At 41.0% G+C, this 144,179-nt stretch overlaps 1 protein-coding gene across 4 annotated transcripts; it reads left to right on the plus strand.

Annotated features, from left to right (window-relative positions):
- The first annotated feature begins 6,586 nt into the window (after window positions 1-6,586).
- On the plus strand, window positions 6,587-99,827 carry TAPT1 (transmembrane anterior posterior transformation 1). 4 transcript variants are annotated; one of them, XM_037898025.2, is made up of 16 exons: window positions 6,620-6,902; window positions 21,673-21,803; window positions 35,946-36,064; window positions 42,037-42,060; window positions 47,840-48,002; window positions 53,651-53,786; window positions 55,505-55,602; window positions 55,893-55,962; window positions 65,564-65,644; window positions 66,610-66,719; window positions 76,575-76,634; window positions 77,782-77,934; window positions 78,738-78,806; window positions 81,670-81,746; window positions 88,433-88,593; window positions 93,454-99,827. In XM_037898025.2, exons 1-16 carry the CDS (start codon window positions 6,665-6,667, stop codon window positions 93,681-93,683), a joined length of 1,920 nt encoding a protein of 639 aa, XP_037753953.1. In that variant the 5' UTR covers window positions 6,620-6,664; the 3' UTR covers window positions 93,684-99,827. The 4 variants fall into 4 exon arrangements, with proteins under 4 accessions (XP_037753956.1, XP_037753953.1, XP_037753954.1 ...); XM_037898026.2 differs by lacking the exon at window positions 42,037-42,060; XM_037898027.2 differs by lacking the exon at window positions 77,782-77,934 and having other exon boundaries at window positions 6,621-6,902.
- The last annotated feature ends 44,352 nt before the right edge of the window (window positions 99,828-144,179 follow it).

A 144,179-nucleotide genomic window follows, 5' to 3' on the forward strand; every position in this document is an offset into this window, starting at 1 on the left:
GAAGCAGAAGTGTCAATAAGCATGCCTTTAAAACTTTAGGGGAGCAAGGGAGAGGAATCTTAACTTTTGCTTTCTGTTGTGACTACACTGACAATGGTACCTTTGTGTGTTTTATCTGTAGCTGCTGCCACAGAATGCCTGAGCCAAATAAGGAGGAGAAACAAGAGGACATGGGATGACATGTTAAGTGAGATCCTGCTAACCGATGCTGCATCATACCATGAACAGAGGCCTGGAAAATGAATATTGCATGGAGAAAAAAAGAGCCAGCAGCACAGAGGCTCAGGAATCCCAGCAGGAAAAGGAGAGGGAGATGCACCAGGATGTAAAGGGACTTCTCCAGCAGCAAACACAGATGCTGCAGATTCTTGTGGATGCAGAGGTTCAACAATCATGGGTTTGCCTCCTTTTGCAGTCCATAGAGAACTTCAGTATAGGAGCTCCCTACACACCTCTGCCAACAGTCCACATGGTGTCAGGACTGCATCCCTACCCCTATCACTCCACACTCATGGACAACCACAGCTTCACATACACTGACATGTGAGAGCTACCATGGATATATGTGTAGCTAAAATGGGCATGAATGTTCCTTCCCTTTCTTTAAGCTCTGTTCCATAAATGTATTAAGGTTTTACCATATTTGATTTTAACTTGCACAGAATTTTTTGAAATGTTTTAATTACTCAATACAACTGTATTGTTTGGAAAAGAATTCATCTTTATTAGTGCCCAACATATGCTGCAGAAAACCTGATGGTAGTGAAAGCTCCCACTTACTTGTTATTGTATACTGTAACACAGCTTATAGGATCAGAGACAATTCCAAACACAGTATAATAATCATAAATGTACAGCAAACACCACAAAATTAATATATGCGTTGTCAGTGTTATATATCTACATGTACACCAAGTACCACACAGTTCCTAACAGATCTCCAAACTGCAGGGTCAGGTAGAGCATAGTACACTATTACTGTGGCTTGCTGTCAAAGTGCTCTTTCACAGCCTCTTTGAGCCATATAGCTCCAGGTTGAGCTCTTCTAATAGCCATGTATTTGTCTGTTTAAACTCAGCAGTCAACCACTCCATCTCTGTCATCCACCACGGTGGCAACTTTTCCCCTTTTGTTGCACAGATAGCAGGACACAACAGGCAGTTATCACCATTGGGATATTTTCCTCAGTGAGATCCAATCTTGTGAGTAGACAATGCCAGCGCCCCTTCAATCTATGAAGCACATTGAACCATCATTCTACACCTGCTGAACTGTAGTTGAATTGTTGGTTAGTGCTATCGAGGTGTCCTGTGTATAGCTTCATGAGCCACGGCAGTAAGGGGTAGGCTGGGTCCCCCAGGGTCACTACTGGCATTTCAACATCGCCAACGGCAGTCTGTTGGTCAAGAAAGTGTCCCTGCTTGTAACTTTCTGTGTTCTTAAAGATGCAAGCATCATGTACCTTCCCTGACCAGCCAATATTGATGTCAGAGAAGCATCCCCAGTGATCCACCAGAGCTTGCATAATCACAGAAAAATAGCCTTTTCTGTTGATATAGTCTGTGGCGAAGTGGGCTGTGTGCCGGCTATCACTCCACCATGGTTTGGAAACCCCATTGCTGCAAATTCATCCATTATGTCCTGCACCTTGCTGAGAGTCAGAATCCTGCATAGCAGGAAAGAATAAGTGGCCCCACACAATTGCCTGACAATGGTCCCCACAATGGATTTTCCAGCTAAAAAATGATTTTCTACTCACCAGTAGCAATCCTGTGGTGGAAGTTCCCATAGTGTGATCACCAGTCGCTTCTCCACTGTCAGTGCAGCCCTCATTTTGGTGTCCTTGTGCTGGAGGACTGGGGTGAGCTTGGCACACAAATCCAGGAATGTGGCACTACGCATCTGAAAATGCCATAGCCACCGCTCGTCATCCCAAGCCTGCATTACAATGCAATCCCACCAGTCAGTGCTCATTTCTCAGGCCCAGAAGCAGCATTTCACTGTTTACAGCTGCTCCATAAATGCTACCAACAACCTGGAATTGGTTCTTGCTATGTCCCACAGCGATCTGCTCTCTAGGAAACCATGTTCCCCATGGCTCTTCTTGCAGCTCTACAAATACTGGAGGACTGTGCATTGTGTGCTTGCCATGCTCATGACAATAGTGCAGAGCTGTTCAGCGGACTGTGTCAGCTTTATGTCAACGTGGCACACTGGCAAAAGTTTGTAGTATAGACATGCCCATGGTCTTAGCATCATAACTGTTTTTCTTATTGCTTAGTTATCATTCCGTTAATAAGTTTCCCATTCCTATATATTTTTCTGGATCTCCGAACAGAATCTGTTACTTAACTTACCGTTAGCTCACTTTCCTTGATAGACCATCTATCATACTTCTTTGAGGACAAAGCATTTCCTTGCTTTTTGTAATTATGTTTTTGGATAATGAGAGTCTTGTCTTCAGAATAAGTAGCTGATCTGACAGGAGTAAGTGATATAAACAGCAGCCTGAAAAGGACCATGAGGATCTGCCATTAATAAGATGGATCGCAAAGGGTTATGCCCCTTTTTCTAGCTCTTTTTCTTACAGGAAATTAGTAGCCCTTTGTGAGGGATCGGAGACAAATTTTATGCTTTCATTGTATGCTTTCACTTTGTATCTATTGGAAAAAACATTGGGTGCTAGAGATGGTGTTTACAAACAAATCATCCTAGGCAGGAGACGGAGTTATTGCGGCACTGGACATTTGGAGACTGAAATATGAATGAGATGGACATCTGGATACCATCGTAAAAGTCTAAATAATGAAAGTGCTGAGGGAAACTGTCCTGGGATCCAATCACCAGAATTCCTTCTGGCAGTAATGATTTATAAGACGCTTTACAAACATCAACTAATGCATCCTCTCTGCGGTAGGTAAACTGGTATCACTGTTGCTATTATACAGATGGGAAAACTGTGGCAGAGAGGTGAAATAAGTTGTGTAAAACCATAAAGATGCACTGCGAGAGCAGATATTAAAATTCAGGAGATTTCCAGTTCTGGGCTCACACTACACTCGCTAATATACAAATAAACCTTTCTTTATGGGAGAGTGCCTACTTTGAAATAATCCCTGTCTCATCCCTCTTTCCAGTGCTGCCAGCTGTCTCACTGAAAAGAAATAAAGTGAAACTCCAGTAGTTAAAAATATTGGAAACAACCAGTTCCTCCTATACTGTAACCACACATTTTCCCTTCCTCCAGAAGGGTCCCTGAAGAGAAACTCTTCACATCCACCACGACTCCAAGGAGGCAACTGTCCCTCCAAACTGCCATGGAACCTTCTGATTCCAACTTTCCATCTCTCCTTCTCCTGTTGAAGGGGCATCGTTCAAAACACTCCGTGTGCTGCTGTGAATATCACTGGGGGGAGGGGAGGTGATTCGGTCCACCTGTACCCTGTTATGCAACAGGGTGTTCTGCTGTCATGCTCTTAGCACAACTGTTGGAATGCATTCATGGCAGTGATGTGCCCTGATGCCATAACTGCAACAAAAATATCTGAAGATGGACATGACACTGGATGACTGCTTGAAACTGGATTCTTTCTCTGGGCTGTGGCACTCAACAGTACATTTCAATCCAAATAAATTGCATGATGCAGCATGAAGCAGCTGCTGTTCTGAAAACAGCAGATACCCTCAGTTAACTCCTGACTGGGACCATAGTAATGAGGCATTACTACAATTTTAAAACTACTTCCTATGGCATCTTTGATAAATACTAAAATCTAAACTTTTTCATTCCAGGGCTCTGAATACCCTAATGTTGGCTTCAATTTAGTTTGCCAGGGTTGGGATGAGATTCTGGTAGTGACCACTAGTCTTCAAAATCTCAGTATAATAATTAAAATACAAAAATCTTTGCATGTGGAATGGACAAGTTAAGCTATTATAAACTGATGGGCTCTGCATTAGCTGTAATCTCTAGGGAAAAGATACGTAATTATGGATGGCAAAATGAGGATATCTGCTCACTATGTGTCCAGCAGTCAAAAATGTGAATGAGCTATTAGTATGTATTATAATGCTATCAGGCCTGGAGCCATACCACATTCCAAGCAGTGAGAGTGTTTCATCTCATAAATTAGGCAGGGCTAGACTGGGTCAGTCCTTGGGAAATTCATGTGCTGCAGGTACTGGCGCTAGTGATTCACTAGATAGCATGTGAGCCGGTACTGAATTGGAAACCAGAGTCTCAGGTCGTACTCTGCTGCTGGAGTTGCTTTCTTTCAGATAAGATACATAACCAAGGTCCTCGTCAGTAAAGATACCATGGCACGGTTTGTAAGTGCTAAATCCAGTGTACTGAATTAAATTCACACCTAACAATCTCTCAGTAACAGCCTTCTAAAATCGTTGATATAGGCCAGAGTTACAAAAGGTTATGTACCGTGTAATAAAGTGTGGGGGAGAGTACTATGCACTGAATGCAGCGGCCATCTTAGTTTGTATAGTCAAATCCAAATAAAACATATCAACCCAAACCAATCAGCATGGACTAACATAGTCAATTAATAAAACATACAAAAGGAGACATCTAAAATAGAGATCAGGATACACAACCGGCTTCCCATTCATTTATTGAACATTTGTCAATCACTACTATTTCTGAACCACAAGAGCTTAGTGATTCCTTGGCTACTTCTTACTCCTATTCGTCATAGGCCTGTCATCCCTTTATAGCAGCTAGGTTCTTATCACACAAAGTAATTGTTTTGCTGTTACATTGTGCTCTCCCCAACTGTTTGTTGCAGTTACCTGTTGTTTCTTGTCTTATACTTAAATTATAAGCACATTGGGGCAGGGACCATTTCTTCATTATGTGTGTGTACAGTGCCTCACACAATTGGGTGCTGATCCCTGATGGGGGACCCTTAGATGCTCCCTTGATACAAATAAATAACAGTATTGCCAACCCCAACATTTTAAGAATTATGAGATTTTAAATAAAATTGAATCATATTCTTTGGTCTGACTTGTGATTTGATCTCCCCATGCCCCAGTATATTTGCATGCAACAATGATAGTGTTACCAACTTTCACAAATGTATACCAGATAGGTAGGGCCCTACCATATTAATGGTCCATTTTGGTCAATTTTACAGTCATAGGATTTTAAAAATAGTAAATATCATGATTTCAGCTATTTAAATCTGAAATTTCATGGTGTTGTAATTGTAGGGGTCCTGACTCCAAAGGAGTTGGGGGCGGGGAGGATCCGCAAGTTTATTGTGAGTGCGGGGAGGTGTGGGGGGGGTTGTGGTACTGCTACTCTTACTTCTGCATTGCTGCTAGTGGTGGCACTGTCTTCAGAGCTGGGCAGCTGGAGACTGGCGGCTGCTGGCCGGGAGCCCAGCTCTGAAGGCAGAGCCACCGTCAGCAGCAGTAAAGAAGGAAGGATGGTAGTGCCACCCTTACTTCTGCGCTGCTGCCCTCAGAGCTGGCAGAGCCTCAGTCAGCAGCTGCCACTCTCTGGTTGCCCATCTCTGAAGGCAGCGGCGCAGAAGTAAGGGTGGTGTGGTATGGTATTGCCACTCTTAATTCTGCGCTGCTGCAGGCAGGGTGCTGCCTTCAGAGCTGAGTGCCCAGTCAACAGCCACTGCTTTCAGGCCGCCGAGCTCTGAAGGCAGTGCAGAAGTAAGGCTGGCAATAACACAACCCCCTAAAATAACCTTGCGACCTCCCTGTAACTCCCTTTTAGGTCAGGACCCCCAATTTGAGAAACGCTAGTCTTCCCCATGAAATCTGTATTGTATAGGGTAAAAGCACAAAAAAGACCAGATTTGATGGGGGGAGAGCAGATTTCATGGTCTGTGACGCGTTTTTCATGGCCGTGAATTTGGTAGGGCCCTACAGATAGGGAAAATTTAGGTCTCACTGCAGAAGCTCTTGCTACAGGACTCAGCTGAGATTGGCTCCCCATTGTATTAGGCACTGACACAGGCCCTGTCCTGAAGAGTTTACAATCTTGTCCAAAACACGCTGCATTTTAGTAGAAACACTGTTGGCTTTATAGTTAATAGTTTACCCTGCCCTTTCTGTCTTATATTTGAACCATTTGTTTCATTGTATTTGTTTGAACCTGTTGTTGTTTAATCATTCAAATTATTTTAAATTGGCTTTATTATTTTACATTGATTTTATATTATGGTACAGCAACCTGAATGCCTTTGTGGTGAGGAGCAGAGTGGTACTTAATGACATTATTTCTTTTATTATTAATTAAGGTCGGATGATAATGATTATGTGGGGGCAGAGGATAGCAGGTTAGAATGGCCTATTAGGTCTGTTCTGTATTAAATCCTCTCCCCAGACTTAACAGCATCTAAACAGCTGGATCTGGAGTAGACTGAGCCCCAGATCCCTTCACGTCTGGCTGTGCCCCTGGGCAGGTTTGTGTGAGGCCTGAGAGAGCAGAAACTTTAGCTCTAGTTCAGTAGGAGGCTCGTGGAAAGTAAATGGTTAACAATATCTTTGCCTATAGCAAGATGGCGACCGGAGTTCTCTCCTCCCTCCCTGGGACGTGAGGGGCGGCCGGGATCGTGCGTGAGCGGCGCGTGGCGATGACGCACATTGGGGGCGCGGAGCAGTGGAGTTCGTTGCGCTGCTGGAGGCGAACATGGCGGGCGTCGCTGATGCCGCCGCTCCCGGCAGCAGCGGGGACGGGAGGCGAGGCGGCGCCCCGGAGCAGCTGCAACAGCAGGACGCGGGAAGAGGGGAGCGGAAAAGCAGCTGTTCGAGCGGCGAGTCCCGGCCGCCTGTCGGCGGCTCGGGGCAGCCGCCACCGCCGCAGCGAACCGAAACCCTGGGCTTCTACGAGAGCGACCGGGAGCGGAAGAAGAAGAAAAGCGTCTCAGGTGAGGGGCAGGGGCCCGGCTGGGGCTCGGCGCTGGGAAGGGAGGAGTTGGGGCTGGGGCTGGGGCTGAAGGGCGGAGAGAGAGGCTGGTGGGGTTGAAGTTAGCGAGGGGAGAGGCTGGGGGTGAGGAGCGTGTTGGGTAGGGGGATCCCCAGGGAGGCCGGGAGTGCACCTGTCCCTTCCAACTGGCTGGACTGGGGGAGCCTTCCAGGCAGCCCGGGACCCCGAGAGCAGCAGGCTCTGACGCGGAGCCTTCGGAGAGGGAGTTTGGTTCCAGGCTGTCAGAACGGTGGTCATGTGAGTGCTGAGCGAGTAAGTGTCTCACTGATGCACTCAGCAAACGCTCTGTGTAAAGTCTGCGGTCAAAAGTGTTCAAACGTGGGTGCCTAAAGTCAGCCTCTTACGTTTGGTTTTAGGCTTCTAAATGAACGTGGTCTGGTCAATCCTCAGCTCCTAAATTCTGCATATCTCTTTAAGAGCATTTTAGGCACCCATGGTTGAAAATTTTGGCCAGAGACTTTAAAAACTGTGCAACGTAGTTCAAATATGGGTGGTATGTAGCATCTGTGGTAGCTTAAGTGACGTAAGATGACTTTGTGGACTAGTAAACAATGTCGTCTTAGTCATTACATTTGCTTATTTTCTCCTTATACTTTGGTTTGGTAAGTGACGTACCTTTAAAAAAAAGACCTAAGTGGTTTAAGTCTTTCATTCAAATTTATAGTAGTGTTCAGTAAAGGAGAGTGGAATAGTGGCATTTCTATATAGTTTAATGGATACAATGATAAAAAGATCAACTGCAATTGATAAGTATTATAAATCAATGTTAGGAGAAGTCAGGGGATAATTTATTGCTGTAACTTCAGCTAAGAAAACTGTTCCACAAAATAGTGTACTCTTTTCCAAACTAATCTTACAGCGATTCAGATCTGGACAGGTAATGTGTTTTGTCTGTCCAGTGTTCTCTGTCACTTACTGAATAAACAGTTTTTGATAAATGAATTTGCTTAATACAGAATATTGTAAATAGAGAAATCACAGTATTTAGTCTGTAGAACAAAATATAAGTATTGTATATTGTGTAAGCCTCCAAAAATATAATTATGCATTATTAATATTTGTCATCTTCAGTTTAGCTACATTTAATGTAAGGAAAATGTAACAATTTTTGCCATTAAGCTACAACTGTATGCAGACTTACTCTGGAATTGCTGATGTTTCCAAGTCCTGTATTCTGTCATCTTTAGAAGAAACAGATAAAGCCTTTATCATAAAAATTAAAAAAATTAATTTAGTGTAGTTTATTGTGTTGGTGGTTAGATTTAATTCTTAAGATTCCAAATATTGATATATATATGAATTGTTAACTTAATACCTTGCTAAAAATGGCTTTGAAAACAGGCTTGAAGAAGAAATCAAACTTTGAGTCTGTTCATTTCCCGCTTTATGGATTTAAGCATAACTTTACATAACAATAAACATTAGAATAATTAAAATCATTACTCTGTTTTCTAAACTGTTTAGTAAAAGCTGAATTATTTCCATTAAGCTCGACTAGTGTTATATCAGCCTCAAATTCTACTGCATTCCTGACAACTGTATTATGTCATAAGATTTATAGCATCATTGTGCCTTTGTGGTATTGATGAAATTGCATTAACGTTAAATCACTACAACTCTACTGATTTAGCTTGATTACAATATTACAAATTTTTTTATAGTAAAATGGAAATGGAATGTTATATTTAGGATTTATACTGATGTACCCAAAAGGTCGTTGAGTAAATAGTATGTTTAGGTATCTTTATAAAACATTTTCCTATGCAGAAAAAATACAAAACATATATTTTTAACATTAGTTTTGATTAACATTTAAATTCAAGTATATAAGAGCCAATAGTTCATAATGGATTTTAAGAATAAAAACACCTTTATTTAGAAAAAATACAATAAACTGTCTTTGCTTAATGTTTACTTGATATAATAACTAAGAGAACTTATATCTGTCTCTAGCAGCATGCTCAATATTGTACAAGTTCCCAAAATTAAAAATAGTTCCTTCCGTTATAAGCAAGATAGCTAGACAGGATGTTCTGGGGAGGCCACAAGAGGAAATAACTGATTTTTCTGAAGCTTGTATTGTCATATTGATTCACTTCTGTGGGCATTGTGAAATAAGTATATGTTTAAGATGGATTCAAGTTAAGAGAAGGTAGCAGCTTGACATTTTGGAAATGACAAAGCAATTTATATGTAATGGGAGCGTAGAGTGAGCCATAGATAAGGTAGTGCTTACATTTTTATAAATGGTTTTCTCCTTTTCTACTTAGTGGTTTATATTATATTTATCATGTGAGTATCTACATGTTGCAGTTTACTTTATGTAAATCAGTATCTTTGTCCTTTAAAGAAAGTCAGTTTTAACTTCTTACGTTTGGAGGGAGCTAATGCTTTGAATATCAAGTTCTTCAGTCTAGATTTGTCCATTGAGTCCTTGTTTTCCCTTCTGCTGCTGCCGGTTCTCAATTCTCGCCTCAGGTTGGAAAATGGCAGTAGGGACGTAGCATGTATTTTGGGCAGTCAGGATGAGGATAGAACTGGCATACAGTTGGTAGTTACCATTCGGATCATGAGAAAAGCACATGTGGTCCTGACAACACTGATGAAAGTTCTTTTTGAACCTCCTCTCCATTCCTATGACTTTGGGTTTTTTATACAGAAGGTCATTTTCTGGATGGCAATGCCTCTGGCTCTCAAAATACGTTAGCTTTGGCTCCCAGTCTCTTATCCACAGTATACCAGATTTAACAAAGATAAAGTGGTGGTGTAGACTAGTTTGATTCCTTTCCAAGGTGATGTCAGATTTCCACCTTAAGCCTATTATCCTGCCAACTCCCTGCATCCACATGCCTATCCATCTTGATGAGGCCTTCTCGAAATGCTCAATGTTAGAGATCCTTGGGGTCCTATTTGGAGCAGAATAGAGCCCTCATAAAGTCCACCCAAGTACTTTTTTTCAGTTCACACTAGTTCATTGAGGAATACTGTTACAAAGAGAAAAGGAGTACTTGTGGCACCTTGGAGACTAACCAATTTATTTGAGCATAAGCTTTCGTGAGCTACAGCTCACTTTTTGCGAATACCGACTAACACGGCTGTTACTCTGAAACCTGTTACAAAGAGGACCATGTCTACATGACTATCTGATTGAATTTCATGTTGCTTTGACCTATTTGGTCTGAACTAGACAGCTATGTCACTCTGCCTGAGCCCAAGGTTATCGCACCAGCCTGCCTTAGTGATATTTCCATTGTCATGGACATCTGAAAAGCAGTTAGAAGTTCTTCTCCCTGTTTACCAAAAGAGGTTTTGTTTTGCTTTAGGATGTCCATTATTTTCAGTTGACTAAATTTTTACATGCCTCCCCCCCCTTCACTCATTCTACAGTCTTGTATGCTGTTCTTGATACTGAGTTTTGAGAAGAATCTTAGTCCTCCTTGTGATGTATATTTTAAAATATATAAACCTACCTGTTAACTGTGAACCTTGCCCTCATTGCTTATTTGTTCTCATTTTCTCTTCCGCTATCCCTGAGGCTTCTTTCTTTCTGGGAGGGAGAATTCTTCATAGATACCTTTTGGAGAAGGAAAATTGCTTGCTTGTATTTTTTGCTTCTCTCAAACTAACCCTTGCAGGATTCCCACTCACCTGCCCATCTTCCCTCAGTTTGGAGGGTATTTGTTGAAGTGGGGTTTTTTGCCTTGCAAAATGCTTTGCAGTTATTTTTGAGGCACATTTCTATCTTATATTTACATTGTTTTGGGAGATTTGCCTCCTGCAAGGAGTGTTATGAGGAGACTCGTACTTTGCAGGAGTGATGCACGATAGCTAAGGCTAAGATTTTGTCATGGAAGTCACGGAATCTGTGACTTTCAAAGACCTCAGTGACTTCAGCAGCCGGGAGCTGTAGGGTCCTGCCGCTACCTGTGGTGGCTGAGAGCTGTGGGGCACCCCCGCCACTTCCGGCAGTGGGCCCCCCAAGCCCTGAGTCGCTGGTAAAGGGGGTACCCCACAGCTCCTGGCTGCCACTGGGAGTACCCTGCAGTTCCCAGCTGCCTTGGGCGGAGGGGTACCCCAGCTCTGAGCTGGCAGAGGGGGCCCCAGGACCTCCGAGCCCAATATCTGGTGGGGGGTCCTCGGAACTCCCAGCCAGCCCCCGCAGCTGCCCAGCGGCTCCTCATTTTGTCAGTGATGTTTTTAGTAAAAAGAAAGATATTTTCAGGTCACAGGCTTCCGTGAATTTTTCTTTATTGCCCGTGACCTGTCCATGTTATTTTCTAAAAATATCTGTGACAAAATCTTTGTCTTAATGATAACCAGTAGTTCACGTAACTCATCATTTACTGCACCCCTCCATGGGTTAAAAAATACAAAAGCTGAGTGTAATGGCCTTTTCATCTTAAAAAGGCTAAGACCCAGGAGTGAGAATCCTGTTGATGGTATTTTAAGCGAAACAAAATGAAAGGGCAAGTAACGTTCCTTTTTTGCAGTAGAAAGTTTTCAGTTTAACTTATTTGAGTCCCTATGCAATGATTCCAGTATTATTGGAATTTCAGTTAGACCATAATAGTTGTATATTGTTGCTTTTATTCTGAATCTTAATGTTCTCAAATTCATTTTTACCAATCATGGTGAGATTACGTTACGGGAGTTCAGGAAGGAATAGCATAGTCTGATGTTTCTGTGGATCAAACTATATATCTTGTTAGGGTGTCTAAAGCATCTGTACGATATTTACCTGACAAAGAAAGGGAAGTCCTCTATGGCCTGCGTTATGCAGGAGGTCAGACTAGATTATTACAGAGTTCTCTTCTAGCCTTAGTATCTGACAGTAACTGGTATAGAATAGGATAAGTCAATTCTTGATGGCCTATCAAAGTGCCTCAACCTTGACAGGGTTGTCTGTCTTCTTCTCTTGGGCTGGCTGAGTTTACACATAACATATTCCTGCAGATGGGAGGAGAAGCTCCTAGTCTGAAGAATCCCTGACTCCATCTTTTAGAGACTGAGGAAGTCAACTCTGCAGCTTTTCCAATGTCGTCTTTGCCAAGGTTCAAGCATTCCAACCCAGGTCAAAAACTGGTAGCATCAAATATTTTTTACTAGTGACCTTGCTTATTAGCTTCTCTGGATGGTAGCACAGAAAACCTAGGCTGTCACATTTAAAAACAGGTCTTTAAATTTGCTTACTTGCCAGGATTGCACATTTTTAATGATGCCTCCATAAATGTTCTTTTCAGTTATGAGATTCCCACTGTGCAATTGGATTTACTGAGCTGGGACTTCATCTCTGACTGTCCTCAGTACTTTGACCGATCAGTGGCTATATAAAGCCCTGAGTGAGAGCACCATTTCTCAAGTTATTCCCTGCTCTCGAATCATCAGTTACTGACCTTATTGATTGATGAACTCATCGGGGATGGAGCTAAATCCCCAGTTTAGTAGGCCAAACTCTGAAGATACTGCTGTCCGATCCAGACTGCAATTGATGCAGATGGGTGGGGCAGAACTGGGGTGGCCATGAAGTGGAACATTTTTAGGCTGGAAGTTACAAAGTTTCTAACCATCAGGGGCTCTGGAATAGCCTTCCAACAGGAGTAGTGGGAACAAACAGTCTAACTAGTTTTAAGATGGGGCTTAATAAATTTATCAATGTGATTATATGATGGGGTTGCCTGCAATATAGGACTTGACTCCAGTCCTATATTCTTATTAGGCTCCATAATGGAGCACTAAAGGAAGGCGTGGTCTTATAAAAGCCCATCTTCTTTCAGTGTTCTGCTCAGAAACTTTGTATATGAGGTTGGGATGAGAGCACCAGAAAATGTGGATCCCCCACAGGTTTGGGGACCCAAAAGCAGATTTTAGGGATGGTGAGAGTTGTGGAAAGAGAAAATTAAAAGCAAATTGCTGAAAGGGAGAATGTCTGCTTGAAAGTTAGTCAAGTTGAGGAAAAAATGTGATTGATTTTTCGTGTGCTACACTTCCCCTTAATCTCCCTGATAAATCTTTTTCTCTAATCTTTCAACTTGAGGAATGTAAGGAGTTGCTTGTAGCAATAGTAGGTACAATATTTCCAGAGACAAATGTGATTTAAAAAAAATTTTTTTTTAAGTCTAATGTTCCACTGATCAGTTAACTCACCAAACAAACAAACAACCCAAAAGAACAGGAAACCTTAAATATTTGAATCCCTGCATTGAAAGAATGGGGGCAGATTTTCTTTTTTCTCCATCCTGCAATAAAGATGAAATTGAAGCCACTGAAAGTGTTCATTTGGAACAATGGCTTTTGCTGTTCTTTGTTTTTAGATGGTATTCCATTCCATTACAGGTTTAAGCTAAAAGGAACATTCCATCCTGAGAGTAGTTGTCACATTGATGTTACCACTTCCATGATTTGTGGGTACAAATAGCAAGATAGTGGTTATCACCATTGAAATATAGGGAATTGGTATTAGTAATATAGAAAATGATCTGATTAGCCTAAGATTTAATTTTGTGGGTTGAATGGTGTTGTTTTAATTCCTATCAAACACCTGTTTAAAAACTCTTACCCAAACTGTGGAAACAAGTACAGTTTGATGTTTGTGGCAGTGTGGCCTAGTTGTCAGAGCACAGAACCTGGAGTTCTTAAACACCCTGCCCCTGACTTGTTTTTGTGATCTTGGACAAGTGATTTAACCTCTGTTTCGCTGTTTAAGTGGTGGTCTTAATTTTCTACCTCAGACATGAGGATTGATTCATACAATGTTTCCCAACTTGTGGGGCATGTCTCAGGCCATGTATATGTTATAATGACTATAGCAGTATAGCTATGGTGCCATAGCTCTACTGGCATAGTCCCATAATGTAGACACAGCCTACAGCAATGGAAGGGATTTTTCTGTCGGTGTAGGAACACCATCTCTCGAAGCGAGAGTAGCTGGGTCAATGGAAATATCCTTCCATTGACCTAGCTGCGTCTACACCAGGGAATAGGTCGGCATAACTACAGCTCTCAGGAGTGTGGATTTTTCACACTCTAGCTGGGTCAACCTAAATTTTAAGCATATACCAGGCCTCACTTGGCCAGTGTGAAGGACAAGCCATTGGAGGGCATAGACAGACCTCTCTATTCTTCACCAAAGTGTCAGCTTTCTTTTTAAAAAAAGTGTAGCTGTTGATTTTCTTTGGAACAATTTCAGAGTATGAAGTTTATAACCAATACCCAAGGCCACGTTTACACTATAAACTTACATCTGTATAACTATGTCACTCGGGTGTAAAAAATCCACATCCCTGAGCGACACAGTTATACTGACCTAACCCCCCCGTTGTAGATAGTGTTACATAGATGGAAGGGCTTCTCCCATCAACATAGCTACTGCCTCTATCTGAGATAGGAGAGTTTCTTCTGTCAGTGTAGTTAATCTATCAGATAGTAGAATTTTCACTGAAGCGCTACAGCGGCGCAGCTGCACTGGTGCAGCGTTTTAAGTGTAGACCTGCCCTGAGTTTGTAGAGAGCCAGAAACAATAGCTCTGTGGTGTGAATTGCCCCTTTCATTTCAGTGGGTGCTAACTCAGGTGCCAGTGGTGATACCTTAAATGTCAACATTGTTAACTCTTTCACCTCTCTTCAGACCAAATAAGAAAGGAGAAGTATCATTATCTACGCTTTCATTTAGTAAAGTAGAGCAAGGAGGTGGAAGATGTATAAATTAAGATGTGTAGGCTGTATGCACACATGGCAGGGTTGCAGAGGCAGGGATGGGGCTTCAATTGGTTTCATTTTCCTGATGCTCAGTGTGAAAAATTTGGGAAATACTGGAATAATGCTTGTAAAGGAAGTGCTCCGTTTAGTGCTGGGCCTGTATCTACACTACAAATTTTGGTCAATGCAAATTACTTTGGTGCACAGCCAGTGAAGTTTGTATATTGCACAGTTGCATGTATACTTGGCTGCATGGGCCAGCACTGTGCATACTCCCCAGGAGTGCTTGTGTTATGCAAAGTGTGGTACACCACAGGAAGGTATCCCAGTGTGCTACGTGCCACCATCTGGTTATGCTTAAAATTTGGGAATTTTTTACAATGTGTTATGAAATAGAAATGACTTACCAGGTATTTCTGGGAGCCACAAGTCAAGTTCCCAGCATGCAACTGTCTCCATTCATGTCCAATAATTTTCTCACCTTTTTGATGTCTGCTATCTCTGACAGATGTATAAAGCCTGCAAGGCTATGCACTATTCTCATAAATGTTGCAAATGCAGGGCACTATTCTCCTGTATTTGCAGATCCTCTGGAAATATTGCAGCAATAGGGGACATGATGATTTCTTAGACAACAATTTTCTAAGGGATATATGAAAAAGAATTCAGGGTTGTTGGTGTTTACAGAGCAACTGCAGATGATGGAGCCTGAGAAATGAGCATTGACTGGTGGGATTGCATCATAATGCAAGTTTGGGGTGATGAGCGGTGGCTGCAGAACTTATGAACGTGAAAGCCACATTCCTGGCTCTGTGTGCCAAGCTCAACTCAGTTCTCTAGTGCAGGGACACCAGAATGAGAACTGCACTGATAGTGGAGAAGCGACTAGTGATCACACTCTGGAAGCTTGCAGTGCTTGATTGCTATGCATCAGTTGGAGATCATTTTGGAGTAGAAAAATCCATATTGGGGGGGCTGTTGTCATGCAAGTGTATAGCACCATTAATCATCTCCTGCTATGCAGGACTAACTCTGGTGGAGGATTTTTAGCAGTGGGGTTCCCAAAGTGCAGTGGGGAATGTATATCCATATTTTGGTCCCAGCCCACCTTCCCACCAATTACATCAACAGAAAGGGCTACTTTTCTATGGTTATGCAAGCATTGCTGGATCACCGGGAACGCTTCACTGATATCAGTGTGGGTTGGTCAGGGAAGGTGCCTGGCTCTTGCATCTTTAAGAGCGTAGGATTCTTCAGAAAGCTGCAAGCAGTGATGTTCTTTCCTGACCAACAGATTACCAGTGGTGATATTGAAATACCAATAGCTATTCTGGGGGCGCCTAGTCTACCCCTTGCTTCTGGCTTATGAAGCTGTGGATTTACCTCAAGAGCAGACTCAGGGATTCCAGAGTAGCCCTTCTGTTGGTTACTTTCAGGGTCCGCAGATGCTGACTTATTAATCTGTTCCTGCAAGGTGAAAGAAGGGGGCTGCCCTAGTGAAATTGCCAAGATTTACCAAGGATCTCCCTATATCCTTCAGGAAACTCCTCAGAACAGACTAGATCTGTTTACCTGTGGGAGGACACTGATACAGCCCTCCACTCAAAGAATTGACATCCAGGCTGTACACTTTCCAAAACAAAGTATTTTCTTTATTTAACACATTTTCCCTGATCCAATTAATCTAAACATAAATCAAAACAAAAATCCATTAGCACAATCCTTGGGTACAGGTTAAAAGTACCTGAACCATAAACATATAGTTAAAGCAATACTAAGTGACTGTAGTATGCATGTGGTGATCAGTCATCTGCAGTCCCTGACAGCAATCTTATATTTAAGGCAAGTCTACACTACCGCATTACGTCAGCTGTGCCACTGTAGTGCCTGGTGTAGATGCGCTGTGCCGATGGGAGAGCGCTGTCTCGTCAGCATAATTACTCCACCTCGTTGAGAGACAGAAGCTATGTCGACAGGAGTGCATCTGGACAGCTCTTTAAGTCGATGTAACTTATGTCTCACAGGGGAGTGGGTTTTTCACACCCCTGAGCAACGTAAGTTACATCAACTTAAGCAGTAGTGTAGACAAGCCCTTAAACTTTACACATATAGAACAGTGTAACATTCATAACACAAACACGCATCTTTATTAACCGAAACATACACGCATATACTTATCAATCCTGTTTTTATTCTACATTTACACTATAGCTAGCATGCTTATTCTCTGTAGGTGTCTCTTCCTCTGCTCTGTCAAGGTCCTCTGCTCTGTCCCAGCTGCTGCTACTTGCTGCTCCTGACCATTCGACTGACTGACAACCACACGCTTTGGCTGCTGACTGTCTGCCTTATATACGTATTTTGGCCTGTTCTGATTGGTTATTTTTTCACCCCTTCCTTATCTTCCAATCAAATTTAGACCATTTAGACCATTGTACTTATAGTCCAATCACAGCTACTAAATCTAACCTTCAATCAAAGCTGTTACATAACAAGTCTTAGTATTATAGTCTGTTTACTTTTATGGTCTGGTGACCCTCACCTAGTTTTGGGGCAGTATGCCTGACTGACCTCACCCTGCAGTGTTGGAGTGACGTTTACTTGGCCCAAGTCTCATTTGTCTGCCTCGGGAAGCCGGGGAGCTCGCTGGATAACTCGGAGGCAGAAGTGTATTGCCATGTGTATGGAGCAGTACATGAATGCCGGGAACACAGTCTCACGAGAATACAACTTCCAGCTGCAGAGGGAGAGAGCCAACATGTGACCGGCTTCCAGCAGCCCTGACAACATGCTTCAGCACTGTCCCCTGCTCGGGAAGAGTGACTTGATTCCTGGACTAGCCGGAGTGGCCCTGTGAGAATGAAAGGAAAGGTGGTGGGAGTGAAATCCCTGTGATTTGGTAAATTTGGCATTTTCATCATGGTAGAGCAATAAAGCCACGTCTGGAGTCTCTCCCTGTTTAAAAACAAAAAAACAAAACAACAACAACAAAAAATCATACTAACCATAGGCGAACCCAAAAACTGCTATTTCACTCTTCTTGGCTGTGTGCCAACGTTTTACACACGCCAGTTTACCAAAACTATTAAACTATAAACAATTACCTCATCCCTTTTAATCTGTATCCAACTGTTAATTTATGCATCCTAATACTAAGGTCTGCTGTTGCCACTCTATTTCTTAACAACCTAGTTAATTTTATTTTAGTTCTTCTCTTATTTTTCAATTAATGGTGGCAAGTCAATGTTTTCAGTGCTGTGCTTAGGAAACAGAATAGAGCAGCTCAAAATCTTTGTTATCTATGTACTTGCCACCTCGATGGCACCAAGGAAAGATTCAGCTATCAGTTCAGCAGGTTCAGAACAGCTTATTGAACATGCTTTTTGTAGGTTGAAAGGATGCTTGTGGTATTTATTCACTGGATTGGATCTCAGTGAGAAAAATATCTCCATGGTTATAGCTATATGTTGTGTCCTGCATAATATTTGTGAGGCAAAGGGAGAAAAGCTGTTGCCAAGTTGAGGGCAGAGGTGGAGCGGCTGTCTGTTGAATTTGAACAGCCAGACACGAGCCAGTACAAGATCTCAGTGTGGAGTTATCCAGGTGAGGGAGACTTTGAAAGAGCATTCTAAGAGTCATCCACAGTAGTGTTTTCTGGTCCCGGAGATTCGAGTGCTGCTAAAAATCGTGTAGTGCTTGCTTTACATTTATAACTGACTGGGTGTTTTCCTGAACAAAGAATTATGTGGTGCTTGTTGTGCATTTACAAATGCTCTTTGCTTTGGTTACTGTTATGCATTCTGAAATATTAGTTGTGAACTAATAAAGATAACTTCATTCTCCAAAAACAGAACTTTATTGAGTTGGAAAAACAGTGTGCAAAAAAAAAAGGCAATATAATACCATTTATTTTAAATATAATTTTATTTTATTTAAATTAACAGAGTGAATCTTTAAAATTAGGATTTAGTCTTTGGCTACAAGTACACAAACTTTTTTTTTTTCCATGTCAGGGTAGGTGAAGCTGTGGTTTTCCTTGCTGTCCCCTGGCGTGGAGTGGTAGGGTAAGGATGCGACCTGTGATACGATGTAGTATGTTGTAGGGTATGGGGAGCAGTAAGCATGGAGATCTCAAAGATTTGCAATGGGTGAGAAGTCTGGGATTTTTGGACCTGTAGGTCAACCAGGATCTAAAGCACTGGGTTTGTTGCTTGAGAAGACACATTATTTCCTGTTGCATTTCCTTCTGGAATGCTGAGCCTTTCACCAGTCCTCTTGGTCTTTCTCCATGCTGTTGGTCGTATTGGGCCTCCAGACCCTTTGTTTGTGGTCCGATGCAGCACTAGCTTCCAGGATCCCACAGACCGTATCCTCTTTAGGCCTCTTCTCTCTCCACATCAGGGTAAGGTGTTCTGCAGGCATGGAGGGGCACCCTTAAAGCTGCCACACCAAAAGCTACTGATAAAGAAGATGTACCATTGGATTTAGAGTCAGAAAGAAAAGAGAAAGATTAGTTTCAAAACTCCCTTTCCGTATTCCTATAAATACTTCAGCTAGGAAATGCTTATTGATGTTTCAGCTTTGGACCACCTCAGTACAGCACCACTCTCCAGTCCCAGCCATGGTGGGTATGGCCCACCATCGGAGAATTTTCTGTTGCATGAAACTATAAAATTTCAGTCCCTATTCCATGCATATGAGCGTAGGGTAATGGTACTGAATATTAGCACTGTTTTCCGTAGGTAGTGGTGATTTTAGCTGATATCTCACTCCTGAGGGTCACAATGGCACAGAGAACACAGCTGCTACTGGTGTCCTGAAACCGCTTGGGCCCATATGCCACTAGCCCATTTACTGCAATGGTGACAGCCTAACTTATCACAGAGCAGCATGGGAAAGTGTCCTACTGTGGTAGAGGAAATAAAGCAACTGTCCCTAGAAAACTTCAGGAGAGGATTGCAGAGTACCTCCATAAAACTTTCCCCAAGATCTCTCAGGAGGCTAAAAAGGACATACCTGGACACTTAATCGGAATCCTGCACAGGCTTCCTTCTCATCTCCAGCCCGCACTCCCTACAATCCAACAGGGAAATGAAAAACAGATGCCCACTCTGCCTCTGCTTGTTGAATCTCTGCCTCTTCTTTTATGAATAAAACAATGAAAAGTCTGTACCTTTCTCTTGATAACTGGCAACATCTTTAAATTTAAACTTTGTAAGGAAAATGCATGCTCATCCATGCTCACCTGATGGGACTGGGTATACTGTGGCAGAGTCTCAAACAGGTCCTGGCTCATGGCATGGCTGGAGTCCTCTGCTGCATCTTCCTCTTCCTCCTCCTCATTGTTCATGGCAGTGGTCTCAGCCTCAAGCTCTTCCGAGGTATCCATAATGGTCTTTGGGGTGCTGGTAGGGTCTCTGCCAAATGTGACATACAGTTCCTTGTAGAAGCTGCAGGTCTGCGGTGTAGCACCAGATCTATCGTTGCGCTCCCTGGCAAAGTCCCTTCACTTTCGTATGGCGGTGCTGCTGATCCCTGTCATACCCTTTTGCCTGCATCCCTCATACAATATGATCTTAGATGTCTGTTTGTACGGCTGGTCCTTAGCTGTTGCACAGTCTCTTGTCCCCACAGGCCCAGGAGATCTAATACTTCCTGTCTAGTCCAGGCAGGAGAACTTTTAGCGCATGGAGCTGGCATGGTTGTTTGGGCAGTTTCACACAACAATGGCAAGCTGGTAGGTGTGCTTGCCAACGTGGGCAATTAGGAAAAGTCGCTTCAAAAACATGCAGGGAATTTTAAAGGGGATGGTGGCTTCTGGTCTCTGTAACCCCTGGCAGTGGAGTATAAATTGTGACTAGAGTGGTCACTGCTGCAGGGAATGGGGTATTGTGGGACAACTGCTGGAGGACTGTTAGGGTTGACACAGGTCATGCAGTGTATACACTCGCACTGCGTCAATTTCAGTTGTCTGTGTGCCATTCAGGGAAGTGATTGTAGTGTGTCACTGCAATAGAGCACTTATGTTGGCCAAAGACAAATTGGAGTGTAGACATGCACAAATAGGTTGATGCAAGGCATCTTAGTTCAGCCTAACTTTGTAATGTAGACCAGTCTAAGTCTTTAGGGAAGTGTTATGCCCTGTGTTATTCAGGAAGTCTGGGTTGATGATCATAATGGTCCCATCTGGACTTGGAATCTATGAATTCACATCATCAGAAGAGGAAACACTTCCAAAAAGTGTTGAGTACTACTCCATGCCATCAAAATGGAAGTTACTGTGAATGTTTGTAACACATTTAAAAAAAAAAAAAAAAAAAGCTCTTATCATTGCCATATCAGATCTATGTGCCATTGAGAGGTATAGGTTTCTTCAAATGGTCACAAGTGTGTCTGATTTGTGATGATTTTTGTGCATTGAATTAGTTGGTCATGTATTTATGAACATTTTAATATGAGTATCAGCCAAGATTTTAATAAAGTATGAAGAACACACTGTCAGTGTCTCTGAGAAGGAAAATATTAAATATTTGAAAGCTTTCAATAACACTAAACTTATTTTAGAAATTTCTTAAAGACTAAGGCCAGGTCTACACTACAAGCTTTTGCAAGCGTAGCTGTGCCTGTCAAGGGTGCGATGAGGTGTGATCTCTCACTGACCTAGCTGTGCTGGTAAAAGTACGTAGTGTAGATGCAGTTATACTAACAAAACTGCACTTTTGCAAGTATAGCTTATTTTACTCGGGGGGCTGGAATAAGCCATACAGATAAAAACAGAGTTGCCTGAATAAACTGTATCCACACTAGGAGTGCTTTGCTGGAGTATACTGACAGAGAGCTCCTCGTGTAGACCTAGACTGAGTTAAAGGTTGTAGGAGGCTTTACAGGTCAAGAAATATTTGCGGGGGGCTTGAAAAAAGGACGCATAATTGGGCTTGTCATTTTTAGAGTTAAGTTAATGTATGATATGTCTTTTGTACAGGTTTTACTTGTTTTTATCTGTTTTCCTCTGTGCAGACCTTTCATTGCTGAGGTTCATCAGTGCTGAACTAACAAGAGGTTACTTCCTTGAACATAATGAAGCAAAATACACAGAACGGCGAGAGAGAGTATACACATGTATGCGAATACCAAGAGAATTGGAAAAGGTGAAGTATTCTTAAGATGTTTATTTTGGTTTACCTATTCAAACCATAGCTGTCATGTTAAGGTATTTAGAATCATTTAATTCTTCAAAACATATTTTTAAATTAAGAGCTTTGTTTACAAACACCAGTTGTGGTGGTAGTTAATTTACTATTTTGAGATCAAACTTGCTGCTCCTCCTCACTCTGATTCCAACATGCAGTGTGTAGGTGATGGTCACATGCTGATATCATTAGCAGAAGATAGAAGGCAGTTGAACTAACCTAATTGCAAGTCCTGAGCATCAACAAATAAAACAAAATTCACCTGCTACTTGCAGTCAGAAAATAAAAGCAGGGATTGGAGAAAATGCATTTGATCTCAAAATTTACTTCTGCTTTTACAGTAAAACACCAGTGTCTTTTTTTTTTTTTTTAAAGCCCTTCCTAATCTAAAAGCATATTGGGGTGAAAATGATACCAGCTCTTTAAAAGTGTGTCACTGTGGCTGTTACTCCATTAATAACAATGCAGTTGAATTTTTATGAGGTGTCGTCCCCCCCCCATTCATTTCCCAGAATCTAAATAGAAAAGAATATGATCTTCACAATTGATAGTCTGGGGCCTAGGAAAAAAAAAAATTTGGCCAAATTTAAAATAAATTACGGGAAAGGATTCCTGATCTGACATAATGGTGTGTTCAGAAAGTCTTCAAATTGTTTTGTCACTCTGTAACCTCCCCCCCCCCCTTTCCCCCCCCAAAGAGTAAGGTAAAAAATTTAATTCACTGAAGTCATCTAGTTAGCATCTGCTGCAAAGGGTCAAATTTTAGTTTATAAGACCCACATTTTAAAAAAATAGTTTTTTAAATAGCAAGATCAGAACCTGCTGAGGTAACAATGGCTTGCATGCAGCCCCAGACATCAAGTTGGGAAGCAGGTGACAGCTAAGGGAAGAGGTTGTTTACTCTTCAAATCTCCTGCCCAGAGTGTAGGAAAAAAGAGGGTATGTCTCCCTGCTTTGCTGGGTTCCTGCTTTCTCCACTTCCTTATGACCATTTGCTCCTGAGCACCTTTTACAGGTAGAAAGGAGAAGCAGAATAGATTGAGGAACATTCTTTTTCTTCTTGTGCGTCTCCCAAGATCTGCTAGAGTAGAATAATGACATCACAAGAATGAAAATTGAGCAGTTGAAGGGAAATACTTTTTTTGTCCAACTGTTCAAAATTCTGTTTTCATATTTCTGTTGACCCCTATTTACTACCAGTGACTGACAAATATTTAAATAGATGAACTTTTGTTAAAGATTCAGCAGTCAAATTTCTTCATCTAATTTTTTGGAGTTTACAATAAATATTCCCGAGATCACCTGGATGTCCTCTAGAAAAAACAGGGCATAGCAGACTTGACATAATTTTTTAAAATCTTTTATATATCATTAAAAAAGGGCAGAATACCAGTTTTTCGAAATTTCTTTGCAGATCACCTAGAAGATGAAACTAAAATTCAGATTACATATCAGTAACTTAAGGGTAAAAGTCCTTAGAATATTGGTTAGCAACAACCTTAAAAAGCCAAGAAATACAGTGCTAAGGTTAAACTTAAAAGAAACCCAAACATGCAAAAGTATGACCATAAGTGTGTAAACTGCCTAACTGTTTAACCATGCCAGTCTCCCTTATTCCCTTACTGTTTCCTTTTTTTAGCTACTTAGTAAAGTGATGTTTTTGAACTAATGGCTTCAGCACCTTTTAATACTGATCTCCCCATTGCCCACTATATTTCTGTGATCATTTGCCTTAAGCAAAGCTATATCATGTATGGAGAGGAAAGCTATATATTTCTGTCCAAGTCTAGGTTAAACTGTGATGTCTCTTAGCAGCTGGCTTTTCTCTCCTGGCATTCTTGTGATGCTGGAACAGTGTGTAGTTCCATTTCACTTTTGACTTAGGTCATAGGCTTGAATTGTACATGAGCATAATTACATTTAGAGACATTGCCAGATATTATTCATGCAGTCAACAGTGAACAGTGAAGACATAAGCAACTCACATCAGGAAAGTGACTGGGGGAGAGAATACTGTTGTTCCCTTCCAACAGCCAGAGGGGGGTGAGGAGGGATTAAAGTTTGACCAGGAAAAAAGAGAAAGCACTGCGTATATCTACACTGTCTGTGACGACAGACTTGCTTTTGGCAGGGGTTGTGCTAGCCCTCTAAAAATAGCTTTGTAGGTGGTGTTTTGAAGTTGTAGCTTTAGCTTTGAAGCCTAGGGAGAGGTTTGCTTGCTGGTGGTCAGCTCCCCAACTCCATGGACAACACAAGCACTCAATACTAGGCCTACACAGGCCCTGCTGCCCATCTACTTGTTAGCAGTAGGCCAGTAGGAGGAACATTTGTGGGGGTGTGGCAGGGCCTGGGTCAGCCTCCATGGAGGCTGTGGAGGGAGCACCACCCAGCCCTGCTCTTCCCCCCGCTCTGCTCCGGTCCAGCCACAGCTCTGCTCCCGCCTGCAGCTGTGGCTCCAGCTTCGGCCCCTGGCCTGCCACAGTTCCATACCCCGCTACAGCCTGAGCCTCAGCCCTCAAAAGTGGCCCACTCCTGGCCCTGACCCCAGCCTCGGCTCTGTTCCGGGCCCCGCTCCCAGCCTCAGACCAGGCCCCAGCCTCAACCTCCTTATCTCTATCCGCGTATTCTCCTCCCCGCACCCCCAGAGCTGTGGCCCAGCTCCCGCCCGTGGCTCTCTGGGTGGGGGCATAAACAGAGGTAAGGGGGGGCATGATGTGAAAAGTTTGGGGATCACTGCAGTAGGCACACTTCAATCCCCGAGCCTTCTCTGAGAATCTCTCTGGAGTGTGCAGCCCCTGTTCCAGTGGACACTTGTATTCACAGATTCGCTGCTTGCAAAGAACAGTACGCCCCAGCTTACCAGTTACACCTCAGATCACTTTTCCATTTAACACACTTTTCTTAGATATATTTGTAATAAAAACAAGTAAAAGCTTATTTAGCAAAATATAGAGATTCAAGTGGTAGCCAGTAAAAGTATTGGAAACAAATGGCTATGTATAAAATAAAATTATAACATGCATTCTGGAACCTAGATTTACTTAATTAGATATTTTCATTTCTTACAGAGCAATGCTCACCCAAAGTCCATCCAGCATTTTACAGCCAGGCTTGGCCGTGATCTTCCATTCATGAGACAAGTCACTATGTCAGTTTGCCTCCTTAGTGAAAGACCGTGGGTGCCTGTTTGCACTCCTAGATATAATCAAACAATCCATTGTCATTGATAAGTAGGACACCCCCCTGCTGGTGGTTTTTTCCCATCTACTCCTTTTGTGTAGATTTTGCAATCTCTTAGGCTGTGTCTACGCTATCACTGGCGATGTCCTGTAGGGGACGTGTAGCTACATGCTGAAGTGAAGAGCAAGTTGCGACCACATTGCCAGGTGTGGCTATTCACGTCAATGAAGGGCTCTGATTTAGGGAGGCAGTGGGGAAAGTCTTCAGGAACCCCCCACTACTGGAGCACTGCAATGAGGAAAGGCTCTGGTAGGGTCGAGACAGAGGGGAAAGAGCTTCCTGAGCGTTTCCCCAGTAGCTGAGTCTTTGGCTATGGGGAAAAGCTCCAGTAATGGGGAGCTGACGGAGGCTTTTTCTGCTGCTGAAGTCCTTCCCTGAAGTGGGGGAATAGCTCCAGCAGTGGAGAGCTGCTGGAGAACTTCCCTGCTCCCCCCCCCCCCCCCCCATGGAGCCTTTTATCTGTGCCAGAGTGGCAGGATTCAGAGTAACAGCCGTGTTAGTCTGTATTCGCAAAAAGAAAAGGAGTACTTGTGGCACCTTAGAGACTAACCATTTATTTGAGCATAAGCTTTCGTGAGCTACAGCTCACTTCATCGGATGCATACTGTGGAAAGTGTAGAAGATCTTTTTATACACACAAAGCATGAAAAAATACCTCCCCCCACCCCACCCTCCTGCTGGTAATAGAGTGGCAGGAAAGGCTCCAGCAGCCCGGAGGCAGCAGAACATTCATAGAATCATAGAATATCAGGGTTGGAAGGGACCTCAGGAGGTCGTCTAGTCCAACCCCCTGCTCAAAGCAGGACCAATCCCCAACTAAATCATCCCAGCCAGGGCTTTGTCAAGCCTGACGTTAAAAATTCCTAAGGCAGGAGATTCCACCACCTCCGTAGGTAACGCATTCCAGTGTTTCACCACCCTCCTTGTGAAAAAGTTTTTTCTAATATCCAACCTAAACCTCTCCCACTGCAACTTGAGACCATTACTCCTTGTTCTGTCATGTGGTACCACTGAGAACAGTCTAGATCCATCCTCTTTGGAACCCCCTTTCAGGTAGTTGAAAGCAGTTATCAAATCCCCCCTCATTCTTCTCTTCTGCAGACTAAACAATCCCAGTTCCCTCAGCCTCTCCTCATAAGTCATGTGTTCCAGTCCCCTAATCATTTTTGTTGCCCTCCGCTGGACGTTTTCCAATTTTTCCACATCCTTCTTGTAGTGTGGGGCCCAAAACTGGACACAGTACTCCAGATGAGGCCTCACCAATGTCGAATAGAGGGGAACGATCACGTCCCTCGATCTGCTGGCAATGCCCCTACATATACATCCCAAAAGGCCATTGGCCTTCTTGGCAACAAGGGCACACTGTTGACTCATATCCAGCTTCTCGTCCACTGTAACCCCTAGATCCTTTTCTGCAGAACTGCTGCCGAGCCATTCGGTCCCTAGTCTGTAGCGGTGCATGGGATTCTTCCGTCCTAAGTGCAGGACTCTGCCCTTGTCCTTGTTGAACCTCAGATTTCTTTTGGCCCAATCCTCTAAATTTGTCTAGGTCCCTCTGTATCCTATCCCTACCCTCCAGTGTATCTACTTCTCCTCCCAGTTTAGTGTCATCTGCAAACTTGCTGAGGGTGCAATCCACACCATCATCCAGATCATTTATGAAGATATTGAACAAAACCGGCCCCAGGACCGACCCTTGGGGCACTCCACTTGATACTGGCTGCCAACTAGACATGGAGCCATTGATCATTACCTGTTGAGCCCGACAATCTAGCCAACTTTCTATCCACCTTATAGTCCATTCATCCAGCCCATACTACTTTAACTTGCTGGCAAGAATACTGTGGGAGACCGTGTCAAAAGCTTTGCTAAAGTCAAGGAACAACACATCCACCGCTTTCCCCTCATCCACAGAGCCAGTTATCTCATCATAGAAGGCAATTAGATTAGTCAGGCATGACTTGCCCTTGGTGAATCCATGCTGACTGTTCCTGATCACTTTCCTCTCCTCTAAGTGCTTCAGAATTGATTCCTTGAGGACCTGCTCCATGATTTTTCCAGGGACTGAGGTGAGGCTGACTGGGCTGTAGTTCCCAGGATCCTCCTTCTTCCCTTTTTTAAAGATTGGCACTACATTAGCCTTTTTCCAGTCGTCCGGGACTTCCCCCGATCGCCATGAGTTTTCAAAGATAATGGCCAATGGCTCTGCAATCACATCCGCCAACAGCATTGCTAAAACTAGCAGGATAGGCAGGAAGGCACGTCTTGGGCAAGTAAAGAGCTATGTAGGGTATGTACTCAGGTATATACCCACACCCTTCTGTCTCTTGTCTTTTCTCGCGTAAGCCGTGTCTTGTCCTGTATGCTGCTATTTATACTCGTGCTGGGGTGGGGGTAACCCTTATACATGCTCTACACCCAGCTGAAACTAGCAGTTGGTTTGGCACGATTTTTTTCTTGACGTGACAAATCCATGCTGGCTATTCTGTATAACCCTATGATCCTCTAGGTGCTTACAAATTTATTGTTTAATAATTTGTTCCAGTATCTTTCCAGGTATCAGTGTTAGGCTGATTGGCCCATAATTCCATTGTTCTTCTTTGTTCCTCTTTTTAAAGATAGGTACTATGTTTGCCCATCTCTAGTCCTCTGGAACTTCACCCATCCTCCAGGAATTCTTGAAGATAATTGCTAACAGTTCTGAGATCACTTCAGCTAGTTCCTTAAGTACCCTGGGATGAATTTCATCAGGCCTTGCCAACGTGAATACATCTAACTTATCTAAATATTCTTTAACCCGTTCTTTCCCTATTTTGGCATTTGTTCCTTCTTCCTTGTTGTTTATATTAACTATGTTGAGTATCTGGTTGCCATAACCTTTTTAGTGGAGACTGAAGGAAAACAGGCACTAAATATCTCACCCTTCTTGATGTAATCAGTTGTTAGATCATCTTCCCTGCCAAGTAAAGGACCTATACTTTACTTTGTTTTTCTCTTGCTTTTAGTGTATTAAACATTTTGTTATTGCCTTTAATGTCCCTTGGTGGGTGTAACTCATTTTGTGCTGTAGCTTTTCTGGTTTTGTCCCTATGTGCTTGTGCTAATTTTTCGTACTCCTGAGCAATTTGTCCATTTTTCCATTATTTGTAGGAGTCCTTTTTGATTTTCAGGTCATTAAAGAGCTACTTAGGGAACCACGTTGGCCTCTTATTATTCTTATCTTTCCTTCGCATCAGAATAGTTTGCAGTTGTGCCTTTAATATTCTTCTTGAGAAACTGCCTGCTCTTCTGGACTCCTTTATGACACATCATTACCTAGAACTTTCCCTGTTTAACAGTGACTATAGTTCTAACTTGTCCGTCAGTAAGAGAGAGGGAATGAGAGGGAGGCAGGACAAGAAATTAGAAGGTATTGGGATAAGCCTTTCTCTCATTAATGGGTTATGCCTTGAGTGGACCGTGCGGTCATGTGCCTCCAAAGTCCTGGTTCCATGAGCAAAGGAGTGGTGAGAAATCCCCCTTCTCCTTGTGCTCTTACCAGCTGTTTCTGCTCTTTCACAATGGTGCTGAAGTAGTCAGCAATGAATCTGCAAAGGATCACACAATCATGACTGGGTTTTTTCAGCTCCTACTGGCATCTTTACATGAACACCAAGTCCAGGGAGCATTTTAAGATGACCCAAATTGTTGGGAACTGGAGAAGGGGGCGGGGGGGAAGACTGGGTGGATTGGCTAAAATGAGTGTTACCTCAGCTGTGACCAGACTTTGTCCTTTGTTCCTCAGGCTGTGGGGCTTGGGAGGCTATAGAAGTAACACATGTCTACACTTAAAACACTACAGTGATGTAGATAATCCACCTACCCGAGAGGTAGCTGGGTCAACAGAAGAATGTGGAGCAATGTAGTTATGTTGACCTAATTTTCTAGTGTAGACCATGACGAAGTCTGCAGAGAAGAGGAAGTATCTTACTTTGAGCATCCGAAGAAACTGGTTCTGAAGGGAGCGGTCTCCAGAGCTTAGTTGGAAAGGGAATAGCTGCAATGCAGTTGTCTGTGGGATGGAAGAAAATACTTGCCAACATTTGAAAGCTAAAAATAGATACATTTGGGGAGAAATATGGATTCACCTCTCAATTTTATTGAAATACCACTAACCAAGGAAACTAGCAAGCAATTTGCAAAAAAATGAATTGTCCCTTCTAAATGGAGCTACTTACTATATATGAAAATGGGGAGAAGTGAAGGACTATCACAGAAGATGCCTGTGTGCCAAAAAAAAAAAAAGCATTAGAAAGAATTCAGACAGAAAATAGGGAGAGAGACTGATGGAAAGAAGACAATACCAACACAGGAAGTAGATGACACAAAAATTGAGAGACAGAAATGACCAACTTAAATTTAGGGGAAGGCAGAGAGTGGATTTTTATGAATTACCTGACCGTGTCTCTCCCCCCCCCCCCCCCCCCCTTTATTCTTAAAGGGGTGAGGAGAAAGGGACAGTTCTCTTCCCCTCTCTTTGATTGAGAGGGAAACTAAATATCGGAATGTTCTCGGACCAATAATATGTCTTCAAGATTTGCTGTAAACCATCCATGCTTGCCATTTCCCCCTATATTTTCTTTTAAAATTTTATTTTAGCAAATAGTTAACTTTCGAAAGACTTGAAAAAAATCATAATGTACACTAACAACTAAAACTAATTTTAAAAATATATACCTTTATGGACGGGGGTGGGTGTGTGGAAATTTAGCAAGATGGATTTGATTTAAGTCACTAGTTGGGAAGACTCGATTTAATCATGGATTTCTACATAAAAGTTCATTCTTGCTGGTTGTTATAACCTTAATACATATTCTTCACAACTCAGAGATAGATGTAGGTTTCGTTTTTAGAAGGTGACACTATACATTTTTAAAGTGATTTTCTTTTTAAAAAAAAATTTTCAGATTAGTTTTACAGCTATATCAGAAAATGAATGATTGGTTATTTCATTTACCAAAGGGAATTGAAGGAGATATTTATGAAGTCATTGGGAGATGAACTATCTCCAGTTCAACAGGTTAATCATTAATATTTGGAGGATTTTCTTGCCATGTATTAGAAGGAGAACGTCACCAGACAGACGTTTAAATTGTTTTATTTAACTAAAACAACAATATTATGTATTCTGGATTTTTTTCTTCAACAGCAAACATATAATATTTTCACAAAAAAAGCACATGAATTTAGTTAAACATTCAAGTTTTTTAAAATCAGGTTTGTTTTTGTTAAAATAGTTAAATGAAATATTTAAAAAAAAACAAACTAAAATTAAATAGACTAGGTCAGCCAGGTCAACATGAGAAACTTAAAATATTGGCTTCTGCAGCTAACTCAGTCATCTTCAACTTCATTTTCCTGTTCGTTCATAATCTGGAAAAGAAAAACAAGTTTTCCTGCTTTTTCAGGTCCCAAACGATTTCTCAATTTGGAATGAATTAGTCCAAAGGAAGAAAATATTCTTTCTACACCGGCAGAAGAAGCTATTACTGTTAAAAGTGAGATTATCACTTCAACAGTCTCTGAATCCAAATGCTTAAGTGACTTCCACCAGTTCACTGGTGTGACTTTCTTTAAAACATCATCAGCAAACATATATTTCTTGAATGGTTCACCGTTAGCTCTGAAGTTTATTATATTTGGCATTATGGAGGGATGATTGCTGGATGTCCATGTCCTAGCCAACTCCTCCTCTTCAGCAGTTAAGGTTTGATCCTGGTACCGAGTATTGAGAAAGTGCTTGTCCCATTCGTTTTTTTTAATGCTTGTAATTTAACTGTCATTGCATATTTCTCTTTTTAAGATCTCACTCAGTTCCTTCCAAATTTCAACAGCATCAGCAGTAAAACAGCTATTTCCCTGCATTTTGTTCAAGGCTACAGAAATAGGCTTCAGGGTACTCTGCATGCGTTCAACATTTCTCTTAAGCTGAATGTTGAGAACTTTGGCTGTGACAGTGCCATCTATTTTTTCACGATTTTGTTCACAAACTGTCATGAGATCAGGCCAGTTCTTGATATAGTGCTCAAAACAGTCCACTTCGGAGTTCCATCACATGTCTTGTGGGTGAGTTAGCTTGGTTCCTCCCACTTTTTTCAGAGCAACTGCTGCAAAGGGGTTGTTACAGAAGTATTTTGCAATTTCAACATTAGCCTTTATTTCTGGAACACTGAAGTCTTTGGCTAGGAGGTGCATCAAATGAGCACTGCAACTGTATGTTATTAACTTGGGGCTCTCTTCTAAATAATTTCTTCTCATCTTGGATATGTTTGCAGCATTGTCTGTGACCAAGCTGTGTGCTAGACAATTGAATTCTTTTTCACAGTTTGTTATAGCTTTTGCTGCTACTTTTTGTAAGTATTCTGCTGTGTGTGCATTTCCTGATTGTTTCTGTAAGGAAGACATTCCCTTCTTCTGTTGTCACACAAGCATATACAACAGGATCATTGTGGACATTGCTCCACCCATCAAGAATCAGGTTAACAATTTTACCCTCTAGACTTTTTGCACACTGCTCAATTTCTCTTTCATACACTTTATCCAGCAGTTTGCCCGAAACATCTGCTCTGTTGGGTGGACTGTATCCTGGTGTTAATGACTGAACCATGTTAATGAAGTGTGGGTTCTCAGTCATACGGAATGGAGTGTTTGTTGCATAAACAAACTGGGCAGTTTTTCCATCAATTACCTCTTTTTTTTCTAATCTGGTTCTTATCACAAACTTATCTATCGTTGTTTCTGGATGATGGAGATTTTTTTTCTTTTTGCTACAGGTGATAGATATACTGTGGCTATGTGACATACATGATGTGACTGAAACACTATCATTGGCAGATAACTCCGAAACTATAGAAAATGATGGTGATCTTGAAGGTGGATAGTCGTACCCCCCCCCCACCTCCTTTTTGGGTCAGGACCCGTACAATTACAATACCATGAAATTTCAGGTTGTAATAGCTGAAATCATGAAATTTACAATTTTTAAAATCCTATTACCGTGAAATTGACCAAAATGAACCCTGAATTTGGTAGGGCCCTAATTATACCATAAAAACCAATTGAAAGGTTTTGATAAGAACTTGATAAGAAAGCTACTGCCTTCTTTGCACAAAATAAACAACTTTAAGATTTATAGCACAAAATAAACAATTTACAGCAATGACTGACGCACGTAACCCTGGATATATTTCTTCAGACAGACTTAAAATTGCAAGTCCACTGCTACATGTTCCACACAAGATAATGAAGGAAAATTTTAAAGAATAATCACTTATATTATTAGATTGGGGAACACACTAAATAGAAATCATGGCTACAAGCACCCATGCAGGGAAAAATGTGTTCCGACGTAATTCTGTTGATTCTGTGCCTGAGAACAAAACTGTAGAACGTTATGTTGAGGTTACTGAAGATGCCCTTAAAGAATACAGAGATCAGCATGATCTAAAAAGTCTGCCGTTTGCTCAGGCAAGGGAAATAAAATGGAAAGGGATGAGAACTACTCAGGGCAATCATCAACTTATTGGTATTCAGCACCTTATGTAAATTTTATTGTGAGAAAGAAGTAATCGATTTTAGAGCAAAAGCACACTGGAAATTGAGAAATTCTTCTGTAATCATCATTGTGGCTGGTTGAAAAAAGGGTTGCTGTCCTAATTTCCTTGGGACATTTGGACCTCCTTAGGCACATTGTCTCTACTTTGCATCCAACGGTTGGAATTTACACTGGCAGGGACAGTACTCTTTTTAAACCATAAAATGTCTTTTATACAACATGCTACAGAGGTTCACTGAACATACAAAAACAATTGACAGGTTTAAGAGATCACACGGGCTAAGTACTCTTTCAACCAAAATGGAAATCTGGCTTGATCTGATTAGCAGCAAAGAACTGGAACCACATATGGCTAAAATTGAAAAATTACTCAGAAGTTATGTCACAGTTCCATACTGTAGTAAATAAAAGTGGTTCTGAATACAAAGGACATATATTGTGCCTAGAATAGGACAAGGAGGGTGCTGGATTATATTCCTGAGTTAGGTTTCAGAGTAACAGCCGTGTTAGTCTGTATTCGCAAAAAGAAAAGGAGTACTTGTGGCACCTTAGAGACTAACCAATTTATTACTTCTTTCAGCAAATTAATTTGAATATTCAGATTTCTACTCCAAATCTACCTTTGTGAAGGAGATTGTCAGCATTAAACTGCTGGAAAATTGTGTAAGTCAAATCAAGACAATTGAATTCAGAATGTTGTCAGGGTTTGTTCTGTTTTTTCCTCCACTCCCCACTCCAAGACCTTATGCTTTTGTCCAGTCAGTTCAGCATCTAGTGAGCATGTTCTTAGCACACTCATGGTTTGATTTGAAAAAATTGTAGTAGGCTGGCTTTTGAAAATAAATTTATAAAGCTGGTAAGTATATTGAGATCTAAGAGCAGATACAAAAGCTGTGGGCCTAACTAGTTGGGAGATTGGAAACTCAGTTATGTTATCTTGTGTAACGTATAGAATTGTAAACTTTTCATTTTGGATTATGTATCTATTTGAAGAATAAATGGGCTTACAAAATGAGTTGCAGAGTATAAATTTGTTTCATTTAATAAAACCTTGATATGTTTGTTTTTAATTTTCCAGTGGGTATTTTCCGTGGAGGTGGGGGAGAAATCACAAAGGCCCTGTTCTCCCAATCCCTCTCTGGAAGTTTGTGTTATGTCTTACCTGTGTAACAGAATTTGATTATATACAGATTCTATCCGGGATAATTTTTTGAAGCTTAGTGCTTGTGATGCTCTTGCTCTTTCTAAAAATAATTTGTGTTAAAGGTATTTAGTTTCAATGACTAAAAAAATCAACTACAGGGTTTTGTTGCTTAGCAACATTCAAGTGTAATTTTAATTTTCATGTTGGTGTGTATTTAATTTAGTAAAGGGTTAAAGCTTACCTGGGAAGGTGCAGTTCTTTCTAAGCAGAGCTTAAAAAAATAGCCTGATGCTTACTAGCCAATGTGAAAATGCATGTGCTGCTACACATCCTGAAATGTAAAGGAAAAAAAGTATTGCTTGTTGTACATTATACAGTGTATCTTTTTCCTAAATTGTCTTCAGTGACTATTTCCTCCTTTCTCTCTTGCAGTACTTTATCCCAATCTCTCCCACACACATTTTCCCAGCCTCTACACACATGCAAGCACCCACATCTGCTCTCACATAGGGCTTTGGAGCAATTACCAGTCATATAGTATCCAGAGGATATATATAATTTACTAGACTCATTCCAAGAATAATACAAACACTTTCGGGGATTGGGTAGTGTGCCACTGCCCAGGACCAGTCCCTGAGTGAGAAGCCACCCCTACCCTCATCTGTTGAGACACAGAAAGATGTTTGGGATTTCTACCAGAATAATGTTGTTTGACCTTTCTCTGGGACTGCATATTTCATATGGTCTCTGGTTAATAGATGTCTGAAGATGCTACTTAGCCCCCACTGGCTCCTGGAAAGGCATAGGAGTTGTCTGTCTCTCTCCTTACCACCCCAGAACCTCTTGACTGCTGAATGATAAGGGTGTATCTGCAATTCTCCGCCTTCGTTAGCCACTGTTTTTGGCTCCTCTTTCCATTGCTCATCTCTGCTATTGCTTGTAGTTTCTCCATTCTGCAGCCAGGTGATTCTTCTCAATCTCTGTTCACATGGCTCTGGAATAATAGAGTAAATTGATCATACTTGTAACTTTAAGTGGTCATTGTTGTTTCTACATTGGATATGGGATTATATTGATATTTTCCATACAAAAACTAAAGTTTACCTGAGTTTGTCACAGAATTTCCAGGCTGCCTTACTTACAGAATCTACATTTGCTTAGTTACCACAGAGTACCTGTGAACTTGGCTGTAAGAAGAAGAAGAAAAAAAAAAAGCTGTTTCCAGCCTTAAGTATCTTGCGTGCTAACTTACACCCAGTTTAAAGTTTTTGTTACCTTTTAATTTAAAAGATTAACTTCCTAAATAAGTTCTCTCCCATAAGATTGGACAAGAAAAGTGGGTGATACCCCTCAAAGAAAATTAACATTAGCCCTGGCCTGATATGGTAGAACAATATTTTAAACACTGATCTTTTATCTAGTTAATCAATATATTTCATCATGATGGGAAATAGACATTTGTGAAAGACAAACACATTAAAAAGAACATCTGTAAAGTAGCCATCCTTTGTATTTTAAAACCTACAAATCATACATATTGTAAGGAGAGTGATCACTTTAGATAAGCTATTACCAGCAGGAGAGTGGGGTGGGGGGAGGTATTTTTTCATGCTTTGTGTGTATAAAAAGATCTTCTACACTTTCCACAGTATGCATCCGATGAAGTGAGCTGTAGCTCACGAAAGCTTATGCTCAAATAAATTGGTTAGTCTCTAAGGTGCCACAAGTACTCCTTTTCTTTTTGCGAATACAGACTAACACGGCTGTTACTCTGAAACTTCAATTGTGTAACCTGAGTAGAAGTCAGAGCTGGTGATCTGCAGTTTCATCCAAGGGCAGTTCACCTATTGAATAAAAATTGAGACAAGTGAGCTGCGGAAGCCTGCAAAGCTTCTGCTATTTGGACCTCATGGAGCAGAATATTTGCTGAATAGATTTCCAAGTTTACCACATGTTGCGTCCTACAGTTCAGCTGGCTAAATAAGTGGAAGTATTGTGCATAACTGGGGGTTTACTATTTTATATTTTTGTTGACTGACTGAGGTCTTATATGTGAAATTATTACAATATAGACAGTTGTGTAAAAGGAATGACATGTTTGTCTTTGTTTTTTATAATCTAGTTGATGTTTTTTGGAATCTTTTTGTGCCTGGATGCTTTTCTCTATGTGTTCACCCTGCTTCCTTTGCGAGTTTTTCTGGCATTGTTCCAGTTCATCACTCTGCCTTGCTATGGCTTACGGTAAGTTTTTGTTTTGTTTAAAAAAAATATTACCATCTTTAAATATTTTAACTAAATGGTTAACTTTTTGTAATTAGCCTATTTAATTTTATGGCCCTTTGGGGTCAGACTCATATTGATAATGGATTCCAGTGTTGTGAATAGAAGGTCTCACTTAAACCTACCAAAACAGGAAAAAAAGTCAAATTAGTCTTAACACTCATCACTAACTCACCCCTTTGGTTGGCCCACATGTTGCCCATAACATCATGCAGACACGTTTTTTTAAAGGGTTGAATTAAATAGCTACATTTTTTTAAGTGTTGAATTAAATAGCACTTTTAATTCAGTGGTTGTTGATGGGCACCTTGACGCATTGTGGCTTTGTGTTGAAATAAACACTTAGGAGAAAATTATTTGCTGTGAAATCAAAGGTAACCCTTTTCTTATATTAAAAAGCATGATTTTGCTTCAATAAGGAAGTAAATGCTGGGTGGAGTGGGCACCTTACTTCAACAACCAAGGGTACGCATACCCCTGGAGCTATGTAGAGATCTTCCGGGGGGTACATCAACTCATGTAGAGATTTGCATAGTTTTACAACAGGCTACATAAAAAGCACTAGCCAAGTCATTACAAACTAAAATTTCATCCAGACGCTTGTTTCTGTCTTGCTCTATATACTTTACACTGAAATATAAGTACAATATTTATATTCCATTTGATTTATTTTATGATTATATGGTAAAAATGAGAAAGTAAACAATTTTTCAGTAATATTGTGCTGTGATACTTTTGTATTTTTGTCTGATTTTTGTAAGCAAGTCTTTTTTAAGTTAGGTGTAACTTGGGGGTATGCAAGGCAAATTAGACTTCTGAAAGTCGTACAGCAGTCTAGAAAGGTTGAGAGCCACTGCCTTACTAAAATTATTTAAGGAACCTGACTGATTCGGGGGATTGGTAATGAGTATAGAGACTTTGACTCCTAGATCAATAGTTCTGATTGTTAATGCATAAAAGTTATTACCAGCTGATAGAATCCCCCCCCTCCCCCCCCCCCGGCTGAGAGAACAAAGATTGAATGGATGCAGGCCTGTCCAGAGAAATGTGAGGACTTGATATATCATGCTCATTAGGGCCCCTCCCTCTCCTTTTTCACTTTGTTTACACAGAAGTTATTGCCATTTTGGGGTGCCCCCTGATCTCGGGGCCCTGGTACAGTTGTCACCCATTCTGCTCCCCCCGCCAACCCTGAATAGATGCATAGATTAAATTTAGTTTAATCCTGAAAAGAGGGTATCTCCATTTAGATGTTATACAAACCCTTGAGTGTATTACACTTGAGAGATTGCAATACTGGTGCCTATGCGGTAATATTTATTTGAATTAATAGAATATTGTGTGGCTGCAATCTGCACTTTCATAAGCACTGCGTTGTACTAATAATAAAAAGTCAGCTTGCATTTGTATTATATAGACAATGTTTTGTGGGTTTGAAATGTTTTATTTTAGAACATATCTTTTTAACAGAGGGAAAGCTAGTGTGATTACATGAAAAAGACCACCGTAGCTTTTAAAGTGTCTTCCTGTTTTGTGTTGTGAAATTTGTGTGCGCAAATTTGGTTAATGTTTAAAACTATTAAAAATGGACGCTAGATGGCAGCCTTCAGTGTATTTTATCTTGCTGTTTGATGAGATTAATCTGGGAGTTTTTCATAATGCGAAACGAAGATTTTCTTACCATGTACATCTGTAGTATAGCACAGTACTACAGTTTATCAATTTTAACTTGTTTCTTCATCACCAATTAAACAACATCCATACAGAGTCTTACAAGAGGAGATGTAATCACCAAAATATTAAAATGCAGTTCAACTCTAAAACTGTCATTTAAAAATGGCATTGTGGGGATTTATTCTCTCGATTACTTCCTTTCTTTTTACACAGTTTACCAGAAAAATGTTTTCTTTTCCTTGATGCCAGCCTTGCAGAGCTAGTCTGGGATCAGGAAAAGAAGCCTCTTCTACTGTGCATAATAATCTGTAATAAATATCTATAGACTAAACGTTGTTTTTTAGAGGTACCTTGGCAACCCCATTGTCTTCAGTCAGGTTTTACAGGTGTGGCCAAGAGCCAGTAATTTAACAATTTGGTCCACTAATTTAACTTTTTTTTAATGTTTGAGCCAGAATCGAACTCATTCTACTATTTTGGCTATACAGAGCTAAAAGAAGTAAGTAGTAGTAAAAACCTTTCATTGCTAATATCAACAGCTATGATTTTCAGTAAACCTAAGGAGCTGATCTTTTCAGTGAGTAAGTTCAGTTTTGTTCAATCACTTTTCAAAACAACTTCACTCGAAACACACATTTGCAAATACATTTAGCGAGGTAGACTCTTCATTAGAGTAGATTATCATACATTTTCTAATTCATGGATGTTTTAAATGTGATGACTTCATATAATGTTCACACTTAATTCATGTTTACAATACACTGTAATTTTGTTTAGCATGACATGATGATGCTGTTCCTAGGCATTCTGAGTTCTCAATTTTACTTTTGTTATTTAATAACCACTGATTTGATTTGGTATAGCAAAAAATAAAATTTGGGCTTTGATTCCCAAAATTATCAGTATACACTTATGTATAGCTAAATACCATGTCAGTAGGTAAAGCATATCTATAATTACTGAAGTTATTGACAAAGCAAATCGCTGATTAACTTTCTCTTCCTCACACAGTTCAAGTAGGTGTTCTGCCCTTTGGTTGGAAAGATTTGACTAGTTCTTCCTTATAGCTGTAACCTGTAACATCATATTCCATTCTGTATAGTAAATAAAAGTGCTCCTCCCTTCACTTGGACTTTTTTCTCAAGATCTCATTAGGGAAGTTGATCAGTGTTCTGTCTCCCTTCTCCTTTTGCTCTTCATTTATTCTATTTCCTTGTAACTTTACTGTTCTTTATAAAATAGGGATTGTATTTCCCTTCCTTTTTTCTTGGAAAAACTTAAAGCTTTTCCTTTTATGTCAGGCTAATCTGTATTCGTGGTAACATGTATGGTGTTTAAATGCAAAGAGGGAACTGTACATAAGAAACATATGTGTATATTTTAATATCCCCATGAAACAAATTAGCTGAAATGTTGAACAAGGAGATTCCCGTATCTGGGATAAATTTCCTGTCGCCATTCTACTTGAGCATTGTCAGGTTTTGACATACCTATTTTACAGGGTAGAGAATATAAGCTCTTCAACAGTTTGACCACTAAGTTATTCTAGGTCACTTTCTTTGGTCTAGATTTAAATCTGTTGTGCAAATTCTGGTTCATTATATTTGTTAGAACAACATTAATTTTAACTTAGATAGCTATATCTTCACAGATGCTCAAAATTACTGAAGCTACAGCTTATCTACAGTACATTCGTAGTTGGAGCAATTCAAGAGTCTGTCACTAAGTGTAAACTGCCTGTCATTCTTGCTCAGCAAAACTGGCAGGACTTTGGTGCTGTTTCCCTTGGGACTGAGTGATAGTGTGTATTTTTGTAGTTTGGCAGGCCTAATTTCCTTAGGTCTGTGTTCCAAACATAGAGTGGGTGTCTCTAAAGATTTGACAAATAGTTTAGGAAGTTAAGTAGAATGACGAAACTCTTAACTCAAATAATTCCAGTGACTGATGTCTTCCTCCAAGGAAGAAAAAATTCTCCTAAATTCAATAAATCTTTTTTGCTGTTCTTACTGTTAACTAAATTCTGGATACTAACCAAGATATTCTTCAGCCACTCAATCATGCTGTGCTGGAACACCAATTCTAATGTAAAGGATTTCCAAAAATTTGTTGGAATAAATCTCTTAAGATACTTCTCAAGAGTAGATTCTTAAACTGTACTTCTGAGAAAAGTACTAGATGTTTCTTTGACAATTGAGCCAGATCTGATTAGTTCAGACAACAGATTTCCTAAGCATCTTAATCTTTTGCTTGTAGAATTTTATAAGGATATTGATCATTAATTTTCAGCCTAGCATAGCTAAAGGCCCATGAAGAAATGATAGGAAGATCTTTGTTCATAATAATATTGGTACAAAGAGTCATAGGATGAAGTCTTAAAATTGCACATTATCCAAGACAGCTTCTTAGATATTAGGACTAAAGAGGATCCTATAATTCTATAATTAAGCCATAGAATGAGTAAAGACTAGATTAAATTACATCTTTGTTCTTTCCTGAAAGTGAGGTTTTTCTATAATCTTAGACATTTTTTTTTAAAGCAGCATTCTAGAAAATACTGAACTAGATTATAAATTTTCTCATATGGGAAGAAATGTCAGTATCTAAGTATTAAATCCTTGGAGTGTTACCCTAAAATGTTCAAACTTGTTCTGTGATGTGGAATTCAACAGATCTATCTTTTAAATATACTTGGTATACAGGGTATGTTATTGCTCTGCTCATTTCTTCCTAAAAGGAATAAGTAGAACTAGGTCCAATTATAATTAATTTAGCTCCCTTCTAGGCTTAATTGTAGTGGCTATAACTATAAAATTCCCCATTACCCATTTTGGGCTTCAGTCCTTTCAATAGGGAATAAACAAATGTTACTGCTTTACTTCAAAGAAAGAGCTATAGCAGAGAGAACCGTCTACAAAAACCAAACATACTTTTCCTCTGTGGATCTTGTTTCTTTGTCATATTGTCAGACCTTTTTAAAAAAGTAAATTGGAGTTTCCATTGCATACAGACTTAGTCCCCAGCTGTTTGTTTTGTTTTGGGGAAGGTGTTTTTTGTGCTAAGAACTAGTTCCAGCCCTTGTACTCGCATAGATTCTTCACTGTCTGATGAAATCACTGAGAAGGCAAATGTGTCTTCTTCCATCAGGATATATTCTAATTTATTCCTTCTAAACAAAAATCCAAAACCCTGTCCATGTGCATTCTGTGTATGCTACGTTAGAAAAGCTTATCAGTGTCAGGGCAGACGTCCATCTTTCCTTTCCATAACTACGTAGTGTAGCGACATTACAACCTTCTCTCTTTCTTTCTCTCTTGTAAATCAGACTGAAGGGAAGAGCACTTTCACTTCTTTATAGGATGGAATGTGGTGTCACAGGGAACTTCACCATGGTGAGTAAATCCTGATTTTCCTTTTATGCTATCAGCAAAATTCACATCTACTTGTAGTCAGTAGACTGACTGATCACAATATATAAATGGACAACATAGGTAGATTATTAATTAACTTTCCTGGGTAAAAAGTCTGGCACTTATTATACGTTGCCCACGGACGTATGGCTCTTTATAGGAAAGCATAAAGGCTAACCCTTGCTATTAGAAATAGACTTGTATAAGTCACATAAGACTCACATAATAGTCTTATGTGACTTTTCTTGGCTATGGAAATATAGTTTGATATTAAAAATCAGTTGCTTTTAAAAATTGTGTAGGTAGTGTATGTGTACCACTTCAGCCAACGTATAAAAAATTCTTAACATCATGGCCCCTGCTCTGTTTTGATTAATTATCTAGCATAGTACATGGTCTGTTTTTACTTTGTATAGTAATACATTGTATTCCAAATGCATCTCTGCACCATCATAGTTATGTTTTTTGCTTGTACTTTATTTTTTAAGCAAATTTTTAAATTAAAACTACAGGAGATTTGTAAAAACTGTAACTCAGTTAACTGAGTGAAATTACTTTGTATCTCTGGGTGACCACAAGACCAACTTCAGTCTCTGGATTTTTGAAAATATATCTGCATTTCACCAGGTGTAAAAAAACTGAGCTAATTGTTTTGTTTTTCAGAAAGAAAGTTATAGATATTGTGAAAATTTTTAGACTTATTTGCAAAATAAAATAGACACTTAAAATTGTGCTAAGTTCTTCATTTGCTGACTTTTAATATTATTGCTGCTTGTTTTTTTAAAAGGAAATTAAGTGAAATTTTTTTATTGTTCTCACATGAAGTCTTATTTTGCATTTATTCTGTGACAGCTCTCATCAGGGCCTAAGAATCAGGTTGGTTTTATGTTACGTTCTTAGCATGGTCTCGTGCTGTGTTGTTTGCATGTAGTTTTTGTGGTGTTTGAAAAGTGAAGTGCCATTTAATATTGACAAACTTAGCCCCATTTTGTCCTATATTTCAAATGGAGGTGTATGAGCAATACCTTAATATTAGAAACCAGTTGAGGAGAACTGCACGCGCACATGCACACGCAGTCACACACACACCTTTTCCAAAGCAAAAACTGACACTGATTTCAGTCTATATGCAGGCATGCTTATAGCAAACTCATTTTGGTTTTGTTTTCCCTGACATTTTAATTAGTAAAGATATTTTTATGAAAAATAAAAGCATTGTGTTTTAAGCAGTAGCCTGCTCGTTCCTGTTTTATGCCTCATTTAAAGTCATAATCCTCTAATTCAATAATATAATTATGATGCTGCAAGTGAAGGATTAAAACTTCAGTTGAGGAAAAATTATATATAAGGAGCTAAAAGTTTAACAATTCAGTTTTCATGTAAATATCAGTAATAGTTATAAAAAAGGAGAAACGAAAACCAATTTAGATCTGTTAGCAATAGTTGTATTTAAATCGAATGTTCTTTGACTTTAAAGAGAGATGTGGTCAATACACTGAGGCTCAAAATTTAGAAGTGATTTATTTTTAAACGTACAATGCTTAATATTTAATGGAGAAGTTGTAATGAATATTTTTTTAAAATTCAAATGAAAAGATTTTTGTTTGGACTGAAAATTTCACTTAGTTTTGCGACCGAAACTTGAAGTGTTTTTAGTGCATGAACCAGACAGTACAACTGACTAGCCTGTTGCATTATGTAAGTTCAGTGAAATGCAATAGGTACTCTATATAATTAAGTAAATTAATTTTTATGACAAAATCTGGCTCAATCTAAGATAGTATTAATAATGTGTTCATTAATAACTTGATATGTTTTTAAAGGATTTCAATCATAACTATCTTACATTTTTGTATAATCTGTAGTGTGTATTACTGTGTATTTATTTGTATTACAATAGCGCTATGAGCTCTGTTTTGCTAGGTGCTATACAAACACAGAACAAAAAGTCAGTCCCTGCCCCAAGGGGCTTAGCATCTAAGTATAGAACAAGAGACAGCAGATGAATATCAACAGACAGGGAGTACAAGTAAACAACAAGACATTTATTGATCAGTATGAAAGACTGTGGTTGCTGCATACTAGCAGCCTTACCTACAGCAGCTGTGATGTGAGGACAGCAGGAATAACAATAACAAGGTTGTCTAACACTTTCCATTATAATAGCCTGTCTTCAATTGCTTATAACTTTGTCAATTTTTAACTGCTTATATGGAAATATTCCATGCTTAGTGTCTGCCTCAGATTGTTTTGTTTTTGAAAGTTTGAGCAAAAATGGTTCAACTGTTTTTTCAATAACAGGGCTAGTGAAAAACAAATAGTTTTGCTAGTATTTATTAAAAAGAGTCTGAGTCTTTTGGAATGGCTCTAGTGCCTCAGAGCTTTGGAACAGTAATTCAGAATTTGGCAGGGGATCAGCTGGTAGGCTGAACAGAGAATAAATTGGGTGCTACTTTTTACGCTCTTTCACATATGCAACAGCGTGATAAAATTATAAACAGTAATGACATTAAAAGGCAACAAATTTTAAAATTGATAATCAGTTGTTGCATAGTTCATAACTCGCTGCCAAAGAATATTGAACCAAAAGATAGACTTAGTCTTATATAAATGTAATCTTTTTTGAATCTATTACACTTAAATCAGTTAAGAATTTTAAAAAGGTAATAAACTTTCTGGAATAAAAACCAATCATTTACTGCCTGGTATTGGAAAGAAACGTCTCTCTTGGGCATATTCCTGAATATTTTTCCATCATGAGGATTTATCCTCTGAAGCATTAATCAGTATTTGAGACAACAAGATGTTGGACTAGATGGACAGTTTGACTGGATCAAATATGGCTGCCTGTGTGTTTGTCATCTTTTTGTATAGTCATACATTTTGAATTTATAATCTAAAAAATTTAGAAAAGTACCTAGATGTTGCAATTTAACACAATACAAAGTAAATATAACGTGATATTAGAATTAGGGAGAGAAGATGGATAATTTTTGTGCTTCTGTTCTTTTTGTTTTGCAATCAATTGCCACTTCTGCTGTGTAAGAGCAGCTAGGACAAGGATATTTTATCCAGATGGCCCTTTACTTACAAACAAACCGTACATAAGAAATTTGCTGTCTCTTGTGAGCTAATGCTTAAAACACAACAATAAAAACCCCTCATGTTTGTTCTTAGGTGTCTTTGTTGCCTTTTTGTTTTTTGTGGTGGGCCCATAGAAGAAATGCCATCACTGATTCTCCTTGGGATAAATTTGGTAAAAATCAGTAGCCTGGCTTCTCTTCAAAATATTGGCTGCACTGAGTAAAATTGTGAATAAGTTTATTATATCATTATATTATGGATCCTTTATATGTGGGATAAAGATAGCTAAAAATGCACTAGCCAGATTATAGGTTTTGGATGCCAAACTCTCATCAGCTTTATACATTTAATTGACTTAGTTATTCTGGATACCAGTAAACCAGGGTTTTATTGTGGTTCATTTTACTCGTGCTCTATCAATTGTTAAATAACTTCAATGGTACAGCTGTTAGAACAAAGAAGGGTTTGGCAAGGACAGATGGCAATGCAGTATGAGCCTGAAACTATTTTTCTTCTCCTAGAATAATGTACAGTACAAATACTGTAAAAACAAATATTCTCTGCAGTTGAAATACTCCTGAAATGTGAGCATTTGTAATTTTTTTTCTTCATAATGATATTTGTGTTTCTGATCTTTTGCACAAGTTTAGACACTTGGGCTTTGTTTCTCCCAAACAACAGATGGAGACAGAACTCCTTCCTACTGTTTGAGATGCACGTAAGACATTTGTTTAGAATAGCATGGGTATAAATTGACATATGATTGTTTCAAAAATGGAATTTAAAAAAAAGTCTTCTGAAGCGAAGAAATTTTCCCCTATTTGTTCCTTTTCATTGATCAAACGTTCTTTTTCTATAGTTTTGCATTATATTGCAATAGTCAGGGATGTTTAAGGGGCTGGCAGTAGCTACTCATGTAGGTCTTAAACTGGCTTTTCTTATGTCAGAAATATAATAATTTTTAAAAGTAGATAATTTTTTCTCCATTAGCTCATATTTAAAGCAAAATAAATTTGAGGTTAAAATAACCTTTTTTACATTCTTGACAACTGGAAAGATCTATTTAATTGATGTGAAATTAACATCACAATAACCCTTCCTAGCCTTTGATATATTGCCACTATACATCTCTGTACATCTCCACTATATTCTTTTAAGTACCATAACACAGTGATGAACAAAATAGCTTGGTAGGACAAAAAACCCAAATGAAGGTTGGCCTCTTGTGTGCTCATGAGAGGGTAGCCTCACTTACAGCTTCGCTGCCTGGCTAGAGCCCTGAGAGAGATTGAGTTCTTTGGTCTGTACCAACATCTATGGATGTTCTATGGAGAGTGAGCTAGTGAATGCCCCAAGATTATCCTCATAAACAATAGTAAAGTAAATTGAAACTTCTGTGCAGTGGATTATGGAGAAAACAAATTGTTCTTTTCTTCACTTAAGGGAATCATGGGGTTTTTTTAGGCTGACTATAATTCAAGATTCCAAATAAATATGTAAATAATCAGTTGGAATCAGTAAACAATTGTGTGGAGTGTGTGTAAAACACTGCAGAGAGTAGGTGGGCTTCTGATTTTGTCAGTCCAAGGAGAATGTAGAATTTGCCTACTTCTGTTAAGTAAAGTAATCAGAGACAAGATAGGTGAGGGGTATTATCTTTCACTGGACTAACTGTGAAAGATGCTACCTCACCTGCCTTGTGTTTCACATGTCCTGGGACCAATGTGGTTTACAATAGTACTGCAAATAAGTAAAGTAATCTGCTGCAATGGAACTGTATACCTTACGTAATTTATGTACACCTAACCCGACATGTTCGTTGTATTTTTATAGCACAATTTTTGCTTTGGAAATGTACTAAAATGTAGAGGAGTTTGTCAACATTTTATATTCTGATAAGGTACCAGTTAAATCTGATTATGGCTCTTCCTTTAATGTATCACTCATAGCATCTCTGCCATATTTTATAATTTCTACATAGAGTGATTTCATTATGTATGTCTATCTGTCCAGGCAATTTCTCTCTTGCTCATAATTTTTTAATTTCCTTAGGCTGGTAGAAAATAAGGGCTTGTTCACTCTTGCAAATGTACTGAAATAGCTATTCCAGAGTAATTATTCCAGAGTAGTTATTTTGGTATAAGCCGCCATTTACACACTAATTCTTGTATATGAGTGCCTTTTTAATTCGCTTTTTCCAGAATGAGTATTCACAAAGGGGCTTAGACTAAAATAACTATTCCCGAAAACATAGACAACCCTGAAGATAAAGAAACATTCTCTGTATCCAGCTTCCAGACAGTTGCACGTCTACTACAGCTGGAGCAAAGTTGCCTTATCATTCTGGGCTCAGCTACTTCTGAATTAATGATCATGTTTTAACACTTGTGAATGCATCAGAAAGTTCTAGTGTAGACAAGAACACAATCATAATAATAATCATTTTAACTGGTCCAAGTTAACTGTAGTGTCCTTGTTTCTACTAGAGCTTTCATTTGTTAGTAAACACGTGTTAAAACAATTTTTAATTCAGATGTAGACATGCTTATGTACAGTACCTCACAAGATTGTTATGAGGCTTACTTCACTAATGTTTCCCATGTGCTTTTGATATTTGGCACTATGGTGCTTTAACCCTTTGACCCAATCTGTAAGAATTTTAAGTGTCCGGCATCCGATTAGTGCTCAGTAGTTGATTTATAAGCATTGATAGGTGAGTATCTTCCTTGGAATTTCATTGTGCTATATATGAAGTGTGGGTGTCTTGGGGCAAGTTGGCATGCTTTGTATGGTTTTTGTTAAAGTACATTGAATGGTTGGTAGCCCATACTACTAAGGCAGAAGAATATGCCTGGAAAGTGTTATGCTGTGTACTCTTACATGGGCTACGTGTTTGGGAGCTAACTTGGGCATTTCAGGTTGTGTGCTTTTGAGAAAGTTGCAGAGTCTTAGTACTAAAAAGAGATATTGAATAGTATATTAGGGGTTTGTACTCCAACCCGCAGCATCTCGTTCAATCCTTGAGGGGGCCATTTAGGGATCTAGGGCAAAAATTGGGGATTGGTCCTGCTTTGAGCAGGGGGTTGGACTAGATGACCTCCTGAGGTCCCTTCCAACCCTGATATTCTATGATTCTATGATCTCATTCTTTGTACTGCAGTCTCAGAGAAGGAGGCTTCATTTCCTTCTCAAAGAGTGAAGCAAGCATGGCTACTTCTGTACGGGAGAAGATTAAATTGATATGTAAAATGGCCCAGAATGAAAGGTTCAGTAAAAGCAAATATACCTATGTGCACAAGGCTCTTGTCAAGGTTGGGGGCAAATGAGATTTTATTTGAATTTCTGGGGCCTTGACAGCTAGTAGAGAAGCAATCCTATTCAAGACTGATCTGTAATTTTGTATAATTGTTCCTAGTGCACTGCTTCTTGGTTTTTTAGCTCAGCAGTAAACTCTGTTTCAAATACTATGTATTCTTAGCCAGCAGCCTCTGTCAGTGCATATCAGCTAGTGGCATTTGTATTTTGTGGCTGTATAACGTATAAAGAACGTATTTTGTGCTTTATATTTCAGTGATAGACGTTTACTACAACCTGCTCAGGTATGTGACATTTTCAAGGGAGTTATATTGGTCATCTGCTACTTCATGATGCACTATGTTGACTACTCTATGATGTACCATCTGATAAGAGGACAGTCTGTCATAAAACTCTACATCATCTACAACATGCTGGAGGTAAGGGCATTGGCATCAAAAGGAAATGTCAAAGTATGCTTTCTTTCAGGATATCTTATATAAGATTGTTATGACTTTTGTACTTTATGACTTTGGTACATCTCTCTAATATAGTAGGTAGAAAGATGTTACACCCCAAGGTGGACTTGAACATATAGCAAAATAGACCTGGACATGAAAATATCTAAAAGATGCTTCCATAAAAAAGGGTGCAACAACTTTGTTATAAATCTTCTTTCATAAATCTGTTTCTTGTAATGCATCAGAGTTAATTAAGTTAAATAAAAAAAAGAGGGAGAGCAAGTGAGAAATAGGAAACGGAGAAGAGAGTTTTGGACTGTAATTTGAAATGCAAGAGTCAGACTGATAGTTTGAAAAAAATTATTTGAAATAGGAAGAGCTACTGAGAAGGTTTTGCCCAGTAGTGGCAAAATCCTATGGAAGAACAAAGAAAAGGCAAAAGGTAGATGAAATTTATCTGTTAAATTTTTCTTTTTAGAAATGTGCCTTTTAGTATGCTTAGGCTTTCAACCTCTCCCAATCCATACCATCAGACAAAAGTCTGAGTACATGGATAGAGTTTCTGCCATGAGTTTAGAGGAGTGTTAGAGAAACAGGGAAGGGAAGGAAGAAAGCAGAGAGATAGACAGCCTGTGAGGTAGGTTAAAGGGAAGTCCTGTAAAAACTCAAAGTATATGTGTAACAGGATTCACGCACCATGGTGGTGCCTCCTGCTGGCTGTCTTGGTAATTAGCTCTGTGCCCTCTTCAGGTGGTGTCTTGCCACTTGTCGCTCCTGCTCTAGGACCCATGTCTCTCCAACGACCATGGCATCCTCTTCAGCAACACAGCCCACTGGCTGTGCAACACACCTTGCTCCCCACTTCCAGGGGACCTGCAGTCCGCTGTTCAGCCACTTCCCATAGTGGCGACTGCAGCATATTGTCTGGCCACTTCCTCGTGACCCCAGCATCCTCTTTGCCCTTGCCTCAGGGCTTCTGCCTGCAAACCCCAGCAGTCAGCCAGGGGCTCTCTCTCGCTCCCCCGGTCCCTGCTTGTAGAACTGCTCTTCCTGGATGCTGGCAGTTCTCTCACCCTTCCAGAGGCACAGTCCTTCCTCCCTGGGCTCCCAGCAGAGAACTGCTCTCCTCTGCCCTGCAGCTCCCTTTTTGTATGGGCTTGCTTGGCCCTGATTGGTTGCGCCTTTCAGCCCTTCTCTGATTGGCTGCCTCCTGCACAACTTCCCTAGGGCTCTATTAACCACTTAGAGCCCAGTGTGGGGCAGGCGCCCCATCACAATCTATTTTTGTATTATTCATTATAAATATAAAGCTTTTGGACAACTGTGGTTTTCTTATCACTAAAATGTAACAACAGTAAATAACATTTAAGAAAATGTAATTGGATAAGGCTTGAGATCTGACCTAAGATCTGCATATGTGTAGCATGTAAATGGCATAATGTGTTTAAGAAGCTACTACAGCCCCTGTTGTTCTGCCAGGATACTATAGTGTTCCTAATAGTCCTTGCATAATTAGTATGATACAGATGTCTAACAAAACTTTGAGGATTATTGAGATTGGGCCATGGTTTGTCCAAATCTGGAGATTTTGGTTCTAGACATGAATTATTCGCTACTGCTGTTTGAAAATAATGAATAAGAGGGACATTTCATAACCACAATATTAATACACTTCCTGAAATAAGCGATGTGTGTGAACCACCTTGGATGTGTAGTTATTAAAGCTTTCTTGTCTTGCATGTGATTATTTACTTTTAAATAATCTTGAAATCAAAATGCAAAATTCAGCACTCTGAGATCATGTGTACTATGATATTCTAGGGGACATTCATCCATATATCGTTTCTTAATCTCTGACAGTATGAGTGATCATGACTTAGTAAGTAAATCTAAGTATGGTACAATTTATTAATGCTCAAAATCATTTCATTTCAGTTTAACTGTTTCAAAACACTGAACAAATACAGTGATGGCTACTTATTACAAACTGTAAAAGGAGACTTCAGTATTTTGCTCAGCAAAGCAGAAGGCGTGTCATCCCCCTCACTGAGTTAACAGGGAGAGAGTTTGAGAGTGGCTTTACCTGAATCCAAGCAGAACCAATAGTGCACTTCCCTGCTCGAGAGTAAGGGAATAGTTTCTGCTGCTCTGAATTCTGTGTTCTGATACTGCTCATAGCTACTGTAGTTAACAAAGAAAACTCCCTTTAATTTCAGTGGAGAAGGATCCAACTAGAAAGTGTATTGGATTTCCTTGATCTGCCATGAATAACTTCATGCCTAGCAGAGCAGGAAAAGTGATTTCTGCAGGCTTTTTACAAGCCTAAATCACAGCAGAAAACAGAGGGTCCTAGGTCCCACTCAACATACTTGCTGGGAACATGTTTCCATTTTACCCAAACACAGATCTGCCACTAGCAGTACACCTTTCAGGTTGCCCGTATAGGAATAGAGACTTTTAAATTTTTTTTAAAAAGGCAATAACCAGATTTACATTTGTATCAAAATATACTTAACTCAGATTTCTGATTTTGAAATTTTAATTTGGGGAAATGATTAGACCGACAAAGATGTTTACAATGATGTTTTCGGCTATCTCTGGGTTAGAGAAAATTGTCCTGCAAATGGATTTGATAGAAATAAAAAACTTCCAAATAATGTGCTGAATGCTGCCCCAATAACCTGGCTTAAGGGGTGCATTCAGCCCAGTTGGCTTAAAATGACGCTTTTCTTTTTTTAGATTCAGACCCACCGGCTCCTGCTCCTTATGAAGCCCCAGCGTGTGTTATGCTGGTGACACAACATTCACCATGGAACTCTACTGGAGCCTGGAGCCGGCATATAGGGTTTAGGTAAGTCCACTTTAAAAAATCCCAACAATATTGCGTGGTGGTTCCTTGTTTTATACCCTATGGGATATAAAATATTAAAATGTTAAAAGAGAAAAAAAAGCCTTTTAAACCCCCCGCAATATTGTGGGTAAAACCAAACTTACCTGACTCCTTAAGTATTCTATAGTGGGTGCCACTTCACCAAAGTGCATGATGGGGCATCACACGGAGCTGGAGCTAGGGGTTGTTGACCATCTTCACTGAGAAAAGTAAAAAGCCGAAAACAATGCCATTGTAAATATCCTTTTGAATTAACCTAATTCTTTTCCTAATTTAAAATTTCAAGCTGCTAAATTTGAAATAACTCAGAGTAGGAGATTCTATTGTCATAATGCTGTGAGGGTAGCCAGTTAATACTAAATGCTACTCTTAAGTGTCTTATTTGGGACGTTCAGCATTTAACTGTACCATTTGCTGTTTTGGTCAAATCTTCAGCTTTAAGTTTTTTAGTGGTACTAAATAATGAATGTTGGCTTGAGTTTGTTGAACTTTTCTAATTTCTCTCAAAGTTGCTCTTCAATAAGCTCTTAAAATTTGAGTAACAGCTTTATATAAAAAAAGAAGAAAAAGAAAAAAGCACTGAGCCCTGGCTGACTTTACTTTTGTTCTATGAAAAACCTTTTAGTTAATGTGGAACAGTACAGTACTTGCTTGTATATCTTCTTTTCTACTCTGATAGCTTTTACTTGTCTCAAGTTGTCATTTTTAGTTTACAAAAGAACAGCTGAATGAAGCATTAATCTATTTTATGACAGTGTTTGTTTTTATATCACGATCTTATTACTACAGTTTAATAAGGAATGGTAATATATTAGTGTTGTCATATTTATCTGTTTACTTGGGTCAGACTCATAAGAGATGGAAAATACTTATTAATTCAGCCAGACATGCTGTCTGAATATAGAATTGTTCTCTAAAGTACATCTTCTAGTACTTTGTTCATTTTAATTTTAAATATCCCAGACTTGTATGTATGTACTGGAGGAAGAGGTTCCATCACTTCTCCTCTGAACTGCCTTCAATTTGGCAGTATCTCCAGTTGCTGAGAACTAAATTTAATCACCTTGACCTTTCTTGCTGCTGTATTAAATAGCAAACTCTTGTAATTTGCTATACACGATTATTCCTACATTCCTTTCAGAAGCATTGCTTTCTGGGTTCTTCCTCCCCTGTTGCGTATATATTTTGGATTGCACTTCCTCAGATGTTTGCAGTTTTCCAAATCAGTTCCCATGTTACGTTCTGCCCATTTTTCTAATCCTTCTAGATCCCTTTGTATCATTTTTCTGTCCTCTTGGGTATTTGTAATTCCTTTAAATATTATCTGAATTTGTGCCATTTATTCTATGCTCCCGGGCATTAGTAAAGATATTATACGAACAAACCAAATGCCAATCTTTGCAGTACCCCACTAGACATCTTCTCCTCCCTCTTTCCCGAACTTGATACTTCTCTGTTTATCATTACCTTTTCATTCATTCTTTTTAAATATTTGGAAAAAATGAGAGACAGGCTGGCTTTGTGGCATGATAGTGAACGTGTTGCTTTGTGAAAGAAGTTTGAATTGCAGCCTGACACTAACCACAGGCTGCCATAGCTGAAGTTGTTGCCAAGGCCCAGGATTTCATGTCATAAGTACATAAGAACGGCCATACTGGGTCAGGTCCACCTAGCCCAGTATCTTATTTTCTAACAGTGGCTAGAGTGAGATGCTTCAGAGGTGATGAACAGAATAGGGCAATGTCCCTGGTCATCCAGTCTCAGCTTCTAGCAGTTGGAGGTTTAGGGACACTCAGAGCATGGGGTTGCATCCGTGACCACCTTGGCTACTAGCCATTGATGGACCTATCCTCCATTAACTTATCTAATTATTTTTGCTCCAGTTATATGTTTGGTCTTCACAACATCCATTGCAACGTGTTTCACAAGTGGACTGTGCAGTGTGTGCAGAAGTACTTCCTTTTGTTTTAAACCTGCTGTGTATTAATTTCATTGGGTAACCACTGATTCTTTTGTTTATGTGAAAGGGTAAATAACACTTCCTTATTCTCTGTCTCCACACCATTTATGATTTTACAGACCCCTATCAGATCCCCCCCTTACTCAGGTCTTTTCTAAGCTGAATGTTCCCAATCTTTTTAATTTCTCCTTGTATGGCAGTTGTTCCATACCACCTAATTATTTTTGTTGCCCTTCTCTGTAACTTTTCCAATTCTGATCTATCTTTTTAGAGATGGGGCAATCAGAACTGCATGCAGTATTCAAGGCGTGGGTGTATCATGGATTTATATAGTGGCATTATGATATTTTCTGTTTCCCAATGTTCCGTTAGCTTTTTGACTGCCGTGATGTCTCCAAGATCTTCCTTGAGTAGTAACAGCTAATTTAGACCCTATCATTTTGTATGTATAGTTGGGATTATTTTTTCCAATGTGCATTACTTTGCACTTATCAAGTAGGTGTCCAATGCCTGAGTAAGTCCTGCTGAAAGAGAGGTATGTTGGGTTAAGGAAGAGTAGACCATTTAGGAATATGAACAAGGCAACTATAACATAGCATTGGGAAAGCTTTGCAGAGGAACGATGTGTCCAAAAAAGGAAAAGAGAAATCATATGAAAAAAATTGAGCCTTTAAGGCCTTTTTTGTGGGTTGAGCTTTAACTATTGCAATGTATTTAAATGACTTATTTTAATAGGAGAAGCACTGTTTTAAAATATTAAAAGGTCTCTCTCTCTAGGTGGCTGATCGCCTGTTTTCCTCTTTTGGGCAAGATATTTTGGATGCCCTTTATTGGACAGCTACTGAACCTAAGGAGAGAAAAAGAGCTCATATTGGTGTGATTCCTCACTTCTTCATGGCAGTGCTATATGTCTGTATCCTTCCTTGCTTTTTGTCAGAATTAATTGCAACAATTTTCTTTAGCTTGTTATACATTAGGTTAAAAAGTCTCTCAATAAATTAAAATAAGAATGATTTTAAAACAGAATTGTGTAAAATTATTTGAATATGTTTCTGGGCTTGCCTGAAATTACATATTCATGTTCATTTTCAGAATAAGATTTACAGTACTTCATTTTTTTTAAAAGTAAAGTGAAACGCTTTTAACCTGCCAAGATGTGAGTTAAGGTTGTATTTCTCATGCAGCAATTGATGATCTTGCTGACACCAAAAGTGGAGCAAATGGAAACAAATCCCTGAATTTTTATGTGGGGACTCTGAATGAATATTGATTGTGCTTAGACTTTAAGTATTTTCTCACAAGAGGTTTTTAAAACAGCAATTTTACTATCTTTGGTACAGCATAATTGCCCTCCTAATTTGAAAAAAATATGATAACTCTTTAACAATTATTTTTGCTTCCCTCCTATAGCTGTAGGTTTTATTTTCTAGTTTATCACTAGATTAAATACACTCACATACTGTATTTCTCCTGATGTTACTCTGTGCAGCCTTGCAACACAGTGGTGTTCTTTAGCTGGGGAAGTTGGCTTGAGGTGCCCTTGAGAGAAGCTTGTCTGTCAATCTTCTTGACTTCCAAATTGGGTTATAGAAGCAAGAAACTTCATATGGCTGAAATTCGTATCTTCTTTATGGTATTATTAGATTTAAATTTCTTACTGCTTCGGCTATTTCACCAGCCTGCTTTTGTGACAGCTCTTCTGGTGACCTTGTTTTCTCTGTGGCTGACAAGATATGGTGTCCCTAACCTAGATCAACAAGAGGTACAGAAACCAGCAGCAGTAGTGATAGGTCCAGAATTAATACATGCCAGTTACAGTGTGCAATGCAGTCGTTACATACTCAGTCTCCATCTTCTCAAGTACTTTCAGGCTATATTGACATTTCTCTTACGTGATGACATTGGGCTCTTTCAAAACAGGAAACCTTGATGCAGCCTGGAACATGATCTGCAAAAGAATGCTGTTTCTATCAGAGTAGAATGAGCTGCCTAGTAGAGGACTTCAATGCCTTAACTTACTACTATGTGGTTAATGTTGTAAAACAGTGTGGTACATTACAAGCATGCTGTGGAAATATAAGCAGTTCTGAAACTCACAGGTTTGAGTGTAAGAAATTGCAGTAATTTAAAGGAGTACTAGTGGCACCTTAGAGACTAACCAATTTATTTGAGCATAAGCTTTCGTGAGCTACAGCTCACTTCATCGGATGATGATGAAGTGAGCTGTAGCTCACGAAAGCTTACGCTCAGATAAATTGGTTAGTCTCTAAGGTGCCACTAGTACTCCTTTTCTTTTTGCGAATACAGACTAACACGGCTGCTACTCTGAAACCTGCAGTAATTTAGAATCTTGTTACACTGCTCATGTAAAAAAGCATATCAACACAGTGATGAAATCCTGGCCCCATTGAAGTCAATGAGAATTTTACCTCCACAAGTACACTATACCTACTAATCTACTCCACTAATTAATTTTTCAGTGATGCATGAGATATTTCTGTATTCTCTATTAATTTTGAGGACAAAATAAGATTTGTCTGAATTTTTTTCAAAGTTTTGGATGATGCTAATATAATACAGTACAGAAATGTACTTTTCAAATGTCATTTTCTTTAACACTGCTATTTTCAGTCTTGCATGCTATTCTTATAATGGTTCAAGCAACAACACTTAATGTAGCCTTCAACTCCCACAACAAGTCACTGCTTACCATCATGATGTCTAATAATGTAAGTATGAAGTAAATTTGATTTTTACCTCTGAGTAATAAGCAAATGCTCATAAATGAAAGAGATGAACAAGTGACACAGTGCATTTTAGCATCATTGTTCCACAGGACAAATGTTTAATGCTTAAAGAGTAGTAAACTTCATAATTTATTCAGATGCTATGTTTAGGATAACTGAGGGTATATATAAAATTAAGTGTTTGATCATCTTTGGCTTTCAATTAAAAAAAAATTAACATTCCATAGTACATGGATAATCTGTAATGAAGCTAACTGTGTTTAAAATTACAGTTCGTTGAAATAAAAGGAAGCGTTTTCAAGAAGTTTGAGAAGAACAATCTTTTTCAAATGTCAAACAGTGGTATGTATATTTGCATGGGTCAGAAAAATATTACTAATTCAAAATGTGTTATTTCAAGTACAGTCTTCCATTATGTTTATGGTATTGACATGATAACAGGTATTATCTTGAAGTAGACGTTGAGCACTCTGTATTTCTGTTAATGTAGAACTGAATTCTAGATCTCCTCATTACTGCTTTGTTTAATAGGACTAAACCAAGAATTCAGTTTTAGGAACATTGTATTTGCACAAATAACTGTTTGCATTTTAGTACCTAAATACAGTAACTCCTCACTTAACGTTGTAGTTCTGTTCCTGAAAAATGCAACTTCAAGCGAATCCAATTTCCCCATAAGAATTAATGTAAATAGGCGGGGGATTAGGTTCCATGGAAATTTTTTTGGCCAGACAAAAGGCATTATATACATTTTAAACAAGCAATTTAATACAGGTATAAGTTTTAAACAGTTTTAAAGAAACAATTTAATACTACAATCTTCACTGCTTAGTATGAAGCTTGGTTGAGGTGGTGGAGTCAGAGAGTGGAAGAGGGTGGATTGTCCCCCTGCACCTCTTGCTGTTCTTGCAAGTACAGGCACCGACTTTGCTGGGGGCGGGGGGGGCTCAACCCTCGGCCTGCCCACTCCATTCCTTACCGCAACCCCCCACCCTTAACCCGGCTCTTCTTCCCCCCAACTCCTCCCCCTTTACTCCGCACGCCACATCCTTGCTCCTCCCTCCTGCCTCCTGAACGCCGCAAACCAGTTGATTGCTGGGGGCAGGAGGCGGGGGGAGCAGGGAAGACGCTCATCCGTGGGGTCCGCCAGCGTGCGGGAGGCATTGGGGGAGGGAGGGCTGCCAACCATGGACAAAGCACAGCTTTAAACAAGTATGTTCTGTAATGGAGCAGGAACATAAGATCGAAACAACGTTAAGCAAGAGACGTTAAGTGGGGAGTTACTGTATGCCAGGAATCTGTCTCTGCATTGTCTAATGTCTACTTAAATACACTCTCAAAATTCACACATTTAACCTACTCAAACACCATTTAAGATTATTTCCAAATTCAGAAACCTGTTGTACACTACAACATTATTAAACACCACTTAATATAGGCTTTGTTAGCAAGTATCCTGGCATCTTTGCTATGTTAGCGATCATTGGGGCTTATGTGCATATCACTATCATGTTTTATTCTGGTGAGCAAACAATGTAGTGAAATAAATGTACTATGAGAGAGTATATTATGACAGAATCATGGTAGTTTTTAGAGCGTGTCAGAAAGAACCGTAGATCTGCACATTAGATAAAATTAAGACCACAAGAGGCTTAGGTCTTGTCTGTGGTACATAAGTCCATCCTTGAGGGACGTAAATTGTAGTGCACGCTAGTATGTTGCTCACCAATTGGCCTGTGTGAACCCTGCTAACATACACTAAAAGTTTCCTGCTGGATGTTAATGTAGTCCTGTTTCAAATGCTCACTAGAGAATTTTTAGTGTAAGCCAATAAGGTCAACTCAGGACAGTTAGTACATGACATGCTAGTGTACACTAATTTACACCCCTCTAGTGCAAACTAACACACTGTATAGACAAGCCTTTAGAGAACACACTGTGCATCTGGTGCTTATGATTACGTTGCTGAATGTATTGAAATTTGGAAACTCTCTAGATTAGAAAGATTGTCCCAGGAAGAGAAGTCTCAACTATCCTTTGACTTAAGTACTTTTGTCATAATATTTCAGGTGGACAGTAGAAATTTTCATATTAATTTCAGTACCTAGTTAGGAAAAATATTTTTTTGATGCTTTGAGATATAGTATGATGTTGAAGTGAAGTGGTGTTAAGGGGCTATTTATTCCTGGTATCTCCTCATACAGGTGCAGTGCATTAACCTTAGAAAAAAGCATCTTTTGTTTATCAGTTCTTCATTACATGCATATGTGATAGGCAAGAGTTAAAATTAAAAATTACATAGGAATGCACAAATGCACACAATCACGCATGAAATAAAAAGCTTTAATTTTCTTTGACACTCTCTCAACTTTTAAATGAAGAAGATACTTTCCTTTAAATCAGGCTTTAGTAAAGAAGCGAAACCAATGATTAACTGTAAAACTCTACCTAAAATGGATCATTTGAAGTATTCCAAGAGTTAGATTTTAGCAAACTGCTTCATCATTTGAATATCTGACTTGTGTATGTGAGACACTAAGATCACAGCTCTGTCACAGTCTTCACTTCTGGAGGGGAATATATCTAGTGCAGGTGATTGGTCTCTTAGGTCTGCCAATTACTTGCTTTTTGACTCTGAACAAGATGAGTTGTGTCTGCTTCAGTGAGTTTATCCCTATGGAAAATCAGTGTGATACTACTTCAGTGAATATTGAGAGAATTATTGTTTTCATGGTGCCTTTAACTTCTTGGATAAGAAGTGATAGATGAGTAAACGTAGTAGAATAATAAAACAATACATTTAAATAATTCTCCTGTTACATTAATCTTGTCTTTTTTTTTATTAGAAGTCTGTGAAAGCCAAAAAATTTATACTCTTCACCCATGTCAGAAAGAACTCTTATCCAGTACTAGTCGTGATAATTTCTGGTGGCCAAGTTTAAATATCAACTTTAAAGAATGAAATGTGTAATTAAAATCTGCTTAGTGCGAGTCTTTGCGCCAGTAAAACTGGATTGTTGGAATGTTCACAAAGTGAACATAAAAACGGGTCTGAGCAAGGCCAAAACAAATTCTCTCTTAAGCTTGAGTGAATACTTAGAAAATATTTGCAATATTCACCCAGCTCAGTTTTTGTTTGGGACCCTGAAAATCATAAGACCAATCATGGTTCTTAAGTTAGTTAAGTTCTACTTAAAATAGATAGAGGTTGTGTTTATCAACCGTTTCTCATTTATTTCTTCTATTTTATTGTTGGGCACTGTTAGCAATGATCTGTAATGGCAATGTCAAGTTTTGCTCCTAGCCATGGGACAAAGTGAGGCCATGCATTATGCCAGATGGGTATAGAAACAGATGAATGCATGCAAGAGTGCACAAAACAAGTGAGTTTATTCTCTTCAAATGGATAGATAACTTTTCCTGAAATGATTCACAGAACACTCATGAATCACCACATATTGTATGCCTAAAAAGAGAAAATAAGTTTTCTAAGCTTTCCATGTGTGTTTAGAATTTCAGATGTAGAGTAATACTTTTCTAACAGTATAGATAGTGCTAAATTAAGCACTGCAATTTGCAATTACTGTCTGGCAAATCAATTTGTGAGATTGTTTGTATATTTGGTATTAGCCCCTTTCCACTTGTGATTCAATAGCTTCAGTTGCATGCAGTGACTTTGCAAATGGGTCAAATCCATGTATTTATGGAATTCAGGGGTTAGTAAATGAGAGGAAAGTATATCTATTTAAAAAAAAAAAAAATGCTTCAACCTTGATGAAAGCCCACCATGCTGGCTTCCTTTTTACTTTTAAATCTGCCTTATCTTTATTTCAAGCTGTGCTCTATGCAGCTAAACTATTTTTTTCACCAAGAAACCAATTACATCTCTTGTGGTGAAGAGCTTGTGTGAACCATAAAATTCTTTCCTTCAATCTGTTGATTTTCCATTTTCTTCCGTATTGTTAAATCTCTTCTCTCTGATTTGCCCATAGTTTAGCTCTGCAAACTCCCCCCTCCCCCCTTCCTGTACCCATCGATCCTCAGCTGCATGGGGAGGGATCCCTGTACAGGGAGCTGCACCCCCCCATTTGCCCAATCCCCAGGCATCCAGACCCCCTCACACCCAGACCCTTCCGCCAAGTCTCATCCCCCCACACATGGAACCCCACCTTGATGAGCGCTAGTCCTGCACCCAGATCCCCACCCCATCGAGCCCCAACCAGCTACACCTGGATCTCTGTCCCACTCCCCCATCATCTGAACTCCCCAGTGCCGAGCTCTATACCCCCCCATACTCAGCCCCCCTGTTGAGCCCCAGCAACCTTCACCTGCAGAGTCCCATTACCATTACACCCAGAACCCCCCAACAAGCTTCTGTGAATCCAGATCGCACCCGGATCCCCCACTGAGCTGCCTGCAGCCAGGTTGCCCCACGCTTGGATCCTGCCTTGCTTGGATCCGGCCCACACAGAGGGACAGGGCCTAGGGTGTTTCTGGGTGAGGCTCACGCCTTGTGCTGTGTCAGAGTTGGGTGCAGCCTCCCCGCTGAATTTGTCGCGTTGGAGGAGCTGCATGGTGATCTCCCACTTCTGCGCAGTCAGTGGCCTGTGCTCCCACTGCCATGCTGGAGCCTCCACATTTATTTGGCAAATAAAATTTGCAGAATTTTGCAATACTGTACGCAGCATTTTTATTTTTTTGGTGCAGAATGCCCTCAGGAGTATATCTTGGACTTTTGAATTTCCATTTCCAAAAGCTAATTCTCCCCTTTGGGTTTTTATTTTTAAAATACCTTTCTTCTGACCCTACCGTCTGTTCCAGTTACCACCCCATTTCTTTCATTCTTTTAAAATACCTTGGAATAGCTGCTAATTGTCACATGCTTCCTTACCTCACTCTACATTCTGTTCTTGATCTCCTCTCAGCTGGGTTTTTGTTCTCATTCTAATGAGACAGCCTTCACTAGTTTTTAATCACTTGCCTAGCGCAAACTCCAAAGGTCTTGCATCTATTCTTATCCCTCTTGACTTAGCTGCTTTTGATGCTGTGAATACCACTTTCTGTGCCTTCACTTCAGCATGCATGTTTTGTTTTGTTTTTCTGATGTAGGATTCCAATGATTTGCCTCCTGCTTGCCTGATACATCTTGGGAGAGTATTCTCTAAAGATACTTATCTGACTAGAATGCCACTCCTGGATCTGTGGATCTGTGCTCAAGCCTGATGGGAACTCCCATAGTTCAAACTACCCCTCAAAATATACTCTAGTTTTCCAAAGTTCAGTTCGTTTCTAACCACATTGAGCAAATTAATTGCCATGAAACCTCAACCAATTGATCATCAGCATTAGTCCCAGCTTGATGCAAGGCCATCTCACCATCATCCCCTTATCCCCCACCATATCCTTTTTTATAGTATCTGTGTTTTCTTTAAAATATAACTAAAAAAAAAAAAGTTGTAAGGTGACTTCCTCCGAGGCACTGACTGCCAGTGGATTTTAGAGCCTCCAGCATTGTCCACGCCATCTGGGCTTCATGCCCCTTTCTTTCCTTAGAACAGTTTCAGCTGGGCCAGAGTGCATTGTTGTGGCTGGAGGTTTCAGTCCCATTTTCGTACTGATGTCTGGTTCAAAGATTCTCTTTTTTCTTTCTTCTGTGGGTGCTTTCACATGTCCATTCGGCTGTAAGTGTGTGCTCGTTTTGGGCACAGTTATTGGAGAACTTTTTCACTCAGCAGTACCCATCAGGGTGGCTTGAGCTCTCTCTGTTGCCATACGCTGTTCTATGCTGGTATAAGAGAGTGGAGTTGCCCCTCACCTTCTCAGTTCCTTCTTCCCCCAGTGACAGTTGTCAGAAGGATGTTAGACTAGTTATTGTAAATGCTTCCCTCCTTTGTATATATAGCTTCTTATTGTTAGGAATTAGTTGTTAGCTTGTTTTTACTGATAGTTTTAGTCATAGGTCTTTTGGACTGTGTTTCATTTTTCCATACCGGAGCGATGCTGTGCTCACCAGGGTTTAAGTCTTGCTGAACTTGCACTAAACACATGCTGGTCCGTGACCTACACTCAGCCTGTTTAAAGTGTTAGGGAGAGTCCCATATCAGTGATATGTCAAATCTGCAAGGGTTTTGAGCTCTGCTTGAAGAACAGAGCAGAAGGCTCAAGTATCTACTCATGGAGGCAGCATTTTGGCCCCTATCGGACTCAGTGCACACATAGAGCACCCTGAGTACATCGTTCTCGGTGCAGAGAGCATCAGAGATGCCTCTGGTCCCACTCACTGGTACTGAAGAAAAGGCTTAGACCTTCCTCAGGCTTGGTACTGGGCTTGGTCATGTCTGTGCCTAAGCCTAGTAAAGGCAGAGGCTAGGAAACATGCTGGGGAGAGTCTCTTGCTGGAGCAATCTTCACCTAAAAAGACGGGATTGCTACCTCCCACGCCTGCGCCACGTCCGTCGAGGGTGTTCCCTAAAAGGTCTCTGAGTCAGAGCCACCAGCCACTGTCACTCCCATCTACCCTGGAGGCGTATGCAGCCACAAGAGACTTAGCTTCTCGGTGCCGGTATCCCTGGTGGTGCAAGAAGGTTCAGAGTTGGTACCAATGCCTGTGGCTCCTAACTCACGGTGCCATTAACTACCAAGCCTCTGTAAAGGCTGGTGCAGTCTAAGGGCAAGCCTCTGCTGGTTACCCCAATACCTCCTTCCCCAGGGCTTAGGGTACCTGTCCCTGATACTGACTGGTTCCGCCCCCCCAACCCCAATGTCCGACAGTTCAGATGCTTCATCTTCAGATTCAGAGGTACATTTGTCTGTCTCTCATCCAAGACAGAGGACAGACCCTCCATTAGAGACTTGGGAACCATGGGCAGTGCAGCAGTCTCAACACTGGCTTGCTCCTCCTCCTAAGGGGCAATGGCCCAACCAAGGTTGGGTCGCAGCCCAGTATCAGTGGCCATTCTGGACACTGTGAGTCATTCCCCAACCCAATAGGTCTTCCTCTGCATCCTGAGTGACATGGCAACATTTACTTATGTGGTTCAACACACCAGGCTGCACCTCAGAAAGCTTCTTGCATGGCTAGCATCTGTATATACCTCAAGTTGAAATCATCTGGACAAGGTGATTTGCATGCCAACGTCCGTTTTATCATTCCTGGATTGGTGGACACTGTGGGGGGAGGGGGGGGGGTTCCCCTTGTCATGGGGATCCACTCATCATTAGGGCGCCGCCTTCTGGCCGCTCTGGTGATTAGCTCCTTCCAGGTGCTGCGTCCCCTGTGGGGGTCTTTCCACCCATCTCTGCAACTCCAGGTGCCCCTTCTTCACGACTTGGCCCTCAGGCTGGGTCACTGCATGTTTCCCCCTTGTGGGGTATCAAAGTATTTCGGGGCAAACTGTCCCAAGCAGTTCACTCTCCACTACCTGGTCTGTGCCACTTCCCCAGTGGCTGGTAGGTGAACCAGGACGCACCCTCTACTCTGGGTTCCAACTCGGGCCTTCTCATTAGCAGCCAAGGTCTGCCCTATCCTGTCCCTTGCTGCTTTTCCCGGAGCCATTCCTACCTTTCTGCATTTGCCAGCCCAAACTCCCTCTTATCAGGGAGTAACTGTAGGGTAATTGCTTAATAACTCTGCTTCCATGAGCAGCGTAGTGTCAAGGTCAATGCAGTGTCAGTGTAGACACCTCATTGCTCATGTTTGTTTCTGGCCATTGTGGAGCCATCCCACAATGTCCCACACCAACAGTACAATCAATAAAAGCACTCCTGGTGTGAGGATGCACACTGAAGACCCAAGGAGTCAAGTGTAGACACACACACAAGCGATGTGATTACTGTGGTGGCTCTATGCCGACATAAGTTAAGTCAGCTTAATTTTATAGTGTAGACATGGCCTTCGTTTCCCAGACCTGAAGAAGAGCTCTGTGTAAGCTCGAACGCTTGTTTCTCTCTCACCAGCAGAAGGTGGTCCAATAAAAGATATTACCTTACCCATCTTGTCCTTTCAACAGATGTGGCAGTTAAGAGGGAAAGATAATAAGAGAAGGCACCTTGAGCAGAGGAAGAACCCAGGGAGAGAGAGAGAGAAAGTGGGACAGTGTCGACCTGCAAGAACAACAAAAATAGCAGATCTTTAGGATCACCCCCTACCTCTTCTCCTGTGTCCCCTAATACAGGGTATGGGGAGCCATCACATATTGAACAGAGTTTGGGACGGGGGGTGGCGGGGGGGCATGGCTACTTCAGGTTTCATTGAGGATCCATACTTTAGAATGCTTCCTCAAATTTTGGAATTTTTCCCTTCACAGTTTTCATAAATTTTTGTAATATCAATGGTGGAGTCTTGGGTACAGTTTTTTGCAATGTTGCATTTTAATGAAACATTACATATTGATCTAATGTTCCTACGCAACATACGAGACAGAGTGAAGGATTTCATAATTTTTTTGTTCAGTAAAAGAGAGAGTATTTATTTAATGGTCGCTTGAAAACTGCATGATCATTTTTGTAGTGCTGATAATTGTCATATCAAATATAAGCCAAAGTACATCAGAATGCACATGAAATCTAATGGTGCCTGGTTATCCCTAAGCTTTCTTGTAGAATTATCCTTGGAAAAACTTACACCATTTAGATTTTGGTCCTGCTATAATACCTGGTATATTGAACTGTACGTAAAAAGTATGCTTTTTACCTGGTCTTACCTAGAATGGTATCTTCAGTCAAGCAATTTTGAAATTAGGCGTTTGCACCCTTCATTACTTCTGTGGGCCAAGCTCATTGTACACACCAACAGCTTCTTGCATTCCTCCCATTTCCCCACAAGCCCCCTCCCTTCCCTCTCTATTTCAGGGACTCGCTACAACCCCTTCCAACTCTCTCCTGTGAAAGGGAATCTGTGTCCTCCAATACCCCCATGCCAGGGGCTCTGTGTAGCTCCACTTCCCTCTGTCCCAAATTCTTCCCCCATAGCAGAGGCTCTGTGTGTGTCCCCATGTCCCCCATGCCAGGAGTTCTGTGTGCATTCCCTTCCACCACACCTCTCCATTTCCCCCCTTCTGCCTCACCTTCCTGATTTCTCTCTCTCCTTCAGGGCGTGAGTATTTTGAAACTTTATTGGCAGGATAGGGAGAGCTGAAATGAGGGGTATTCAGCTGGAATGTGATAATGGCTGCCATCAACCAGTTGTTCGATCTGCGGACCACGTCAGAGGCAGTTAAAGCTGCTCTCTGCTAACCAGATGTGTGCCAGGGTCTCCATGTCATTCATTTCCCCCTTCTATTTTTCCAATTTTTTTCCCACCAAAATCAGTAGGGTTCTGCCCACTGATGCTTAGAAAATTTCGCTGAAGTGTTGGAATTGATTGGATGCATTGTTCCAAAGTTATTGTGTTACATCCAAAGCTGAGTAGAAAACCTCATAAACTTGGCCTGATCATACTATGTTTATAGATGCCGCATATAATGTACTGACTATTAGCTGTTGCCATAGGCAGGTTACCAAAGTGAAGGACACAGGATCTGATCCGGCATGGCAAATGATTCTGTATCATGCTTTGACTGCCTTTGTGGCACTATCTTTTACCTTAATGAGACCAGAACTGACAGCTTCCTCCAACTTGCTTTTAATGCTGCTTCAGGATAGACTACTAGAGATCTTCTAAATATGGTGCAATCAATTCACTTAAGGCCATTCACTTGCACTGGAGCACCGAGTCCATATCACCCCTTTGATATGTCTGATCTCAGCCTACTAGAGGAAGCAGGAGTTTGAGTTGCAAATTACTTGAAGTGACAAACTGTGATTTGTCCTTCTGAATATGATTGAGCAATTTCGGGCAAATATTGTCTCTTACTGTGTGTTCAGTGCCTAGTACAATGGCACTACCATAATACATATAAATAACTATTTTATTTGGAGTTGACAGTTGATTTTTTTCCCCCAGATATAAAGGAGAGATTCACCAATTATGTGCTGCTGTTGATAGTATGTCTAAGAAATATGGAACAGTTCTCATGGAATCCAGGTAATTACGCTTTTGAAAAACATGTAATTTTTAAATTATACACTTGTTAATATGTAATTACAATACTACAGGTACACATGTAAGACAATCATACATACCCCTTTGCTGAACACAGCAATCTGAAAGTCAAAAAGCAAGCAGTACTCTTAAAATCAAAGACTCCTATGACCTCAGATCACAAGACCTGAATAATCTGTAAACTATTTCTAGTTTTCTGTGGATTGTGATTCCATTGATTTCAATGGAAGCATATTCCCTTGCACTGTAAATAAACATTGATGTGTTTTGCTAAGTTTTGAGTTATATTTTTTATATTTTTGAATCTACTAGTAAGAAGTCCTGTTAGTGTAGTTATTTTCTTATGCTGGCAAGAAAGGAACCGAGTATAAGTCTGAAAACAAGTTTCCATCTTGATTTTAATATTAGTTAAACTTTGTTATTTTTTTAAACACTTAATTCATATAAACATTGGTGTTTGTTCTAATGTAGCAGGTTGGAAATGTATTTAGTATTATAGGGCCTGATTCTGTGCCTTTTTCTGTAAGACAAAAGGTGTTTTTTAATGCACGTTGACCAATGGATTTACCTTAACCAGATAACATGTTAAACTGTGACTGCTTTGTCTACACTAAAATTTTAACACATGATAGCTAGCACATGTTAAAAAACATACCTTTTGTCCTCATGAAGATAAGGCCTTACAGTGCAGGGTCTAGCACAACAGAGTCTGATCCTCCTTAGGGCCGTTGGATGCTATGCTAATACAAATAATTCTCCAGAGTAGATACTGTGGTGGGAATTCATCTCTGCAAGGCACCCATTCATTTCTGAGATATAAATATAGATATAATGCTTTGTACCTTTGAAAGTTTGACTGCTGTGTTAAGCAATAATTGCAAGTTTTCTTTACTTATGGGATCAACTTGTACAGTATAACTGATTTTTAATTTTTTCCTAACCTTCAGATCACCTTTGGGTGTTGTTTCCAGATGTTTGCATGGTCATTGCATCAGAAATTGCAGTGGATATTGTGAAACATGCATTTATAACAAAATTCAATGACATTACAGCAGATGTAGGTATACTATTGGACTTCTAAGCATGTTCTAGTTGTGATTTACTGTGTTTTTTAAGACAGCTATGAGATGTAGAATAAGATTGAGTCTAATGCAGAAAATGTTGTGGATTTTTTTTTTCTATTAAAGAGTTAGAAAAGCCATTTCATAAAGCTCCAGTAATTATTTTCTTATTAACAGTGCACTTCTGAGGATGAATTTAATGTGCCTGAAACACCTCTGCTTCTAAATTCATAGTTTCATAGATCCATAAATTAAACTTGAGACTATTGTATAACAGCCACAATTCACATAATTTGCAGATCATTTTTGAGGCAGTTGCTGGGTCAAGAAAACATAAAGGTAATGTTTATATTTTCCTTTAGTCACCCAAAACATGTACGTTTTTCTAAACAAAATGGATTGTGAAATACAATTCATGTTTTAGAAAAATCCGTTTCTCTGTGAGATGATTGAATTATTCTGTTTCAGTGTATTTTTAAAGATGGAAACTGAGATCAAAAATATTTTTGTTTTCTCTTCTGTCCCTGCAGCACTGAATATAAAGTAGGTTAGTGTTGGTTTCCCATTCCTGTAATTTCTTGGGGCATATATAGTATGTAGGCCTTCTTTAATGTACCAGATTAAATTGTTTTATGTTGTATGCTAACATGACATATAGACACTACACATGCTATATTTGTCTTCGGCCTGGTCTGCACTAGAAAATTGTCTGCTTAAATACGTTGCTCAGCTTTGTGAAAAATCCACACCTCTGCAAGGTGTATTTAAGCCAATCTAACCTGTAGTGTAGACAGTGCTTGGTCGACAAAAGAATTATTCTTTTTCGAGGAGTGACCCTGTGGGTACTCCACTTTAGGTGTCTTGACGCCCTGCTCTTGTAATCGGAGATCTGTGGTAGCAGTACCCAGTTGGGCCAGACATGCGCCGTAGCCGTCTCACGCTGCTCCCAGAAGTTACGTAGCAGTGCGCAGGCAACCGTACTCCAGTTTCTTCCCTACTGCCTTTGGCTTGCATCAGTGATCAGCAGCGCCATCTCTTACTTCAGAAAAAATTTATAGTAGATAATTCATTGTGGTAGTGTTAGCTTAGTTGTAGTTAGCTTCCCTATCCCCTTGCCCTACTCTAATTTCTTTAATTCCATCAACAAATTTTTTTTCCCTTTTACCCTCCCTATCCGCCTGTCTCTCCAGCAGGCCTCTACAGCCTTAGCCTCAAACAGGGTTTACCCCTGTTTGTCTCTGAGACCGACTCTCTCAGGTATGCCAGGCTCAGCTGGTTTGAAACGCTGCTTGACTTGCAGACTCTCCATACTGATCTCTGACGGCCATGCTCAGTATGTCCGCTGCCTTGGCAAGACACACATTGCTCAAAAGTGCCCACACTGCAGAAAGCTGGTAGCCAAGACAAGAAAAGCCAGAGATCTCCAGCTGAAGCTCCTCATGATAGAGAAATTCCTCAGGCCAGCCTCCAACCCTGAATCCACGTCAACCCCTGTCGCCAGCGGCAGGCTCTGACAGGAGCTCTGCTCCAACAGCAGCTGCCAAGGAGCCTGCTCCTAGAAAGGCTACAAAAAAGTGGTCACAGACCAAGAGTAGCCCAAAAGAAAACGATCTCCAACTGAAAAATCTGCTCCAGTACTGACAGCACCGAGAGCGCCGGACCACGCGGCACTGGGAATATCTGGCATCGAGAGTTCCCGACAAGCTAAAGACACTACGTGGGCAAGCTCTAATGGAGGTTCACGCTCTAATGGAGGTTCACGCACTAAAGTGAAACCTTCCAACTCGGCATCCACTGAGATCTCTGCCCAAGCGGTACAGTGGCGCCACCTGCTGTACCTGTGCTGCACAGCTATAAATCCTCGGCACCGGCAGTTTCAAATCATGCTCCTGGGCCGTTCACCATGCCATCTACAGCACCGAACCTCACGGTACCACAGCAATTCCTGAGGCATGCGGACCTGATAGTGGCCTCAATGCCTGAATATCTTATACCATCCAGATCAGTACCAACCCAGCTGACTACTCCCTGCCTTCCTATTTCCACTGATGAGGAAGAAGAGGATGATGCAGTGTTATACACTCCTCGCCACTCCTCACCCAAGTCAGGACCATCTCATCCCCCACTACCTATGGATATATGAGGATGATATAGTCACCCCTGGGCATCCCCCCCCATACCATTCCCACCTAACTGGTCATACTGGAATCCATGGGCAACCAAAATTGCAGGCCCCCTAGCCTGCCTAGGTCCAGAATAGCCCGGTCCCCTTCACCAACTGTCCCGGCACCCTCAGAAACACAGGAGGAAGACCCGAGGAACCTGAGGACATAGCCGCACATGACACTTCACTGTCTGCTTACCTCTCATCGTCGTCACCAGATGAAACCAAATGCCACCACCCCCTACTATGGGGGATGATTTCAAATCTTTTCAGGACCTCTTCAGAAGGGTTGCTTAATCCCTACACATTCTGTTGGCACAGCTACCAGAAGCCCAACATAAGCTCATGGACATACTCCAGGCATCCCCATTGGCAAAGAGAGCCTTGCCGATAAATGATGCTATTATGGAGCCTGTGAAAATCATCTGGCAGACTCCAGCTACTGCACCACCTCATGTAAGAGATCTGACAAAAAATATGTGCCAACAAAAGGAGCTGAATTTTTATTTACGCACCCCACTCCAAACTCCTTAGTAGTGAAGGCAGTCAATCAAAAGGGGAAACAACACCAGTCCCGAACGACCCTATACAATAAGGAATGGAAAAGACTAGACCTTTTTGGGTGGAAAGCCTGTTCATCAGCTACACTTCAGTTCTGCATAGCTAACTATGCGGCCCTGCTAGCTAAATATACACACAGTCTGTTCTCCAAAATGTCAGAATTCATTTGAAAATTTGCCAGATGACAAAAAAAGAAAAATATAAGGTAAACATTTCCAAGGGGTGTCTCATCACCAGGATAGCCCTACAGGACTCCCTTAACCCTGCGGACATGGCAGCATGATCCATCACCACATCCGTGATCATGCGCCGTGCATCCTGGCTCCATCTTTCTGGATTCCCAAGGAAGGTCCAGGCACCTTAAGTTGAGGACTTACCCTTCGAGGGTCAAAAACTATTAGCTGACAAAACTGATGTGTCCTTACAGACCTTAAAGGACTCCAGGGCAACCTTAAAAACCCTGGGCACCTACGTACCTGCAAACAAAAATAAGGCAGGTTTTACAACCAGAGATTCTGGGCTACCCCATACACTCAGCCACAAAGACAGCATAGACGTTGGCAGAACCAAGATCAGCCTTCGGCATCTCAACCATCCACCTCTAGACAATCATTCTGAAGGTGTGATTGAGGGCTTGAGATCTTCGGACTCCGGAATCAGAAACAGTCCTCCACCCATTCAGAGACCTCCTGTCACCATACTACCCAGTCTGGAACACCATCACAACAAACAAATGGGTTTTAGAGATTATCCAGAAGGGCTACTCCATCCCCTTTACTTTTATCCCACCTACCCACCCCCCTTCCCTGTCCCTCTTCAGGGACCCCTCTTACGAGCACCTGTTACAACAGGAAATAAACCACCTCATACAATTAGGTGCCATGGAACCCATACCAGTGCAACACAAAGGGAGAGGTTTTTATTCACATTATTTTCAAACTCAGAAAAAGACTGGTGGGTGGAGACCCATCCTGGATTTACGAATACTCAACAAATTTGTGAGAACAGACGTTTCAAAATGGTGGCTCTAACCACAATAATTCCGGCATTAGAAAAGGGAGATTGGCTCTTGGCCATCAACCTTCACAACACTTATTTTCATATTTCAATCCGCCCGTCACACAGAAGATTCCTGAGATTCACCCAAGGGAAACAGCATTTCCAATACAGGGTACTACCCTTCGGCCTTTCCACTGCCCCAAGGGTTTTTTCCCAATGTTCTTGCTGTCATTGCAGCTCACCTCCGCAGACAAGGAGTGATGATATTTCCATACTTAGACGATTGCCTTATAAGGGCACCAAAGCAGCAAGAAGCAATGAACGCCACACAGAGCATGATGACCCTGTTCATAGGTTGCAACCTAGGGTTGCAAATAAATGTACAAAAGTCCACGCTGGTTCCTGTCCAAAAGTAAGAATTCATAGGAGCCTACCTTGATTGTCTCACAGCAACAGCAATGTTACCCCAACAACGCTTCCTCACTCTAGTCAACCTAATTTCAATGATGATGGACAGCCCACAAATATCTGCCAGAACATGCTTACAAATTTGGGGCATATGTCAGCAACGGTGTTGTTGTAAAACATGCCAGACTCCACATGAGATGTTTCCAGGCCTGGCTTCGAACAGTATATATACCACACAGATATGCTCTCAATAGATGCCTCACAATGCCATGCAGAGTAAAAGACTCATTAACATGGCGGACATAACCAAAGAACGTCTGCTCAGGGAGTCCCTTTCCAACAAAGAACTCCAACCATTTCAGTCATGACAGATGCTTTCCTAATAGGTTGCGGGCACATCTACTCAACAATACAATCCAAGGCAGCTGGTCTCCAGCGGCATCCAACCTGCACATAAACTTACTGGAGCTAAGGGCAGTCTGAAATGCATGCTTTCTTTCTCCCTCTAATCAAGAACTTTCTCCCTCTAATCAAGAACAATGCCATCAAGATCCTCATGGACAATATAGCATGCATGTTTGATGTGAACCGCCAAGGGGGAGCACAGTCATACTCCGTGTACAGAAGCAATACACCTTTGGAACTGGTGCATCACCAACAGCATAGAGATATTGGCATCCTATCTGCTAGGATGTCAGAATACAACAGTGGATCTACTAAGCAGGGATTTTTCACAAACCCACGAGTGGGAGATGGATCCCCGAATTCTCAAATCCATATTCAAACTATGGGTGTTCCCCACCATATCTCGATTTGCAACAGCTTAGAATGCCAAATCCCCAAAATATTGTTCCAGAGCAGGATTGGGACTCTACTGCCTAGACAACGCTCTCCTCATAAAATGGGAGGTGCCACTGATATATGCATTTCCTCAACTGTACTTCTAAGCCGAGTCATTCACACGATCAGGCAGGGCGAGTCCAGGGTCATTCTCATTGTACCCACATGGCCCAGACAAACATGGTTCCCAAAGCTGTATCAGATGACAGTGAAACCACCTCAAACCTTTCCCTTAGTACCAATCACAAGATGCGGGACACATTTGTCACCCCAACCTCGCAGTACTCCACCTCAAGTGCTGGTTACTCCGTGGCTGACTGGGTTCGAGAAAGCCTGTTCTGAGGAAGTAAAACATATATTACTGAACAGTCGGAGGCTTCAATACAAGAAAAACATACATCCATAAGTGGAAACGATTCGGCACGTGGTGCCAAGACAAAACAGCTCTTACCACAGTTGTCTCCCCTACCGAGGATCCTCAACTATATACTAGGACTTAAAAAGTCAGGGCTATTCATAAGCTCCATCAGAGTACACTTGGCTGTTATTACCTCCTTCCATGACAAGATGGATGCGGTCACTATATTTGCTCACCTGATGATTAAACGCTTCCTTAAAGGCATTGAAAACACTTACCGCACACTAAGAAACCCAAACCCACGTGGGACCTCAACCTTGTTCTACGTGGACTCATGGGAAACCGTTTGAACCCCTTCCAGCTTGCTCTTTATTGCACTTATCCATGAAGGTGGCTTTCCTCATTGCCATCACATACACAAGACGGGAAGGAGAATTAGGTGCCTTAATGGTACACCCACCTTATACAACATTCTTTTAATATAAAGTAATCCTAGGACCACATCCTAAGTTCATACCCAAAGTCACCTCCCCCTTTCATTTAAATCAACCCACTTACCTATATTTTTTCCGAAGCCACATGCAGGCGGGACAGAGGCCTCAGACCAGACGCTGAATGTTCACAGAGCATTAGCTTTCTACACTGAAAGAACAAAAACATTTGGAAAATCACCTAAACTATTTGTTTTCATAACCGAACGCTCAGTGGGTCAAACGGTCTCAAAATCAGACTATCCAAATGGATATCTGGATGTATCCATTTGTGCTACCAAAACAACAATCTACAACCTCCACCAGGAGTTCACACGCACTCCACTAGAGCACTGCCAGAAGCTGTAGCCTATCACTGACATTTGCAGAGCAGCTACCTGGGCATCATTCCATACTTTCACTAAACACTATGCTTTAGAACAACAATTAGCATCAGATGCTCACTTTGGACTTAAGTGTTATCCACCGTCAATAGACCAACTTCAAAGCTCCGCCCCTCCACTGAGGGGCACTGCTCAACAGTCACTAAAGTGGAGCACCCACAGGAATGCTCCTCGAAGAAGAGGAGGAGGTTACTCACCTTGTGCAATAACTGATGTTCTTCGAGATGGTTGTTCCTGTGGGTGCTCCACTACCCTTTCTCCTCCCCTCTACTTCGGCATTTTAGGCTGATTCTCTGAGGTAGAGAAGGAACAGGGGGATGGTTGGCTGCACACCACTATGTAACCGCTCAGACCAGCGTGAGTCGGCTACGGCAAGTGTGTGGCTCAACCAGGCACTGTTACCTCAAATCTCTGATTACAAGCGCAAGGTGTTAAGGCACCTAAAGTGGAGCACCCACAGGGACAACCTTCTTGAAGTACCTCTGTTACTGCACAAGGTGAGTAACGTTCTCTTCTGTTCACCTAGCCTACTGCCTCTTGGGGAGGTGGATTACCTATTCTCCTGAGAGAACCCTTCCCGTCAGTGTAGGTAGTGTCTACACTGAAGCACTACAGCAGCACCGCTGCAGCAGTGTAGTTGGTTGCTGTATTATTTAAAGTGTAGACAAGCACTTAAAAACTGACATGTGGACTCAAGTGCTCTTTGTAAATTTGAGAGAAGATGTATTAGCATTTTCTTCTCACTGTCTAAATCCCCTTTTCAAGAAACGAGGTCAAAACTTGGAAGCGTTATTACTTTCAGCATCTTCCTAAAGTAACTACAGTAGTAGTGTAGAAACAAGTTTAATAGATGCACTTAATAATCTCCCTTAGGCCAGAGGCATTTATGCATGCCCTACTTTCACGTAAAGAGTACAGAAAACAGGAATAATGAAATGATAGCCAGAAATACATGTTTCAGTGTGCTGAATCAGTTATAGACTGTCCTGCAAGGTTTATTATTTAATACACTCCTTTACCATATTACATATAGATTCTAAAGATCTATAGCCATTGCGCCCAATTTTCAGAGGTGCTGAGCACATGCAGTGCTAATTGAAGTTTACTGGAGAAGCAGGTGGTCAGCCCCTTTATCCTTAAAATAGCTACATTTTCCTTAGTATCTGAAAATTCTGTTTAAGTAGCTTTTCTGTTTTCCTTCCCAGCTGCCTAATATAACATTTTATGGGATCACTAAGCCAGCATATGATTATAAGTCAGTTATTTGTTTCACTTGAGTCTAATGCTTTCATGCAGGTTCTAATTTAAACTATTAACTAAATGTAAAAATCATAGTACCTTCAAACTACAGTACATCCTTTTTACTTTGTGCTATTGGTCTTAACTCAAAAAGATCTGCAATTTAAATTAACAATATTAAGACCATAGAGATTGCCTTATATTACTTTGTGATGCTGCTAATCATTTACAAGAATTTATTAGGTAACCAATACCTGACATTTTACATAGTGTCTTTCATAAAGAGACCCCCAAAACTGTGTGCATATTGTGACAGGGTCGGGCCAGATGGCTATAGGAGAGTGATAGAAGGCAGATATATTAGCCCCAGGCTAAGTAGATCTCTTTTCCCTGGGTAAGGTAACAGGGAAGGTTCCAGAACAATCAAGAACCTTCTGGAGACCATTAAGACATGCTGATTAGAACACCTGAAGCCAATCAAGAAGCTGCTAGAATCAATTAAGGCAGGCTAATCAGGGCACCTGGGTTTTAAAAAGGGAGCTCACTTCAGTTTGGTGTGCGTGTGAGGAGCTGTGAGCAAGAGGCACTAGGAGCTGAGAGTGAGAACACGAACTGTTGGAGGACTGAGGTGTACAAGCATTATCAGACACCAGGAGGAAGGTTCTATGGTGAGGATAAAGAAGGTGTTGGGAGGAGGCCATAGGGAAGTAGCTCAGGGAGTTGTAGCTATCGCACAGCTGTTCCAGGAGGCACTCTAGACAGCTGCATTCCACAGGGCCCTGGGCTGGAACCCGGAGTAGAGGGCGGTCCCGGGTTCCCCCCAGATCTTCCCAACTCCTGGCCAGACACAGGAGGAGTCGACCTGGACTGTGAATTCAGAAAAAAGGCCAGGCTGAGGGCTGCCATGAAGCTCCAAGGCGAGCAAATCCGCCAATAAGTGCAAGACCCACCAAGGTAGGGCAGGAACTTTGTCACAATGTATATGCACAAAAATAATTCCATCACTGAAATGCAGTCACCAGGTGCAAGGCACGATCGTTAAGCAGGATGCAGCAATGCATCACAACACCTAACGCAAGAAAATGAAGGGCAGTATATCAAATTGACATTGTTGAGGACATTTTGGATAGGCAGAATGGCTGGATGCACAAAAGGAGTTAGATACATAAGTCCCAGTTTCAGGACCTCTGCAATGTACAAAACTCCCATTGAACCCTGTAGGTGCCTTAACTTAACTGGCACCTAAATTTTTGCTGTAAAAGTTCCCTATATACCTATGTTTCTGCCTCTGAACTTGCACACCACAGCCCCAGTCTGGGTGTCTGGACATTTTTCTCTCACCTAAGCCCCAGAACGATTCACAAGCCAGGAGAAGATAGGTATTTGGGGCCCAATCTAGTGGGTGCCTTCTGAGCTCACCTGCTGGACTAGCCTCTGAGGTGAGTTAACACAAAATAGATCAGGATGGGGAATAGGAGAAGAGGAAAACCTCCCTCATAACTTTTGACCCAGTGGTTAGGGTAGTCACCTGGGATGTGGGGGATCCCTGGTGTAAGTACCCCCCTCCACCTGGGGGGGAAGGGATTTAAACAGAGATCTGCCACCTCTCAAGGGAGTACTCTACCATTGGATTTTAGGATATTCTGATGTGGGGGCTCCCTCAGTCTCTCTTGTTGAAGCTGTTCCACTATGAATATATATATATATATATATATATATATATATATATATTTATTTATTTTAAAAATGCATCAGTTCAGGGGGCTAGATTCTGGATCTTCCACATCCTGAGTGAGTGCTCTAAGCCCCAACCTATAGAGTCCTTTTCATGCTTGTTTTCCCTGTCTGTCTCTCTGTGGCCCAAAAGAGAGACTAATTATTTATCCGGAATGCAACAGACCTCTGTCCTGCTGAACCTAGCTCCCTTTTTGCATCCAAGCCAATATAACTTCCTATTTGGAATTTGGCCAGAACATGCGGTTCCTCATTCCTAAATCCTCTTCCAGATATCCCACTTAGGTTTTAGTAGCCACGTTAATCATCCTGGCAAAATATATGTGGCCAGTTGGCTTAACACAGTTAATACTGTACTGGTGAATCTAAAATCCAAAAGTAAATGTATATACTGTAAGTGTGCATTTTAATTCTCTAATCTGATTGTATCATGAACAGTTGTATATTTTAGAAAATTGGCTTCTGTTTGCTCATGTATATACGATAGTTGTCCTTAATTATACAGCAGTATGTACATCCATAAAAGGGCAAGATTGAGTGCTTCTGTTCCTGCACAAGCCTTATAAAACTCTCTTTTCTGATAAATATTTTATCAATGAAATCCTGTTGCTGCTGTAAATTGTGATCTCATGTAAATTAATCACACATCCAATGTGCTGGATTTTTTTTTCCAGGTCTACAGTGAGTACAGAGCCAGCCTGGCATTTGACCTTGTTAGCAGTCGACAGAAAAATGTAAGTGTGAAAATAAAAAGGGCATGTTTTTATTTTCAGTACAGCAAATGTCAGTGCCAACAGATATTCAGAAAATGTTCTCTTCTATAACACTGAAATTATATCCTGCTATTGTGCATGTACAAAATGAAATTAATAGTGCACCATGATCTAGTCACACAACTTCTGTTCAGTTCTTCAAGTTTCTTGCAGTAAATTGCCTTTGATTTTTAGGAGCAAACTATGCTAGCACAGGTTCATTGATAAAGTCACCACAAAAGCCTTATTATAGTTACCCTAATTGCAATTTTAATGACTATATATACTCGATCATAAGCCGGTTCGTTTATAAGCCGAACCCCCCAAGATGGATAAGTAAAAATGGAAAATTTGTATGACCCATTCATAAGCCGATGCTACAATTCAGGGGTCAGCAAACTTTGGCTCCTGGGCCGTCGGGATAAGCTGCTGGCAGGCCGAGACAGTTTGTTTACGTCGAGCGTCCGCAGGCACAGAGGTAAATCTAAGTAAACGAAGTGTCCCGGCCCGCCAGCTGCTTATCCTGACAGACCGGGACAGCAACTGTTGGGGAAATTTTGGGGAGGGGAGAAGCTGGGGATCAGGGGAGTAACCCCTGTGACCACCCCCAACATGACCCCACCCCTAGCCCGGGAGCCCCCCAATCTCCCCATCCCATCCCTTTCCACCTTAACTGGTGTGGGCCAGGGGAAGATGTCTTGGCATGGCCGCAGCCTGCTCCGATGGCATGGCCGCAGCGTGATCTGGCAGGCAGGGCCAGGAGGCATGGCCGCAGCCTGCCAGCTCCGGAGCTGCAGCTGCTTCGGAGGCGTGGCCAGAAGCGGAGTGACTCTGGCCCTGCCTCTTCCCTTCTGGCTCTGCTGTCTTTGCTGCCTCTCCTTGCCCCCTCTTTTGGGGGGAGGGGCTGTGTCACACCTCTCCTTCTCTATACCCGTTCATAAGCCGACCCCCTTCTCTGATGCTTCCCGTTTTTACTAAAAAAATTTCGCTTATGAATGAGTATATACGGTATGTGATATGTTTTGAAGTAAACTGGCTAAACAAGCTTAACAGGGTTTTCCTGAATAATTTTGAACTACCTGCAGCCTTTCATAAAATAGATCTACTCTTCCTTCCCATTTAATCTTAGCATAGTTTGGTGATCTACTATAGTTCTGTACAACATTCACTGGTAATTTTCCTACTACCATATGAATTGTCTATGCAAATCCCTCATGCCATGCTTGTTACTCCTACATCATGGATCTGCAGAGGCAGTACATTCGGAGAACTGAGATTACTGGTAAGCAATCTTCCTTTATCAAGCTTATGAATGAAGAAACATAAGCTAATATCTTTCGTACCTTGCCATGGACAAGAGGGGCTAAATTACCTGGAATACTAATGGAATCTTCATATTACTAATTTTAGGAATAAACTGGATGATTCTGAAAAGTCATATATTTTATATTTCTTTTTGTGATGATGGCTTGAGGAATATGAGTACTTATATAACTGTTCTTCAGCATCAGAGAATTTTCAGTAGCACATGAGAATTCTCAGGCAAAGTAGACCACTTTTATAGTACCAATGAGAACAAAGCCTTTAATTGGTTTTTTAAAAAGGGGTAAGGGGAGGTGTTATCTTGAGCCTAATTACAGAGGAAGTTGGAATGACCATTTAAATTGCTACTATGGTGCTTTGGATAATCACTTCTTTTTTTGCAGTGTGGATTTTTGCATATTATATTTAGGGATCAAAACTGAATTGATAACAAAAATATCTCTAAGTGAAGTGGCAGTAGTGCACTTTTGAAATGCTTTGGCATGATTTGAAGTATAATTTCCTAAATGCTCTTGATTTAGAGCTCTGTGGCTAATTTTAACAGTCATGTTAGTGTTAATTGTATTCACACATAAACAGATAACTACATTTGCATATCTATGTAGATCTCTGTGAAAGCAGTCATTTACCAGATTTAAATAGTTGCTTCTTTATCAATGTAATATATATGCTAGTAGTGATTGCTACCTTCCTAGAATGTGCACCAAGTAAAATAGGGGAGAGATGCCACAAATTCCAATTTTATTTATTTATTTATTTCAGGCATACACAGATTACAGCGATTCTGTTTCCAGGAGAATGGGTTTTATTCCTCTCCCATTGGCTGTTTTAGTAAGTCATGTATTTTCATTTTTCAGACCAAAAATCTCTCAGTGGTTAGTAAGAATTCTGCTTAGGGATAAAAGCTTAATTCAAGGTCATAGAAAAATGCTTTATTTCTCTGAAGAAACTCAGTGTGAAATAGATGAGGACCCATGTCTTTGCCACCAGGAGACTGTATTATTTTTGGTGCTCTATTTTAAGGCCACATAGAATCTGACGCTGGAGCAGAATAAAGTGAATAATTATTAGATGTAACTTCACGCCAGGAGCATAAATGCCCCAGGAGTTATACAGGCTGCTGCTAAGTTTTCTGGTAGCGTTCATGGTGTTGGGTTTTAACCTGTAAATGGGTTAGGAACCTGATTACCTAAGAAATGCTCTCTGTTTCTCTCTCCATTGCTGCCACAGTTGAGATCAACATACACATTTTTGATGGAGTTTTCTTCATATAACTGAGAGGGAGCTGTCTATTTGGTTATATGGCCACAATCACCCTAATATCTGAGTGGGTCACAAACAATTAATTGATCCTCACAACCCTGTGTGAGGTAGGGAAGCATAATCTTCTTTTTATATATGAGAATGAGGCATGGAGATTAAGTGACTTGCCTAAAGTCACATAGGAAGTCTGTGGCAGAGCCAGGAGTTGAACCTACATCTCTTAAATTCAAGTTCAGTGCCTTAACTACAAGATTGTTCTGCATGAGGGTCCCTCAACTTCAGAATTCACTCCCCTCCTTGGTCCAAAAAAGGCTTAGTTTCTTTATCTTTTGGACATTCTGGAACTCCCTTCCTCCCCACTTCACCCCCAGTTATGTAGGAAGGAAGTGAGCTAAGGGTTAGAGGGCTTGATTGTTACTTCTGTGGAGAGGTCTGATATATGTATAGTTGTTAGGCTGCACAGCTCATTCTGTTGTAAAATTATGTGAATGTGAAATGAGCACTTCTTTATATTTTAACACATCTAAATGACGCTACACGTCTGACTTAACACTCAACATGAGGAAATCTATACCACTTGATATATGTGTTAGTGTTTATCCTCCCAGCATAGAGGGTTAAATGCAGATTACTACTATGGAATTTATAATGACTTGGGCTGCTATAGTGGAACAGGCTACCGCCATAGTGATTGAACATTTATTCCTTTTGGCAAGTATCCTGATTGTTCAGTCAGAATAGTAAAAGCAGCTGGCTGCCAGGAAGCTGACAGTAGTGCAGGTTTTTAAGGCTCTTGGTAGGAAAATTTTTATAAAACACCTTCAGTGTTTTCTTATCATGCCCTTCCCTGCACTGGTATGTTCAGTGGCTTAGGGTTGTCTGCACAGGGGAGGTGACCAGAATAACTATTGTGGTATAAACTGTTCTGGATTAGCTCCTTGTGTCCCCCCCATGTCGGCATGCTATTCCAGAGTTAGTCACTTTATTTTGGAATAATTAGTGCATTTTGTTGTTTCTGAGCACATAAATTCTTCTGAAATAAAGTGACTTTTATTCTGAACTAGTGTCTACAAAGGGAGCTATTCTGGAATAACATATTCTGCAATCATTGTTATGGTCAATTTCTCTGTGTAGATGAGCCCTTAGTCATAATGGCATTGGACAGAAGCACCAACTCTACCAGCAAAGTCCCATAATGTTACTGGTAGAGTGATTAGTGATGTAAAATTGTTGGTTTTTTTGTTGCAATACTGTCCTGCAGGGATCAAGCAAAAATGTTGTTGATAACTTTGTCTAGCTAAGTTCAGCAGGGACCAACATTTACTATGGTCATAACTACAGTTATCGACTTAGACTTCCATTATGGATTGCATCCCTATTCAAGCTGGGACTTAAGTACATGTCTAAAGTTCAGCATGTGCTGAAATGCTGTCCTTAACAAGGATGGCCTTAAGCACAGGCTTAAGTGTTTTCCTGAAATGGGGCCTTAAGTGCTACACTGAAAACAAACTTGTGATTTCTTAATGTTCAAACTTTGCAAGCAGACAGATTCCATAACATGCTGAGTCCACAAAACAGCTCAGTCTCAAGTTTTCTTTAGTGCAGAGAGAGTGATGCATTACAATTCTGGTTCACTACATCAATATCTTTAATGTGTTTCCACACATACATATTGGGTAGTTTTCTCAGATATTTCTATTAATAACTAGTATTCTCTTCCAGCCCATCATTTCTTTCTTGATTCTGCAATGAAGTCATAATGCTGAACTTGATATCAATCATTTATATAGCAACAGACTGTAGAGTTATTACTAGAATTTAGGGCTGTCAGGCGATTAATCACATGATTAATCGCACTGTTTTGTTTTTGAGTGCAGTTATATAACAAAAAATCAACATTTCTAAGTTGCGCTTTCGCAACAAAGATTGCACTAAAGTACTTGTATGAGGTGAATTGAAAAATACTATTTCTTTTGTTTCATTTTTACATTGCAAATATTTGTAATCAAAAATAATATACACTTTGATTTCAATTACAATATAGAATACAATATATATGAAAATGTAGAAAGACATCCAGCAATATTTAATTGGTATTCTCTTGTTTCAGTGCTATTAAAACTGCGATTAATCACAATTAAATTTTTTTAGTTAATTGCATGAGTTAACTATGATTAATCGACAGCCCTACTAGAATTACAACTCTATTGCATAGTCAAGTAATAGCAGATACTCATGTAATATTTATTCAGACAGTTCTTGAATAATTAGCAATATCAAGAGGAATACAGACCATTACAAAGTTAATTCTTCTTAGTATAAATGTTCTCATTTTTGTCACAAACTTGACTCAATGTAAATGCCCTCTTTAAATATTGTATTAATTATTAATCTATGTGCCTGAAGTGTTTAACTTTTATTTTTAAAACAGCTCATCAGAGTCGTAACAAGCTCAATAAAAGTACAAGGAGTCTTGGCTTATGCCTGTGTTGTTCTCTTCTATTGTGGGTAAGTGGAACACAAAAGAAGCAAATATTGAACAGTATTTACTGTTTAAATGATTGTAAGAAATAATTTGCTCTGTTGATGTTTTAAGGTACAAACATAATACAGTCACTTCTCCATGGAGCCCAATAGGTGTGAAATTTATATAAAAGGCATTGCAGAACAGTCATAGTTGGATCTAAAAATAACAGCCATGCACTCTGAGCATCCACTCCTGAGCAATTTGCAGATAAACATTTGCATCGGTTTCAGAGCCTTCCTTTTCAGTTAGTGAGAAGTTGTTATGATTATGGTCAACAAAATGAGACCAGAGTTTAAAAGGGAGGAGAAGGGTGCAAAGAGTGATTGTAGGGGTTTTGTTTTGTTTTGTTTTTTTTTAAATTGGGTGAGACTGCAAAGGATAATACTTGTATTATCCTTCATGTCTGGGTCAAATAGGGTATAAGGAGTGTTTTATATATTTCTTATTTGAATTAAACTTGGGTTATTTTACATTTTCAGAAGTTATTTATAATAATAGCTATTTAATACAGTGATTAGCTTATCATAAGACCTCACAGAATCTTGTACAATAATTAATAATGATGTGTTTGCTTAAACCAGAGGCATAGAAACTTTTCTCAGCTGGGGATGACTTTGGCAGTTGACCAGGAGCTCGAGGACTACATCAAATTTGGATAGAATGAAGCAAATGGTAGTCACCCTGATCTTGAGCACACAAGTGCTGCCCTTAGAAAACATAGGTCCTCACATACATTTAATCTAAATCCAAGTGGAGGTTGCTGTGATACTTGTAGTTTCTCTATGCTGCACTTCTGCATTCGCGATAAGGTAGTTGCATGCCTCATTTGAGTTTAAGGGGACATTTTGGTCATTTCCCACCTGAAACAATTTTTAACTAATAAATAAGGCTGCAAGTAAATACAAAATGCTAGTGCATTTAAAAACTAAAATTGAAATAAATTTTTATAGTGTGCAAAGTAGACATGTAACTGCTAATGACCACGACTGTATTCAGTGACTGAATACCACTCAACTGCTAAACTGAGGAACTTGGGGAAAAAAAGATTTTAAATTGAAAGATCATATGACAAACAGTGCTGCCTTGCATATTGGGGATTATTGAAGCATATGGATAAACTCCCTCTGGAAAGAGCTAAAGATGTCAAGCAGTAACCACACCCAGAGAGTCATTAAGGGTATTGTATGGGTGAAGCCTTAAGGTTCCTACCTATTGCAGAGCTACTGCACAGAAGGAGGGTAGATTCCCAGACTCTCCTTTCTAGCCCATGTGGTCTCAGTAAGTAGCCTTGGGCTCATAGGTGCTAACTCTGTGGGTGCTCTGCGGTGGAGCACCCATGGGGGAAAATGGTAGGTAATGAGCACCCACTGGCAGCTCCTCTATCAGCTCCCCACCCCACCCCCAGCGCCTCCCGCCCACTGGCGGACCCTGTGCATCAGCACCTCCCACCTGCCATGATCAGCTGTTTCATGCAGGCAGGAGGGTCTGGGGCAGGGGAGAGGGAGGATGCAGCGCACTCAGGGGAGGGGGCGGACCTGTGTGGGAAAAGACAGGGGCAGTGTGGAGTGGGGGCGGGAAGAGGCGGGGTGGGGTCTGGGGCAGAGCCAGGAGTTGACTCAGAGCCCCCCCCTCCACCCCGGCACTTTGGAAAGTTGGCGTCTGTGCTTGGGCTAGCGGTTTCCCAGATATAAAACTCAGGGGCTGGGGCAAGTTTAGAAGAATATCTGGGCATGTTTTCACTGTAACATTAACCCAGATTCTTACTCAGATTCTTACATCCACATATAAAATCCTCTGACCCAAGCTGAGTGGTGCTTTCAGGCCCAGCTAGTTGGCCTGTCTGGTGGCATAGACTAAAGCCTGGGCGCTGCTTTCATATGGGCTGGTTACCAGCCCACTTTGCAGTGAGGATGCAAGATAAACCCTTTGAATGCTGATAGTCCTTCAGTGCCTTCTAAAAATTCTCCAACAGTTAGCATCTCAGCTTACTACAGCACAAAACTGAGATATGCCAACAGAAGTCCTAGCAACTCTCACTGGTAAGCACAGCACCAGTGAGGACATTGTAACTTGAGTGTGTCTTTGCAATGTGTCCACACCCAGGCTAGGCAAAACCAAGTTAATTCTGCAGAGAAGACTGACATCTTGCTCAGGACACCCAGAATTGTGAGCCACTGTGTTTTCCTTCTGCCTCAGCAAATGAGAGTTTTGCTGTTGCTCAACTGTGTATTAGGCCAGCAAACTCTTCAGGACTCTGCCAGTTGGTTTAGCTGAAGACTCCCAATTTAATATACCAGCACTGTGATAGTTTTGTAACAAAACAAGAAAAAGTTTGAATACAGAGATTTAAGTGATACTAGGCAAGAATTAAAGAGATTGGTCTGGTTACAAACAAAACAAAACATGCTTTCTAGTGAGTAAAACTTAATTTTAGCAAGTTACAATTTTGACTAAGCAGTTTCTCACTATATAAAGTTTCCAGCAGCTCTTGCCTTTCAGGCCAAGAGGATCCAGCTTTCCCAGGTACTGTACCCTGTTGTCCTCTCAGTGATGGATAACTAAAAAATCTTTTTTGTCACCTTATATGACTCACACTCCATTGTCTTTACCTCAAGAGACAGGAAGGCTTCTTGGGGTGCAGATTCTGTCCTCAGCATGATTGTTAAACACTCTTTTCCCCTGCTCATTTAGCTTGATGGCTTTGTTTACCTTATATGTAAATGTGCTTCCATTGTCTTCTGCTGGTAACCAAGCCAGTCAGACTGGTGAATACACATTCCTTTGTCTAGGGCAGATTGAGTTTTATGCTCTGTCTTTCAACACAAATTTTAAGAACACATTTCCAACACACATCTATAACTTTGTACCCAACCCATACGTACATCATACAATGATTTCCAGGACCTGCATGTCACCAGTTCATATACAATTTGTGACACTTTTTAGATATATATATATTATGACACCAGTTTGAGGCAGTGTGTGTCAGGCCTGATGTGAGTTACAGTTTGGGGTGAAACCCCTCAGCCAGCTGGCTTTGAAGGGCTCCCAGGGTCACAAAGGGTATTTCTACACAGCAAAGAGAAACCCATAGCTGGCCTGTACCAGCCAATTAGGGCCATCAGGGCTCAGGCTGTGGAGCTGTTTCACTGCTGTGTAGACATCTGGGCTCGGGCTGGAGCCTGGGCTCTAGAGCCCTGAGAGGTGGGAGGGTCCCAGAGCTCAGGCTTCAGCCCAAGCCCGGAAGTCTTCACAGCAATGAAACAGCCCCACAGCCCGAGAGCCCAAGTCAGCTGGCACAGGCCAGACCCGGGATAGCTCGGTGGTTTCAGCATTGGCCTGCTGAACCCAGGGTTGTGAGTGGGGCAATTTAGGGATCTGGGGCAAAAATTGGGGATTGGTCCTGCTTTGAGCAAGGGGTTGGACTAGATGACCTCCTGAAGTCCCTTCCAACCCTGATATTCTGTGATTCTTTGCTGCGTGGACATACTCAAAAGACATACCCTCTGTGTTCAGCAGTAAAACTTGAGTACGGCCTTAGAGAGAGACAAAGTGCAGGAATCCTGGGTACAGGGCAGAAGTGCCCGGTCTGTGGTTTCTGCAGGAAGGGAGTTATGTCTGTGTTTTGTTACCACCCCAATTCAAGGAAACAGGACCTGTGCACACTTTGTAAATAAACAAATTGCACCAATAAAACACCTGACTTCAACTTGCCAATTCTGCTCCAAATGGGACACTGACCTTCAAAATGGCACGAGACAGTCTATAGTGATGTGTTAAGTAAACATGAATAAAGATAGCTGTGACCTGTTTCTTCTTTGGATTTAGTTTATTAGATTAGATTTTGTCATATGATATGAATTTCAAAGTGAGAATGGACTTTATTCTTTTGCTGTGATCTCCTAAATCCTCTGAGTAATTCCAAGTTCTGCACACTGCTTTCAGTGTCTGTAATTATAATCTACATAAGTGGAATTATTTGCAATATGAGAGACAGAATTTAGGTATAATACAGACATATGAGAAACACTGCCTAGATAATGCTTTAAGATTTTATCACAAAGGATTTAGACTAAAATAAGGAGGAAATTGTTCTGATGGGGTGAAACAATAATTCTTTATTTAGTTACATAGTTAAATGTAATAAAAAATATTAAGTTTTACCCAATATTTGTAATTTGCGTTTTGATTTAATTTTATATGATTTTTCAGTTATTCACAGTAAACTAATCTGACCCACTTCTGCCCTCCCAGTAGTTAAAAACCCAAAGCCCTGTGACAGAAGAAAAGTTGGAAGCTGCTATGTAATCCATGATGAAAATCTGGAATTAATACATCAGTTGGGTGGGTTGTAACCCACCAACATCATGATCCAACTCTCATTGAATTGGATTAGGCCCTGAACCCTTCATTTTTCAAAATAATAGTACATATCTGTGAAAGTATCTTGTTTTTGGAAAGGCGGTATGGGGAGAGAAAGCAAGGGACATGTCTTTGTAGAAAGAAAAACTATTATCATAGAAGATTAGGGTTGGAAGAGACCTCAGGAGGTCTTCTAGTCCAACCCCCTGCTCAAAGCAGGACCAACCCCAACTAAATCATATTTGCTATTCTTTCTGCACTTCGAGATGGTTTGTTCCTGTGCCCTCAATAAGGCTTCTTTAAAATACAGCCAGCTCTCCTGGACTCTTTTCCCCCTCATATTAGTCTCCTAGGGGATCCTGCCTATCAGTGCCTTGAGGGCATCAGTCTGCTTTTCTGAAGTCCAGGGTCCATATTCTGCTGCTCTCCTTCCTTCCTTTTGGCAGGATCCTGAACTCGACCATCTCATGGTCACTGCTTCCCAGGTTGACACCCACTTCTACTTCCCCTACCAATTCTTCCCTCTTTGTGAGCAGTAGGTTGAGAGGAGCACAGCCTCTAGTTGGTTCCTCCAACACTTGCACCAGGAAGTTGTCCCCAATACTTTCCAAAAACGTCCTGGATTGTCTGTGTACTGCTGTATTGCTCTTCCAGCAGATGTCAGGGTGATTGAAGTCCCCCTTGAGAACCAGGGCCTTTGACCTGCAAACTTCCGTTAGTTGTCCAAAAAAAGCCTCATCTACCTCATCCTCCTGGTCTGGTGGTTTCTAGCAGATGCCCACCACGACATCACCCTTATTCTCTTACCCTAATAGAAGGGACCTTATAGAACCACAGTTACAGACCTGGGGGAATCTAATTTCGTCTAGTTTGTGGTTGCTTGGGTACCAAAGTGAGAGGTTCCTTTTTAAATACTGAAGATTGTCTGCTCTGCATATCCTCCTATCCCTCAAACAGACTTACTTTTACAGGAAAATGTATTACATAAAAATACTTTTGAGAGAGAAATGTTGTATGCTACATTTTTCTCTTTTTGACATGATTTGTGTTAATGCATTGTGTGATAGTTGCGTTGCTACTGAAGTATATTTTGATCTCTTTATAATGCACAAGTTAGACCTGCGCTAAGGCTTTTAATTTGAAAACGTTCACTTTTTCCAGCAAATTTTCTGAATTTAGATTATCACAATGTCTATTAAGATTTCCATAATCAGTGGGTTCCCACATTCTTCTCTACCTATTTACTATCCTAATGTTGAGTAGGGATATAGGGCTCCATCCAAACCCTATCACAACTGCTGCAGAGCTATCTAATGAGAGAAATAAAAGGTACTCTTGCAGCTCCTTGAGTGAGAAACAAGTTCCGGAGACTCAAATTCTGAGCCCAGAATAGCATGGAACCATCAAACTAGCCTGTAAATCAAAGCTCTAAATCACAGCTGCCTTCATCTTCAATATGGAGGCGTAGTCTAAAAATATTAAAGGTCCTAGCATGTGATGTTCTGTCAATAATAGTAGTAATTAGCTTTCATAAAGTGCTTTTCATCTGCAAATCTCAAAGCACTGTACAATGGTAAAAAAGCCTCTTTCCCGTTTTACAGATGGGAAAACTGAGGTAGAGAGAGCCAAGTGATGTGCCATAGTTCACACAGCAAATCTGTGGCAGAGGCACGAAAGAATCTAGGTCTCCACTATCTACTGGGTCATGTTACTCCCAGCCTGGCTACTCAGATAGAAATGGAATATTGCATGATGGGACTTGTAGACTCTGTGGACCACACACCTGAGGGCTACTGCAATTTGGCCATTTTATGGAAATTAGGTGTAGTCTTTTAACTCCTTGTGTGGCCCATGGTGGTTCAAAGTTCGAAAGCTCCACATAGTAGTTGTTATTAGAGATGCTTCAAAGCCATCACAGACTTGCTGTTATTTTTGATATGCTCTTCAAAGTAGATGTTTAGATACTGAGTGTATTGAAAATTTACTGAAATTCCCATAGCTGATCCATGAAACACTGATATTAAGTAACTAAAATACTGATATTAGGATCCAAATGACTTCTAGAAACATTTGAAATTTCTACCCTATGAAACCCTTTACATTAAAACATTGAGCCTAAAACCAAATTATTGTGCTGCCTTTTGGGGGGGGGCTTTTTCTCTATAAGACACAAGAAAAAGCCTTACAGTTGGAAGGATTAGCTAACAAATTAAATACCTTCCAAATAGCAGAAACCATACATGAAACTGTTTTTATATGAACATCCACTAATGCAAACATGTAAATGTACCCTTTTATCTTTCAGGTTAATTTCACTAAAAGTCCTTAACAGCATTGTGTTGTTGGGCAAGTCATGCCAATATGTAAAGGAGGCAAAAATGGAAGAGAAGTTGTTCAGTCCTCCCCCTACTAGCACCCCAGGCAAACCACCTAGCAAACCCCAAAGCAAATTTAAATCTACTCAAGGTAAGTTTAACTGCTTGTTCAGATGATCAGTGAAAAGGAAACTGTTTCCAGATTAAACTTAATATTCAGTCTGCTGTTCAACAGTACCTTTACCACAAACTGTACCACATACTAAGTATGCTTTGGTTCACATGTTAGGACTGCGAGCATACACCTAGCAGCTGGAGCACAATTCTGTAAACAGAAGAATTCATTTTCCATTATTCAGTGCTTCATCCTTCACAGACCTAAATATTCTCCACTACAATAAAATTCCACCAGGGTATTGGAAAGGAGGTAGGGAAGCAAAAATGAGAACTAGTACTGACTTTGTGTGCATGAACGTGCGCATTTAGAGGAACACCTTCTTGTAAATGCTGATATTTCACATTTGGCTTGAGCTCTGACAATACTGACGTTTCATACGGAATATTCCATTGAACTCTTATAGAAAAGTGGGCAAAATATGACATGCAGCAGGTACAATTACTTAAAATTGTAATGAAGATAGGAAGATTTCAGGCAGCTTTTCATTCTGTAAGTGGGATTAATGTTAATTCTCCTGATCTGAAATTTGCCTCCTTGTTTTTTGTTTTGTAGTATATAAGGTGGTTTTCTTAGTCTTCTGCAGTTTATATATAGCACCTTTAACATCGGGTGTTAAAAAAACCTCTGTTAATAAATAATTGTAATGGTGTATTAGTTGGGTTTTTTTATATTCCTCTTTGACATAATATGGGGGAGAAACAAACTTTCACTGTTCTGATCAACAAAGTTGGATTGTATATTGTCTGTGGGAAGAATCCAGTGGGAGCCCCTGAGAATTTAACAGTGAGGCTTTATTGTGTTCTGCTCTAAGGTTTGCCAAAGACTTGAACAGCATGAAATTTAAGGTGTTTGTTTAGACATCATAGTGTCTTGCCAGCAATACTAGAGTTAAGAATCAGCATTTCAGTTATAAAATCCTATATCTCAACTGTGTCAAATCACATTGGACTAAATTTAGTGCATATATTTATTTTAAAACGGTTTACATCCATAATATTGGGGTTTTTGCTTATATGGTGAAAAAACTTATGTATAGTAGATCTGGATGCTTTTTCCAAGCTTTCACTAGAAAATGTTACAGTATTACAGTGCTAATTTTTTCTTAAATTATAAAATATTTTATAATTTATTTGGATGTGGGACTTAATAATTCATGTTTTAAGGTTTGACCATTAAAACTTACCAACAGTTCCCAGTAAATACATTCTGAAGACTATTTTTAGCTGAAGCAGCAGTAAGCTTACCAGGTCAGTCCAGAGAGCTTATGCCTCAAATGACACAATTTTATAAGAAGCAGAGACCTATATATTTCTGTGAATGTCATTTAAAAAAATATTCTCAGCTTCTATAAAATCCTCAAAGGTGGAAGAAGCTTAATTCTTCAGTGCCATTACTTCATTTTATAAATACAGTGACTCTTAACAACAATTGTTTCCCTATAAAGCCAGATCATATGTAAGAATTTTTCTAGCTTGCCTTCTCTCCTATCTATTCATTATTATTGCAGAATTCTGCATTATTGATTAATCCCTGTGCCCCAATTATAGGCTTGAACAGTACAGCCTATATTGCTAGCAATATAATCACCGGTTTCAAGGAATTTATCTAACCTACTTTCCTTCAGCCTACAGTATAAGGATAGTTTATTTTCCTGAGAGTTTGCACCTTTCTCATAGGAATGTACACAGTTGCAATTATCATTGGTAAAGTTTGAAACTACTCTTGAAGAATGAGCTCACTAATTAGACTGGTAATCATTTTTTAAATTGAACAGTGGGTTCCTCTGGAAACTGTTCAATGGGAAGATACCTACCTACATATTGAAGCTCTGCAGTGAACCTTGTTATGACTGTTTTTCCCTGGTGTGTGTATTATGTTTTACTTACACAGGACTTTATTAAATTACTCCAAAGATTGGTTATTTTCCTAAAAAATATACAAATGACTGGAAAAGGTGATACAATAAAGAAGCTGCTTTATAAAGTAGTTGTCTGGAACAAGTAATGATATTGTTTTACACATTGCTGCAATATTTCTGTTGCAAACCCCTATTTTGATGTTTATTACTTTTGTCAGATAATGTTCTCTTGGCTGGGTCTTAAAACAGCTTCTCAAACCAAGGCAGATGTTTTTGAAAAACTCCCTTAAAATATGTCAGTTATCAGTTACCTTGTTTCTAAGAGGAGCAAAAAATACCTTTGTTGCTCTTCCTGCCAGCTTCCCTTTGGGGGGGGGGGGCAAATCATGCTGTTTCAGTATTTCAATATTCAGTATATTTTAATGCAGCACAGAAATGTGTTAAGTGTTCATACATAACTGCCTTTTTAAAAATTGTATCAGTTTTATGGAAACAAAAAGAAGGAATCCTAACAAATCAGGGGGTTCATGGAGATATTTTGGGATTAGATGCCATACAAATACATACATACATTAATTATTTTACCATATCTGAGCCTTCTCTGTGGGATAAAACTTAGGGCATCCAGCTTTCCTGTGCAGATACTTTGGGATACAATCCTGTCACTGGTAACATAGGTAGATTCTTTCACAGAAATCAGATTTGTTATTACTGTTGATTGGGATCATTTCAGCTGGCTTCAGATGGGATGGGTGGAGTAAACAATCTTATTACACAAACCATCAAAAACAGGAAAGTAAACCAGAAACCTACCATATGGCTTTCAGTAACATGCCACAATGATCATGACCTTTATCATCTTGTTTTATTGCATCCCATTGTTCCTCAATATTGGATGACATGCGGTATACTCCTGGCTTTCCTGGACTTCTTTATTTTGCTGAATTTGTATCACAACGTTAATGGAAATTCATACACAATATTTTATTGCATTAATAAGCATTCTAGGATCCTAATGGCAGTGGTAACAAAAAGTGAAGTGGTTTGGACAGGATATTCAGAAGTATCAAAAGGGAAGGAGGAGGATCCGGGGAACTACAGGCCAGTCAGCCTCACCTCAGTCCCTGGAAAAATCATGGAGCAGGTCCTCAAGGAATCAATTCTGAAGCACTTAGAGGAGAGGAAAGTGATCAGGAACAGTCATCATGGATTCACTAAGGGCAAATCATGCCTGACTAATCTAATTGCCTTCTATGATGAAATAACTGGCCCTGTGGATGAGGGGAAAGCGGTGGACGTGTTGTTCCTTGACTTTAGCAAAGCTTTTGATACGGTCTCCCACAGTATTCTTGCCAGCAAGTTAAAGAAGTATGGGCTGGATGAATGGACTATAAGGTGGATAGAAAGCTGGCTAGATCGTCGGGCTCAACGGGTATTGATCAATGGCTCCATGTCTAGTTGGCAGCCGGTGTCAAGTGGAGTGCCCCAAGGGTCGGTCCTGGGGCTGGTTTTGTTCAATATCTTCATTTAATGATCTGGAGAATGGTGTGGATTGCACCCTCATCAAGTTTTCAGATGACACTAAACTGGGAGGAGAGGTAGATGCGCTGGAGGGTAGGGATAGGATATAGAGGGACCTAGACCAGTGGTTCCCAAACTTGTTCCGCTGCTTGTGCAGGGAAAGCCCCTGCCGGGCTGGCCAGTTTGTTTACCTGCCGTGTCCGCAGGTTTGGCCGATTGCGGCTCCCACTGGCTGTGGTTCGCTGCTCCAGGCCAATGGGGGCTGCTGGAAGCGGCGCAGGCTGAGGGACATACTGGCCGCCGCTTCCAGCAGCCCCCAGTGGCCTGGAGCAGCGAACCGCAGCCAGTGGGAGCTGCGATCAGCCGAACCTGCGGACACGGCAGGTAAACAAACTGGCCCAGCCCGGCAGAGGCTTTCCCTGCACAAGCAACGGAACAAGTTTGGGAACCACTGAAGTAGACAAATTGGAGGATTGGGCCAAAAGAAATCTGATGAGGTTCAATAAGGACAAAGGCAGAGTCCTACACTTAGGACGGAAGAATCCCATACACTGCTACAAACTAGGGACCGAATGGCTAGGCAGAAGTTCTGCAGAAAAGGACCTAGGGGTTACAGTGGACGAGAAGCTGAATATGAGTCAACAGTGTGTCCTTGTTGCCAAGAAGGCTAAAGGCATTTTGGGCTGTATAAGTAGGGGCATTGCCAGCAGATGGAGGGACGTGATCATTCCCCTCTGTTCTACATTGGTGAGGCCTCATCTGGAGTACTGTGTCCAGTTTTGGGCCCCACACTACAAGAAGGATGTGAAAAAATTGGAAAGAGTCCAGCAGAGGGCAACAAAAATTATTAGGGGGCTGGAACACATGACTTATGAGGAGAGGCTGAGGGAACTGGGATTGTTTAGTCTGCAGAAGAGAAGAATGAGGGGGGTTTTGATAGCTGCTTTCAACTACCTGAAGGGGGGTTCCAAAGAGGATGGATCTAGACTGTTCTCAGTGGTACCACATGAGAGTACAAGAGAACAAGGAGTAATGGATTCAAGTTGCAGTGGGGGAGGTTTAGGTTGGATGTTGGGAAAAACTTTTTCACTAGGAGGGTGGTGAAGCACTGGAACGGGTTACCTAAGGAGATGGTGGAATCTTCTTCCTTAGAGGTTTTCAAGGTCAGGCTTGACAAAGCCCTGGCTGGGATGATTTAGTTGGGGATTGGTCCTGCTTTGAGCAGGGGGTTGGACTAGATGACCTCCTGAGGTCCCTTCCAACCCTGATATTCTATGATCTGGTTTCCAAAACTGGTTCATATTGTTTTGTACTACTTTTATTGTTCGCATGGCTAACTTTCTCAGCCCTCAGTGCAGCTTTGATGATGGACAGATCTGTCAATTTCAAATTCATTGATGTGTTTATACAATTAACACACTTTTTTTAATTCTGATTTTCTGCTCTTCCAACAGGTATTTCCACAGACGAAAGTTTCTCTGCATCAGTTACCAATCAGCCTGTACATCAGAAGGAAAATACTACGTCTTTACTTGTGACAAGCAACTCTGATCAATTCCTGACAACTCCTGATGGAGAAGATAAAGATATAAGCCAAGACAATTCAGAATTAAAACACAGATCTTCAAAGAAAGATTTGTTGGAGATAGACAGGTTTACTATTTGTGGAAATAGAATTGACTAAGTTTTCTGAATAGATGTGCTTAGGATACTGAGCTATTGGGACAGCAAATGCTACCAGAATGGACAGTTGCCAAAAAAGGCACTTAAATATTTATTTAAAAACTTAAATTATTAATGGCAAACGAATATTAATTTTTACAAGTAAGTAGGCTTGGTAGCTGGTCAGATCAAGTAACAGAAATCTTTAACTTAGCTCTTTGGAAAATATAATGGATTGTGAGCCTCTTGTCTATTTGGCAGAGCTACAGTATCACTGTCGTGGAAATAGACTGAAAAAATCAAACTCCTGTTTTGATTTTTTTGAAACCATGCTTCCAGAACATATCATTTTTCATCAAGGTCTCTCCAATATAAGGATATACCTGGGAATATGTGACAACTTTAATAGGAAGCTCATCTTTCCAGTCTCATGTTGTTTTCATAAACACCTGCAGATTTCAAAACTTGTACTTATCAACGAATACATAAAAAAGCACTGGTAGATTAAACAGTAAGTCAAGATAATTATTCTTGTCACCAGAAAAATCTTTGAAGATGTATCAGAATTAATCAGAATAAAATACTACAGTATCTTAAATGAAAGACCTACTGCATAGTATTTTATCTAAAATCTAAACCAGCAAAGGAAATGGATCACAAATACAGAGAAATACAGTAAAGTTTCCACATAACTGGGCAAACACAGCTTCATCATTTTTCTGTTCAATTACAATGTGTTCTGCAAGGCAAACTATATACATTTATAAATGCTATATGAAAGCCTTTTTTAAAAAAAAAAGCTGAGGCTTGTTTTTTGCAATGGGAAACATTTTGTTACAAAGTGACACTTCTTTATATTGAGAAAAGGTAGTGTGAACTGCAGCCAGCAACACCAGTGTTGCATTAATTCCAGATAATTCCAATGCAATGGAAGAAATAATTACTCACTACATTTTGGTTTAAACAAGTTGATAAAAATGGCATCTAAATATTAACTTAGCTGGAAAAATTGCCCATAGAATAGTTAAACAGAAAATCAGAAGTGTCCATTTTAATTGGTGGATTTTAAGCAAACTTAAGTAGATGTGAATAGCTTTGTTATGAAACGCTTGGTTTTATGAAGTATAATGCATCTTAATTTCTGGTGTGTGTGGCAAGGTTGGGGGAATTGATGAAAGGCACGTTGAATCCCTCAAGAATGAATTGCATTTCAGCTCAATAACTAGGCTAGAGAACTGAATCAAAAGACAATCTTTCGTCCAATGATGAATCCTACATTTGTTGTTAAAATATAACATTAACCTCTATTTTCAAAAACCTTTCAAAAGATTTAAGTTGATGTCTGCTAAATTATTTCCCTTCGAATTTTATTTTGGATTTTTGATATGATAACAGATATTTCAGTGATGAACAAACCACAGGATTTTTTTATTAACTAATTTGTAATCTATTAGAGTGGAAAAGCCAAAGTTTAATATTTGATTTATGAGTATGAAATGTGGAAGAATACATGCTAATTCCTAAAATCTGCAAAGTTGTATTAATATGACAGAACAGAGAAATGTACACAAATAATGTTATGAAACTGATCAGAATATGAAGTTGTCATGAAAAATGGCTTTACCGTACAAGTCAACATCATCTGCTCTAAAGGGAGCCTCTTGCTGCACCTTCTCCTCTCCCACCAACAGCAGCTGCAGTAGTGTCCAGAATCAATTGAAATGGTTGGGGGCGAGGGGAAGAGGAAAGTCTAAAATGCTTTTATTTTGGGTGTATTTTATGCTCATTGAGAAATTTACACATTAAAATTAAATTCAGATCTGTGAATTTTTCAGTTATTTAGCAGTTGCTAAAGGAAGCTTGGAATGATTTTCATCTGTTAAATGACATTCTGTACCAATTTTATAAGTGCTTCTTGTGTGAAACTCAATAAAATTCAATTTCGTAATCTTTGTTTAAAAAAAAGGAAAAGAATAGACTGGATTTCTTTGCAACAGTTGTCAATTTTGAATACTGCAATGTAACTTCTGCATATTCTGGTTTCACTATGAAGAACTTATTTTTTGCAAGCACAGGACAAGCGGCCTACTTTAGACCTGGTTTTAATACTGGTTTTGTTCTTCTGTATTCATCACTATGTCAAACCCACAGGATGTACTAATTTCAGCCTACTGTTAATCTGAATGCTAATTGTTTAGAGACAGAATCAAATTGAAATCCAGTCCATTTTTTTTAAAAGTAGGGTTTTTTGTTTCAATTGCCCTTATATCATCCTGTTAATTTTTGTGGTTTTACATTCCATGTTTCTGTTCCTAGTGTCTTTGCTCCCTTACTGTAAGAAAGACCTGCACAAACAAATGGAACTGACTATACAAAATGTTGTCAAACGCAAAAGTTTAAAAAAAAAAAAATCCCAACTCTTAGTGATAGAAAAGTTAGTTGTAGTAATAGCAGATTTTTTAAAAAATCTTCCTATAGAAATGTGATTTGTAAATATGTGACCATTTAAAATGTAGCCTATTAAATATATTGTATTTCCATTTATTCTGTGCACACACTTTGCAGCTGACTGGTAGCAACTCCATAGTTAGGGTTGTGTTCTAACAGGGGCTTAAAATGGGATATACATCTTTTTTTTCCTCTAAAATATCATGCAGGGTTAGTTTTTATGATGTGTGGATTATTTACGTACTTCATACAAACCATACATACTTGCTTTCTTTTCAGAATGTTTTAATAGAAGTCTTCAAAATAGGGCTCTAGCTGAAATTTTTCCTTGTCATCCTAGTTTGTACTGAACACTGTCTATCCACTTAAAACTTTTTAGAGAGGTGTGCTAACTAGAACTGGTGCAAATGCAAATCTGATTGATGGGAACTAGACAATCCAAACCTGACTGACTGGGGTAGGTTGCCAACTCGCTCTCAATAACTACCCATTTATGTCAGTTTTTATCTTACAACAGGGTTGCTGCGTTTCTACTCCCCCACAGGTTCGTCTTTCCCACTCCCTTTCAACCATTAAAAAAACCTAGGAAACTAATAAACAGATTTCATTGCAAAGCACTTAAGGTTGCTACACACAATATACTTGACAAATCTCTCCACAAAAGCAAAGAAATTGGAAGTGAATATTAATGCCTATCTGTAGAGACCCTCTATTCCTCCACCTGCAGGCACATATCACTACTACTGTACACTACAGACCATGTCCTGCAAATTTCACAGCCCCCTAGAACTGCCAGCCTTCCATCACCCCTCTAACTGCCCTTCTACTCACAATCCTTTATTAGATTACCCTCTCCAAACGTGATAGACTATTCCCCAACACTAATAAAGTTTGGTGCAGTATATAATCTGGTAAAGTAGCATGTACAGAAGGATGAAAAGGGGGCAGTTAAATTTGCAATATGTGGTCTGTGGCCCTCACTTGGTTTTAAGGTCACTTTCATTCTGAATGTATGTGTCCACACTGGGGTTTAATGCAGTTTAACTAACTTGATTGAAATTCACAGTTTTCGTTCATTCACGTTAATTTTCCTGAGTGTCTCCAGGTATATAAGCTTGTCTGCTTTGCAGATGGAGCAGGCCTCCCAACCTGGGTAGACAAACTCGCACTAGTGGGGCTTGAGTTGCATGCTAAAAATAGCAGTGTGGATGTGTAGCTCGGGCTCTGCAAGTCCACCTGACACTGTAGGCTCCTCCTACAGTTTCTTGTTCTCTGTTTTTCCCCTCTGCATTGTCCCCTCTTCATCCTTTCTCTTCCTAGTGTGTCTGCTCCTGGTGCTTTTCCTAGACTTGGTGAGGAGGAGCATGTTTCTGATGGATTGACTGAGACAAGCAGGGGAAAGTCAAATGTACTATCAGTTGTAGTTTGGCCAACCCGTTTTACAGGGTAGATATGCAGTTGGGGAGGGAGAAGTTACGAGTCTTTATAACTAACTAGCAAATATTTTCCCTGGCTGGTCTTTAATAGAGTGCTGAATCACAGTACAGTATGGGCTTATGTTACTACTGAACGATCAGCCAATCAGGTGTTTAAATGGACACCACTGACTGCTCCATTTTGCCAGAAGTCGTGTTCTTGTAATTTGTACTGTACCAAGCAGTCTACTGGAGGTAGACTTCCTACCTGGCGCAGTGCAGCATCTGCCATTGTATGACTTGTGAGAAGGAATAAATGAGACATTATTTAAATAGAATAATATTTATAAAATATTTACAAAATTATTACAAAGCACTCACAAGTGCCTTATAATATATTTAAATATCTCCCCTACCTAGATTTGTGTGGGTGGAGGTCAAAGTGCTGTTTGTGCATTTCTAAGATGTACTCACTTGCCACTCATGGAACTTCATATAATAACTCAAGCGATGGGCAGGAAACTCTGTAGAGCCAAGGGTAAGTTTATAAAATGAGACTCCTGTATCTCCTTCCTAACTTGCATACAGTTCAACAGTTTCAGCAGATGTATAAAACTTAAGTGCCTAAATGTGACTACCAAAAATGGATGTCATGTTATGGCCATTTCTTTATTCATGCAGGAGCACGTTTGTCAGATACTTAACATAATCTGTCAGTATGTGCAAATCTGATGTATTAAAAAGAACTCCTTAGTTCCTGTGAAGCTTTATTACAAAGGGAAATGAACCAAGAAGTAGATAACCATGTAAAAATAGTAACTGAGAGAATATATAGCAAAAATAAAGCTCAGAAATGAGCAAGAACTTGGAAAACAATATACCGTTACTCAAATTATAAATATACCTTATCCATGGCTGATCTGGTAGCAAGTTTTTATTTAGCTAAATGATATCTTTAGATGTGAATTCATATTTAAATTTTAATTAGGCTCGAACCTCTAAATGGGTCTCATCAACTGCCCTAGGAAAAAGAGGAAAGATGTTTTAAAAGGTAGCACCCTTTTATGTATTTTATTAGAAATAAGTAAAATGTTATAGGTTTAACTTTTTAGCTCATGTTCTACAAACTAATACCTGTGGATTTTGAGAGAGAAATTAAAAGGTAATAGTTTGGCTTCAGCAATAGTAAAATCTGACTTTTTTGTTTGTTTTCTGTTACAAAAAGCTACAGTGTGAATGACAGTTACCTGGAGCCAATGACAGTAAAAGGAGCTATTAGAAGATGCTTACCTGGGCTTCAGTCCAGCAAAGCAGTAAGTCATGCATGATTTAAGCATGTGAGAAGTCAATGACTTCAGTGGGACTACTCACTCACTCAGTTACGAACATGCTTAAGTGCTTTGCTGCATCAGAGTAGTACAAAGGTGTGTTTAAGAAAGGGTTGTTGATCAGAGGGCAATTGTGAGCACACAAACTTTTAGTTGGACTGTTTGAATATCTGGTATTATAGGCACCAAATTGGGATGTAAAGTACATTGGTGTCTGTTGCATCAGGCTCTCTTAAATTGTTAGTTCCCAGGCTGAACACTTAACATTGATTCTTTGAACATTTAGTCTGACCTGCACCTTGAAGGAAAGAGCACTACATCCTTTGTAAACTTAATCTGGTTACATTCTACCATGTTTCCTCTTTATAACCCCAGAACTGATTTGCTGAAGTCAGGGAAAGTACAGTGGCAAATACAGCCAGACCCAGCTATGCGTCGTGTATCCCATTTATTTACATTTTTGTGGATTTCATTCTCTTTGCTTGCAAATTTCAGTCATCCTGTCTTGTTTTATTTCAGATCATTGAGAAATAATGAATAAATGGGCATGTGGCATCCATGTATCCCAAAAAGAATTGAAACCAGATTGCCCCAGCTGTCTCTAAGCTAAAATGAATTGCCAAATGAATTTTAAAACCATGCATAGAAAACTGATAGTGCACACAAGATGCATTTTGTTGGTCTTTAACTACCAAACTTTTTCCATAGGAATATTTTATTAAGCTATGAAAGGTTTGCAGCCTTTCAAATGTTCATCAGCCAAGCAGAATTTCCCCTCAAGCCAAAGTAGGTTTTATAATCATGAGTGTTCTGTTAATTTATTTAAGTCCGTCATAATTTAGGGTTTATGTATTGTGTAAATTTATCATTTTTAGTGGTTTGATTTGTTAAGAAGTTTCCTTTACTGTAAATATCTATTTTTTCAATTACAGTTTTAATAAAGCAACTTGTTTTTTGTCATGCCAGTAAATCGCATCTTAATGAAGTAAGTGCTCACTTTATTATGGCAAACTTCAAATGCTAATTCACAGCTGTGCTGTCTTATAAATAGGAAATTTGAATTTATTTTGGGGATGGAGGGGACGGGACAAGTGAAACAAATAGACTTTATTCATAACTGTCCATGTCCTATATAAAGTTATACAACTGAAATTGTTCTGCCACATGAATGTTACTAAAATGGAGTGCAAAAGAGTGACATATTTGTGCCTTACAAACTAGGACACGCTGTAATTTAAGTGAGCAACGTAGTCTCAAGCACACTTTTAATCAGCTGATGAAATCCTAACTTTGTGTTGGAATTGATTTCTTCGGCAATATTAAATGGAGGGATCTTTCCTCTTCATAATGTCCTTTTAAATAGCTACTGTTTGCATTTTAGAGGGCTGGATTGTGTTCATTCTATTGACTTCAAGAAACAAATGACCTTCTATGACTTCTGAAATTTATTTTCACTAGAAGGGCCTTAACTGACTTATTAAGTTACACAACTAGACCATCTCTCATAGTTATGAAACCTAAAAGGTAACTCTGCATATTAGAAGGCATCACATGAACATGATTCATGGGAGGGTGAAGTTAAGCAGTTTGTCACAGGTGAATGGTGTGGAGATTTCTATGAAGCTAAAGAGTTCTTTTCCATTTGTCTCTTATCTCTAGCATAGCAACAAATTTATCCACCTTGTAAATTTGAGCTTGTTAATTCTTTGTGTCTTGGTAGCATGTTGTGTTTTCCGCATCACAAACAACAGGACCTGCAATCAGAGAGGATCTAAAATTGAGCTGCTTGAATATGTAAGAGGAAACTGAAAGTCATTAAACTTGTTCCTGATCTAGTGATGGATCTATAGGTAAATCTAAAAATGGTAAGAGCAGGCGGGGGGGAGGGTTGCAATAGTGGGCCCATTTTCATTTTTGTAACTATGTGAAAAAAATCAGTTTCCAAGTTATTTGGTCTTTCGTTTCACACCTCTAGAACAATCCATCAACTTGATGTCCACTAGATAATCTGTCATTCAGTAATACTTTTGATGGTGGGAGTGTTACTACTGACTTTGATAGGTATGTCTACACTGCATTTTAAAACCTACCACAGCAAGTTTCAGAGCCAGAGTCTACAGATTCAAGCTCTCAGGGCTTGTACTAAGGCCCTAAAAATAGCAGTGTAAGCGTTGTGCCTGGGGCTGGAGCTTGGGCTCTGAAGCCCACCTCTCTCCCCTGCCTTCAGAGCCAAATGTCAGTGCAGCTGTTTTAAGTGCTGTAGCATGAGCCAGAGTCTGTAGACGGGCTCTGAGACCAGCTGTTATGGGGTTTTAAAATGCAGAGTAGACGTACCTAATAAGGCCAGGATTCCACCGCTAGTTCATTGTATTCATCTCCATACAAGGAAAAGCACTGTTAAATAATTTGCAATACTCTGCTAACCTGATCACCAAGGGCAGTTTTATCTGTGGTGGTCTGTTCACCTAAGCCCATGAGATACTGAGCACCAAAGGAAGTTGAAGACACATCTTAGGCCCCAGTCCTGCAAGCTATCTTGCATAGGCAGGATTCCATGCAGACACAGAGATTTAGTCTGCAGGATTGATTCCTTAGATGGTGGATTCTGTTAGGAATGATGATGTAAAGCACCAAGCAAACTTTGTGAAATAGAAAATTAATCCTCATATATTTGTACAGGCAAACATACTTCGTAGTAGTAGCTTATTCAGTATTAATCACAAGCCTTAAATCTGCATATGTTATGATCAGCACATTTTTGTACAACAAATAAGTTATTGTACAAATACCTCAGACCAGCTGTGCTGGGATCTTATGGCAGGACCTGGGATGGGAATGTGTATCTTGGATCAAAGGAAGGTACCAAACAAAGTTTCTTTTTAAAATGGAGCTATTTTGTTGCTCGGGGAAGACAGACTACGCAACTTCATACAACTCAAGCCCTAATCCTGCCCCAGTTCTGCTCTTCGACAGCCATTGGCTCTCCTGTGGTAGGTGCTAAAGTTCCAGTTTGAAAAGTGTCCTCCCTGCAAGTGCTCAAAGTTTATTACATCCAACCACGGTAATACACAGAACTCTATCATAGCTGCAGCTAGGTCGTGTTACTGAACTGTTTGCTCATCCCCAGAAGTGGGACCTTCAGCTCAGTGAGGAGAGGGAAATATTAAGGACTTTATACTGCTCTTTTCTCCCAAACTGCTTACTGTATCTATAGATTCATATGCAAAAATCAGACCAGGCAGTTTGTTATAGCTGGTGGCCAGGCATAGGGCTGACCAGTACAAATAGGAATCCTGCAGCTGGTGGCAGGACTGGTTGTCCCACATCTCACTGAAGCTGAGACTTCACCAGGGACCCTTATCGTCTGAAGGGAGCAACTCTTGTGACATAGCCAACAGGGAACTTCCCTCTGGCCTGAGCAGCAGGACCTGAGCTACACTTGTTTCTACTGAAAACTGCTCTTTGAATATCACTCTCAGATTTTTTCACCTCTAAGCAATGGGACATCACGTCCAGATTAGTTAACATCTTCCACCCTTCTGAACACCCAAAACCAGCAGCTGTAATGAGACAATGAGCCTTGCACTGGGTCTTAATCTTGTATTAGTAGCTTATCTGAAAACATATTATGAAAGCAAAGGACCTGATAGATACAACTAGGCTGATCCAACAACTATCTTCTGAGCTCAGATTCAACAGAATGTTTCATGAAGAAGAATTTGTGTTGACAACACAGCTTAAGACGCTTGGAAATGGCAGAACTAGCATGATGGGCCACCTCAATACAGACATTCTGTGCTTTTCTGGCATGTGTCTGATACTGCAAATCTGTTGTGCCTGCCTACACCAGGGTTGCATTTGGATCTGCTGCCTAGGCTGCACATGGGAGGTGACAGGAAATTCTTAAATAGATGAAACCTTGGATTTCTTAAATAGATGAAGCCCTAAAGCAAAGACTGAAACCATAGAGTATTTCTAGTAAGCAATTTTGTACAGTAGGTATCTATGTCCAGCTCCACCTGCCCGTGTCTGGCCCTGGTCCAGCGAAGCATTTAAGCATGTGCATAACTGAGTCCAGGAGTGGTCCCATTCCTATTCCCGCTACATGCAACTGATTGCTTGGGGGGATTGCGGGTCTGCTGTTGAAAATTTTTAAGTGTGCAACATGAGTTTGACCTTTTGTTTTGTCCCTTTTTATTGTATTTATTGCCATTTGCTTCATTGATCTGACAAACCATCTAATGGTCATAAGCACCTATTACAATTCCAATGCCCTTCTCCTGTAATCAATGAGTGTTTTGTTTCTTCCTTCCAACATTTTTAAACACAGCGGATGAACTGAACCTTTAGTATTCAAACCAAATCAACCAAACCACAATTCCCAGCATGAAGGAGAAAAAATGCTATACTTCCAATGGAGGGAAATACTGACTGGTCACTTTAATTGACATTATGTGCTCTGTGTTCTCGTTTTGAACAGTACAGTACTTGGATGGCTTGTGTGCCATTTGTAGGAGCAGCCACTATGCCATCTTTTTAACTCTAGGTATTGGAGTTGACTCATTCAAATACTCTAAGAAAGGGAGCCAGGTTTCAAGTCTGTCTCCTTCTTGCTGTCATTTGATATGTGAGTTTTTCCATGACTAATATCCTCCTCATTCAGGCCATATTCTCTGGGTCGTCCAATGATATGAAAATGAGCATTCCTTTACACATCTTGTTTGTAAAGGAGGATTTTCACACAGGAACAAAACTGCATGAGGAAAAGAAAGGAGCACAAAATTGTTCTTAGGCAATCCAGAAAATTGCCGGCTAAGTTATTAATACTGGTTTACTTGTGGCACCTTAGAGACTAACATTTATTTGAGCATAAGCTTTCGTGAGCTACAGCTCACTTCATCGGATGCAACTGATGAAGTGAGCTGTAGCTCACAAAAGCTTATGCTCAAATAAATTTGTTAGGTCTCTAAGGTATCACAAGTACTCCTTTTCTTTTTGCGGATACAGACTAACACAGCTTCTACTCTGAAACCTAATACTGGTTTGTGTGGTCTAGCTTGGTTTTGTCATAAAGACATATACTCTGTTTCTGGTAACCTGTTGCCTTGAATATTTTTTGGGCTGTCGAATAGTCACCAGTATGGTTTCATTGCTGAATCAGCTAAGAGGAGGCCTGAAAGACATGTGGAAAATGTTATCTTGTATTTAGGCTCTAAGTACAGTATTTTAATGTCTTCTCCAATCTCTCAAATATTGTATAGGATAATTTCATCATGTATAAAACCACAAGTAAATTTCAGAGAATAGAGTGCTTCTATAAGCAGTCTGGAGCCTGCAAAAACTGGGCCATTTATCTGGCTCTTGGGAGACAATAAGGATTTAATTATGCCCAGGACAGTAATACTAATATAATTAGTTCCCCAAAAAAGTTTGATTTGTAGACAAAAGTAAACTTGATAGCTACAGAAAAGAAAATATGGCTGATTGGAAAATGAGTCCATGCAAATGTACAACTTTGTAAGCGGAACATGGCAATATGTGTAGCCTGAATAAAGACAGGCTTTTCGAGAGAGAAAGACACAGAGACACTGTATTGTTTAATCTGGTGGAAGCACTATGTAATAGGAAACCTGTTTTGTTTTTTCATTCTGGGCGCACACATATGGACTAGATATTGTGTCACTTGTCTCCTTTTAAACAATGGGCTATATTGTCTGTCCACTGAAGTCAATGGAGTTATGCCAGCAGCAAACAGCCCAATATCTGTTACTAAATACCCTCATAAGAGTATCAGACAGCAGTATTGCAGTGCGTGTCACTGATTCTTTACCAACATTGCTTTAGGAAAGATACCCCCAGATTCTCATTTGAAGAGCGAAGGATAGCAAGAGTGTGTGCAATACATAATCTGCTAAGTAGAAACTGGTCCTAATATAATCATCTCCTCTGGATTAGTCAGCATCTCTTTGTTTGCCTTTTTCCCCTCACCCCACAAGAAGATCTCAAATTAGAGCCATAAAATACATAGGGAACTCCATGCAGTTTTAATAAAGGAGTTTTCTCATCACTGTTCAGTGAGGAGGTGGGTTTTACTCCCTTTCCCTGGTGGAATGGGTAGGGTGTTAGGTCCCATTAGCTAGGGGACATCCCAAGATCTGCAGACAGCCAACTGCCTCTACACAGGTGACCCATCACACCCCACTATGGAAGTGCTGCTCCTTCAGGAGCCATGATGCAATGGGCTGCCTCACCCCACAGCTGAACAACAGCACCTACACACCAGATCGAATGGAAGTTAGTGCTGCAATTTCCTGTGACTCTGAGGCCCCTTGGTTCTTCACAAGCAACTTCTGTCTGAGACCTGACAAACTCAGAACACCTAATACACTGCTTTCATGGTATTTATTCCATAATGGGTAGCATGTGAGGTCTCTACTGACCGCTTGTAACTTATTGATACTCCTAATCGTGTGTATTGGTAATATATAAGGAATAAAGTGACTACGTTGAAAATTGTGCCCCTATGGTCTTGGAGGGAAAGCAAGTCACTGGGGAAAAATAGGTCTTGGTGATGGCCCATTCAAGTGGGAGGGAACTGTCACCCTTCCCTGGCTAGGGGATTATGTAACGTATTGCTCAATTGTCTACCTTTGCACCAACCCAGAAAAGTCAATGGAAAACCAGCAAAGACAAACTATAAACGTCAAAACCCCTTGAAAGGAAAAGGAACGCTATGACAGCAAGTGGAACACCCTGGCTGGGAATGAAGACTGATTCAGTATATCACAGGGTGGGGAAAGACACTCTAGATCCATTAACTAAGGAACCTCAATGAGTGTGGTGGAGCTTCCTGAAAGACAGGATCATAGCTCCTTGGGGGCCAGCGCATGCAGCAAAAGACTGAACTTTGGGGTGAGACTCATCTTTACTGGATAGAAAAGGTAACAAGTGTAGGCCCTAGTTCGTGTTTTATGATTTTGTTTTGTATGTGACCATTTGTTTTCATCGCTCACCCTTGTTTCTCTTTGAATCTCTAGTCTTTCTTAAATAAATGTCCTTTTGTTTACTACAATTGACCCCCAAGAGCTGTGTGTGATACAGGAGCAGAGGGCTAAGGTAAAACTGGTAAACTCACGCTTCCTTTGGGAATGGAAGAGCTGGGATTTCTGAGGGTATCCACTAATCAGGGGCTGAATACCACAGGGGGGTACTTTGAATAGCCTAGTAGGGGGGAGGGGTAGCCCAGTGGTTTGAGCATTGGCCTGCTAAACCCAGGGTTGTGAGTTCAATCCTTGAGGGGGCCATTTAGGGATCTGGGGCAAAAATTGGGGATTGGCTCTGCTTTGAGCAGGGGGTTGGACTAGATGACCTCCTGAGGTCCCTTCCAACCCTGATATTCTATGAAATGCATGGGGCCAGAGGTCAGGCCCAGTATTAGAGCCAGATTCTCAAAAGAGCTCAACACCCGCAGTCCCCACTGTACTGCAATCTTGGGGGGGAGGGATAGCTCAGTGGTTTGAGCATTGGCCTGCTAAACCCAGGGTTGTGAGTTCAATCCTTGAGGGGGCCATTTGGGATCTGGGGCAAAAATTGGGGATTGGCCCTGCTTTGAGCAGGGGGTTGGACTAGATGACCTCCTGAGGTCTCTTCCAACCCTCATATTCTATGATTCTGTGAATGGACTCGGGGGGGCAGGGGGGGTGGTACATCTATTGTCAATTGGCAGGGTGTATAGCCCAGAGAATAGTGCTTGAGTGACTGTGAGGCTGGTTGTTGTGTTGGGGACCTAACACCTAGTTCCCACTGGCAAGACTCCCTCACCCTGAATCCAGGTGTCAACCAGGTGGCTTCTCCCATCCCTGGATCCATGCAGACCCCTGAGATGGGGTGTACCTGTGAGGAGGCTTTCTTGTGATTGGGTGCATACTGAGCAGCTGAGGATCCTCACTCACCTCCAGGCCCTGTTCTACCTCCTAGCTGATTTTCGCCAGGTTTGGTTTCCCTCAGCTTATGGACATCAAGGTGAGACATGGCCCCAAATAAACTGGGACTAACTAAATGTAGACTGAACATAGAGTGGCGAACAGAAAATGGCCTCGTTCAAAATTCTTTTTCTAACTGTAAATAATGAACCTTTGTGTCCCAGCACAAAAGTTTCCTATTCACTTGCCCTCATGTTGAAATAAATAAACGGTCCAGTTACATCCAGCAATTCATTTTAGAGAATATTCTATCATGTCTCACGCCAATGACTGAGAGCCCAGCTTGCTTCCTGTGATAATGATGCTGTTTGATGACAGACAAAGAAAGAAGCTAGTCTCAAATATTCCACTGATTCCTTCTTGAATGGGATAGATTTGTGACCTGGGGTGTGGGAAATTTGTATACAAAAATATGAACTACTGAAGAACTGTTCTGCTCCAAATCCCATTGTAAAACCAAACATCTCAGGGTTTTCAAGATTTTCCTACATGTAAGCAAACCTTTAACCCTTGCACCACTGGAGCTTTCTAGACTACCTGGCTAATGATTATATAGAACATACAGCACATAGCTAACATCCCCAGCTTCCAAAGAGTTTAGATAGAGTAGTCTGGTAGACAACAGCAGTCTTTCTCTTTGGGTAAGTATCTTCAAAAGATAGTGTCAAATCTTGGGTCATTGTTGACTCTCATTTTGTGACAACCACAATGAAGCTTGTAAAGATGCAGGACTGGTCTGCACTGGTATGGCACAGAGGATCAATGTCAGATCTCAGTTACCCTGGTGCAATCCTGTTTACATCAGTAGGCTTGCACTAGTGTGACAGCAGAATTTGGCCCTTTGTACCTAAGCTACATCATCCTTGTCCATTTGCTAGTGTGGAATTCTTTCCAGCTCCCATGACTTGTGTTGCTAATGGTGCAGATGTTAACAGGCTTGCCTCAGTTTGCTTCTCTGATTCTGCAAAAGCATGATGGCTGAGGTCAATGGGAATGAAAACACCTTATCTTTGTTTCTTGGCTGCTGACTGAAGCGCAACTTGAGGAATGCATTGTCGCAGAGGGGCCAGCTCTATAGTTGTGTCCAAAGAAACACTGATTGAAGAAAATCTGGCTCTTAAATATTTGTGTGAGTATTGTTTAAACATCAGATTAAATCCACTTCTAAAATGTAGTGATGTAGAAATGAATCACTTTCCCACTTAGCCTGGATTTACATGTGCTAACAACTGGCTGAACAATGTGGTAATTGGTTTTAGCTTCGCTCCGCCACAGTCCTACCTGTCTGAATTCTTTTACAGCCCAGTCAGTGAGGGAAGACACCTGAATTTGCTCTTCTGTCAGGGTATAGGATTGTTTAATTCCACCCCTGCCAAACAATGGGTGAGATCTGTTAGTCATGTCATATCACACTGTTGGTAAATACATAGTTTTGGGGTGAGGCAAGGAGGTAAGCGAAAACAGTATTTAAACAAAAATAATTCCCTAGTGGTGATTTTGGGAAATCAAGATTAGGAAATGGACAAGTGTGTCCATTAAGATATGACTGTCTGTAATAGGAAGATAAGGGTTCTGAGGCTTTAAAGGTACATGGGGTATGTGAAATGGAAGCAGCACGGGTAGGCTACGTTAAAGGTTCCCAACTATTTTGGGCAACTGTGCCAGTTCATAGATTCTCTCTCAGCTGTAGGGTCAGTGTCTGACATCTCCCATTTAGATGCATGCCCTAACTGGGATGACACAGTTTGTAGTTTGGGACAGATTTTTAAGTATATTTAGGTGGCTAATTCCAAATTATTTCAATGGGAGGTAGACACACAAAATTCTTTGACAGCCTCTGTAATACAGAGTGCCAGATTTTTAGTTTCCCTTTAAAATTGTAACAGACATAAATGTAACTTAGTGGTTCTGCAATGATACCCTTAAGCCTTATCTGTAGATAAGTCAGACCTTTCACTTTACAGGACCTGGAGCATGCAATTAAAATGCAATACAGGCTGCACTCACAATCTTACCATCTTGATGGGAAATCCTAGACGGTGATGCTGTGAAGGAGAAAAGAAAGCTATAAACTTTGCTTGATGTACTTTTTCCCTTGCTGTTCTACGCATTTCAGTTTCCAGGTAGGGGTCAAATATACGGATGTTGTTTTCTTAACTGGAAATGGAAATGAGATACTTAAGGCAAAAACTATGAAACCATGGTGGATCATTCACAGACAGGCAGGAAATGGAATCATCCCTTCGCACCAACAGGCTTACTGAACTTAGCCGTTAAAATGAGACACAGAAGAATGTGGATATGAATTGTTCTACTTTGGGTTCCTGTCCCTCTGCTTAATAAGTCTCATTACGAAAAGCAAGACCACACCCTGTTAATATGGCCTAGTAAGAGAGCCATAAGGCTAACTGCTTTTTTACCCTCCTCTCCCTGTGTCTTCTTTTAAAGTAAAAACAATACGGATTTCCAGAGTAAAACATTTCACAAGAACGTTTTACTTTTAAATGGCTTAAGACAATTCTTCAAGACTAGCTGATTCCTCCTAAGTAAAACCAATTCAATTACCCATGCTGTGATAAGGTGGGTGAGGTGAAATCTTTTATTGGACCAGCTCCCATTGGTGAGAGACCAGCTTTTGAGCTACGCAGAGCTCATCTTCAGATATTTTTCAAGAGCTCTGTGTAAGGCCGGGTCTGCACTACAGACTTCTAGTGGTATAACTATATCGCTTAGGGGTGTGAAAAATCCACACATCTGAGCAATGCATTTATATGGTGTAGACAGTGCTGTGTGGATGGGAGGGCTTCTCCCATCAGCATAGCTACTGCCTCTCATTGAGGTGATTAACTACATTGACAGAAGAAGCTCTCCTGTTAGTGTAGGAGTGTCTTCACTTAAGCGCTACAGTGGTGTGCTGATGCAGTGTTTTAAGTGTAGACCTGCCCTAAGCTCAAAAGCCACAACTACCACAACAGTGCGATGCCACAGTGTTTGGGATGTAAGTTGAAAGCACCAATATCGTTTGCACTTCAATACAGTAAAGATCCCTTTAATCTGAACTAATTAATTAGGCAATATATCATATTTCCCTCCAGGCAATTCCCTAAGCAAACCATTGGAACTAATTAAAAGCCTGTGTGTCTCTTCATAACTGATATTCATAGTATGCAATAACATGTGTGCATCAAAATCTATAATTGCTATCACTTAAGTCACAATCATTTCTGCACTTTGATACATGAAATACAATCCATGCACTGAAACAATACCATGCATTCATCATAGCACCTTTTGGCCAGCAATCTCAAAGCAATTTAGAAACCTCAATTAAGCTTCACAAGACCCCTTTCTCCCACAGCGGAGTATATATTACTATTTTCATGTGACAGATTGATCCACTGAAGCACAGAAAATCTAACTCACTTGCCTAAAAATCACTCAGTAGGGTCAGTCCCATAGTAGAGGAATAAGACCAACAAGACTGCGTGATCAGTTCCTGCTTCTACCTGAGAGGCAACGCACTTCCTTGGTGTTTCTGGTTTGGCACAGGGGAATAACTAACTTTGATTCATGTTTTTACCATGTTTGTGCTGGATTTTAAATATTTTGTGGCTGTTTTGTGTGTATCTAGGGGCACGCACAAATGCATTTGGAGACCAGTAGTTTTGGTGCACGCTTACTGATATTATTACCAGTGTGTCTAATCCCAAGACTTCAAAAATCGTGAGTCAGCCCCTCCAAAAATATAGCATGAGACTGAGTTAAAAGTCATAACATTTTTAAAAAGATACTTTGAATTGTGTTTATCTGTCTTCTGATGTTTAAGTCTTTAGGTTGCACATTTTCATGGTTTCTTCTGCAACTATGAAAGCTAGAAACTTACTTTTATTTTTAAATGAAAACAAAGATTCTCATAAAGAACAGGAGTACTTGTGGCACCTTAGAGACTAACAAATTTATTTGAGCATAAGCTTTCGTGAGCTACAGCTCACTTCATTGAATGCATTCAGTGGAAAATACAGTGGGGAGATTTATATACATAGAGAACATGAAACAATGGGTGTTACCATACACACTGTAATGAGAGTGATTGCTTAAGGTGAGCTATTACCAGCAGGAGAGCGGGCGGGGGGCGGGGGGAGGGAGAAAACCTTTTGTAGTGATAATCAAGGTGGGCCATTTCCAGCAGTTGACAAGAATGTCTGAGGAACGGTGGGGGTGAGGGGGAATAAACATGGGGAAATAGTTTTACTTTGTGTAATGACCCATCTACTCCCAGTCTCTATTCAAGCCTAAGTTAATTGTATCCGGTTTGCAAATTAATTCCAATTCAGCAGTCTCTCGTTGGAGTCTGTTTTTGAAGGTTTTTTGTTGAAGAATTACAACTTTTAGGTCTGTAATCGAGTGACCAGAGAGATTGAAGTGTTCTCCAACTGGTTTTTGAATGTTATAATTCTTGACATCTGATTTGTGTCCATTTATTTTTTTATGTAGAGACTGTCCAGTTTGACCAATGTACATGGCAGAGGGCAGTGTGTATGGTAACACCCATAGTTTCATGTTCTGTGTGTATATAAATCTCCTCACTGTATTTTCCACTGAATGCATCTGATGAAGTGAGCTGTAGCTCGCGAAAGCTTATGCTCAAATAAATTTGTTAGTCTCTAAGGTGCCACAAGTACTCCTTTTCTTTTTGCGAATACAGACTAACACGGCTGCTACTCTGAAACCTGTCATTATGCAAGGCACTGCATTTAGCCGTATGGAGTGGAAATCTATCAACTTCATGAAAAAACTCATACAGATACAGACATCTTCCTTTCCAAATGCAAACAGATGGACATCGTACCAAAAGGACTGAAGGTAAAAAATCCATCACAATCTACATACCACACAGACTATGCTGACAGCTTGTGCCACACGCTCTCAAAGAAACTGTGGAACCACCGGATCAACATCCTCTACAGCAAACAGGGAAAGATTAAGAATGAGCTCTCAAAACTGGATACTCTCATAAAAAAACAACCTTCCACACAAACTTCCTCATGGCTAGACTTTACAAAAACTAGACAAGCCATTTACAACACACACTTTGCTTCTCTACAAAAGAAAAAGGACACTAAACTATCTAAACTACTACATGCCATCAGGGGCCACAACAGTGGTTCCCTTAACCCACCCAGCAATATTGTTAATCTATCCAACTATACTCTCAGCCCAGCAGAAGAATCTGTCCTATCTCAAGGCCCCTCCTTCTGCCCCTCCACCCCCACGAACATGATACAGTTCTGTGGTGACCTAGAATCCTATTTTCGACGTCTGACTCAAGGAATATTTCCAAAATACCTCTGAACAACATACTAATCCACAGAGGCCTCCCTACCAACATTACAAAAAGAAGGATTCTAGGTGGACTCCTCCTGAAGGTCGAAACAGCAGACTGGACTTCTACATAGAGTGCTTCCACCGACGTGCACGGGCTGAAATTGTGGAAAAGCGGCATCACTTGCCCCATAACCTCAGCCGTGCAGAACACAATGCCATCCACAGCCTCGGAAACAACTCTGACATCATAATCAAAAATGCTGACAAAGGAGGTGCTGTCGTCATCATGAATAGATCGGAATATGAACAAGAGGCTGCTAGGCAGCTCTCCAACACCACTTTCTACAAGCCATTACCCTCTGATCCCACTGAGGGTTACCAAAAGAAACTATACCATTTGCTCAAGAAACTCCCTGAAAAAGCAAAAGAACAAATCCGCACAGACACACCCCTGGAACCCCAACATTCTATCTGCTACCCAAGATCCATAAACCTGGGAATCCTGGATGCCCCATTATCTCAGGCATTGGCACCCTGACAGCAGGATTTTCTGGCTATGTAGACTCCCTCCTCGGGCCCTACGCTACCAGCACTCCCAGCTATCTTCGACACACGACTGACTTCCTGAGGAAACTACAATCCATTGGTGATCTTCCTGAAAACACCATCCTGGCCACTATGGATGTAGAAGCCCTCTACACCAACATTCCACACAAAGATGGACTACAAGCCATCAGGAACAGTATCCCTGATAATGTCACGGCTAACCTGGTGACTGAACTTTGTGACTTTGTCCTCACCCATAACTATTTCACATTTGGGGACAATGTATACCTTCAAATCAGCGGCACTGCTATGGGTACCCGCATGGCCCCACAGTATGCCAACATTTTTATGGCTGACTTAGAACAACGCTTCCTCAGCTCTCGTCCCCTAATGCCCCTACTCTACTTGCGCTACATTGATGACATCTTCATCACCTGGACCCATGGAAAAGAAGCCCTTGAGGAATTCCACCATGATTTCAACAATTTCCATCCCAACATCAACCTCAGCCTGGACCAGTCCACACAAGAGATCCACTTCCTGGACACTACGGTGCTAATAAGAGATGGTCACATAACCACCACCCTATACCGGAAACCTACTGACCGCTATTCCTACCCACATGCCTCCAGCTTTCATCCAGACCACACCACATGATCCATCGTCTACAGCCAAGCTCTACGATACAACCGCATTTGCTCCAACCCCTCAGACAGAGACAAACACCTACAAGATCTCTATCAAGCATTCTTACAACTACAATACCCACCTGCTGAAGTGAAGAAACAGATTGACAGAGCCAGAAGAGTACCCAGAAGTCACCTACTACAGGACAGGCCCAACAAAGATAATAACAGAACGCACTAGCCACCACAATCAGCCCCCAACTAAAACCTCTCCAACGCACGATCAAGGATCTACTGAAGGACGACCCATCACTCTCACAGATCTTGGGAGACAGGCCAGTCCTTGTTTACAGACAGCCCCCCAACCTGAAGCAAATACTCACCAGCAACCACACAGCAGAACCGCTAACCCAGGAACCTATCCTTGCAACAAAGCCCGTTGCCAACTGTGTCCACATATCTATTCAGGGGACACCATCATAGGGCCTAATCACATCAGCCACACTATCAGAGTCTCGTTCACCTGCACATCTACCAATGTGATATGTCATCATGTGCCAGCAATGCCCCTTTGCCATGTACATTGGTCAAACTGGACAGTCTCTACGTAAAAGAATAAATGGACACAAATCAGACGTCAAGAATAATAACATTCAAAAACCAGTTGGAGAACACTTCAATCTCTCTGGTCACTCGATTACAGACCTAAAAGTTGTAATTCTTCAACAAAAAACCTTCAAAAACAGACTCCAATGAGAGACTGCTGAATTGGAATTAATTTGCAAACTGGATACAATTAACTTAGGCTTGAATAGAGACTGGGAGTAGATGGGTCATTACACAAAGTAAAACTATTTCCCCATGTTTATTCCCCCTCACCCCCACCGTTCCTCAGACATTCTTGTCAACTGCTGGAAATGGCCCACCTTGATTATCACTACAAAAGGTTTTCTTCACCCCCCTCCCTCCCCGCCCCCGCTCTCCTGCTGGTAATAGCTCACCTTAAGCGATCACTCTCATTACAGTGTGTATGGTAACACCCATTGTTTCATGTTCTCTATGTATATAAATCTCCCCACTGTATTTTCCACTGAATGCATCCAATGAAGTGAGCTGTAGCTCACGAAAGCTTATGCTCAAATACATTTGTTAGTCTCTAAGGTGCCACAAGTACTCCTTTTCTTTTTGCGAATACAGACTAACACGGCTGCTACTCTGAAAAAAGATTCTCAAGTAATCAAAGGACTCCAGGACCTGGGTCCTTAAAAAAAAACAACAACAGTGTGAGCACTGGTAAAACTGTGTGACCAAAAAAGTCAATTTGCCTCCCAAGTACCGTCCTCTCATGGGGCGAAATTCACTATAGCACAGAGGGCCCAGGTAAGAGTTTATCCATATAAAATACTATATAATTGCAAAAGTTAATTAAGACTAGTCATGATACTATAACTGAAGAGCTCCTGGTTCCCAGCCCAGTGGCCAATATACTAGTGCATGTTGCTTCTAGGACAGACATGTGCTTTCATTTCGGGTTCACAATTTAATAGTTCAAATGTTTGAGCAAGTGCGTTTTTTCCATTTTAGAAAGAATGTGGATTGTGGAATAGATTTTTTCCATTAAAATTTGTCTAAACTTTTCACATGTGAAAAATATTCCCAAAATGCTGCAGTACTGGGCCTTCTTCAAAAATCTGGCAACTCTTTTGCCCAGTTGTATTATAATGAAATAATTTTACATGTACCCAAGTGACTTGATCTTTTTTCCTTTTTATTTAAAAAAAATCCATTTTTTTTTCCCCCTTTTTTTCTAAATTGGTGCTAAGCTCAGAAAGCCTCTGGCCACAGCACTGGCAAGGAATTCAGAAAAAAACAAAACATGACATTCCATTCACAAACACCAGATGTCAGTACAAAAGCTATGAGCAGCGCAGCAATTTGAATGCAAAATGGCAGAGAGCAACCAAACAGTGCAAGCATCACATCAGCTTCTTCTGTCCTCTGGCATTTTCAATTATTCTACCCATCCCTATGAACTCAGAGTTTTATGCCAGCCTCTGAGACCCTCCTTGATATTGTCACTAGTAGGCCCTTTTCAAGTCTTAAATCAAACAACATGTGCTGGATCATCATCTGAGACTGTCATCACATGGAATATATGGCCGAATGAGGGTAAAACCACAGAGCAGGAGATATGCAATTCTCCCCCAAGGAGTTCAGTCACAAATTAGTGCACTTTTTTAATAAGTATCATCAGCATGGAAGCATGTCCTTTGGAATGGTGGCCGAAGCATGAAGGGGCCTGCAAATGTTTAGCATATCTGTCACATAAATACCTTGCAACACCGGTTACAAAAGTGCCATGTGAATGCCTATTTTCATATTCAGATTACGTTGTAAATAAGAAGTTGGCAGTATTATCTCCCATAAATGTAAACAAACTTGTTTGTCTTAGCAATTGGCTGAAAAAGAAATAGGACTGAGTGGACTTATAGGCTCTAAAGTTTTACATTGTTTTGTTTTAGAGTACAGTTATGTAAAAAAAAATCTATATTTGTAAGTTGCACTTTCATGATGAAGGGATTGCACTACAATACTTAGTATTTTTCAATTCACCTCATACATTTCCTTTTTCTTTTAAGAGTGCAAATATTTGTAATAAAAATAATATAAAGTGAGCACTGTACACTTTGTATTCTGTGCTGTAATTGAAATCAATATATTTGAAAATGTAGAAAAATATCCAAAAATATTTATAATAAATTTCAATGTATTTGTTGTTGTTTAACAGTGTAATTAAAATTGTGATTAACTGCAATTGTTTTAATCAAGTTAATTTGTTTTGAGTTAATTAAGATTAACTGACAGCCCTAACTAGAAGCAAAAGGAAGACCAAGGACAGGGTAGGCCCATTACTCAATCAGGGGCAAAAACAATAACAGAAAATGTGGAAGTGGCAGAAGTGCTAAATGACTTTTTTGTTGCAGTTTTCACCAAGAAGGTTGGTGGTGGTTGGATGTCAAACATAGCAAATGCCAGTGAAAATGAGGTAGGATCAGAGGCTAAAGTAGTGAAAGAACAAGTTAAAAATTACTTAGACAAGTTAGATGTTTGAAGTCACCAGGGCCTGATGACATGCATCCTAGAGCACTCAAGGAGCTGACTGAGGAGATATCTGAGCCATTAGCAATTATCTTTGAAAAATCATGGAAGATGGGAGAGAGTCCAGAGGACTAGAAAAGAGCAAATATAGTGCCAATGTATAAAAAGGTAAATAAGGACAACCCAGGGAATTAGACCAGTCAGCTTAACTTCTGTACCCAGAAAGATAATGGAGCAAATAATTAAGCAATCAATTTGCAAATACCTAAATAAGGTGATACATAACAGTCAGCATGGATTTGTCAAGAACAAATCATGTCAAACCAACCAGATAGCTTTCTTTGACAGGGCAACAAGCCTTGTGGATGGGAAGAGGTGGTAGACATGATATATCTTGACTTCAGTAATGCTTTTGATATTGTCTCGTATGACCTTCTCATAAACAAACTAGGGGAATGCAACCTCTATGGAGCTAGCTACTACAAGGTGGGTGCATAACTGGTTGGAAAATTGTTCCCAGAGAGTAGTGATCCTGGTTTACAGCCAAGCTGGAAGGGCATAACAAGTGGGGTCCAACAGGGATCAGTTCTGGGTCCGGCTCTGTTCAATATCTTAATTGATGGTTTAAATAATGGCATAAAGAGTACACTTATAAAGTTTGCAGACGATACTACTGTGGGAGGGATTGCAAGTGCTTTGGAGGATAGAATTAAAATTCAAAATGATCTGGACAAACTAGAGAAATGGTGGAAGCAAATAGGATGAAATTCAATAAGGACAAATGCAAAGTACTCGACTTAGCAAGGAGTAATCAGCTGCGCGCACACAAAATGGGAAATGATTGCCTAGGAAGGAGTACTGCAGAAAGGTTTCTGTGGGTCACAGTGCATCATAAGCTAAAGAATGAGCCAACAAAGTAACACTCTTGCAAAAAAAGCAAACATCATTCTGGGATGCATTAGCAGGAGTGTTGTAAGCAAGACACGAAGTAATTCTTCCACTCTACTCTGTGCTGATTAAGCCTCAACTGGAATATTGTGTCCAATTCTGGGTGTCACATCAGGAAAGATGTGGACAAATTGGAGAAAATCCAGAGAAGAACAAAAAAAAAGCATATTAAAGATCCTGAAAACATGAGCTATGAGGGAAGATTGAAGAAAATGGGTTTGTTTAGTCTGGAGATAAGAAGACTAAAAGGGGACACAATAATTTTCATCAAAGATTGTAACAAGGAGGAGGGAGGGAAAATTGTTGTCTTAACCTCTGAGGACAAGATAAAAAGCAATGGCCTTAAATTGCACCCAGGGCAGTTTAGGTTGGACGTTCAAAAAACCTTCCTAATTGTCAGGGTAGTTTAGCACTGGAATAAATTGCCCAGGGAGGTTGTGGAATCTCCATCATTGGAGATTTTTAAGAGCAGGATAGACTAACAAGGATGATCTAGATTGGGCCAAAAGAAATCTGATGAGGTTCAACAAGGACAAGTGCAGAGTCCTGCACTTAGGACGGAAGAATCCCATGCACTGCTACAGACTGGGGACTGACTGGCTAAGCGGCAGTTCTGCAGAAAAGGACCTGGGGATTACAGTGGACGAGAAGCTGGATATGAGTCAGCAGTGTGCCCTTGTTGCCAAGAAGGCCAATGGCATATTGGGCTGCATTAGTAGGACTACTGCCAGCAGATCAAGGGAAGTGATTATTCCCTTCTATTCAGCACTGGTGAGGCCACATCTGGAGTACTGCGTCCAGTTTTGGACACCCAACTATAGAAAGGATGTGGGCAAATTGGAGATAGTCCAGCAGAGGGCAAAGAAAATGATTAGGGAGCTGGGGCACATGACTTATGAGGAGAGGCTGAGGGAACTGGGCTTGTTTAGTCTGCAGAAGAGAAGAGTGAGGGGGCATTTGATAGCAGCCTTCAACTACATGAAGGGGGGTGTTCCAAAGAGGATGGAGCGCGGCTGTTCTCAGGGGTGGCAGATGACGGAACGAGGAGTAATGGTCTCAAGTTGCAGCGGGGGAGGTTTTGGTTGGGTATTAGGAAACACGATTTCACTAGGAGGGTGGTGAAGCACTGGAATGGGTTACCTAGGGACAGGGCCAGTGTAACCACTAGGCCAACTAGGCAGCCGCCTAGGGCGCCAAGATTTGGGGGCATTGAAAAGGACTCTGGCGGGATGAGTGGCGACGAGCTCGCAGGTGGGAGGCAGCTGGGCGTGGGGGGGGGCTTGGGGTCTACCCCCCCACACGCTGATCGCTCTCTGCCGCCCCCCGCCTCTCCCCCTGCAGGTGCCAGCCCTATGCCCAGCCCCAGCTCCCCCGGACCCGAGGAGGTGAGGCAGGCAGTGGGGAGGGAGCGCTGGGCACCCAGGCTGTGGGGGCGGGGCGAAGGGGAAGGCTCAGGCTGCAGGGGAAGGGATTCCATGTGCTGCCCGGGGGCTCTGACCCTTGCGGGGGGAGGCAGAGGCTTGCTGGTGCTGGGGCCTCGGAGGGGGGGCACCCTGTGTGCCAGGCTCTGGGGGGGAGGGGTGGCGTGGCATGGCTGGCTGGGCTGAGTGGGGGAGAAGTGATGGGGGGAGGCTGTATGCCAAGCTCTGGAGCAGGGGGAAGGGTCACATGGGCCGGTCAGGCTGAGGCGCGGGCAACCTGGGCCGGAGGGGGCTGTATGCCACGCTCTGGAGACAGGAGCAGGACTCAGCCATGTGCCGGGCAGAGCTGGGCCGGGGGGGGGGGGGTGCTGTGTGCTAGGGGGGGAGAAGGAGGGGGGGTGCATGTCTCGTTGGGTGCTGTGTGCCTGGCTGGGGGGGCTCTTTGTGTGCTGGGCTAGGCTTTGGTGGGGGGACCAGCCAGCCGGCGAGGGGGCTGTGGAGTGAGGTGGAGTGCACTGATCCGGGTTTTGGGGGGAAGTGGGGGAGACGCTGTGTGCCTTGCCAGGCTCCGGGCGGGAGGCAGTGGAGTTCTGTGCCGTGGGGCTCTGGGGGGGGCTGTGTTCCGGGGAGAGTGTCAGGGGAGGGTGGGACAAGCGTACTGCTTCACTACAGCACAAAGTGGCAATGACATCATTTTTCTTGTCGCGTGCAGCCGTTACCTGCTCTGACAGGCTGTTTATAGTGCTAAGTTTACTAGTTTTCGGAGGTTGTCAACTGAGGCCTATTTTTGTTGAGTTGTTTCAGATCTAAGGCTCTGGCAACTGCTGCTGCATCATTTCGCTAATACTTTGTGTCGTTTGTGTGTGAGTCCGGGGGCGGGGGGCGCAAGGTGGAAGTTTCACCTAGGGCGCAAACTATGCTTGCACCGGCCCTGCCTCGGGAGGTGGTAGAATCTCCATCCTCAGGTTTTTAAGGCCCAGCTTGACAAAGCCCTGGCTGGGATGATTTAGGTGGGGTGTGTCCTGATTTTAGCAGGGGGTTGGACTAGATGACCTCCTGAGGTTTCTTCCAACCTTAATCTTCTATGATTCTATGAATATTAGTCCTGCCACGAGTGCAGGGGACTGGACTAGCTTAGCCTCTCGAGGTCCCTTCCAGTCCTACGATTCTATGACGTTGATTAATGATATAATAACTTTGTATCTGGACTTACATTTGAGCTCAATCAATATACTTTTTATGTTTCTTTTTCACGAGTGTTTTGTGTTGGGCTTTTATCATAACTGGTGAAAAATAAAGGAGTACTTGTGGCACCTTAGAGACTAACAAACTTATTTGAGCATAAGCTTCGTGAGCTACAGCTCACTTCATCAGATGGATTCAGTGAAAAATAGTATTTTGTTGGGAGTCAGAGTTAAGGTTGTGGTGAAATATATATTTCATTATAACTGATTATAATATTGGGGTTTGTGGGCAGTACAAATTTTGATGTCCTTTACTATCCATTTCTATGCCCCTATTTGCTTGGGTTTTCTAATGATGTTGATATGAGCTGAGTGAAACCTTGTTATAGGTTGAGTTAAAATCACATTGAGATTGATAGGTGTGAACTCACCCATCAGTTAACATATCTGTATGCATAAGCTCCCACCTAAGACAAAAGTCAGGTTTCAGAGTAACAGCCGTGTTAGTCTGTATTCGTAAAAAGAAAAGGAGTACTTGTGGCACCTTAGAGACTAACCAGTTTATTTGAGCATGAGCTTTCGTGAGCTACAGCTCACTTCATCGGATGCATAGCATATCGTGGAAACTGCAGAAGACATTATATACACACAGAGACCATGAAACAAAACTTCCTCCCACCTCACTCCCCCGCTGGCAACAGCTTATCTAAAGTGATCCTCAAGTAGAGCCATTTCCAGCACAAATCCAGGTTTTCTCACCCTTCCCCCCCCGCCCCACACACACACATACAAACTCACTCTCCTGCTGGCAACAGCCCATCTCCCTTTGAAACCCCTCTTTATAATGCGCATGATAATCAAGGTGGGTCACCTCCAGCACTAATCCAGGTTTTCTCACACCCCCCCACACCCCCCCTTGGGGGGGTGAGAAAACCTGGATTAGTGCTGGAGGTGACCCACCTTGATTATCATGCGCATTATAAAGAGGGGTTTCAAAGGGAGATGGGCTGTTGCCAGCAGGAGAGTGAGTTTGTATGTGTGGGGGGGGGGGGGGGGAAGGGTGAGAAAACCTGGATTTGTGCTGGAAATGGCTCTACTTGAGGATCACTTTAGATAAGCTGTTGCCAGCGGGGGAGTGAGGTGGGAGGAAGTTTTGTTTCATGGTCTCTGTGTGTATATAATGTCTTCTGCAGTTTCCACGATATGCTATGCATCCGATGAAGTGAGCTGTAGCTCACGAAAGCTCATGCTCAAATAAACTGGTTAGTCTCTAAGGTGCCACAAGTACTCCTTTTCTTTTTACTAAGTCAAACGGTGTGTGTGTGTGATCCTAGTGCCCAGGAGCTTTTGTCTGAGTATGTATTTTTTAGAGGGGTGGGGAAGAGAGAACTCAGAAACAGAACAGACAAGAACAGAGAGAGAGACAGAGGCAAAAAACAGAAAGTTAAGCAGTAACCCGTGAACACAGTGTGGCCCTATAAAAAGCCAGCGAGAGCACTTTTGGGTACGTTGGCTGAAGAGGCTTGAGGCTGTAAGCTAAGAAACTGCTGGTTTGTTCATGGTTCCTCTTGCATTTGGCGAAGGAGGACTTTGTACAGTCTTTGTAAATAACAAGATTGTGTCAATTTCTGCTTCCAATTTCTGGACCATCCCCAGGGCCCTGAAATTTGACTAGCCGCTGGGGTCAAAAAGGAGCAACAATGTGATAGGTAAACACAGTATTGTCACATACCAGTGTTAGATGGTTTTTGAAATGAAGATTTTTGTGTTTGGATTAAAAAATCAAAGTATTTTCTAAAGGTGAAGAATAAGATTCAGACACTGGTATTCCTGATACATCAGTTCTTTCTGAATAGGACATCTTACGATGCTTTACATTTTCCTTATAATACATCTTTCTTTCTTTAAAATGTATGCCAAGAACTCTCAAATCTTATTCTTTTTGATGTTGAGTAAAATTGTCTTATTCTTTTCTAGACTTACTATCTTTATGGTATTTGTTATGTTACAGTGAGACGTGAGATGATATTTCTACTCCAAGGTCCCACTTCTGCTTTCCTTGTACCAGATTCAGTGGTACGTTTTGGCTGCTTTGCACCTCTCAGTGCTCCAAAGCACCCATAAACCTGGTTTAATCTTCAATCATGTCATGTTTATGGCTGCTGTGCATTGGCGGAGCATACCTGTGCATCTGCCCACGTATGTCAGGAGTCTCATTGATGTCAGTGGAAGACCAGCAGTAGTGCTCATGTGAATAAGCATGGCAAAACCAGGTCTGTAATCCTTATTTTCACTGTTATAATCATCTCAACTTATCTGAGCTGAAATTTCTCATGTTCAGTCTTAGCCCAGAAATGATTTGTAGGGAAATATTTTTTTAAATTAAGCTTTAAAAAGCTTGCTGTGAAGCTTCACACACTAGCCCTCAGATGAGCCACTTCCCCCTAATCTACAATCCCCCTTCACACTTCCAGCGTTTAATTTCAACATTGTATCCCCTTGTAGTAAGACCATCCTGACTGATGTGAAGGTGAATTATGTGTTTCACTTACCCAATGGCTCACTCTGTGGGCGCTCTGAGACTCTCAATATCATGGCTAGTGCACATGTATAACAGCGGGAACTGCTACAGGGGGCTGACACAGAGAAGGATTTGGGGCCTGGGCCCTCTAAGCAGTGACTACGTTTCCAAAGAAAACTCCCATATCACTGATAATGGTGAAGAGGTAACCATGGAAGCTGAGCCAGAGCCAGATGCAGACGTGAATCAATACCCAGGCAGGATCATTGAATGTCCCCAATCTCCCATCATGTAGAACCCTTTTCCCAGAACACCTGGTCGTGTTGATACAAATAATCCCTCCCTTTTCCGTCTTTCTGGGTTTTATTACTAATTTCCCTTGCACATAGTTAACACTAATGGTGTGTGTCCTTTTATGGCCACCATATGTCAGAAACCTGAGCTCTGCTGGGAGGACAAGTCAGTAGTGCACAAGCTGTTGCAGTGTGATGCAGGCTGCTGGATTTCTGCCAGAGAAACAGCTTTGGATCCAATCCTGTGTGTTTGCCTGCATTTGTTTCCTAGACCAACCTTTAAGCTGATAAGTATCTGCGACACATGGCAGTGCTTTGAGCATGCAGACAAGACGGGGTCACATGGTCTCCACAGACAATCAAGAACTGAGAGAGAGATGAGGGCTGACTAGCCATGTGGACTTCCTGAGACAAATCTTTAGTCTGCATGTGCTGCTCTATCCAGCTATTGTTCAACCCCCTCCCCAGTAATAAGGAAGAATAGCTCTTATCACAAGCCCTTTCTGAGATTCTCTGAAAGTTGTTTCTGGCGGGAATGTTATTTTCTCCAAGGTTTGTGCTAACAATAGTTAGGAAAATGCAAACAGTCCAGGAAACATTTAAACGTGTAATGACTCAAAGCACACAAGGCTCCAGGTTACTCCTCACAAATTTAAGGCCTTAGTGAATCCACTGTCCTGAGCAATTCTGACTCTGTTTGGCCAGACAATGTGGACAGGGCTAAGTCCCTGCTAGAACATGTTTAAATCACATTCTGTAGCCTTGGTCTCTAGTACAGTGGTTTTCAAACTTTTTTCTGGGGACGTAGTTGAACAAAATTGTTGATGCCCGTGACCCAGTGGAGCTGGGGATGAGGGGTTTGGGATGTGGGAGGGGCTCAGGGCTGGGGCAGAGGGTGGGGGTAAGGGCTGGGATGGGGCCAGGAATGAGGGGTTCAGGGTGTGGGAGGGGGCTCTGGACTGAGGCAGGGGGTTGGGGTGCAGGAGGGGATCAGAGCTCTGGGCTGGGGGTGCAGGCTCTGGGGGGGCAGGGATGAAGGGTTTTGTGTGCAGAAAGTCTGGGTTGGGGGGGCTCAGGGCTGGGGCAGGGGATTGGGCCACGGACTTACCTCCCACGGCTCCCGGTCAGCGGTGCAGCCGGGGTGCAGAGGCAAGCTTCCCACTTGTCCTGGCACTGAGGACCACGCTGCATCCCAGAAGTGGCCAGTAGCGGCTCCGACTCGTAGGTGGAGGCGTGCGGCTCTGATCCCGCAGGCAATGCAAGTGTGGAGCTGGTGCTCAGGGCGGGGGCAATGCGCAGAGCCCTGTGGCCCCCCTACCTAGAAGTCGGACTCGCTGCTGGCCGCTTCCGGGGCACAGCACAGTGTCAGAACAAGTAGGCACTAGCCTGCTTTTAACTTTTAACGTCCCAGTTAGCGGTTCTGACCAGAGCCGCTAGGGTCCCTGGGTACTGAGCAAGGCAACCCAATGCCTTACATGCTGCAACCCGAACTTTTAAAAACACTGGTCTAGCACACTACTGCCAGATGGTCAGGAGAATTCCTTCCTGAATGTCTAATGAAACATTGAATGGTGAAGACCAGAACTACTCCCACTGTGTAATAGGGCTGTAAAACAATGACCTGGACCCTGGAGAAGTGCTTATCTTCTTTAGATTAAGTATTTGTTGATTATCAGTGTCTTACCTGTAAGTATTCCTTAGGATCTGCTATATCTTTTAAAGACTTTGTTCTCAAGGGAATACTCCATTTGAGGAATGGCTTCTAGACAAAGTGTGATCAGCTTTAACTTAGTGAATTTGGTCAGCAGACCATCCCACTGTTAAGAGTACCTCACATTGTGATTTGACAAACATTTATCTGGCTGACACAGAACATCCTGCGTGGCATGATGCAGGAAGCTGGCAGGTTGCAAATGTCTTTGTGTCTCAGGCAATGTTCTTTCATCTTTTAGGTAAACTACATTTCCAATAGTCACTCAGCCTATCTTCAGAGCAGAGAGAGAGAGTTAATGTGATGCACAGTGGTCCAAATCCTTGATCCAGGGCACTAGGTATGTACATAAATCTGGGGAGAGTCCTTCCCAAAGAGACAGAGGCCATCTTAGAGCACTGTGGGAATGGAAACACACACTGCTGGTTAGTCCCCAGGCTATTTATCTAACTGCAGAAAACTTGGCACCTTGAATTTTCTGGAGATTCCTCATGCTGGCTTATCAACCTCCACAGATCAAGCCCTTAAGAATGGACAGAAGTGGCGTTTTGGCAATCTGTTTAACAGGTATGGGAGGGCCTCTACCTTACATTTCCTGGCTGTCATCAGACTTCAACAAACTTCAGGCAATATACCTATCTTATTACTAAAGTACAACCCTCAATGAGAGAAGGACCTGACACCCTGCAATTAAAGCAAAGTGATGGTCATGGTGTTCTCTGCTGGTGATATACTTTACCAGAGAGGCCCTGTTCCTTCTGCATGCCTCGAAGGTACATCTTGTGCCAGAGGAGGCCCAGAGGGATGAGGAGGGAGGGAGGGATGACAAAGGCCCTGCCCCCTTCTGAACTGGTCCACAGAGTGGGCTTGGTGTACTAAGTAGAGATGACAGCACTACGCTAAAGCATGATCTAGCTTGTGCAGCGTGCCAGCACAGTAGGGAGCTCAAAGAGAGATTAAGCCTCATTTTCTGAGCTCCCCTGTTATGGGGAAGGCTGCATGTTGTCCCCTACTCAGGAAAGTACCTGAATTGCATGATCTAGCCCTATTCTTTCTTTGTAGATGTTGCTGTCCTCTTTTCCCCTTCAGTTGTTTCACATTATGAATTATATCCATTTGAAACTGAGTCCTATTAAAATTGTATTATGTATAAAATATGCAAAATGAATTATATATATTTGCAGGGTGAGCTAGATGTAAATTACTAATTGGAAACAAGAATTTCTGTGTTGGAACCCTCTGCCCAAAGTGTGGATTTGATTCTTAGGAAGATCTGCATAGTAAGTAGGAGGCTAGTTTATTAGAGAGTACCCAGAATTTTGGTGTTTTCTACAAGCTGACTTTGGAAATTAAACAGAATGTATGTGTAAACAATGCACAAACACATTTAATGACTCTCACCCATTGCTTCTGAAACACAGGAGAACATGACAGCAAGAAGAGTCTAGCATTACCATTTCAAAATAAGTCTCCAAGCTGCACGTATGTAACTACTTCTTGGCATTCATTAAAAAGAAAGACAGACAAACTGGGATTTTTATTTTGAAAGACAATGATTTTTTCCCCTCAACCTTCATGAATTTTTAGGTGGCTGCCTGGATGGGAGCTTTTGATGCATGAATTTTTTATGTATTGAACCTCAATTGCCAAAGGATAGATAGATAAAGTAGAGTGTGTACCATTTTTTGTGTGCAAATGAAAATAAGTGTGTACACATTCTAATTTGTGTATAAAATCTCAGAAAAACAGGCATCTCCTGTGGATGAATCTAAAACAGCTGGCTAAAATAAGATCCTGTACATTGGAAGTGCTAATTAACTTTTTTTTAAGTCTATATCTCCTATTCTAATTAACCCCAGGACTAGAAAGAGGAAGAAAGATATTCACAGCAAGAGTAGCAGAGATAGTATGCTGATGAAGTCCCCCCTAGAAAACACCACAAATTTACACTGATCAGTTCTTCTCTTTCAGTATTTATAAATGTTACTTTGCAATAGATCAAAATATTTGTATTTTGGGGGAAAATATGTTGAATACAAGTGGAAAAACAAATTGAATTATTTTTTTCCCTGCACAAATCAGTCCCGTAGGGTCAAATTCTGCTGCCCTTCTACTCTGAGTACTTCCATTGATTTGCATGGGGTTACCAGTGTAGGAGGCTACTAACTGGAGCTACCAACATGAGGAAGAATCTGGCCTTTACAAAGCACAGAGTCAAATCGTGCAGTCCTTACTCAGGCCCCCACATGTGGGAATGACCAGAACAGGGAAATGAGGAGAACAGAAATTCCCTAAGTGAATCATTTCAGAGAAGTGGGAGGGTTCCTCTGCCTTCCACCTTGATCTCCATCAATGAAGCTGAGGGATTCTACCCCAAGAATGCAGATTCTCCAAGCAGGAGTAAGCTACCTGGAGGCTCCTTGGTGTGATGGGTCCCCCCAGGGTGCCACCCAGAACTGGGGTACAGCTGAGCCCACTGTCTTAACAATCAGGGTTCCTTCTTGCACTGTGACATTGTGACAAGCTGCAGACCACTCCAAGCTTGCACTCACACCAACATCCACAGGCAGCCATCTGTGGCCAGCCACTGCATGAACCAACAATAGAGAAGCTTCAGCCAAAATATCCCCCAGCTCCCCAGCCTAGGACCCCAGAGCTGTACCATCCTGCCCTGGTCAAAAGTCCAACCAATAAAGATTATTACAATTACCCAGTTTGCCCTTCCCTTGATGTGGAGAGGAATACGCACAAAACCTTTAACTGAGCTGAGATTTTTCCCAAACACTTCACTCAAACCACACTGTTTTAGGTAAAAAAGATAAAATAGATTTTATGAACCATAGAAAGATAGATTTCAAGTGATTATAAGTGATAGTAAACAGATCAAAGATAGTTACCTAAGAAATAAATAAACAAAAATGCAATCTAAGCCTACTATACTATGCAGGATTTATCAGTCTCTCACGCTGTTAGATAGTACAAGCAGTTTGTAGTTGTTTCATACACAGGCATGGTTTCCTTTCCTGCCTGGGACCAACGCTTCCCCAGTTCAAAAATCTTTGTTCTTCCAGAGGGATTTCCAGGTGTTGAGTTGTGGGGAAAGTGAGACCATTGGTGATGTCACTTCCACCTTTTATAGTTTCTTCCATATAGCGGGAACCCTTTGTTCCAAGCCAAGTTCCCAGCCCAGTTTGTGGAAAAATACAGGTACCAAAATGGAGTTCAGTATCATGTGATCAGGTCACCTGCCCTTGCATGCTTTCATGGCAGCCATTATCCATAGGCTGACTGAAGCGTTCACAGGAAGGCCCATCAGGTCGGGATAAGCTTTTTATATGGCCCATTGTTTTAGTTAATGAGCCATTAGCATTGTCTGGCTCCTTCATTGTTGTACTTGAAAGGCCAGTTGTGGGTGTTTCTAACTTCACAACATCTTTCAGTAACACACACACACAGCAAAACTTCATAACTTTTCGCATACAATGACAGCACATACAGTCCAACAGGATATTAATGTTCAATAAATCAAGACTTTTAGAATGGTACCTCACAATGCATACTTTGTACAAAACATATAATTACATGACAGTGGTGAATATGGGGGTGCCAGGGTGTTGCTTTGGGGCACAGAGTGTCACACTTGGTCTGCCCCTGGATCCCACTGTCCCCTGCCCAGCAAGACTGCTGCCGAAGTCTCCCCTAGCTACTGATTACCCCTGAAATCTCTCTTAATGGACAGTGCATTCCAAACCAGAGGGTTCAGTGACATAAGCAGCTATAACTTACCCTGTTTTGGCCTCAGGATTTTGGAGGTAGAGAATGGGGCAAAATTCTGTTCCCTCTTTACCCTCTCCATAGCTTTCAAGCTAACACTCAGGGATCTCCCACAGTTTTCCTTGCCACAGACTACACTATATTGGAGCAATATATGCAGAGGGCTTTCCATAGTACTGCATTTGAAGCTCCTCCCCACTTTGAAGATCTGTATAATGGAATTGGCAAAATGAATTGTATCTCCCAGCCATCACTACCAAATGAGCGCTCACATCTTTGTAAGAAGCCATAAGTGTAATGTGTAGGAAATGGAAATCTAACATGCCTCCACTGCATTCAGGATGGATACAGTAGTTGGCAAACAGCTTTAATAGAGAAAATAACTTTGCATAGGAGACCAAATGAGGACCAATGCATAAATGTGATACATTATTGCACAGCTGTATATAATATATCTGTCATATATGATGTCATAACTGTCAATAACATTTTAAAGATTATGGCCCTAATTCTGCAGAGAGGAAGACTCATGAGCCGGTGGGGAGACTAACCCCGAGCTTGTGCGGACTCTCGCTGAAGTTGGATCTTTATGCAGGATATTGGCATACATTTGTAGCTAATGTACTGCTACTTCAGGTTCCTTTGCTGAGATTTCCCTGCATCGAGGGGAAAATTGTAGCTAAAAGAATAAAACAATAGCTAAGTATACATTTGCATTCTTTTGTCCTGACATCAGTAACTATGATAGTTATACTAGAGTCACTCTTGCTGAAACATGCTTTCTCTAAAACATGGCAAGAAGAAAAAGGTCTCAAGGACACTGATGTTTTAATTCATTTCTAATGTGTATTCTAATTTCTGAAACAAAAACTTACAGCTGCCGTACTGCCCTTAAATGATACAGATGCCTAGTGACGGTCATAAACAAGCATCCAGGAACTATTCTGTCCTTGCAAGCAGCTCTCTCTAAAGCAATTCCTTTTCTGGGTAGCTCATTGTCAACACTGTAAGTGCAAGAATAGCTGATCTAGATTTAGTCATGCATACCTGAATCACAGTCTGGCTTTGCTTAATTTAGTGCAGGTCATTAAGTATTTTTGCCTCTGTATTACGGTCAAGACAGGAGAACTAATCAAGTGATACTTAGGAGTCTTTATATGTCATAGCAAAGTACTCTGAGCTAATCACCTACAATTAAACTTTCATATAACAATAACATGTGATTGATGTGGAAATACTTAGGGGTCAAATTTTGCCCTTGGATACCCATGCATAATTCTTACTGACTTCAGCTGTGTAACTGTGTGCACAATTGTGGGCACATAGCCAAGGGCAATATTTGGCCTTAAAACTGTGTTCACACAGATGCAATTCTTTTGAAGGTGAGGATAGAGATCATCCGCATGACAGCCAGAGCAGTTATGCAGAAAACTTTGAATCTAAAGCCCCGTCTGAACTGGGAATATTACTACACCAATGTAGCAAAGCCCTAGATACATTGCACTGATGTAAAACGGAGCTTGCCCCAGTGTGGATACCCTGTATTATACATGTTGAGAGGGTTGTCTGATGTAGCTCTGTCATGTAGCTACCCTGGTACAGATATGATATATCCCTGCTATAGACCCTACAAAACAATATAGCAAAACTATTCATTTACAGTTCTCATCTATTTACCTTCCTTAGTATTCAGACTGTTAACCATGTACAGAACTAAATAAATTGATGCCACTTAAATATTTATCAGAAGCCTCCTTGCATCTTTAAATAGAAAACAGGCAGCTAGACACAAACATCAACATTTATCATCATAATTTCTTTTGGCTAGCAGTGGCTCTTCAGGATCCTCTTCATTTTTCCCTTTTCACCAACCTCAAAGGCTCAACAACACCATGACTCTCAGCTAAGCCTAGGGGAGGATGGATGGTATTGTGGCTTCTGCCAGGCTGTCCAGAAAAGATCACTGTGGGGATTGAACACGCCATCTCAGCAGCAAGTCCTAGTCTTTGCCAGTAAGGGAAGTTGGAAGGGAACCAAGCTCAGGGCCAAAATGCAAATCACCTGGGTAGCAGCATGTTGTGCTTTCATCCGTCCACTGGGCTGACCCTTATAAAAAAACATTTCAAACTGTGAGCAGATTATTTCCACAACCCTGTAGCAGATATTTCAGCCACACTTTCTTTTTGAAGAGACTTTAGTTAACCTCTGAAAATCACAATCTAGCTATACCTTGAAATTGTTATACTACTATGTCCCTTTAATGGAAAATATCTTTTAATAAAATTGACTATGCCCTTGCTAGGAAATTTAAAAGAAAACAGACAGACAGCTATTTTGGGATGACTCCAGTAAACATCCCAACAACTATTAGCAAGTACACAACCTATTCCCATAGCATAAAGTAGAATGGATCATGCCAGTGTACAAACATACTGAGAAGCGTAATTTCTATCAGTGCCTGGCACATTGATGGTGCTGTAGAAACACAAAACACACATTCCTTGCCACAAAGAACTATTAAAAGGAAAATAAAACAAAAGACTCTTATAAAACTAGAGACAATAAAATACAGAAGTAGATTCTGATCTCAGATAAATTGCTATAAACCTGCAGTAACTCCATTGAATTCGGTGGAGTTACTTTGCTTTTAAAATAGTGTAAATGATAACTTTGGAACAGCCTCTTCAGTTGGGATCACATATATCCAACCAAGGAGGTTGTTCCAAAGGAACTGGAGGAAGACTAGGGCTGGTTCATTCAGCTATGGACTCCCTTAAGAAGTGTGTGAAAACCGTGGTATCTCAAAATGTGCACAGGTGCATCTGGTGAAAAGTCTTATTTGTTCCTTAGTGATTTATGGATGAAGAAGAAAATTGAAGATTTTGAGATGAGGTGCTGGTGAAGATCTTGTGTTTCTCTTGGATGAAAAAGAAGACAAATGCTTATTTTAGAATGCTTATTGAAGAGAAGCAGACCCTGATTTCAGAAATCAGTACTTTGGTCACATTAGGCGTAGCAATGGAAATAACCCTGAGAAAGCTATCACAGAACGAATGGTGAAAGGTCATTGTAGTAGGAGATGACCAGCAAAAAGATGGATGGATGGTGTGTGGCAAATCACTAGGTGGTCAGCTTCCGGATGCTCAGTTAGTGATGGATCATAAAGGCTTCTGAAAACTGCTATGCTGTCACAAGTATTCAGACATAAACCAATGGGTTTACTTAATTATTTAAGTGATATCAGGATCAGACTCACACAAATTAATAATAATACTTTGCACTTCTTTCCTCTCAGGCTCTCAATACAATCCTGTTTAGTGGGTTAGGATCATTCTTCCTATTTACAGATGAGGAAACTGAGTCACGGTGAAGTTGATTTGCTGAGGTCACACAGGAAGTTTGCAGCAGAACCAGGAATAAAATCCAGATCACCTCACACTCTGTGCCTTAATCATAAAACCATTCTTCCTCCCCAGTGAAGTAGAATTATTAAAATTCTGTCCACATCATTATCTATTATTACATTATTCTCAGTTCCCAAATAATATCCTGATGAAATGTAATAATATTTGCAGATTGGCATCTCAGCTCCAGTTCAGCTTTCAGGAGTGAAGAGTCTAAGAGTTTTCCTCCACAAGTTAAGCAACTTAGTTGATGAGATATACATTGCTCATGAGAAATTTCTTTTTGGTCACAAATTAGCTCAAAATTATGGCATCACGCCATGATCAAAGCAGAGTTAAATCTGGACTAAACTCTTTTTGGCCCAATGAGAAGGACTGACATTCTGCAAACCTGAAATACAACAACTGAGGAGCCTGGATATAAAGGTTAACCTAGGCAGATTAGTATGAGCTCCCATAAACCTCTTAATGCTGTTCCAAACGCTAATAGTGACTGACATTACAGGGTTTCCTGAAACTGATTTAGGAAGATGAGACATACTTGCAAGAAAAAGGCTGTTTATCTAATAGGAGAAGCAAAGAGTCCTGGATTTAGCTGCTTATATAATTTCCTTCATTAAACAAATAGTTCCCAAACAGTGAATATACTCACTCAGCTTCCTAATATAGTATTCTGTATTTTATAGCACTTTTCAGATGACAAAATTTTCAGAAATTTTAAATAGTGTTCACAAAAGCACTGCCAGGATGGCATGTATTATTACACCCATTTTATAGAATGGCAAACTGCCTCATGGCAAGTAAAGTGATTTTCCCAAGGTTGCCCAGAGAGACAGAAGCAGAGCAGGGTTTAGATTTACAAATGCTGACTCCCAGTCCCATAGTAGCTATCAGAGACACTACCACTGGCTAAATGGTATGGTGCACTCCAGCACATATGTAGAGCAGACATAACCCCCCTCCTGTTTTTGCTTCATGAAATACCTGTATATGAGACTGACCTATATTTGGCAAAAGGACATAAAAGAATTTTAAGAGCCTTAGGGATTTGATCCATTTCTATGAGAGTAATATTAGCTCACAATGATAACAGCAATCCCTGCTAGTATTTCAAATCCCACATTGACAGCAGAAATGTTGCAGGAGATTTTTATCTCTTTAATGAGGATATTCATTGGTGAGAAAATACAGATTTAAAACTTGTAAGCACCCAATTATAAAAATGTTACCTGACTCACTCCTCCTGACTCCATCCATCCCAAGAGAGCCCCAATGTGACCAGAGACTGGGTTTCACAGTCCAAAGTTAGAAGGCAACACATTTTTCCCATTTGTGCAGTGTTTCAGGTGCCCAAACTTGAGGCAACTGAAAATAAGTATGTATTTGACTAGTTCTAACATGCAGAAACTGAGTGCTGAAAACTTGGCTCATAAAATGTATGTTACTAACTCTGCTATAAACTATGAACTATCAACATTTTCTGTGCATGAGAAGCCAAATTTGGCTCTCAGATGTATCTGCATCTCCTGTTGGTTTCAATGTGAACTGCATACCATATGAGGGCAGATAACATTCCCTATAGTGTCTGGTGAGTTTTCAAAGATTTCTTTTGGCAATGGAATTTTTGTCACACAGTCTTCCCGCTCTTAGTCACTCACATTTGTGCTTCTTTTCTTTATGTTTTGTGGGTTTTTCTGATGTATTGAGATATTCGGCAAGCGATTGAACCTGACCTATAAAACAGACAGCAATATGCACATTTGGTAATGTGAAATAGATGTCAAATACATGTCAAGATTTTTTTTAAAAAATATGTACTTTATCACTGGATGCTTTCATTTTATCTGCATTCACAAATAATACATAGGAGCACACTAATATGTATCACTACTGTTTACTGTGGTTGAGTTTTTATGGGAAGATTTCTTGTACACTTAAGTCATGACATATGAATTTACATCTTCACTCCTTTCCAAAACAAAATTGCAGGGTGTAAATGCTAAGGTGCAACAGGAACTAATTAGTGCAGTAGAAAGGCATCTAATAGGAGTAACAGGATGAAACTGAGACACTGAGGTCTGTTAGTCTGTAGAACAGTCTCCCAAAAACAGGGTGAAAACCCCATCACTTTGGGCATTTAAAAGTAGACCAGACAAAACAGTAGAAGATACATTATCAGAAACAATCCTGATGACCAATAAATGGACTGGATGACCTGATAGAACTTTTCCATCTCTGACTCCTTTGACTGGTTTTACAGATAGCTAAAGTGAGGCACAGAGGAATTAAGTAACTTGCCCAAGGTCCAACAGTGAGTCAGTGGCAGAATCTGGGATAGATCCCAGCAATTCTGGTTCTCTCCTTTAAACCACATACATGCTCCAGATTTCTATAATTCAACTCACTAATAATTAAGGAGCAGAAGGGTTGCCCAGCTTCAAACTTATGGAACAAAATATTGGAATAAGAAAACAATAGCTTTCAGAAGCTCTGTCAAAGACCTCTTCTACATCAATAACAGAGAGAAAGGCACAGGGCTCACAGATTTCACATGCTGAATAGAGTCCAGTAGCTAATATTTTAGTTAGAATTCTTATAGCTCATTAATAACAATATTCCCTTTCCACCATCCTTTATCTGTCTTGTCTATTTAGGTTGTAAGCTCTGTAAAGCAGGAGCTATCTCTGACTATGGTATGTGATTGTACAACGCTTAACACAGAGGCCCCAGTATCAGTTGGGCCTCTAGGAGCTACTGTAATCCAATATATAAACAATGGCGATAATGCCATTGGACCCTGATACACATTTCTCCTTACCATTGTTATTTTTAATGTGCTACAGTAACATGCATTTCTTAAAAAAGAAGGGAAGGTGTTGCTGTATTCTGAGCATGAGCTTTCTCTGCAAGAAGAATGTTACACTAAGAGTCTAGCTTCTGTGTGTTAAAGGAAAAGACTTAGGAGTCATCACACATAACCAGTTGAATATTAGCTCCCAGTGTGACGCTGTAGCAAAGAGAACAAACACAATCTTTGGATTCATAAACAGGGGAATACTGCGTAGGAGCAGAGTGGTGGTATTACATTTGTTGAAGGCATTAGTGGGACTATTAATGGAATACTGTATCTGATTATGGTGTCCACAGTACAAGAAGGATGTTGACAAATTGGAAAGGTACAAGAAAGACTTGAGGTTGGGAAAACATGTCTTATAATAGGAGATTTAAGATGCTGAATCTATTTAGTTTATCCAAAAGAAGGTTAAGAGGTGGTGATCACAGTCTACCTGTACCTATATGGGGAAGAGATTTCTGAGATTATACGGCTCTTCAGTCTAGGAGAAAAAGAGAAATCAAGCTCCTATGGCTGGAAGTGGAAGCTGGACAAATTCAGATTAGAAGTAAGGTGCAAATTTTTTAACAGTGACAGTAGTTAACCACTCAGACAACTTACATAAGGATGTGTTGGCTTCTCCATCACCTGAAGGCTTCACATCAAGACTGGATGTCTTTTCTGAAAGATATGCTACAGCTCCAACAAGAGTTATGGGATTGATGCAGAGACTATTGGGGAAGTTCTGAGAAGGGTGAGACAAGATGGTCAGAATGGTCCCTTCAGGGCTTCAAATCTATGAAACTATGGAAGAGCTTGTGTTTGTTTGTCCATTTATTCACCAGTGCCCATATTCCCAGATCCTGCCAGTGACAAGAGCAGCTCCAATGGGCTGCTACTCCACCTGCCATGCCGGTGGGTGAGGAGTAGGTGTGCAGGATGGGATCTTGGCTCTTCCTCACCTGAGCCAGCACAGCTGAACCAGAGTAATGGGGTAAATAAGCTGCACCAGCAAAAGGTACAGGTTGTTACTCCCCTGGAGCAGCAGTGAATCGGGGCACACTGTGACTCTCACAATCTGATTCTTATTCTGCTCCTAGGGCAGCACAGCTATGTGCTACCCCTTACTAGACTGTAAACTTACAATCTAGCCAAAGACATCAAACCTAAGTTATGCTCAAAAAGTGTTAAATGTGTTTCCTGTATTCAGACTTGTACCACTGCTATGACATAGCTACCAAGTTAAAAAGCATTCTGAATTTGGACATGTACTTATGCAAGTTAACATAATTATGGACTGAGTTCTGTGTGCTTTGCACTCTAGGACAGTGGAGGCTTTTCCAGTTCTTAATCTCCATACTCTAACTGTGTTGGAGTTAGAATGCAGAAAATAATCAAGAGTCCATTCTTTAAAAATCACTGAAAAATGCCTGGCTAATCCACCGCATGAAACATTGATAATTCACCCGCCCTTCTCAGGAAAAAGTGTTGGCTGTTAAACTGTCGCCAAGAGTACTGAAAGGCGACCACTGTTTAAAGTCTGAAGCACTTGACCATCCTCTCTGCAACTTTCTCTTGTTTTGTACTCATCATGCACATTCCTGTGCTGAACCTGACAAGAGGAAGAAGAGAGCTCTGAGGCAACCGAGGGGATAAACTCTGCTTCTGCTCTGTACATCTGATAGAAAATACATCAGCAGCTTGCTGCTGCTTTGTAGGTATCCTTTACAGCAGCGTCCGGGGGGGTGCAGAAATCCATTGCCGGTGGCAGCCTGAGGGAGGGAGGAGGGAACTAAACCACAGTGCATTTTACAATAACAATTACCCTCCACTCATTCCAAGCTATTAGAACTTCAGCAACCCGGGCCCCCAGTCGGAGGAGCAAGCTGAATTTAACATATTTTGTGAGGAGCGTTTCAGAACCCTACCCAGCCCTCCCGCTTGCATAGATTGTAAATGTTCAGTTAGCTGAGTTCTGATCGGTATCAAATGTTGGCATCTCTCTTATAGCTCATTTGGGGAGAATGACACTGCTCTAAAGTTAATCATAGAAATTGCAGCTGAGGGGCCCTGTCAGGTTAATCCGATGATGTGTCCTGTGGGTGTGCTCCCTACAAGGAATTTCACAGGTGGCATTATCATTCTCCCTGAAAACATAGTGAATGAATTAATTTCATTGCTTATTTTGCTGAATATATTCCATATCCATATTAAAAAAAAAACCCTCACCCTTCTCTCCATCTTCTTTTCTCACATCAGGCATAATTCACTCCAGGGCAGATAGCCAATTGAAGGACTTTGCAACAGTTAATCCTATAAAGTAGGATTACACTGTGTGTAGGGCATGGGGTGGTCACTCTACAACAGAATGAATTTCACTTACCATAAGCAAGAGAATAGGATTGTAAACAGTGATGGGAGTTGACCCCTTTTTCCAAAGAGATGGTTGGCAATGGGAGTCACTAAATAGCTTTCTGTGCTAGGTTCCTGTTTCTGGCTGGCCATGCATTTGCTTTGAATGGGTCTTCATTATTTTGTGGTTAAGTGTTTTGTCCTTAATTTTTATTATTCAGTGTTTAGGTACCCTGTTAAATGAATGAGGTATTTAAAATGCATGTTACAGTCTCTCCTCTTGAGTTGCATTGTAACTAACTTTCTGATGTGGTAAATCAATTTGGGGTAGTTAAAGAAATTATCCTCAAGCAATATTTAGTGGTGATGAGTACATCAGCCCTAATACACAGGAATACAGGGCATGAGCTCAAGGGAGGGTGAGGCCCATTGCTGGACTCAAGTGATCTGTTCAATACTTCCACACTCAAGAGCAATACATTCAGCTAGGAGTGAATCTTGTGACAACATCTAGTGTAATAGGGCCCTGTCACATGGTGACTGGCCCTTTTAACCTGACAGGGCCCCTCAGCTGCAATTTCTATGATTAACATGGAGATGGGGCCAGCCACACCTGTGCCATAATTAATTAGCCTGAAGGGGCAAGACTAAGGTGGGCCAGGTGATAGCTTAATGGACTGAAAGGACTGAGATCTCAGGCTTGGTGTGGAATTGCAGGGAGCAAAGGGAAGGGAGGGTAGGTGAGTAGAGATAGGCTGGCCACTCCAAGACTGGAGACCTAGGGCTTGATACCAGAGCAAGAAAGGGGCTGAGAAAGGGGTGGGGAGAAACAAACCTGGGGTTCAATTATTCTATATCAGAGCAGCAGAAAAACTGACAAAGGGAGCCTAGATGGTAGACTAAAGAAAAGGACAGAGGGTCCTTTTGGTTTTTTTAGGACTCTTTAGTTGGACTTTTGCCATCATGGAAGGGGTTAAGTTTATCAATTGGCTGGAGGGCTAAGCCACATCTCCAGTATAAACTGGTGCCTGGAAAGCTGAGAAGACCAACATCTGGAAGGGAGTGCTGGCTGTGCCATGCTCAGCCAGTGGGGATGCTCGAGGACAGCCACGTCCTGTGACAGGGCCCTATCTGGTTAAGGCCTCTAAGTAGTACCACAATATAAATAATGGAAACAAAATTGTTTGGTTTTAGTGCAAACATTTTTCAGACAATGTGAAATTTACTCCTGTGCAGAAACTTTGGCTTAAGGGCTTGATAGGAATTTAAGTATTCTGGATTCATAAATTGTCTGAGGAATTAAAAGAGCTGGTGAAAAACATTAAACACATCAACTTGAAAGAGATGTTGCATCCATCCCTTCTCCACTAGATGGAGGATTGATTCAAGGTAAGGTGAAAGGGGGCAAATGAACAGGAAAAGAGAAGTTGAATTTCAGAGGATCCCACCCCAAAACAACCAAATAGTTTAAAAAAAATCTTCCCCTCAAAATCAATAATGGTGTGTTCCACCACAAAGAGGAAATTTGTCACAATCACAGTAAATAACCCCTATGTTTTGAGGTATAATAGATGCCATAAAATATCTGGCCCATCTATTCACACTTGAATTTAGAATGTCCTGAATAATACAAATAGTTATCTTGTGATAGATACAGTACCAATATTTATTTTTTCCATTAGCAAAGTGCTTTTGAAGGGGTGGCAGCCTTCCCTCCATATGCCATGAATAATTTATAGTGTGTTCAGTCCTCAGGTCCAGCCAAGCTGTACACAGGTCCAGAGGAAGGGGGCATGAAAGTGGTCGTATGTCATTTTTATGTCCCCCCAACACTGGGACTGGCTAAGAGCTAGTTTCAGCCACTGGTGCAATTTAGAGAGCTTTAAGGCTGTTCTCAATTATGCTGGCTTGTAATGGTCCCCCAGATGCTCTGTCAATGTCCTACAGCAACCCCAACATGATCCTACTTCAGGTACCCGATTCTACACCACTGGGGGATTCTCCTGTATCGGGACAATCCCAGACTAGCTTTCCAGCCACTTTGTGCTGTCAGAGTGGTACAAAGGGAGCAGGGACTGGGAGCTGGTATAATATATACTCCTAGCCATGCGTCCTGTCTCCCATCAAACACAATCACAACTGATGGAGGAAACTCTCCTTCCATTTTGGTGCCAAAACCTGTATGGTCTCCCTTTTTTAATTTCTCCATTCCTAATATCCTAATTTGTCAAAATCTCATGTCAAAGCTTGGAGGCAGAAATTAAACACAGTGATTATAGAAAATCATGACAGGAAAGCTCACTAGAAAAACTACTAGCACAGAGTAAATGCATCATGTAATCCCTTGTCATTTTGCATCTTTAGTTAGCTGTGAAATCTGCTATCGGAACTAGTAGTGGCTTTGTCAGATAAAAGGAGATGAATATCATTTTAAATCTCCTTGATGAGTTGTCGTGTAGATTTATCAGAGTTGTGAGAGGGGCACAGCACAGTATATTGGCAAGACGTGTAGATGACAAAAAACTGGCTCCCTGAAGAAACTGTGAAGTGATATATAGCTGGGTAAATCCTAAATTCATATGAAGACAATCCTTGCTAAAATTATGCCATAAACTGAAACAAATCAAATGTTTACAACCAAATGTCATGTTAGTTTCTGAGTTTGGGAAATGAGCAGGAATAAGATCATCCCCTCTTTGAGAGCTTGTCTCTTTTTTCCCCCCCCTCAGGAGTAAGGAAGTAACTGGTTCAAATATATTACACTGTGTAGCATACAGTGACTGAACTTAAAATTCTGTACCATTTTGAAAGGTCCTACCACTTCTATCAGAATTACCCATCGTAGGCATAGGGAATATAGCTGGAAATTGTAGGTTTCCAAATAATGGAATATTTTGAGTGTGCCACTCTTTCTGTTAATAACTAGGTCAGCTCCAGTTAATGGTGAGCACTACTTAAAAATCAATGGCTCAATATGATCATTATCGTTAATCTCTAAATCTCATCTATTGTAGCACTATCTGATTTTCTTCTGGAGTAACACAGAACATTGATGTGTGGCCAAATTTTCAAATGCTGAGCACCAACCACAGGGAACAGATTCTCAAATGTGCTCTGCGTCGAGCAGATCCTGTTGTTGTAACACTTACTGACAGATTTCAAAAGAGTAGACCACCAGTTGTTCTGAGGTGGGTTTTTTTTTTTTTGAAAGTTCACCACTTGTTCGGGTGCCTAAATGGCAGCTGTTTTGAAAATCTGGTCCCAATTGTGGGTGCTGAGCTCTTTTGAAAATTCTGGCCATGGAGTTTATAAATTTAATATTTATTTTGATTAATCTCATTCAGATTCTACCAAAAACTCCAATTGCAAGGTCCACAAATACAAGATTATGCAACCACTGGAGAACGTTCTCCTGATTTTTTACCATCCTGTTGATGTCCCACTCTATACAACTGAAGGACTTGTGCGTGTTCAGTTTTCTTACATGATTGCACTTCTCTTTGTGCATGCAACTCACATAATTATGCTTGCTGTACACAACCTATATGTCCAGACGTTGCACGGCAAATGTGTGGTTAATGCACACTCATTTTGGGTGGCCCACCCACTGCACAAAGCTATCACAGTTTGCTTTTAAGACATAATAAGGAAGATATGTGAATTAATCACAAAGAATGCAAGCTTCAGAGCAATCGGTTTGTTTGTCTCTCCTTTATAATATGCATTTTACAAAAAATCACGAAATTTCTGTCCCCAATATCCGCTTTTATCTTGAGTGTAAAGATATCCTTTGTGTAAAGGATTTTATAATAGAGACTTCTGAATGAGCATTTCCCCTTCTGCTATTACCATCATCTTCTTCACCATTGAACACTTTTCAGTACCTCCTACTATGGCTGTTTGAAGATTAACACACAGCCCTGTCCATCCAACTTAGTCAAACATAACCTGCATTCTTCATGTGTGGGTTCTCAATAGACTGTTCGGTTTTTGTTCCATAACATTCATTAACAACAGGTAAGAAAGGTCGTGGGGCCATAGCAAAGTTCAGTGACTTAAAGTGTGGCTTTATGCTGAAAAGTGACTATCTAAAAATGACACCTCCTTACTCATCACATCTACTCCCTCTCGGTTCTGTCTCTTATCTGCTGACCTTAGTGACAAAAATAAGTATTTAATGTTTTTACTCTCGTTAGCTCTGCGGAGCCAATAAAACAGACTGCAAGGGAGCGGGCATAAGTAACAGGAGTGACTGAAATTTAGCAAACTCTTACATTGGTGTAAGACCCTTGAAGACAATGTGCTTGCACAGGTGTCATTGTGGGCATAATCTGAAGAACATGGAGCTGCAGCGCTGTAAAGTGAGGGCCAAATCGACTTTCTGTTGCTGGTGATGATATGCAAGATGGAAATAAGAGCCAATTTGGCTCTCAGAGGCTGGGCTGAGTTCACAAAACTGATAAGAAAAACAAATTTTTACTTGCAAACGAAGCATACTGGAGAATAAAATAAACATGGAACCTCACAATGCCATTTTCGCAACGTCAGTTTTCAGATGAGATCTGCACTTTCATACCTGAACAAATATTTCGATTGAGTGAAGAAATACTATTTATTAAAGTATTGGTAGTGTGCTGAGTACTGAAGAGTGGTATTTAAACCACAGGCCTGAAAACCCTTTATAAAGATGCATTGGTACCATTATCTTTGTTTTTAATTGGAGAAACAGGAACAGAGAGGTTAAGTGATTTGCCCAAAGCCTGTGGCAAAGACAGGAAAAGAACTCATGTTTCCTGACTTCTCATGATGTGTCCTATTCAGCTCATCTTGACTATCTGTTATAGGTGGAGCTTGCAGTGACACCTATAGTTAAGGCCACCTAACACTTTCCATAATAAATCCCGGTTTGTAATTTTGCTGGGTTGGAATTTTTCATGCCAGGTCTCTGCCTCAGGGTGATTTTTTTTTTTTTTTTTTTTAACTTTCAACAAAAAATGCTTCATCCATCTCAGGGACCAAGGTAGGGGAAAATACATACCTTTTTCAATGTTAAAATAATCTTACATCCATTTAATTGAGCTCTAAGCCCTCCTTGCTTTGAAGGAGAGCTTGACATTGGGCAGGGGAGTCACCCTGGAGTCAGAGGCACGCCTTCTTGTTGTCCTTGTGACAATTTCCTCAAATTTGTCTGCTTTATAAGCCTCTGAAAATCACCATTTGCACATACTCTGAGGTTTGCTAGACACTGGCAGTAAAAGTCTGCAAAAATTCCATCTGCCCTGAATGCGCTTCCGCTCAGACCTGATAAGAACCTTCCCTGAGATTGCTCCTTCTGGTTTGCTAGCGGCCAATGTGGAACTGGAAGGGAAAGCAAAAAGGCTGTTTCTCCTGTGCAATCAGTGTTTCCCTGGTTTCAGAGTAGCAGCCGTGTTAGTCTGTATTCGCAAAAAGAAAAGGAGGACTTGTGGCACCTTAGAGACTAACCAATTTATTTGAGCATAAGCTTTCGTGAGCTACAGCTCACTTCATCGGATGCATAAAGTGGAATGCATCCGATGAAGTGAGCTGTAGCTCACGAAAGCTTATGCTCAAATAAATTGGTTAGTCTCTAAGGTGCCACAAGTCCTCCTTTTCTTTTTGTTTCCCTGGAAGGCACTCAGGTAGTGTGGAGGATGAGGAAGCCACTTGACTTGAATGCAATAACAAGGTAGAGTCAAACAAGGTCAGGAGCAGAGGAGGCTCGTGCTAGGGGGAAAGGGAACATGCTAGGGGATGGGCAGCAAGGTCTGTAACCAATAAACCACACTCCCCATCAAAACTTGGAATTGACCCTAGGAATTGTGAGCCTGAATATTGTTCTGTGGTCTAGCAAATGGCTGTGAAACCCACTGGCAAAGTGTATGTCTTATCCCTCTCTAGTAGCTTGTCTACTAGCAGATCACCTTCTACTGCTTCTTAATTAATTAATAAGACTGGGACTTTTACTCTATTAGTTACTCTATTAGCCTAAGAGGCTTTTTAAAATATGTAAGAAATTATATCCTAACAAATGTGTTAGGCCTCTGAGAGAATTAAATAGCCAGTTACCAGGAGAATTAGAGTGTGGATCAGGACATGCTGATGGAACAAGATAGACAGGGGAATGCCTTAACCAGGGGACAGGGCTACTCAGGAAGACCAGGGCTTTAAAAAGCCTGCTCCTAAGCAACCACAGGAGCTAGTGAACAGGAGTGGCTAATGGGAGTTTTTTGAGGGGGCAGGGCTACATACACTTAACATTCCTTAAACTTAAACCAAAAAACACCCCCTGATAAAAACAAAACAACAGCAAAGAAACCAGCTGCAGGAGTAAAAAGAGAATGCAGGCAGAAGTCCAGCAACAGAGTAGGGGCTACCTAGCTTATTGCACCCAATGCAGCATGTATGATTATCTGCCCTATGGATAGGTGGCGTATGTGTGCATTCGGTGCAAGGAGTTCCTGGCCCTCAGAGACCATGTACGGGCTTTGGAGACCAGGGTGGCTGAGCTGGAGGAGCTAAGAGAGACAGAGAGGTACATAGATAAGACTTTCTGGGACACAGTAGAACGCTCCTACCCCCTGTCTGACTGCCTCTGTGCTGTTGAGGAGGATGAAAGTCTCAGGGAAAGAGACCATCCAACTGGAGCAGAGGGAAACGATCCCATAGTTGGGACCCTCCTTTCAGATGATGATGTGGTATCCTCTCACACTGAGGAGACCTCTCCGGGGGAGGGAACTCCAGTTATTAGGAAGAGACAGGTACTAGTAATGGGTGATTTGATCATTAGAAACATAGACAGCTGGGTTTGCGATGGCCGGGAGAACCGCGTGGTGACTTGCCTGCCTGGTGAGAAGGTTGTAGTTCTCTCAAGACACCTAGATAGGCTCATGTGTAGTGCTGGGGAGGAGCTGGTGGTCGTGGTATATGTAGGTGCCAATGACATAGGGAAGGATAGGAGAGAGGTCCTGGAGGCCAAATTTAGGCTGCGAGGTAAGAGATTGAAGTCCAGGACCTCCATGGTGGCATTCTCTGAAATGCTTCCAGTTCCACACGCAGGGCCAGTTAGAGAGGCAGAACTGCAGGGTCTCAACGCGTGGATGAGATGATGGTGTAGGGAGGAGGGATTTAGATTTATTAGGAACTGGGGAAACTTTTGGGAAAGGGGGAGCCTATAGAGGAAGGATGGGCTCCACCTAAACCATAATAGAACCAGATAGCTGGCACTTAACATTAAAAAGGTCATAGAGCAATTTTTAAACTAAGGGGGCTGGGGGAAAGCCAAGAGGT

This window comes from Chelonia mydas, chromosome 4, assembly GCF_015237465.2.
Source record: "Chelonia mydas isolate rCheMyd1 chromosome 4, rCheMyd1.pri.v2, whole genome shotgun sequence".
NCBI classification, from domain to species: Eukaryota; Metazoa; Chordata; order Testudines; family Cheloniidae; genus Chelonia; species Chelonia mydas.

Excerpts from the sequence above, each read along its gene's own strand:
- TAPT1 (XM_037898025.2), top strand. The coding sequence starts at position 6,665 with ATGGCGGGCGTCGCTGATGCCGCCGCTCCCGGCAGCAGCGGGGACGGG. Across the intron at positions 53,787-55,504 it reads CATGGCAGTGCTATATGTCT|TCTTGCATGCTATTCTTATA; the intron begins GTATCCTTCCTT and ends TGCTATTTTCAG. Across the intron at positions 55,603-55,892 it reads CCATCATGATGTCTAATAAT|TTCGTTGAAATAAAAGGAAG; the intron begins GTAAGTATGAAG and ends TTAAAATTACAG.